The sequence below is a fragment of the Rutilus rutilus genome, assembly GCF_951802725.1.
Source record: "Rutilus rutilus genome assembly, chromosome: 3".
Classification (NCBI taxonomy): Eukaryota; Metazoa; Chordata; class Actinopteri; order Cypriniformes; family Leuciscidae; genus Rutilus; species Rutilus rutilus.
The window spans coordinates 48,335,643-48,442,252 of NC_140211.1; the positions used below are offsets into that span (position 1 = coordinate 48,335,643).

The following is a 106,610-nucleotide window of genomic DNA, read 5'->3' on the forward strand; positions in this document are numbered from 1 at the left end:
GTACACCTGTTCAAATATTTCTTAATGCAAATATCTAATCAGCCATTTACATGACAGCAACTCCATGCATTGAGGTAGACATGGTCAAGACGATCTGCTGAAGTTTACATTGAGCATCAGAATGAGGAAAAAATGTGATTTAAATGACTTTGAACGTGACATGGTTGTTGCCAGCCAGACGGGCTGGTCTGAGTGATTTTCGTTCAGAACCATCTCTAGGGTTTACCAAGAATGATCCGAAAAGGAGAAAATATCCAGTGTGCGGCAGTTCTGTGGGCAAAAATGCCTTGTTGTTTCCAGAGCTAAGTTGAGAATGGCCAGACTGTCCGAGCTGATAGAAAAGCAACAGTAACTAAAACACTTGTTACAACCGAGGTGTGCAGAAGAACATCTCTGAACATACATCAAACCTTGAAGAAGAAGGCCTACAGCAGCAGAAGACCACACTGGGTGTCAATCCTTTCAACTACAGGAAATTGAGACTACAATTCGTACGGGCTCAGTGGCTCACCAAAATTGGAAAATAGAAGATTGGAAAAACATCGTATGGTCTGATGAGTCTCAGTTTCTTCTGTGAAATTCAGATGGTAGGGTCAACATTTGGTGTAAACAACATGAAAACATGACTCCATTCTGCCTTATGAACGGTTCAGGCTGGTGGTGATGTAATGGTGTGGGGGATATTTTCTAGGCACACTTTGTGCTCCTATAGTACCAACTGAATATCGTTTAAATGTCACAGCATACCTGAGTATTGCTGCTTACCAAGTCCATCCCCTTATGACCACAATGTACCCATCTTCTGATGGCTACTTCCAGCAGGATAACTCACAATATCAGGATAATGTCACAAAGTTCAAATAATCTGAAACTGGTTTATTGAGCATGACAATGAGTTCATAATACTCAAAAAGCCTCCACAGTCACCAGATCTCAATCCAATAGAACACCTTTGGGATGTGGTGAAATTGGAGATTCACATCATAGATGTGCAGCTGACAAATCTGCAGCAATATGGACCAAAACCTCTGAGGAATGATTCTAGCACATTGTTGAATCTATGCCACAAATGAATTAAGGCAGTTCTGAAGGCAAAAGGGGATCCAACTCGGTAATAGCAAGGTTTACCTAATGAAGTGGCCAGTGAGTGTATGTTGTTTTGGTAACACTTTACATAAGGTTAACATTAGTTAACTACAATAGATAACATAAACTACAAATTAACAATACTTCTAAAGCTTTAATTAATCTTAGGTCATGTTTATTTCAACATTTACTAACACAATATTAATATACAACATTTTTATATCTTAATATTATTTAATGGACCTGAGCTAACCTGAACTAACAATGAACAGTTCATTTTTTATTACACCAATAAAGATTAATAAATACTGTTACAAATGAATTGCTCATTGTTAGTTAATATTGGTTAACTAATGTTAACTAATGTGACCTTATTGTAAAGCATTACCATTATTTTTAATTCATTTGTACTTAACAGTTTGGTAAACAAATTAAGAGAAGATAGATCTATTGCAGTATTTCTTTTTAATAAACAAAACAATGAAGATAATGCATACAGGATCCCATCTTCGGGGGTCTTCTCGGTGAGAAGAACACCACTCAACGAACAGGTTCCACTTCACAGCGTAAGCATGCCTCGTAGAGGGTGCTCTCGCAGAAGTGATGGTGTCTACAACAGCTTGTTGTAGATCACCGTCCAGGGACCAGACATGGAGTTTCCAGAGGTCTGGACGCGGGTGCCATACGGTGCCCCATCTCTGAGAGAGGAGGTCCTCCCTGAGAGGAATGGACCAGGGAGGGGCAGTCGAGAGGAGCATCAGTTCGGGGTCCTCTTCCTCCCTGACTTTGCACAGTGTCTGTGCGAGAAGGCTCAGTGGGGGAAACACATACTTGCGTAGGCCCCGGGGCCAGCTGTGTGCCAGTGCATCCGTGCCGAGAGTGCCCTCGGTTAGGGAAAAGAACAACTGGCAATGGGACGAGTCCGATCAGTCCAAAGTCCAATCAAATCTATCTGTGCAGCCCCGAAGTTGTCCCAGATCCACTGGACCGCCTGGGGATGGAGTCTCCACTCTCCCGGGGCCACAGGCTGTCATGAGAGCTTGTCGGCGGCACGATTGAGCAGGCCGGGGATAAGAGTGGCACGAAGCGACCTCAGATGCTTCTGACTCCATAGGAGGAGATGGCGGGCGAGTTGCGACATGCGAGGGGAGCGTAGACCACCTTGCTGGTTGATGTACGCAACGGTCGCGGTGTTGTCCGTACGGACCAGCACATGCTTGCCGAGCAGCGGCGTTCCAATGCAGTTGGGGGCCCGTCTAGATCTCCGTTACTGCATGCCCATTGTACGCGGCCCCTGCTGCCGGTGCTGGAGGCATCTGTGGAGACCAAACGAAGGGTCTGACCACGAGCTGAGGGTTTGGTGGCAGGCTGGGGTGACTGTCACACAGAGCGTGACGCTCTGCCACGCCCATCTCGGGACTCGGCCGTGAAGCCAGTGCTGAAGCGGTCTCATATGAAGCAAACCCAGTGGCGTTACTGTGGCTGGGAATGCCATATGCCCCAGGAGCCTCTGAAAAAGTTTCAGTGGGACCACTGTTCTGCTCTTGACAGTATTCAAGCAGTTCAGCACTGACCGGGCACGTTCCTCTGTGAGGCGTGCCGTCTGGTGGACCGAGTCCAGCTCTGTACAGAAAAAAGAGATCCTCTGCACGGGGGCGAGTTTGCTCTTTTCTCAGTTGACCCGAAGACCCAACTGGCGACTGAGCAACTGAGATGCCGGAGAACCAGGTCCCTGTGCTCACACAACTGCTCCCGAGACTGAGCTAGTATCAGCCAGTCATCGAGATAGTTGAGGATACGAACACCACGCTCTCTCATGGGAGCAATGGCCGCCTCCACGACAGGTGACAGCCTGAAGGGTAGGACTTTGAACTGATACACTCAACCCTCGAACGCAAAGCACAGGAATGGCCTGTGTCGCGGGAGGATAGAGACATGAAAGTACGCGTCTTTCAGGTTGATCGCTGCAAATCAATCTCGGCGACGGATGCATTCGAAAATGTGTTTCTGCATTAGCATCTTGAACAGAAGCTTGTAAAGGGCCCGATTCAAGACACGCCGGTCCAAGATTGGCCATAACCCAGCCTCTTTCTTGGGTACAATGAAGTACAGGCTGTAGAGGTACTTCATATTGGCTGCTTCATTTTGGCTGGAGGGACTGGCTCTATCGCGTCCTTCGCCAGTAGGACTGCGAAGCATGACAGGGGCACGTTCGCTCAACACTGATGTGAAGTGAACACCCCTGTACCTAGGCGGGTGCCGAAGGAACTGAATCGTATAGACGAGTCTGATGGTACGGAGGAGCCCGCTGGACAGATTGGGAAATGCTTTCCAGGCTATCACAAACTGAGCAAGGGGGACCAGGGGCACCACAGACGTACCCGGGATGGGGCAGAGAAGTGGATGACAGGGACCCGACTTGGAAGGCCCTGGGGCGGCCCGAAGTGGGGTCTGAGGGTGCGGTGCAACACTTATCTGTCTCCACAGCTCGGCAGGGGGTGCGTGAGAAGGCGTAGTTGGGTCATCGAACTGCACCTGGCTTCCGGCTGGTGATACAAGAGGGGGCTGAGGGTGGCAAGGCTTTGCAGGGTCGTACACCGCCAGACAGACTGCACGAGCCGCAACCTTCGTGCCCCGGAGGGCGAGGTCGGTTGCAGTGCGGAGCTACCCTCTTGCATGTCCATGAGGGCCTTGGCCTGGTGGACCTGCAGCAACGGCATGGTATGCAGAGAGGAAGCGGCTTGCCCACAGGCTTTGTAAGCCTTGCCCGTGAGTACTGATGAGAACTTACAGGCCTTGGAGGGGAGACGCAGATCACCTTTCCTAGAGGTAGCGGTCGCTGGACACAACTGCATCGTGACAGACTGCTCCACTGGAGGGATAGCCACATACCCCTTAGCCGTTCCTCCATCAAGGGTAGTGGAGGTACTAAGCCGGTTTCGGGCAGAAAAAGGTGCCGTCCACGACCTCATAACCTCCTCATGCACTTCAGGAAAGAAGGCCACTGCTGCGGTGCGCTGCGGACCAGCACGGCCCCCCCCCGCGAGATACCAATCATCCAACCGAGACGGTTCAGGACACGGTGACCGTCTTGGCTGCCCGTTTCAGCATAGCTGACATTTCTGGATCCAGCTCAGGCAACGCTACCCTCCCAGAGGGAGGTAATGCGATCGACATCCTGTCATCAGGAGGAGCCCCGAACAAAACGACTGGTCGGTCCACTATAGAGGGACCAGCACGTTCGGTCGGAAGCTCCACCGTCTGCGGCATGACAGAGGAGTGAGAGGCCCACGGGGTGGGGAAGCCCTCACTGTAATCCTCAGATCACCCATACCACATGGTGCAGTAGCTCTCTTCTGGGGTTGGCCAGAAGGGGCGCTAGAGCGGGGCATAGGAATGGGGACTCCACCCTCACGGATGTATGCGAGTCTCGATCTCAACACCAAGATAGTCATGTTCCCGCAATGAGAACATGAACAATCCACAAAAGCTGCTTCAGTGTGCTGAATGCCCAAACAAGTGATGCAGCGATTGTGACCGTCAGCTGGGGACAGGGAACGACCACATCCATAAATGCACCGGTGGAATGAAATCTTGAAAAAGATGCAGACACACCTGTGTTGCTCTTCCAGGAAATAGCTCTCTCTCGTGCCGGTGCACACAGGGGAATGGCCGCGGCAACACTGACAGGAGATGGTGCAGCCTGTTACAGTGAAACACTCACTTCTTCGCCCTCTAACCAACCGTCAAACAAACACACAAATAAATGCTGTTAAAAGCTCGCGACCACCGCTGCACTCACGCTGTAGAAACACCCGTACCAGAGGAAAGTTCCAGAAGGAGCACCGACACACTTGCTCGTTGAAAACACCAACACTCATCAGAGACATCGACATCGATCGGCTCCGAAGCCAAAGACAAAAGGTTTGTGCATCCGCTTACGTTTTTATACCCACACTGCGGGGCGGAGCGCGAGATGCAGATCTCGCACGGCAATGTGCATTGGCTCGTTTTATCAATACTCGAAGATGACAGGCTTCCTAAGCGTGATCCCAATCAGTACGGTACATCCGTCTCACGTCGAACGTGAATGAACTGAAATGGAACCCAGGAACAATATGACACTGTAAGCCACAAAAATCATTTTTAATTGTTTGCTGTTTTATGAATTTATTTCTGTTTCATATGTTTGGTATGTGGCAGTGTGATGGACAGACCTGGAATTTGTCTTCCATGACTGTTTTTACTGTGTTCTTACTGTTCCTGTGCATAATATTTACATGGGGTTTGCTGTTGTATTTCTTTTTTGTTTTAGCGGAGAGGGCATGGCCTTATTCAAAGCGTGAACTTCAGGGGAGTGCTCATTTTAGCTATTTATGGAAATGTTTGTGCAAATGTATGTGTTGGTTTGAGCCATCCTATTTATTGTATTTATTTATTTGTTTTAACTTTTGTCTTAATCATCTTGTGTATCTATTTATTAATCATATGGTGAGGCAAGAGTTAATTTGAATAAAATGGTATGTTCCAATTATCAAGCAGGAAACTGTGTGTGTATATAAAGCAGCCATCAGAAGAGGTTTGCAGGACGGATCATGGTTTTTGAGATAGTGAACAAGCTTTTTGAAGTGCTGCATAAGCACACTGTAGCTCTGGCCTCAATAGTTGATGAGCAGAGTTTACTGTTTTAGTACATAGCAGATCTAGTTTTTAGACTGTTATTGATAACCTGTTTAATTTCTCTTAACCATTATTTTTTTTTTTTTCACATTTTGCACATCCCCGTGAATAAACATTGTTTTGGATGCCAACATCGCACCGTTTTTTACATCTTGGTGAGTTTCTCCTGGTGACCGCTCAGGTCTCTATCACAGGCAGGAGTTAGTAAACATCAATAAAGCACATGAGATAACGTAAACTGAACACCATTATCAGTTAAAATACTCAATGGATTTCCATGGTGGCTGAAGACTGATGACAGACATAACCACAGAATCAGTAGTGACAGTGAGAGAAAAGGAGACCTCAGTCCATTTGCTGTAATGATCAGTTAATGTTATAGCAAACCAGCAGTCTGATGCAGCAGTGTCAAATGGCCTGACAATATCCACAGCCACTTTCTTTATCAACATCATCAACAGGAACTGGAGCAACAGCATTATCTCCAGGAGAAGTAGGTAAGGGCAAGAATGACTCAGCAACAGTGCACTGAAAGACTGGCAGAGGAGAAGCAGTCACAGGGAGGGCATTAGGATGTTGGACTTGATTGCAGCAAAACTCTGCTTCCTACATTTTTCTAAATAGGGGTCAAAAGGGTCTGGGCTTTTCAATGGTCAGTTGAATACTCAATCATATGCACTCTACTGAAATGTGAAAACGTTTGGATGACCCTCACCTCAAACAATGAATCAATTTGAATCCCGAAAGAGATTCAAACCAATAACCAACAGTCTGTCAGGTTTGTAGTTGCCAAGCAACAAAATTCACCATAAAAGGATTTTTGAGAGTATAGAAGCATTGCAGGTCTTTTGTAGCTTAATGTACATTTGACTGACATTACTGTATTTGATTGCAAAACGTGAAAATAAATTGGCTGTTCCGTGGCAGACGGAAGCCTGGATCTTGTTATGCTGGGTACACACCAAAAGATTTTTTACATCTTATAAGATTTTCAAAATGTGACAGACCACAAACATGAGGACAAAAAATCCTAGATTTAAGCGTTTTGCTCCTATAGTGTGTGGTGTGCCATGATGTGACAAAGACAGCACACCACACACAAACAGATTTTTAACCAGAGTCTCAACTATGAACACAGGGAATCTCGCAAAATATCGTGAGACTTCAGAATAAGCATGACGGACAACATGCAGGAAGAAATTGCGATAGTGTTTGGAATGATTTTCACAGAAAATTCACGTGAAAAAACCATTGTAGGCTACCTACCATTATATATAGCCTAACCTTTTATACAGAAATATATTCATTCTTTATTGTCTTTATTTATTCTTTATTGGATTTATTGTCTCTTTAGAAAAAGTTATTTAATCCCTCTATAGAACCTCACTGATCCCTTAACACTCAGCTTCTTCTTTTTTTTTTATCTTTTTTTTATTGATTTTAAGAATTACAATTACAGACGGGGGTACAAAGAGTAAAGCCGATAAACAAACATAAAAAGACATATACATAAACAGTGACAAACTTAAAAGTTAAACAAAAATTTGAAAATGTTTACAGATTGAAACGCACTTTGCAGCTTTCTTATTTTTCAAACCCAATATTGTGTTTAGGTATTGCAAAATTTCTGCACTTAAAATGAAAAACAAAGGCTTGTTTCCTCGAAATTTATACTTATGAATACTAAATCTTAACATTAAGCTTCCTGCAAGTGTGTGTGTGTGTGTGTGTGTGTGTGTGTGTGTGAGAATGACCGTGTCTTCCATCATCTCGCTTTCTGATTGGATATTGTTTTGTTTCACGTGATAATCTCCAGAGCGTGCGCGCGTTTGTCCTCGGGGTTCCCACCACACATCAGGATTTCTGATCGTAAATATTAAACATGTTTAATATTTACGACTCGCGATCGGAGCGGCTCCGACGTTCTTCCGAGCAGGTTCGGACACTCTTAACACACCTCACACCAAGGGAAAATCTGATAAAATAATCTGTTAAACCATCAAGATAATCGGGACATAGCTAGGATTGTCGGAAGGGGGGAAATCGGCCCAAAATCAGCCCGATTATCTTTTGGTGTGTACCCAGCATTAGTCAGATTTGTAAGTGAATAGCTGTCATGTTTTGTTATGTTTACATGTGCAATAATCTCTTCCTCTGTCACTCTGCCTACAGGTTTTCATGATATTATAATGATATAATAATAACCGGATTATTATTTCACATTAACAAAATCAAATCACACCAAAAAAAAAAAAAAATTTGAAAATGTGAAAATTGAAAATGAAGCAATTACTGTGATCTTGTACAAGACAAATAAAAAAATGGCCTATGTCAACTTGGTATTAAGATGTGTTTCCAGTGATCCAATGCAAGTGGCTTTGGATAAAAATGTTTGTCAGATGCATAAATATAAATTGATGTACAAATGTAAATGCTTATTAATGACAATGCCACAAGAGGGCACTGTCATAAAGTTTGGATATATGATGTCCTATATTTCTTTCTTTTGCTTTAGAGTTAAACTATAGAGTCATTATGAGATCCCCACGGGACTGATTTTGAATTGCTATATTGGCCATGTTCACACAGCAGCAGAATCCGGTTGTCAGGCCTGTATTTGAGTCCTTAAAGGTTGTATCAGCGATTTCAGGCCCAAACATAAATGATCACATTCATTTAATCTTTCCTAACGATCTGCTAGCTGCCCGCCCCATAAGCATGCCGTCAAAAAAACGCGTCTCTGTAGGCTGCCTAGGCTCTGAGATCTGCACACAAAAACAGTTGGTTTCACCACCACTCAAAACCAAAATAAATAGTGTTCCAACCAATCACCGACAGGGGTGGGTGTTGTGAGGTTTTGCGCTCGTGCACGGCTGCCTATGACGGCTGCACGCGAAAACCTCACAACAGTTTTTGTGTGCAGATCTCAGAGCCTAGGCTGCCTGTAGAGACACGTTTTTTGACGGCATGCTTATGGGGCGGGCAGCTAGCGGATCGTTAGGAAAGATTTGATGAATGTGATCATTTATGTTTGGGCCTGAAATCGCTGATACAACCTTTAAAGGGATACTTCACCTCTGGAAAGATGAATGTGTATTTAAAATGGGTCATTTATGTAGAAGAAATGTGAAATTATTTTTGAATTTGGAGCTTTCTAGACTGAGAAAAGCCAGAAAATGTATTTTTGGCTTATGTGGATGAAAGACAACAACTCCCAGAATGCACTTGCTTTGCTGCCCTAGGAGGCCACTCCCAAGCCACGCCTAACGGTAAGAGAGCGCAGTAAACAACAAGGCTAGGCTACTAGTGAGTCTCCGTGACGAGTCTGCTCAGGATTTCGAGATCTCCCAAAATGTCCGGGATTCGGCTTTTGCGTTCTAAATGTATGAATGTATGTAAACACTACATTCAGATTCACCAATCGGAATGAATTCAGTTAGATTGAAATAAAAGGTGTGCATGTAAACAATGAATGGCGACTGCAGAAAGCAAAAGCCGAATCCCGGACATTTTGGACGATCTCGATGGCCATACATGTCCGGGAAAAAGAGGATGGTAACCACTACTACTCAGCTTTCTCCTACTCAGCTTTCTCCACAGAACAAGAGTCTGCTAGCTTAGCTTCCAAAGAAAGACGGCTGACACTGTGTGTACATTCTGTGAGTGAGATCCCACCTCCTATGGGCGGGTTGAAAACATGCGGGACAGCCCCTACTACTGGCTGTAGTCTTTAGCCTCTGGCCAAAAAATCTTCCGATGACGCAAAATGACGATTTTTGCGTCATCGGAGGATTTTTTCCAGACAAAAAATACATAAATCTCTCGTCTCAGGGGGATATGAGGGTGGAAAGCACGGTAATTCGAAAATACTACAGGTTTTCTACTGATACAAAGCTTAATGCTAAATTCTGAAGTACCCCTTTATACGTTCACACACAGTTCAGTTACTTACTGGAGTGACATCCGCATTCTATAACATTCAAACTCACACCCTTACATTTTCAGAACTCACCACATTCTCGGAAAACCTGCGCTGTATACAACGGAACCAGACCGGACAACTAGTTGTCTGACACGCATACAGTGTGAGGGAGTGCTCTGCGATGCACAAACACATGACAAACCTTGTGTTGTGGGTTTTCATGTGTGATTTTGCTTTTAGAAACTTACAGCGACGGCGATATGAGGTGTGTCATCTGAAGGTTTTAGATACAGTCACAGTTCTCCACTGCTCCCATCAGTTCCCTTTTGAGAGAACTTCTACGCAGCATCAGAGATCACGCTATGGCAACATCTCTGCGTCATAGCGCCGAAGCAAATGTGTAATCACTCATTGGTGGAACATCATTGCTTACCGTGTTAGGTCGTAAACAGGAAGCTATAAAGGATCCCCGGACCAAACATATTTGGTCCCGTTGGAACTATATCGAATGATTATGGCGAGTAAACAGCAGTCCAGATTGTGTGTGTCTCATAGATACTCATGATCTTTGCGTTTTTGTTTGGGAGAGAAGCATGCACAGTCAGCTCTCGAGGGTGCTGGCTGTGTTCATTGTGAATGTTTGCCGCTGTGGATACTCCGCTCCCACCTGGCAGTTTTCGAGGAGACCGGTCAGGCTTGCGTGCAGAACAGTGGCTAGGATCATGGGGTTCGCAAATTGATCTAGTGGAGGAGCTTGAGACGGGCTTTGTCCTAGTTCCAGCACCTTCACTAGGGAATTGGAAGCATGCTCTGTGGTTTCCTCCATCCCAAGTGAGTGCCAGGTGCTGATGCTATCCAGATTTGAGGAGGTAGATGTGCTCTAGTATCGAGGCTGGGGAGATTGAGGGCTCACCACCTCCCTCCCCTGCTTATGAGGAGTTGGTGTTGGTTGTCACTCATGCTGTGAACAATCTTAATATTGACAGGCCAACATAAAAAAAGAAAAGCTCGTAGTAATAAGAAACTTGATAAGCATTTTCTATCAAGTGAAGTGCAATCTTCACGTTGGGGCCTTCCAGCCTTTCTCTGCCTGTGTTCAGTCCCCAAGTCTACTCATCGATTATGAAGGTGAGGTGGTGGGGCTTGACGCTAAAGAACTGTGTGGGGCCACCAAAGAGACAGCCAGAGCTATAGGTCGGTTAATTGCAGCATTGGTGGCCACAGAGAGACATCTTTGGCTAAATCTGTCATTGATTAAGGAGAAGGAAAAATACTTTCTTATGTCGTTGACATCGTTGAGAGGCTTCAGGAAGCTAAGAAGCATGCGGTGGCAAACAATTGACAGTATTTGAGGGGCTACTGTAAGTTTCTGTTTGAACAGAACATTTCGAGACTCACACCTGTAAGTAAATTTGGTTGTCAATCCCAAAAACTGAAAATATGAACGTAGCCATTCTATCAGTCAAATGAGATTTTCAAACTTTTATGTTAAATAATGTAAAAAGCTTTTAATACAAAACAAAAATACACAGCACACAATGTCATCTACAAAACAAAATCAAAGATCAAAATACTGTGGTCTACTTGAAAGCAAAAGCACTGCAATCCAAATAATTGGCAGCTGATAATTATTATAATTTTTTTCATTTTGTTTTGTTGTTTTTTTGTAAAAGAAAAAATAAAGAAAAAATAAATCTTTACAGTCCTTTACACTTCACTTGCCCAAACATGAAATAAATGAAATAAAAACATGAAATATAAGAACTGAGGTCAAGTGTCAAACTTAACTAATATCCCAACTGAATGATTTTACTTTGTAAATTAATATTTGAGGGACTGTTTCAATGTTTCATCTCTTTTTCTATCCATCTGCTGCTTTTTATGAATCTCATTCTAGGCAATGAATGTGCTATGAAGGCAATGAATCTCAAAATATGCTAAATAAATCAAAATGAAAAAGAAATCAAAATACTGTGTATCTTTACAATATGCACACATGTATATGATTTATGTTCATGAAATTGTCATTACTTTAATATTAATGGACTTGGCAGACACTTACAATGCATTAAAGTAAATGTTATTTGTATGTAGGTTATGCTAAAATTATAATACATTGTTCTGAAGTCATAAATAGCCAATTTGTTTGTATTTTCAGACAATTCCTCCCATATTCCAAACACAAGCTTTGAGAGTGTTTGCCTTGGCCAACAAAATCAGAGTGAAACTAGACACTTCATTTCAGTTGTGCCAGCTTGACCATGTAATGGCTCAACGCCATCTTGATCTCAGTGTCCAAACATCATCTTATTTTTAGAAAGGGTCAAAGCCCTGCAAAACTTAATATGGCAATGGAATCCTGTTGCCCACTTTAATACCTGTCATCTTTCAACGAAAGCACCCTAAGTTTAGCAGCAGGTAAAAAAAAAACTGTCAAATTTGACGAACATTTCAATCCGATCAGTAAGTCTGATATCATGTGTCACCTCTCAGATGCCAAAAGAAAACAACAAACAGTGCTAATATACACTCACACTATAATGTAATACTACTGAAAAAATCATGATCCTAAACTTTGTCTCATACTAAAATCTCAGATGGCCAGACAATGATTTATCTTTTATAAATCATTAAAATATTTGTGTCGGAGACACCATGAAAACGGAGACTGTAGTGTATACCATCATTTTTTAAATCCTTAGCTTAAAGGGGTACTTCACCACTGGCAAAATGGGCTTTCAATAGAACTTGGTTGCTTATACAGTAGAAAGGAGGAGTTACAGAGTTATATTGCCTATATATTATAAAGCCTGTTTTTTCCCTTTTGCCGAATAGATAGGAAAACTTCAACACCAATAATGCATTGGGCATGATGCCGTCCAAAGCCAGTCCCACCAGTCTGCTATGGATATGCTTACCAGAGTCAAAAACCTCCTTGCAGGGTTGCCAAGTTCATTGTTTTCCAGTGGAATTGGGCTAATTTTAAACTGTTGCTGAGGGTTGATTTTCTCCCCTGCAGGTTAAAAGGTTTGACATATTGCATAAATCATATTTGACTGAAATACTTGCATTGAAATATTTTATATTCTACCAAAGATAAACTGTGCTAGATGTTAAGTTTTGTTAAGGAGGGCCACCGAGAGCCTTAATTTGAGTTGTTTATGATCATTACAATATAGTGGTTTTCAATTTGCATAACAGTGACTGTAAAATATATATTTTAAGTATGGGAGTGTCATATTTTGACTTTTTATATTTGGGATATGCTTTCGAAGGAAATACTTCTTTGAAAACAAGGGATGTACGTGTTGAAAAAGTACAAATTAAGCAGGAGTGAGTGCTCATAAATCGCTGTTGAGATAGTTTTCTCAAGTGAAATGAGTAGAGGCTTGGAACCGGAAACAGCAGTCCTTACGTCATGACTTAACAAGCGGATTGCTTGGCTGGTCTGGATGTAATTCGAGTTTCACACTAGTTGCTCCAACCCATATCTTACCCGTGTTCTGAGTGACATCCCCACCCTCCCCATAAGCCAGTCAGCTTGTGCATGTGCCTTTTTAAAAGGGAGTGTAGGGACTGAGACCTGCTCTTCTCTGGGTGGTGACCACATGGATTGGACCTTGTTCCTAATAGTTTGACTTTAGTTAGGAACAAAGTAAAAACAAGCAACTAATTTTTAACCTTTTCAAGTGAGACATAACAGTGACATGAAGTGGGGTTGGGTGCTTTTAGGGGTTCTACTATCTTTTGCTTATCTGTGCTGGAGCGAAAAGGGCCTGGAGTTCCCTGAATATGACGGCAAGGACCGTGTCCATCAACTGACCAGCAAGAATTACAAGTCTGTGATGAAGAAATATGATGTCATGGTGATCTACTTCCACAAACCTGTTGGCGAGGACCGCATGTCCAGAAAGCAGTTTGAAGTGGAAGAACTTGCTTTGGAGGTGCGTGGAGAATTATGAGAAAGGAATACAATTGGGAAATATTCAAGGAATGAAGTGACCTTCAGTGAACCATTGGGTGATGGGGTTGAATCACAGAGAGGCGAGTAGGGTTCTGGGGCCTCATTTATAAAGACGTACAAACAATGATCCTAAATATGAATGTATGACAGTTTTCGAAATGTTAAATGACAATAAATAACAAACACATAAACAAACAAATAAATAAACAAATAAATAAATAAAAAAGTAAGTGTTTGTGCTGCCTGAAAATGTTGTTGTATTGAAATTAAGTTGTATTACAGCTATTTTAGTTATCTTAAGTTAAATCCAGGAAAGTTATTTTAACTCTAAATATTAAGTAGTGATAACGTCTATGAAATGTTTCTGAATTAATCTCTTTTTATATAACAAAGTTCATCTTAAATTCAAGCGCAATCTGTACAAGTGCATCAGCTACAGACGCCAAAATGATCTATTTGGTTCAGAAGTAGGGCACTCACTATATATATATATATATATATATATATATATATATATATTGCTCATTTGTGCATATACTTATATGAATGCATATTGTGATCACCCATTTATCTTTACATTTATCTATATTTTCATAAAAAATGTTACATTAATTGAATTAACGGTATAAAAGCACCAAAAGATTAGTAGCCTATGAACATTCTATCAGTGTCAAATACGATTTTTACTTTTTAACAAATAATGTAAAAAGTTTTTAAACAAAAATAAAAAAACATGCTCTTTAGTTCGCATGCACACTCACATGTACACTCTTATGTACATATAAGAACATTTTCATGTCAGTTTCTGCCTTTATGAATCCCATTATGTTCCTCCTTTTTGATGATAATATCCATGGCATTTAATTGTATGTGTTTTATGAATGAGGCTCTGGACTCTGTCCTGTCCTGGAATGATGAAAGCTCTGCATTTATACCTGATATCTCTCTGATGTGGTCTATGATTTATTATTAATATACTTACAAACGTGTTTCCTGCTGTGATTTTTTGATAGCCGTGATAATGCTAACTGAAGATCAGCTAGCTCTTCTCAGCTGTTGTCGGTGTTGACGTTTTTAGATCACTGCTGTAAGTGTCCTCTTACAGTTCAGCTGAGCTACTGTTAGTCCCTCAGTGAGTAACTGTACTGCACCCACCAAAAAGAAAAATCTATCAAAGGTTGAGTGCTTTTATGACTCTCTCTGTCATTTATTTTTTATTTTGGTTTTCAGTGCTTGTAACTCCAAGGTTTCCCATCCCTCTTGCAAAATAACATTCAAATGCTTTCCTGTGAGGGATTTGACATTTACTTTTGAAATGATGATAGAGGTCAAACTTTCAACTACCAGAAACTTGACAAAAATCTTGAGAGCTGTGACAGGGCAGAGCCCTCAGGGGCCAGACCCACAGTTTCCATAACTCTGGCCGAGGGTGAAATATTGAACCCTCTGCTCGCAACAGCAGGCCCCTCCTGATGGGGATCTCCTATGGAGGGCTCTCTAGGAGCGATATTATGTCTGAGAACCATACTCGGGCCGGCCACAATGGGGCTACTAGCAGTAGACAGACCCCGTCGCGACGGACCCTCTCTAGATTTCTCCCGGGAGCAGAGCGATCAGGGGAAACACGTACGGACACAGCCTCAGTCACGATTATCAAAAAAAACAATAATCGAAAATTTGTAACAAGCAATTTAAATGCTTAATTGGCTTTTATTGGCATCAAAATGGTACAAAATTTTAATGGGCTGTACTTCCATCAATTGCATCGTCATTTAAGATAGCAAAAACTTTAGGTTGTATACCCTGACTAAGGTCTATTAGTAATATTCTATTAGTCTATTAGTTAATATTTGTCATGGATCTGGTTGCCATTGAGATTGAGAATATTTTTTGAGAATTTACCCTCAGATTTTGGACTTGTTTCTTACCTTAAATCTTTTGATAACCCTGATGTTAATATAAAAGGCACAGCCTTCATAAATAAGGAAACAGTACTTATTTTACAGCCCCCTTATTCCCATTGAGCCCCAATTCTCTTGCCGCTTGCAGTGCTTCATTCTGATTTGCCTCTTCATCAGGATGTGACATCTGAAAACACTGCATGTTTAATCTCTTAAGTTATCACATGCAGATCTGTCATGGTTACCATCTGAGACACTACCTGCTAATACTCCATCACTGAAAAGGCATTAGTGTCGTGATTTGGATGTTTTTTATGAGCTGGCAGTAAAACTATAGCAGTGGTAGTGAGGCAAGTGCTTTCCAAATCTGACTGTGCAGGCCAATTTAAACAACTCAGATTGGGTGGGAAAGTGCCTGTATTTTCTGTCCTGTTCTAAATCAGGAAACACTAGGTCTCTTATAGGGAGTCTCAAAGTGATTCATGGTCTATTTTGACCCTGAGTAACTGCCCCATGGTTATGTACAGTAACTTTAAAGTCCCTGCCTCACAGATGCCATGGTAATGAAAGGCCTATACGGTGCTGTGGCTCCAGAAACATATGACCCAAGCTGCTGCATAACAAACCTGATGCTTTGAACTACATGCATATGATCATACATTTCATGCAACTGTCATGTATGTTGGTCACAAGCCATAAGAAGTGTTATGGTGATAACTAGGGCTTCACATAAACACCTGCCAACCTGCCAAATGTGGGTGGATTTTAGCAGTGGCGTGTAACGTAGTCAGTTTATACATTTGTCAATTTTAGTCTTTTAAAAAAGGCATCTGAAATAATAAAATAAGTGCAATGTTGTGTTGTCAAAAATAGTGTGTTTTTTTATGCATATATATCTATAAGAAAATATCTGAAACACTTCCAATACTCATTTTCCGCAAAATAGATACACATCACCAGCTGCGCTTTCTCGCCCTCTCATCTTTCTGACAGCGAGTTGACACATTAACTCGCCACCCCCATTCCCGACTCATTTCATTTGCTCTGGATGAATATTGTTGGTGTTATAGGGCTAGAATATCTGTATGGGACTGTGCATATTGTGCATAATTTAACCTGCAGATTTATGTGCATGCACATAAATCCACATCATACTAAAGTTCTTCTGGTCTTTTTTAGTTCTTTTTCGCTGCTTATTGCACTTAAAGGAATAGTTTACTTAAAAATGAAAATTCTGTCATAATTTACTCACCCTCAAGTTGTTTCAAACCTGAATACATGTATTTCTTCTGCTGAACACAAAGTAATATAATGAAGAATGTTGGTAGCCAAACAGTTGATATACCCTAATGACTTCCATTTTTTTTTTTTTTTTTTTTTTTTTACATAGAAAATCTCATTAATCTCTTTCTGGGTTATTGTGTAACATTTTGTAGTAAATATGGGACTACACAGGGAAAAAATGCCCTTCTCATTCATTCATGTTATTTTCATAAAAACCGAAACCAAAACATCAGACGGACAAAGGACATACACACCTTTTTTTTTATTAATATATAATATGCATTCTTTATTTAGCCTACAAAAAAACAGTATAGTGTCACCGTCCCACCTGCCCATATATATTTAGAACAATAATATCTTAGTAAAAACCTAAAGTAATATTGACAAACTATATCATTTGAAAGCTTACAATCTCTAGTTTTCATATTTGGTGGCTGTTTTCTAAAATAAATTACAGAGAAGCAGTAATTTATCAATTTGCAACAAGAATATTTCATATTCATTAGGCGTGTTTAGGCCTTTATTTTGAAATAGAAATAAACATGAAAAATCATGAAAGATTGGTAGAAACCTCAGTTTGTTTTCATGCCAAGAATTCAAAAGATAACACCAATTCAATTTTATGAGAAAAAAAGGTCTGAAAATGTTTTGAATATATATAAAAATATTATGGATTCTCGATTTGTGATGCGGCAGCAAGCTATACTTAATAGTTCACATGTGCTCTTTTTATGTGTTTATTAGAGGTTGAAATCAAATCAAATACTGCCAAACCACCCATACTATTTCTGAATAGGATGTATACTTCATACATTGTATGAAATTATGGAAATGCATGGTTCAGATCACTCAAAACATATATGAAAATGGAAGCGCCCTTATATGGTCAGTAAGGAAGCTTGGCTGTCCATCTAGTGAAAAAGTTTGGTACTGCGCCCAAATAAAATCTTACTGAAAGCTCATTTTTTGAGATATCAACCTAAAATCTGGAACACAACTTGTTTAGATTTTTGGCTTTAATTTTCTTGCAGTTTTAGAGTAAAATATATTTTGTAATATATATATATTATATAAATAATTATATTTTTACATTGTACATTTTCATAAACTCAAGCTCAAACTTATATAACTTTTTTTCTGTTTAACTTTCATAATTTATTCTACAATAATTCTACAATAATCTGCCAAATGTCTTCTTTAAAACAAGACCAACCATATAGTGACAGTTAAGGGGTATGTTTGATAGGCCTATTCTTTTTTTTGTGCACCGTTGCATAATCGTTTACATCAACATGCATCGTGATGCATCGGAAAAACGATTATATTCAGAGCTCTAGTCATCACCATCTTCCTCCAGAAAGTTATCCTCTATAAAGAGGCAATTCCACCGAAATGTAAAGGCCTAGCATACAAGCTGTTTAAACATTCAGCTATATTGTGTTCCTCGCGCTTCCTCTGCCTCCATGTAAAATAGGGAATTCATCAACCCAGCGCATCAGAATCCAAAAAACATTTTTTTTTGACACGTAGCAGGCATAAAATGTCCTTAAAATAAGCTGGTTATCATCAAACAACCAAACACAAAGAGAAATTCACTGCTCTTGACTGAGTGTTGTGTTCTCTCAATTGGGGTTTAATAATGCATTGAGTTAGTGTTCAGTGATGCATAGAGTTTGATTGTGCTGGAAGCATTATGTTATGCCTGACGAATGAATGTGTTTGTTTACTTGGGTCTGAAGGACAGTGAGATGAAGTAAAAAGATATGATAAGTTGATGCTACTCTCTGTGTCGGTGTGATCCTTACCAAACACAACACTGAGTAACTTTAATAATCATTTATATTTAATGCAGTTTAGATTATGCAGTTAATTTTTTTACATTTACTTTATTAAATGTCTGTAGACTATTTCTGTAGTATAGTATATGATTACGTGAAAAATGGTTTATTTAATTTTTTATTAATATATTTTTTTATCCTTTTGCTTGAACATTTTATTTACTTTAGTTAATATTATACTATGATGTAGTATATATTAAAGTGTAGTAAATACTATAATATTCTATAATATAATAAAGAATACTACAATACACTACAATGCAATATAGTATACTAAAGTATACTGCAGTATATAGTACAGTTTATCATTTCACTATAGTTAATAAGCATGCTGTAGTATAAATTAACAAAGTGTAGTAAATACTATAATATGCTTAAGTATACTACAATTTTCTACAGTTTACTATAGTGTAACAAGGTTAAAAAATAAAAAGGTCAGCGAGTTTTCAGTGTCTTTTATTGTCTCTCTCAAACAGAAAATAAACCAAAATAGCGCTCTTGCGCATTCACAATAAAAAAGGTTTCTTAAAACGACATAAACTGTGTCCTCAGGGTTTCTCTCCCATTCCCAGGTCTGTGGGCCACTTTCATCCCATCTCTCCGCCAGTTACTGTAATTAGACACAGGTGTTAATCATAATTAACTTGACCCGCTCACCGCTCGTCTCCACACACACAGCTTTACCATGCCCTCTTCGACACATACCCCCACTGCCTGTCTCAGGCCTGCAGCCACCCCCCCTCCCTCCAATTTCAAGAGAGGAAGTCGGCCACAACCATCTGCGCCCCCGGTTCACATTCCTTGAATTTATAAGGCAGATACTAATGGGTGATCCGCGCATACGGTGGGGCGATTTGAGGGGGTCATAGTCCGAATAGAGAGTGAACTCCTGTACAAGGAGGTAATAGCGGAGGGAGAGAACAGCCTCAATGGTGCTGTATCTAGCCTCTTATCTAGAGCTTACGGCTTAGATACAGCACTGGCCCTACCTCTTCTCCGACCAACTGGGGCAGGACGGCCCCCAGACCCCTGTCTGACGCATCGGTCTGCAATAAAAAGGGGATATCAAAGTTAGGAGAATGCAAGAGCAGCCCGACACACAGAGCAGCCTTCACTTTGGTTAGAGCCTGTTGGCACAGTTCCGACCACTGGACTGTATCTGGAGCTTCCTTTTTAGTGAGATCAGTCAGCTCCGAATAATTAGATACAAACCTCCTATAATATCCCGCCATCACCAGAAACTGTCTCACCTCCTTTTTTAGTCGTAGGACGTGGGCAGGCTGCAATTGCTGTGGTCTTGTCAATTTGGGGACGCTCCAAGTGGAAGCCCAGATACCGTACTTCCACATGCCCAACAGCACACTTCCTCGGCTTCGCTGTGAGTCCTCCCTCAGCGGTCTCAGGACAGTGCGCTGATGTTCAAGATGCCGCTGGCAATCATAACTATTGATATTGATATCATCCATGTAGGCAACGGCATACGCAGTATGTGGCCAGAGGAATTTGTATATGAGACGCTGGAAGGTAGCGGGAGCCCCAAACAAACTGAACAGAAAATAACAAATTGGTGTAATCCAAACGGCATTGTGAAAGCTGTTTTTAGATAATGGCGATAAGAGGATCTGCCAATACCCTTTTGTCAAATCCAGTGTTGAATAAAATCAAGCCGAACCTAACGATCAAGCAGTTTGTCAACCCGAAGCATTGGATGAGCATCGCACTTCGATACTGCATTCACCTTTCTGTAATCGACACAGAAACATTTGGGAACCAAAACTATCGGGCTCGCCCAATCGCTGTACAATTCTTCTATTACACCCAACCGCAGCATGCCCTTTAATTATTCCTGTACCACTTTTTCTTGCGTTCAGGTAAACGATAGGGTTGGCTGCGCACCCCCACCCATGGGACCGTTTCGATATGGTGCTGTACAAGGTCTGTGCGACCTGTCACATTGGCGAAGCTGCACTGGCGAGAGAGGTGATCTCCCCCTGGGACCAGAGCGAGCGGATTGATTGGGACAGTCGCTTCTGGTCCGAGATCATCCTCTACCGAAACTACCGTCACTAGCAACAGCCTCCCCAGTCTGTGCAACAGCCTCTCCTCTCCCCAGCCCTCTTGCCCAAGAGGCATCTACACAAAGAATTCCCAATAATTGTTTAAAAGCAGGCCTATCCATTCCCAAAATCAGCGGATGCCTAAGGTGGGAGTAAACCGCCACCTTTAATCTATGCATTTTTCCCATGATTGAATGTTAACCGGCTCTAGAGGGTAATCCACCACATTCCCGTACAGATGAGAATCAATTCTGATGAGGGACAAAGATCAACTGAAACTGAGGGCTATTTTTACGCAGACTATGGGTACGTTTACAAGACAACAATGTACTAAAAATGGAAACGTTTTTTCTTTGTACAGATAACAGATTGATACAATGATCCCCATTCATGCGGATCCGCGAAAAAGACTAAAAGCGCTATATTATGCATGCCAGGTTAGTAGTTGTCGATGTCACTTTGTAATGAAAGACTATGCGCCTGCACCCATTCAAAAGGTACTATAATGTACCATTTAGTTACTACTACATACCATTAAGGTACAAATATATGCACCCTTTACAGGTAAATAAGGTACAAAAGTGTACCTTTTGAAAAGGGACCACCCCGTGACAGCTTTTGTACCTTTTCTTCTGAGAGTGTGTTGTTCTCTTGTAGTTTGCATATATAGACTAGCCGTGTGAATTTGTTATGGCCGCCCAGTGGAGTCTTGCATAATAATCTTTGTGTGCTTCATGGCACATCTGACTTATTAATGCGGAAAGCGGAAAGTACAGGCTCACACCATAGGTTGTTTTCCAAGACACCAACAGAGCCTTATACCTCATTTCAGACAATCATGGCTGTTTTATTTCTCATTTGTTGTGGATTTGGCACAAGTGGATTCATGGGTAGAGATGGGCGATAAACAATATTATTGTTTCTTAATATTTTTCAATCAGATGTATCAAATATGTAACCTATTGGTTTTAAAGAAGTAAAATAAAATAATTGTAAATAACTAAGGTAAATGAACACAATCAAAAATGATATATTTTCATTATATACACTAATATATCAATATATTTTAGTAAACAGCAATCATTTTCTATATATGGGTGTTTCTGCAACTACTGTCACTTTTGACTCTCCCAAATTAAAAAATCAACCCCTGTGAATTGTAACCATCACAGACTGATTACTGATTACACAGTATAAAAATGTACACACAATTGCATGTAGTCGTTAAGATTTTAATCTGGAGCATGTTTATTTTTCATGGTTTTCATCTCTTCTTACAAAATGTCCTTTACATTACAACATTACAATAACAAACATTTTATACACTTTTCTTTTTTAATTTTTATACAAATCTAAGACATTTAAATAGTTGTTTTCAAAATGTTTGCATTTTTATAAATACTGATATTAAAAATCATTTTAAATTAGGAGATTTTATGATTTTCTTTATGCCATGGAAAATGTAGACAGTAAACTTGGATATCAATTGTTTTCATACACGCAAAAGATAAAGTATTGTGCTTTTCATGACAGCTATTGTAATTTTACTGTGTAAATCATTAAGTGTTAAAATAATTTTTGCAAATAAAAATCTGAATAATTTAAATAAAACATTGCTGCGGTAATGACATTTCATTAATGACACAATGTTAATGGCACATGTTAATGTAACCTTAACAATAGGCTACTGTAGAGAAAAATAGTAACAGACAAAAACAGAAGGTATTGTGTACAATATAGTAGAGGTATTGCAGTTAAGACTGGGTCAAACTGATTTTCATGTTTCAAAAATGAACACATTTATTAATTTTTATTGTTTTTGTATTTAGTATTTTGTTTTGTCCTCCGATTTCTTTTGTTTATCCTCCACTCATGCCTTTTCAGATTTTTCAGAAGGGATACATTTTTTCTTTTTTTCTTTTTTTTTTACAATAGTAAAATATAGTAATAGTAATAGTAAAATAGTTTACAATAGACTTAATATTTGCAATATACACTTGATCAGCCACAGCATTAAAACAACCTGTTTAATATCATGCATGTCCCCCTCATGTTGCTAAAACAGCTCTGAAATGTTAAGGCAAGGACTCCACAAGACCTCTGAATGTGTCCTGTGGTATCAGGTTGCGAGGTGGGGCCTCCATGGATCAGATTTCTTTCATCAAGCACATCCCATAGATGCTCATTCGGATTGAGATATGGGAAATTTGGAGGCTGAGGCAATGCCTTAAAGTCTTTGTCATGCTCCGCTAACCATTCCAGAACAATTGCAGTGTGGCAGGGTGCATTAGCCTGCTTTAACAGGCCACTGCCATCAGGGAACACCATTGCCATGGTCTGCAACAATCTTCTGGTAGGTGGTACGTGTCAAAGTAACATCCACATGAATGCCAGGACCAAAGGTTTCCCAGCAGAACATTGCCCTGAGCATTACACTGCATCCACTGCCCTTGCCTTCTTCCCACAGTGCATCATGCTGCCATCTCTTGGTTGAGTGGTTGAGTTCTGACACTTACTGTACGTGCCCATTGAAGGCACTTTCGGCAGCGGACAGGGGTCATCATGGGCACTCTGTACGGTCTGCATCTATGCAGCAAACTGCTCTGCACTGTGTGGTCTGATATTTTTTCTAATTCTATCATGGGCAGCATTACGTTTTTCAGCAGATTTTTTAAAGGTACAGTAGCTCTTTTGTGTGATTGGACCAGACAGGCTAGCCTTCTCTCCCTACACTCACGTAAAGGATTATTAGGAACACCATACTAATACTGTGTTTGACCCCCTTTCGCCTTCAGAACTGCCTTAATTCTACGTGGCATTGATTCAACAAGGTGCTGAAAGCATTCTTTAGAAATGTTGGCCCATATTGATAGGATAGCATCTTGCAGTTGATGGAGATTTGTGGGATGCACATCCAGGGCACGAAGCTCCCGTTCCACCACATCCCAAAGATGCTCTATTGGGTTGAGATCTGGTGACTGTGGGGGCCATTTTAGTACAGTGAACTCATTGTCATGTTCAAGAAACCAATTTGAAATGATTCGAGCTTTGTGACATGGTGCATTATCCTACTGGAAGTAGCCATCAGAGGATGGGTACATGGTGGTCATAAAGGGATGGACATGGTCAGAAACAATGCTCAGGTAGGCCGTGGCATTTAAACGATGCCCAATTGGCACTAAGGGGCCTAAAGTGTGCCAAGAAAACATCCCCCACACCATTACACCACCACCACCAGCCTGCACAGTGGTAACAAGGCATGATGGATCCATGTTCTCATTCTGTTTACGCCAAATTCTGACTCTACCATCTGAATGTCTCAACAGAAATCGAGACTCATCAGACCAGGCAACATTTTTCCAGTCTTCAACTGTCCAATTTTGGTGAGCTCGTGCAAATTGTAGCCTCTTTTTCCTATTTGTAGTGGAGATGAGTGGTACCCGGTGGGGTCTTCTGCTGTTGTAGCCCATCCGCCTCAAGGTTGTGCGTGTTGTGGCTTCACAAATGCTTTGCTGCATACCTCGGTTGTAACGAGTGGTTATTTCAGTCAAAGTTGCTCTTCTATCAGCTTGAATCAGTCGGCCCATTCTCCTCTGACCTCTAGCATCAACAAGGCATTTTCGCCCACAGGACTGCCGCATACTGGATGTTTTTCCCTTTTCACACAATTCTTTGTAAACCCTAGAAATGGTTGTGCGTGAAAATCCCAGTAACTGAGCAGATTGTGAAATACTCAGACCTGCCCATCTGGCACCAACAACCATGCCACGCTCAAAATTGCTTAAATCACCTTTCTTTCCCATTCTGACATTCAGTTTGGAGTTCAGGAGATTGTCTTGACCAGGACCACACCCCTAAATGCATTGAAGCAACTGCCATGTGATTGGTTGATTAGATGATTGCATTAATGAGAAATTGAACAGGTGTTCCTAATAATCCTTTAGGTGAGTGTATGTGCATCAGTGAGCCTGACCCCTCTTTCACACTGCAAGTGTGAGCGGCGCATCTGCGCAACTACATCATCACTGCAGCAGCAGACTCCCGCTAGTATTCACACTGGAAGCGTAGTACAGCGTCACAGCAGCGGCTGCAAACCGTGTTTGGCAGACAATATAACCATTTCAAACAATGGGTCAGTTCTTTCAACATTTTTGTTTTTATAATAATACACCTTACTTTCACCCAAAACGAATAATTAAAAAGTTTAAATGGGTAAATACATATTTGTTATACTTAATTTTCTTTTCTGGCATAATTGTTAAAACACTAGACATTGGCATTGTTGTTAAAACTCTTGACATGCTTATTCTGTGCATTTTGAGCACGTTTTGTGTTAAATCACATTTATTTTGTCCATCAAAAGCATCAAAAGTGTTCTTTCACTTTAATTGAGCGTGAGCAGCACAGCAAAAAATAGACCGGACGCCGAAACCCCCGCTGCACTGCTGTTCACGCGACGCTCCTGCTTGATGCTCACGCGCTGCTCCTGCTCCCGGTGTGAATGCACTCATTGATTAACATGGACGCCGAAAAAAATACGCGCTGCTCACGCGCCGCTGACGCTTGCGGTGTGAAACCGGGGTTAGGCGTCTATGACCCTGATGCCAGTTCAGTTCCAACACAAGAAATTCAAGAACTGACTGTTTACTTGCTGCCTAATATATTCCATACCTTGACAGGTGCCATTGTAATGATATAAAAATCATATGCACTTCATCTGTCAGTGGTTTTAATGTTGTGGCCAATCAGTGTAATATACATAAACCACGAATTTTACCACAACACAAGGTCGTGACAGGTAAAGACATGTTGTGTAAATTACATTTTTACTAATATTGCAGATAACTTGCAGCTAGCAAGGTCTGATATATTAGTTTTGACTTTTAGCAAATAATATACATGTATTCAACAGTAATATAAATGGATTTTTAAAATGTAGTGCAAAATACACAATTACTAAGCTCTATGGTAAGGACACACAATAACACATGTTTTTTTTTTGTATCTTGTAAGTAAACTCATGTGGGTGGCCCAATCTGTCAGACATGTGCACATTATGCTAATTACTGTTTCTATAGAAAAATATTTGTTTGGCTGATCGAAGGCCAATTGCGTCGCTGCAGCGCGACTAAGGCTGTCCCAAATCAAAGGCTCCTTCAAATGCGGCCTCCAAATGCGTCATTCGTTAAATTAAAGATACAACGGATGGATCCTTCGCGGCCTTGCCTACCCCATAATTCATTGCATGCCAGTGACGACAGGATTTTTTTTGAGAAACTGCCAAATTAAACTTTTAAAAGTACGTTTTGGGTTTCAACTCACTCAAATATCTGATAGAAATGTAAAAATGAAATAAACTTTAAAGGGATAGTTCGGCCAAAAATTATATTTAACCCATGATTTACTCACCCTCAAGCCGTCCGAGATGTATATGTCAATCTTTTTTCAGACGAACACATTTTCAGTTATTTTAGAAAATGTCTTAGATCTTTCAGTGGTTATAATGTGAAGCTATGGGGTCCACCTCCTTCAAGTCCCAAAATGTGCATGCATTCTTCACAAAAGTAATCCATCCGTCTCCAGGGGGATAAACGAAGGCCTTCTGAGGGTAATCCGTGCGGTTTTGTCGTAAAAATTTACATATTTAAATCTTTATAAACGAAAATAACTGGCTTCCGGTAGCGGTCGACGCGCGTTCACAGAGATGGATGCTGGCGTATGTAGTAGGACGTAGCGTAGGAAGCGTTGTGACGTAGAACGAACGTGACAGCGCAGCCAGAGAGCAGAGCAAAACAAAACTCTACGTTCGTTCTATGTCACAACGCTTCCTACGCTACGTCCTACGTCATACGCCAGCATCATTATAACCACTGAAAGATCTAAGACATTTTCTAAAATAACTGAAAATGTGTTCGTCTGAAAAAAGATTGACATATACATCTCGAACGGCTTGAGGGTGAGTAAATCATGGGTTAAATATCATTTTTGGCCGAACTATCCCTTTAAATAGGTTCAAATGTTGACTTATATCTTACTAAGATGCAATTGTATATAGTAAATACTTTTTATATATACAGAAATGGACCATCGTGGACATATTTAGACAGTTTGTGAACCCTGTTTTGTTTTCAGACAGTTTAATATAACTTTCGAAAAAGTCTAGTACAATCGTTACTGTCACTCATCAACAGCAGCTGTCACAGTTGCTAGGTGACAAGAACAGTCCTCCATAGGCTAGACCGTCCCATTTAACAAAGTTCAGTCCGACCTTCAGGGCCTTCGAAGGCGTGGCCTTTGAAGTCTGAATCCTTTCTTTTTTGCTGCAAAATAAGTGTTTTATCATTGTGTGTCACATATCAACCTAGTCACCATCCTCTGCACTTCATTTCCCATCACTCTCCTCGGTTTCCACCTGCACATCGTTCCCAATCACTCACACCTGCACCTCATCATCACCCTCATCACTACCACTACTTAAGCACACACTTCACCACAACTTAGGGTCTGTTCTTGTTTTCACAAAGTGGACTATTCCCCGTCTCCAGCATCTTCCTTTGCTCTGTGTCTCTGTCAAGATCATCCTTTGGACTCCATTTACCTGCTCACTTCTTCACTTTCACCCCATTGTTGTAAATAAACCTCATGGTTCACCTGTCATCTTTCGCTCCTGTGTCTGCTTTCCGTAACACAAGATTGGACCTATACCATTAAAGATGGATCCTGCTGTGCTTTTCCTCTGCATCGACCAGGACCAGCTTTCTCTCGAGGCCCACACCATGGCGTTCCTCGATCTGGCGTGCCTTACCTCCTACCCAGACCGATCATTGAGTGTATTTTACTATACAAGCCTCAATGCTGAGACAAAGGCACACCTGCCTGGTGTGGGGCTTCGAGAACTTCGAGACTTTTGTGAAGTGGGTGTTGGCCAGCGGTGAGTCCCCGTACGGCCATCCCAGCGATGGTGAACTCACCGCCATTCCAGAGTCTTGTCCCAAGATGGCTGCCACCATTCCAGAGCCTCGTCCCAATATATACCTGAACTGCTGGCTCTGCCCTGGTCTCCTGAGCTGCCGTCTCTACCCTGGCTGCCTGCTCCACCCTAGTCTCCTGAAGGGCCTGCTCCACTCTGGTCTGCTGAAGGGCCTGCTCCGCCCTGGTCGCCTGAAGGGCTGTCTCCGCCCTGGCCGCCTGAACCAGCACCACTCTGGAGGCTACCTGCTCCAAATAGACCATGTCCTCGTCAGCCTCCAGGGCGTCATACGTTATACGCAGCCTTATACCGCCCGATGACGCGCCTATGTTCTGTCACATATGAACCTAGTCACCATCCTCTGCACTTCGTTTCCCATCACTCTCCTCGGTTCCCACCTGCACATCGTTCCCAATCACTCACACCAGCACCTCATCATCACCCTCATCACTACCACTAAAGCACACACTTCACCACAACTCAGGGTCCGATCTCATTTTCACAAAGTGGACTATTCCCCCTGTCTCCAGCGTCTTACTTTCCTCTGAGTCTCCGTCAAGATCATACTTTGGACTCCATTTATCTGCTCACTTCTTCACTACCCCACTGTTATAAATAAACATCACTGTTCACCTGCCATCTTCCTCTCCTGTGTCTGCTTTCCGTAGCAGTGTTACACAGTGGAATATATGATTGATTATGCAAAAAAAAAATCCCTGTAATCCCAGTTAACCAATTTATTGAAATGGACAGTATATAGTGTAATGGCACCTTTTCTTAACAAAGTGTATTTCATTGTGACAAATTAGCTGCAATAAGGACTATTACATAATTCCCCTGTCAATTATGTCATATATTTTCTTTTAACCGCATACTCTTACCCGCTAGTATTTTTCCTGTTCGCATCTGCATGTGAGTCTTCATATTCATCTAAACTATAGCTACAGAGCAATAACCAGATGAATTGGATGCATCTGGACTCCATAGAGGTTTTATGAATGAGTAATCACTTATGAAGCACAGCTTCACATGCTTCATTAACTTTCTCTCTATGTTTCTCATCATTGCTGCTGGAGAGTGAGATTTGCACAGTGAAATGAGAAGCCTGAGACTTCAGTGTTCATATTAAAGCTGAATCACACTCATAAAAGCACTTGCATTTCTCAAACATAGGTCTCAATCAGCTCGCCAGCTCCCAAGTTCATGAATCAGTATATCCTGTTCGGCACTGGTAAAGACCGTAAAGGACACTGATGACTCTATTTCCAGCAAAATGGCCATGTCCTCATTGTACAATATCACTACTGGTGTTTATGAACAACAGCAGAACTGATGTCTTTCTGACATTACTTGTAATGTTACTTAAAGTACATTATGATAAATACTTGTTACATGTACGTGCAACATTTGCGGCGGAGACAACAGCACAGAAGAAAGCCACGCATACCAGTCTCCTACGTTTCTGCTGTTGCCTCAGAAGATGCAGTAGTCCAGTGCAGAAGCTTCACATTGTCATGTTGTAAATAAAACAACATCTGTATTGCAAACTCCTCCATGTTGAATTTTCTGCATGTTGTTGTTGTTTTTGGCATATACCTACCAACGCAAAGCCATTCCCTTAGAAACCAATGCAGATATTCCGGAAAACGAAAGAGCAGCATGGACGCACAAATCGGATCTGAACAGTTGCGACACACAATGTAGACAGTCAATCATTTCAGATCAGATTCCAATCGGATACACACATATTACATTTATTCATTTTACATTTATTCATTTTACCTGACGCTTTTATCCAAAGCGACTTACAATTGCTATATATGTCAGAGGTCGCACGCCTCTGGAGCAACTAGGGGTTAAGTGTCTTGCTCAGGGACACATTGGTGTCTCACAGTGGATTCGAACCCGGGTCTCTCACACCAAAGGCATGTGTCTTATCCATTGCGCCACCACCACCCTATTAGAATTTGGACAGTGTGAACAAAGTCTATGACTGATCTGGGGTGCATTTCCCGTACAACGATGTGTAACGGATGACAGACAGGATGTATATGCAACAACGCTCTTTATTGAAAACACACAGATGGTCAGAAACTCAGCACACAGGTGAACGCCAAACAGCGGGACAGGTGGGCGGACACAAACGCTGGTGGAGTGGTGACGCAGGGACCTCGGTGGGCAACTGGTGCTGGTGCAGTGATCCTGTGGTGATCCCTCGTGAAGTGGTTGATGATCTTGTGAAGAGTGCAGGTAATCCAGGAAGACTCAACGAAGACAGGAAGATCCAAAACGGCACAGGGAAACACAGGAACAGGCACGGGAAACACACCGGGAAACCACAACGATCTGACAACATGAGACACCAGTTACTGAGCTTATAAAGGGACATACAAGTGAAACCAGCTGGCGCTACTGATCACTGATGATCAGTGACCACGCCCACAGACACACACACACACACACAACAGCACGTTAGACGAGAGAGAGACAGTGAATTCATGAACCGTGACAGTACCCCCTCCCCTAGGAACGCCTCCTGGCGTTCCCCGACGGACTTACCTGTCGATTGTAATCATCGATAAGGGAGTGATCCAGAATGTCTCTAGCAGGAACCCAACTTCTCTCCTCCGGAGCGTAACCTTCCCAGTCCACCAGGTACTGAAATCCGCGTCCCCTCCTTCTCGAGTCCAGAATACGGTTAACCGAATAAGTTGGTTCCCCATCTACGAGACGCGGCGGGGGGGGAACCGGGACTGGCGGATTAATGCGTGCCCAAAACACAGGTTTAATCTTTGACACGTGAAAGGCGGGATGAATTCTCCTGTACGCAGGAGGAAGTTTGAGTCGGACTGCCACCGGACTAATGATCTTGGTGACAGGAAACGGGCCGATGAATTTGGGAGCAAGTTTATTAGAAACGGAGCGGAGAGGAATGTTCTTGGTTGAAAGCCACACTTTTTGACCAACGACGTATACGGGAGGCCTCGACCGGTGGCGATCGGCCTTAGCCTTGGTGCGCGCCCCCACTTGGAGAAGAGTCTCACGGGCTCTAGTCCAAGTGTGGCGACACCTCTGGACGAAGGCGTGAGCGGAGGGGACCGCGAATTCGGATTCCGTACTAGCAAAAACTGGTGGCTGGTAACCTAAACTACATTCAAACGGAGTAAGGCCCGTGGATGACACTGGTAATGAATTGTGGGCGTACTCCACCATAGAGAGTTGTTGGCTCCAGGAGGAAGGATTCTTGGAAACCAAACATCGCAACACTCTCTCCAGATCTTGGTTGGCTCTCTCCGTTTGACCATTGCTTTGGGGATGTAAAACTTCGGTAATAAAATCTAGCGCAATGTGGGACCAGGGTCTCGAAGGGACAGACAGCGGTTGGAGTAACCCATCCGGGGGTCGATTGGAGGTCTTGCCAGTGGCACAAACCGAGCAAGCCAAAACAAAACTGCGGATGTCGCGAGCCATTAATGGCCACCAGAATCGTTGCTTCACCAAAAAACTGGTGCGATTTACTCCTGGATGACATGCTATACTGGAACAATGACCCCACTGAATGACGTCGGACCGACACCCCTCTGGCACAAACAAACGATTCGGTGGGCAATCGGGCGGAGGCGTTACCCCTTCTAAGGCCTTCATGACCTTCGATTCGACCTCCCATCTGAGAGTGGAGACCACTAATGTCTCGGGTAAAATACACTCGGGAGTAGACGGGCGTTCGGATTGGTCAAAAATACGAGATAATGAATCGGGTTTGATGTTCTTGGAACCCGGGCAGTACGAGAGAGTAAAGTCAAAACGTCCGAAAAAAAGTGCCCACCGAGCCTGCCTAGAGTTGAGTCTTTTGGCTGTTCTGATATATTCTAGGTTCTTATGATCGGTCCAAACGATAAAAGGTACCCCTGACCCTTCTAACCAGTGACGCCACTCCTCCAGCGCTAACTTGACTGCCAACAATTCTCTGTTACCAATGTCATAGTTACGTTCTGCAGGTGATAAACGATGAGACAAAAACGCGCAAGGATGCATCTTGTCGTCTGTGGAAGAACGTTGGGAAAGAACTGCTCCTACCCCCACCTCTGACGCGTCGACCTCCACCACGAACTGACGTGATGGATCAGGGGCAACGAGGATGGGAGCCGAAACGAAGCGGCTCTTAAGTTTGGCGAATACAGCTTCCGCTGTATCGGACCACCTGAACGTCGTTCTGGGGGAGGTCAAGGCAGTCAGAGGTGCGGCTAGTTGGCTGAAGTTGCGAATAAAACGCCGATAAAAATTGGCAAACCCCAGAAACCTCTGTAGGGCCTTACGGGAATCTGGACTTGGCCAATCTATCACAGCCTTAACCTTGTCAGGATCCATACGCATTCCCTCAGACGAGACGATGTACCCTAGAAAAGGAACAGACTGTGCATGAAAAACGCATTTCTCCGCCTTGACAAAAAGCCCATTCTCTAACAACCTCTGAAGCACTCGTCTGACGTGCTGAACGTGTTCCTGGAGAGAAGATGAAAAAATCAATATGTCATCCAGGTAGACATATATGAACTGGTCAACCATATCTCTCAGCACGTCATTGACGAGTGCCTGGAAGACCGCTGGGGAGTTGGACAGCCCGAAGGGCATGACCAAGTATTCAAAGTGCCCCCTGGGGGTATTGAACGCGGTCTTCCATTCATCGCCCTTCCTTATGCGAACCAAATGATAAGCGTTACGTAAATCCAATTTTGTGAAGATGGATGCTCCCTGTAACCGCTCGAAGGCTGAAGACATCAGCGGCAAAGGATAAGTATTCTTTACCGTGATGTTGTTCAACCCTCGGTAATCAATGCACGGTCGCAGAGATCCATCCTTCTTCCCCACAAAAAAGAACCCCGCCCCCGCTGGAGATGAGGAAGGTCTAATGAATTTGGATGCTAGAGAATCAGAAATATATTTCTCCATAGCCTCCCTTTCTGGAACAGAAAGTGAATATAACTTGCCTTTAGGCGGAGACTCACCTGGCACTAAGTCTATGGCACAGTCATAGGGACGATGTGGAGGGAGAGAAGCAGCACGAGACTTACTGAACACTTCTCTCAGGTCCTGGTACTCCCCGGGCACGTTAGACAAATTCACCGCCTCCTCCTGGAATACAGACACAGGTACAGACGTACACGCAGACACAAGACATGACTCATGACACGTATTACTCCACATAGAAACAGAATTGTGACCCCAATCGACTCTGGGATTATGTAAAGTGAGCCAGGGATGTCCGAGTACGATGGGTGCGAGAGGTGAGTTCATAAGGAGGAATGATATTGTCTCTGTGTGGTTGCCAGAAGTGATGAGAGTGATAGGTTCAGTGGAGTGTGAAATGTCAGGAAGTTGTTGTCCATTGAGAGCCTTGACAGAGATCTTGTACGGAAGAGGGGAAACCGGGATGTGAAGATGATGAGCCAGTTCAGAGTCCATAAAATTACCTTCTGCCCCCGAATCCAGTAAACCCTTGGTGTCGTGCGTGTGGGTTGCCCACCTTAGTCTTACCGGAAGGAGAGTAGCTGATGATGGTGATGATGAGGTTGTAGCGACAATGGGTAGAAAGCAACCACCAACTAATCTTCTTTTTGAATATTAATTCAAATTCTCTACTTCTCGATGACTGAGGGGGGAAGATTTGTTCAGAACGTCTCATGATCATCACCGGTCTGACTAATTGAAGGAGCCCCCGGCACTAACACCTAACTGGTCAATGGCTAGCTTTGTGGCCTAATACGGACTGGTTAAGATAAAGACAGTGTCCGCACATTCCAGAGTCAAATCACCAAGACCAGAGCCATAAGTCACCCATCCCGGTGCCAGAGAGTCTGCAAAAGACCCTTTAGAAGAAGAATCGACACCAGCAGATGTTACTGAAACCCCCGACAACATTCCTGAACCACCGCCTCATTAAGACCTCTGAACAAACAGAGTTCTGTCTCTTCACCAGAGAACTGATTCTTATCAATAACTATACATAAAATCATTCAAGAACAATTTTCAATGGACTCATGATCAAACAATCATGCAACTACCTAATCCTGGGTTGTTTCCACCACTTATATGTATATTTTAATAAGATAATATGTTTTGATCCCATTTAATTCAGGTAATAGTTATTATATTAACTATTAGAAGGAGTGAATGAATGAAAGTGTGTACTGTTTCATATCAATGCTATCTTACGAACACAACTAGCAAGATGGCTTGAATGATATCGGTGTAATATGTTTTGATCTTCTTTTAATTAGAAATCATGTCTAAACTGTGGCCCCTGTTCTCTCTGTTAGTAAGGAGAGCACAGATAAGCATGATTTACGATCAGAACTGAAAAGAACGTCACCTCCTAAATTCAGCCAGTGTCTAATTGGCCAGAACTCATCCTGGAGGTTGGACAAAATTTTAGTTTAAAACCTTAGACCCAAAAACAAAGCTCTCTCTCTCGCTGCTCTCTCTCGCTCTCTCTCTCGCTGCTCTCGAAGCTCTCTCTCTCTCTATAGGAACCATGTAAACGCGCAAACGAAATAACCCAAATCAAGATCTGAAGAACATGGGTTAAATAGCTTCATTCAAGCCATCATCATCTACTCTCAATTTCCTTTCTTTTCTTAGTTTCATTTCTTTTCCGTTGTGAGTGTCGGTTCTAAGTTAAGTTTTGCGACAAGATTTCGAGCCACGTTTCTTCTGCAAAGCCAGCTTCAAACAAAGACTTTCATTCCGCCAGCACACCACGTGACTGACCCCGTGATCCAGACATCAGGCACGAGGAGACCGAACGGACCGGGAAAACCCCTTTCACGCAACAAAAAGGGAATCCCCAAAAGCAAATACGCAAGTACCTCCATGCAGGCTAAAATCTTAACTGGTGTATTTATATAACTTTAATAACCTGCCTAAAACGATAGAAGGGTTAAATTAATGATTGATGGTTTGTTCAGGTCATGTCTAGTGTATATGGAATCGTGAGATTTCATCCTTTCACTCTTAAACCCACTCTTTCCTCACTCTATCCCTTTCTGCAACGCGTATGAATGTGTATGTGTGTGTGTGCGTGTGTTTGTGTTAGATATTAGCTTTATGTGTTAGTAGTCTATATAATCAATAAAGTATTGTTTGTATTTAAAAGAGATTACTCGTGTGTGCTTATCAGATTTATTGTCTTGAACTTCGATTTAAGTTACCTATGCTGTTACCCTTAATTTACTTCGTAATTTATTGTTAGCTGGGGATTAATTCTTTCTTGACCAGGAAGATATTATATTTCCTAGAGTTAATACTTGTTTATGCTTTCTGTTCATTGGATGAACTGATAAAATGATCATACTATTGATTCTGCTACAGTAAATTCTGAAGATAATTAAAAATAATTAAAATATTAATTATTGGTCATATTCCGTTATGAATAATAATTAATAATATTTATACGTGGGCGTATAAACGCTACAAGGTCTTCTCGGCGGAGATCCCACCCGATAGTAGCCTCATTGTTACTACCGGGCTTGATCTTTTAACGGGCACGAGTGGATGAAGTGACCCGCCCTCCCGCAGTATAGACACAGTCCTTGGGACCTCCGCCGTTGTCTCTCCTCCCGGGAAAGCCGAGCTCTACCCACCTGCATGGGCTCGGGATCACAAACGGGACTGACCGTGTCCAGGTTCTCAGAGCGCAGGTTCTCCATCCCGCGAAACGGAAGGTTCTGTTGGAAGCGACCCATTCTGCTCAACCGAGCATCCACTCGCAGCGCCAACTCAATAAGTCCATTCAGACTGCGTGGAAGGTCCAGCATATAAATCTCCCTCTGGACACGGTCAGCCAACCCATGCAGGAAACGATCCCACTGCGCCTCCTCGTTCCATCGGCACTCTGCAGCCAGGGTGCGGAACCGGATGGAATATTCCGACACCGAGCCGTTACCTTGGAGATGGTGGAGATCGGCGAGTAGTCTGGCCGCCTCCCTACCCGCCACCGCACGATCGAAGACCCTTCTCATCTCCCCGGAGAGTGCCTGGAACGAGGCGCAGCATGGATCTTGATTCTCCCACACTGCCGTTCCCCAGAGAGCCGCCTTGCCAGATAACAGTGTCAGCACGAATGCCACCTTCGACTGTTCTTGACTGAACGTCAGCGGCTGTAATGAAAAGTGCATAGAACATCGGGTCAAAAATGCTCTGCAAAACTCCGGTTCACCTGAATATCCCTCCGGTATCGGAAGTCTCGGTTCGCGCTGCTGGGGCGGCTCTGGTGGATTGGGCTGAACGGGCAGTGTGGGCGGCGCAGTGGGAACTCTTAGCTGTTGGAGTTGTTGGGTGAGCTCGGACACCTGCGTCACAAGCGCTTGCACCGCCCGACCTGTGTTGGCGATGCTCTCTTCCTGGGTGTCCATTCTCGCAATGCTTCGAGTCGCAAACTCGTCCCAACTCGTGGCGCCTGCTACATCCATAGATGGTCAGATCGTTCTGTAACGGATGACAGACAGGATGTATATGCAACAACGCTCTTTATTGAAAACACACAGATGGTCAGAAACTCAGCACACAGGTGAACGCCAAACAGCGGGACAGGTGGGCGGACACAAACGCTGGTGGAGTGGTGACGCAGGGACCTCGGTGGGCAACTGGTGCTGGTGCAGTGATCCTGTGGTGATCCCTCGTGAAGTGGTTGATGATCTTGTGAAGAGTGCAGGTAATCCAGGAAGACTCAACGAAGACAGGAAGATCCAAAACGGCACAGGGAAACACAGGAACAGGCACGGGAAACACACCGGGAAACCACAACGATCTGACAACATGAGACACCAGTTACTGAGCTTATAAAGGGACATACAATTGAAACCAGCTGGCGCTACTGATCACTGATGATCAGTGACCACGCCCACAGACACACACACACACACACACACACACAACAGCACGTTAGACGAGAGAGAGACAGTGAATTCATGAACCGTGACACGATGTTACTCGCTAGTTCACTACCATAGTATGATGCATCGTTAAAGAAATCAACTAGCCAGTCACGACTGTTTCCCGAAACAGTATTGTCGCAAATTGGTCGTTCAACCAAGTTGGTTAATGATGTCACGCAGGTGCTGGATTAATAACTTCTTTTAATGAATCTGTTTGAGATCGAATTAATGCTAGATGTTTTGCTATAAATTACGAACATGGCATCTGAGGACTATTTCTCATTTTTCTCAGTTATTTTGCTTTATTTCCAGAATCAATCATAGGCTCGTTCTTTCGTAGTAGAGCTCGTTCACACATGCGCAATCTTCAAAAACGGTGCTTTAAATCTCTTGACAAACTAATTTGTAGGTAATCTAAATAAAAGATACAGATTGTAATGAATGTCAGCTTGCTTATTTTGTTTAAGACAAGGATTTATTAAGTCCACATGTCATCCAAACAAGAAACTATGCTTCTAACCACAGGTCAAAAGCTGTCGTTCCAACCACACAACTTTGCGATGCTGTTTGCGAATGTTCATTGGAACGATGGTTTCGGGAAACACTGAGTCGTTAAACTATGCTGATAACGACGGAACTTGCGACCATAGTCGACTAACGATGCTTTGGGAAACGCACGCCTGATTGGATTTCACATGGTTTATGTGACTTTCTCACACCACGTAAAATGTAAACGTCAGACGTTGAAGGAAACATACTGAAAGTCACTGCAAAAAGTTGATGCAAAGTACCAGATGAGCAGAAAATGACAATATAACGGAGACATGTTTTGAAACAAAGCCACGCATACCAGCCTCCTAAATTTCTGCTGCTGCCTCATAAGACGCAGTAATCCAGCACATCGGCTTCAGATTTTCACGTTGTAAATAAGACAACCTCTGTATTGCAAAGTGTCAGCATACATATCCTTTGCTGCCTTTGATATCCCACAATCCTGTACTTTCCATTCTGTGACAGTTGAGCTAAAAAAAGATGGCATCTGAAAGTTGCGGTGGGTGCTCAGTTTTTAGATAAATGTACGGTTTTGACCAATCTCATTTCTAATGAGAAATTACTATTGTAGTAATTAAATATTTGCTTAGTTATCAGCAAAGCCCACTCTAAATGCCCACAAACAGTTATGCTGCCTCAGAAGTCTGTCCAAAATCAGTTTCATGAGGTACAAGCTATCAATTACCTGTAGCCTATACTCATCTCCAGCTACTCAACTGTTTTGTTGAATAAACTCCCACACCTGGCCTGGGTTCATCTACGTTTCCTGTAGTGGTGTGTCGTTACAATCTGGAGGGGCCTTAAAGTAAAGAGACAATCTCTGTCAAATTAAAATGTGTGAGATATCCCAGCTAATAGGGAACATTCTCAGAACATTAGCTAACGATCTGGCAAGGTTCCCTCTGTCACAGAGTCAGCCATACCTTTAGCACCAGATCTCTACACTCCACCCACTCATTCCCAATCAACCAGAGTTCTGACCAGCAGAACCTGCATTCACTAATCACCCATGCACTACTGTATATAAGCAGTAACATATCAGTTCACCTTTGTCTGGTCTCATGGTTCAAGTCTGAACCACTTATCCGACTACCTATCTCTGAGACACTTACTGTGCAATCCTCTTCCCGAACTCTTCAGTCTTCTTCTGTTATCTGTGGTCATTCAGTCCTCCATTCAGCAATCATCTCCATCTACAACAGATACGAACTGTTGAGCATCTCAGCATAGATCATTCAATTCAGTACTCACTTTGAATTCTTCTATTCTGTGACAAACTTTTTCCAGTAACGTTAATAGAGTGTTTGTTCAAAGTTATCTGTAATAAATGAATGCTGTCAAAAATGTTAGAACAAAAAACATAATTTATTCTTTTTTTTTTAAAGGTACAATGTGTAGGAATTTCTCCCATCTAGCGGTGAAATTGTATTTAGCATTCAAACGAATAATGCTCTCTAGCGCCTCACTTTTTCAAATGCGTGTTGCAACTACGGTAGCCGTTATGTACCAAGAAGCTATGACAACATGTCTTCCAATAGCACTTCATCAAGTTGAACTATACATGTTCTACTTCTACACAACCAAGCAATGAAATAAGCTTATAATTTAGACCGTAACATTGACTTACCTGTCGAGAAGAAAGCAGGCAACTTCAGTGTCCCTTTCAAAGTCTTTCTCCTTCATTAGCTCTTTCCACCTGCCAAAAGCTATCCCGATATTTACCCTCGTTTTTTTAATTCGCCTGTCACATTTCCTATTAAATAAAAACATTTTTTTGCTTTTTTGGCGACGAGGATTCCTTCTCCTGTGGCTCAGCATAGGTATGATCCTGCATTATGAAGTACCGTGCAGTGCAGCCTTTCAAATTTGCCGGGGCAATGACAAGCGACCTCTCACTGATCTTCTTGTCCGTTTCAGCTGGTTTCAGTCACGTGACGCTGGCTCTGAACGAAAACACGTTGTGGAAACGCGTTGAGGTAGGCTAGTGCTTTTTGTCCATCTTTGCTATTATAGTTTTTCAAAATGGCGGAACAACATGGAAGCTTCCTTGGACTTACAGTCCAAGTCAGATTATTGGCGGAGGTAATTTTACACCAATGAGGACATATTTATGAATAAAGACATTGATTTTAGCTAATAAAATAATAAAAAACTACACAGTGTACCTTTAAACGTTTTAGTTGGACGTTTGTGTAACATTTTTAAATGTTGCTACTTGTTTTAGAATGTTCAGAAAACATTCAAAAGTAACATTCCCATAATGTTTGCAACAAAATAAAATGAAACATTCCCTAAATGTTCACATAACCAAGAAAAAAAGAAGAAGTTTTTAAAACATTTAAAACTGGATGATTTGAACGTTCAGAAACATTTTCAGAAATAATGTTTTCATAATTTGAGAACATTAGCCAAAACTTTTTTAGAACATATTTTTGTTTGCAGGGATGAAACAAAACAAAACTGACACTTGCTCAGGGAATCTCATTTACAAAGTGTCCCAAATTAATATCTTTTAAATATTTTGTGTATATATTTTATTATAGTCATTACTACAGCTAAACCAGTTTTAAATTTCAGCAATGATCACTATTAGGAAATGTATGAATAGGACCATCTGGTATGATAATGTAATTACCATGTAAAACAAAGACATTAGTGGTTGGCGGAAGAGAATAAGAAAGAGAAAAATATTTACATTAGATATTGTATTGGTGCCTTTAGGATTGTAGTTATGATTTTAATAATCTTGCTCTGTAATCATAGCTGTTTCATATTTCCCTTATGATTTCAAATGGCAAGATAGAAAATTAGGCTTCACTAAACTGTTGATACTAAATTTTAGGTTTATCAAATGAAAAGCATCATTCTTTTCTATTGGCCTTTTGCTGTCCACATAAACAGCAAGCTGCAGTCAGAAAGTCCCATTGTGGTTTGTGCAGGTTTTGGAGGGTGGAAGATGCTGGATTATAGGGGACAAAAACAGGCACTGTTGTTTAGTGTGATGAAAGCATCTGCGAGCTCAGTGGTGATGAGTCAGTGGTGAATGTGCCACTCGCTGAGCCACCAGCCCAAACCAAGACACTCATAAAAATACCAAGAAAATGTATTGTGCATCGCAACAGAAGAAATTACAAACAGTAGCTGCACATTTTAGCTCTCAGCAGCCATTTAAAAGGAATTTATTTGGAATTCAAAGGAATTCACATAAATTTAACTAGAAAAAGTAATGTCAGCCAAGACACATTTTGAATGTTGGATTGATGAAGTTAATATTAATATTCAGTAATACTGAATCAACATTGAACTGAATAATGACAGCCCTGAAGTGCCAGTAGAGATTGTGTCAACTAGATTATCCCCTGTAAAGGTCTCATCGACACAACAGCCAGTGGCACAGATCCTCAACAAACCCATCTCCATACCAGCGTGATCTTAAACCAGATGGAACTGGATAAATATTTGGAATGTTCCGATCCAATCTGACTTCTGACCTTTAATGCAGCCTGAATCATGATCATGCACTATTCGGCTTGCTTAGTTGGGGACACTTAATATTCAACAATATTATTGATCTGGGTCCGTATACGTTTTGATCATTTCCTTTCCTGTTTGGAATGGAATTACGAGAAATGAAAACCAGCTCGTTTATTCGTTTTTAGTTTAGTTTAAAAAACGAAAAATTCGATTTTGGCTTTTCGTTTGTGGTTTACAAATCGGTTTATGGGTTCGATATTTCATTTGCACACGTGGGCGGCGCTGAAACACCCCTTTCATCTGATTGGTCAAAACGCTCCGCCTTCAGTAGGCTACTAGCTTTTCTTTCTGTCAGGCAGAATAAGAGTCAGTACGAGTGTGGTACTGAAAAATGCACTTTAATAAAATAATGTCTGAAACCACCACTCACTGTTAACTACGCACAATATCTGAAGCAGAAATATGTTGCTGGTCATGTAATTCGTGCTGCTGCGACTTGCAAGCGACCCCATTAATGTGAACCACAGTATATGCCAGATTATTTTAGTATGATGCATTTCCCATTGATACATACAGTGCAAATAGTTCCGTCTTTAATTTCCTCATAATATACATTTGCACATCACCACATTTTCAATGATTCTCAAACAACAGATTCTATTGGCTAAATCCCTCCTTTCCGCAAGATACTCTGCTCTGATTGGCCAGACAGCTCAGTCTGTTGTGATTGGTTTACCGCGTGCAGTGCGCAAAAACAAAAAAGCTGTCCCGAGGCTTCCTACACCGTAAACTAAAGACAGTAACGAAAAAATGACGTAGATTTTACCATATCAATGCGAGCGCGAGTCCAATGATGAAACACTGGTTATTATGGAAGAACTAGTTATTCAACCCAAACCTCCATCGTAAGGACGACACGAGCAGGATGTTTCTCAGTGATACACTACTCAGTTTGAGGTACATTATGAGATGTTGCAACTGTAATTCCTCACCGTCAGCATTAACAAGTGCATGTCCATCAACAAACCGATTATTTTACTTGTACTAATTTATTTACAGAGTATTTTTGTAATATATTGCGGTGAACACATGGAAACTGTATCAATAAGAGTGCATTTATGCAATGTATACATTAGCCGAGCTCTAGCGTGAATGACTGATGTAACATAAACATTGGTAAAACAAATCTTGCTCTATACTTAACCTTTCCTCAAAGTAGTGAGAATGACAGACAATCTGCATTTATAGACACAGTTATAGGTAATAGTGGCCCACAGCTGATTAGCAGAAGTATTTAAGTAAGACAGTGATAACGTGAGTTAGCCAGTTAGCAGGAAACCTACACAATATAAAACTCAAAACTAAGTATTTTGAACACCATCTTTAAAGAGCAAGCGGTTTGCGAATCCTGCATTGAACTCCGAGATTTGAGAAGCAGTCGTCAGTGAAATAAAGGGAACACAGCAAAAGTTTAGGATTATACTGCTGTGATATCATGGTAAAGATGAATTTTAATCACTGATTCTTCACATGCTCGTCCTTGGGGAGTGAAAAAAAAACTGGCTTTGTCTTCACATTGTAGGTGCGTGACATGATGCAAGTAGAACTGCAGGTTTGAGGTTCAAGTTTTCCCTGGTGTCTGTGCACGCAATAAGTGGGCAGGCAATATGCTAATGTTTCAATGTCACAACGAAACGGCTTATGACTCGTTTGAAAAACAATTCATTTAACTGACTCAGAGTCCACTTTTGAAAGACAATAACTTTATATATGGTGCACTTTCAGATTTAAAACTTTGCAGGATGTTTTCATTCACTTAGAGCTATGTTACACAATACATGAAAGGTAATTTTCAAAAATCCATAATAGGGGCCCTTTAAATGTGTTAGGCCTGTATACATTTAGGAATATAACAAGCATTACAAACTACAATAGACTAAACATAACTGGAACCTTTGTAAGATATGCGCTCGTCTTCACAAAAACTACATGCAGAGTTTTTAAATATCTCGTGTGGAGAAAATATTGTTTATTCTGGGCAGTATGGCAAGCCATGGCAAAAAGCAGGATAACTTGTAGGCTATTGCCTACTTGAAAGGAAAACAAATTTGCCGGGTAAAAACAGAGTTTGTGTTGTTGAATCATATTTTTTCTAGTAGGCTATTTTAAAATATAGAGCTCATGACAAATAAAAGTTCCAGATGGACAAACATTAAATGCAAAAACCAGTGTGAATAACAATATCTTAAAATAAACTAGAGAGTGGATACACAGATATGGCTTATTTATGAATGAAATTCATGCATGTATTTGTCATTTAAACTGATGCAAAAGACAATAGAAAAGAGTTATTATCCTGTCACCCCCTCTAGTGGACAGCATTAAGTATTACGGCCTTCATTGCTCAGATAATAAAGCCAACATATTATATGCCGTGCTCTTCAACCGACATGATTTTAATTAATCCCAAACCTGGTAATTTTATCATGTGCGTTCACTGATTCTAGCTTCTCTCTTTTCTGTCTCTTTCTTTTCCTGTGAACTGAGTAGGCTACACATGCTTACAGTCATAAATTTCATTCAAAAACTTTATTTCTATTCAATTTTCAAAATTATTTATAGCCTACATATATGTCACACACGCCTACCTGCCTTTTGATGTAAATAAGACGAGAGTGGTAAATGTCAAGTACATATTATCATGGTACAGTTCAGCCTATTATTGATTTTTATTCCAAAGTGACGGAACTATTAGCACTGTATTTATCAATGGGAAATACATCATGCTAAAATAATCTGCCATATAGCCTACTGTGGTTCACAATAATGGGGTCGCTTGCAAGTTGCAGCAGCACGAATTACGTGACCAGCAACATATTTCTGCTTCAGATATTGTGCGTAGTTAACAGTGAGTGGTGGTTTCAGACATTATTTTATTTAAGTGCATTTGTCAGTGCCGCACTCGTACTGACTCTTATTCTGCCTGACAGAAAGAAAAGCTCATAGCCTACTGAAGGCGGAGCGTTTTGACCAATCAGATGAAAGGGGTGTTTCAGCGCTGCCCACGTGTGCAAATGAAATAAACAAACTGGTTTTCATTTCTCGTTATTCCATTACAAACAGGAAATGAAATGATCAAAAAGTACATGGACCGATCTGCCTGCATTGACACCATTGTATGTGAACTGTATGATTTGAGCTGGACGATGACATCACTGTTTTCTCCAGAGATGCTGTATAGATAAATGTACTAAATTACTAACTTATTACAACAGAAATTAATCAACACTGAACTTACTTAAAGGTACAATATGCAAGAATTTTTTGCCACTAGAGGGCGCTACATTCCAAACAACAACAACAGCGTAGCTTGATGACGATGTGAAGGAGCGTGGAATGATGGGAACTGTCGTTTTAAACTCCACCGTGGATGTAAATCAGTCAGACGGGAATCGAAAAAGTTTTATTTTTATAATGACATGCTTTTTGTGGCGAGGGGGGCGTGGTTCAGCGCGGTCTGTAATGGGAGAGAGAGAGAGAAACGAGACGAGCGGGACGCAAGTAGGTCAAGTGCAAATGACGAACACCTGTGTCTTATTGCAGTGATCGGCGTGGAGAGACCGCTTATAAGCCGCGCGCTGGAACGAGAGAGAATTGGACGCAGAGAAAGAAAACCGGTGTATCCGAGCTCTCATTTTTGAACTGTTTTGTGCCGTCGCGGTTGCCACGGTGAATGCGCGTTGTGCGCGACTTTTGTTTGTTTTGTTTTATTTTAATAAAGTACGAGTCCCAGTCACGCCGACCCCTGTCTTCTTCCTTCCTGACTCTTGAACCTCATCACTCTTTTATTTCATTAAAATGAATTAACCGCAAGAAAAGTAAGGTTTAATACTAAATTGGTTATCATAGATGTTACTGTATGTCGAATTCATTGTTGTGATAACGCGGCGCAGTTTTACGTGTTCTAAACAATTGTTGTAAAAGTACATTCGAACATACCCACATCATTTGCCAAAATACTGATTAATCTTTATGTATAACACATGCTATATTTATTTACATGGCCATAAACACCAGACATGATAAACAATGTCACAAATTTAAAGCAATAATACTTCCCTACATAAACATAACTATTACCGAATGCTACATTTGGAAAATATAAAATTAAGCATGCTTTGTCGACAGAACCAGCTGCAATCGGTAACGTGTTCCATAACGACTGCACGAAACAAGCTAACGTTTGTTGCTTGATAGACGCTACAACTTTGTCCAGGACTCCACGCAGTACGAGCGGAAACCGAGGGTAACGCGGATATGACGCAATTGACTGGCGACTCCCAGCTCCCCCCTGCTCTAACGCCCCGTTTCCTTGGTTAAAATCGCAATTTTCTCACGATTTAAAAATAGTTGGAAACATTTGGGATATTGTAAGTAATCAACATAACAAAATATATAACACTGGCCTTGAGATTATGGGATATTTTAATGCAAAATTCTTACATATTGTACCTTTAAGCTGGACAATGACACTATTTTCTTCTAGAGCTGCTTAGCAGCCAAAACAAAATTTGTTGCATTCTTTTCCTTTTATCACTATAAAGCTGGTTTGAAAACATTCTGTATTGTAAAAAGCGATATAGAAATATGTGACTTGACAAAGTCTTGTTTGAAAGTTTTGATAAAAAATTTAAAATGCCTTGAAGTTTGAAGGTTTATAGGCCTTACAGACAGAAAGAACAATAGATTGAACAATAAAAAAAAAAAAACTAATTCAGTACTGTTTTTAATGGTCACTTGTAAGCAAAGCCAGTTAATGACTACTGCTCAATTTTGCCATGTACTAAAGGGAAAAGAAAATAACTCCAAAAAACACCATGCTACTTTTTTGTTATTTGTTAAAGTAGCCTAGCTATTATGAACTCACCTCTGAAGCCAAAGGTCAAATATGTAATTTGCTTTTTCTGCTGCAGGTTTAGATATTTAAATGAACTATTTTCCTCATTGTTGATTTCCTGTAATCACTGAGTTCTTAAGTGAAGGTCAGACCTCTCTAAACATGTTAAACATTACAAACAAGAGGAATAAACCGTTCCGGTGATAAAATTAGCATGGGCAATTCAGTTTCTCTTCAGCATAAAAAAACACAGTAATTTCGACCTTACAATTCTTTCACACATCCATGTTTGTGTCACAAGTGATTTTGGTATTAAATCAGCTTAACCCTTGTGCTGTGTTGAAAACCTTATAACACTTGTGATGTTCATAGTCAAAAATGACTGGCCTGAAAAAAAATTAAAAATTCCTTATAAATCTCTAGTTATTCTACCTTATAGTGCACCAGGTGCACAAGTATGCATGTATCTACACATGAACAGGTCTGAGGCCTTTATTTTTACAAGCCCACATGTACATGTAAACATGAACATGATGAACACGCTCCTGAACACTAATTGTTTATCTGATTTTCGACTCCCCCATTCATTTTCAATGGGCAATCATTTTTTACCAATATAAGCTCAGATCAATGAGGCCTACGATCAATCAGTTTCAAAAATACAAAACCTGTCGTAATTTAAAGAAAACAACTTGACAAAAAGATCGAATCCAATATTTGGTGACAAAAATAGAATAAAAAGAGATTTATAAACAATTTTTTTGTAGGCTGGTCATTTTTTACCCTGAACACCACAAGTATGACTTTGTACCATTTTCTACAAAATAAAAGTATTTCAGAACATTTGAATTTCCTGATTAAACATTAAAATAACAGTAGTGTGATAAACAGTAAAAAAATAAAAAAAATAAAAAAATCATATTTTACGTAAAATTGACAAAATAATCCACAGCATATAATAATCTTTTTTTCACTCAAAAACTGAAGTAGCCTACATAAGCTCAGATAAATAAGGCCTATGATCGATCAATTCCAAAAGAAATAAAAACCTGTCCTAATTGAAAGAAAAGTAAGGTAAACCAATTTTGGTTTTAGGCTTCTTTGAGATGCGCCATGCCTCGCCTGAAATGTATGCAACAGTAGGCGGCTGCAGTGAGGAGAGGAGTGAAAAAAGCACAGGCAAGCCGACAGTTCTTCTCGCAGTAGATCTGACACCGGCGAGATCAAATATGGATATCGCTTGATTCATGCTTGTGCAGTGTTGCTAATAAACTGGATGTAATTTAAGTTCTGTTGCTTTTATATGAAAATAAATATAATGAACAAGACACTCAAAGTAGCCTACTTGTTATTTAATTCTATTCCAAATACGTGTTTATCAATATTTTATATATATATATATATATATATATAAATTACATTGCATAAATCCATAGAGATCGCACTGTTTGGGAATATTCACACATAATACACATAGAACATGATATCAGAGTTTTAAAATAAATTTTTTTTTTTTTAAATTAAGAGAACAATACATCACGGTTGTTTAAACCAATCAGCATTAAGCCAGAGCCTGTCTACGGAGAGCCTGGCCACAACCGAATTTTGGTTGTAGTTCCACCAGAGTTCCACTGGGGGCGATCGCCCATGAGTGCAAAATGAATGGGAGTCTATAGAGCTAGACGGCTAAATTTGTCTCTTTCACCCAATTGCCATTGATAAATCTCAGATTTGATTGTAGGTTTTGCAAGTTCAACATGGGTTATAGGTCGAAAGTTGAATGAACGAGTACTTATGTCCTTTCGATTTCTTACAGGTTGAGTTGTTGTTGCCCATAACACGTTAGCATTCTGCTAATGAATGCTTATTGGTCAGTGGTCAGACTGATTACGAACAGAGATACCGTTTGATGGCATTGTGTGTGTGTGTGTGTGTGTGTATTTTCGGTGTGGTCTTTTAAAACAACAAAACAAAAACTCTTCTAGCACGAGTATTTACTTGTGTCAGCTGTGTTGTCGATGCCTCGAGAGAAAAGAAAGTGCGAAAGCACCAAAGTGACTGAAGGATTGCCGTAAAGCATGTCTCTGGTTGTGCGATGTGTATGATGTCATTGACATTTTAAAAGACTTTTTAAAGCAAATAAGTGACTCTAAAAAATCTAACACCCAGCAATGTGTCATTTCTTTGCATCTCCTTTCGAATACAACATTCAAATTACTAGACAAAAAATTATATCCTGAGAAAAGTGGATTTTGAGGGGTATAGCTCCATAGACCTCCATTCATTCTGTGAGCGCCCTCATATGGAACCAGAGTGGAACTGCAACCAGTTCAGAAGCCGGAAGTTTACTGAGAGTGGAAGTTCTCCCCTTATTAGACATTCTCTGATTAAGCTGTGTCGTCAGAAGGTCGTTTCACATCGTGCTTTTGATCAGCGCAGTCGGTGGAGAGCAACTGCGCTCGACTGCAAAATCCGACACGTCTGCCTTGCGCTCGCGAGAGTTTTTTGACATACGTCAGCATGACATCAGAGCAAGGCGGACCGCAGTCGGACACATTTCTAACCGGCATGCATCTCGCGCTGATCACCGGTGATCGGTTCTGCGCAGATTTTGCTCATCTCAAACAACACTGTAAAAAAAATCCCGTAGTTTTTACGGAAAAAAACTGGCAGCTGGGGTTACCAGAACAATTCCGTAAAATATACAACAAAACAGTAATTGCTTTTACCGAATAACATGTACATTTTACAGTTTAAACCAGCATATAACACACTGGAGTTCTGTTATATTTACTGGTTTAAACTGTAAAATGTACGTGCTATTCTAAACAACATTTGTCAATTTTACAGTATAATCCAGTAAATATAACAGTAAATTTCAGTAATATGATATAATGTTAATTTACCGTCCTATTGAAGTATTAATATCTGTTTTGTACACTGATAACCACCAATCACAGCAGTAATGAGAGTCACACGATCAATCAAAGCTCAACACAAGCAGTTCTTCCACAAGAAAGTTAATACTAATATATATAGAAGCTGCACAGTGTCATTCACACAAACATTAAACACCATCATGGTAACACATGAAATTTTAAAAATGCAATAAACATTAATTTAACAACATTAAATGTAACATAAACCCCTAATGTACATAACTGATTAGAAAAAACGAAGGAAATTATGAAGAAACAAACATAGTTATTTCAACAAAAATACATCAAATGCGAAGTGTCACAAGGAATTGTGGGAATGTCAATTTACGTTTTTTCACTGTAAATTATACAATGAGTTGTTTTTTCACTTTCAAAAACTGTAAATTTAACGGTATGTTACAGTAAAATTACATTAAATGTACCGTTAGATCTATCACAGTTATTTACCGTATATAGTACGGAAACTTTCTGTTAACCAATTAACAGTTTTTCACTGTAGCATTTTTACAGTCTTTTACCGTTAAAATTACGATCATTTTTTACAGTGAAGCCTTTTGTTTTGACATGCTCCCCTTTGACATGCAAGTGTGATTCACTTGTCGTCATGTGATCATGGCATGTGCTTCCCAAGTCTCATGTGTTTGTGTTCATTGTCTTGATTGTCTACAGGCCTTGTTAAGTCATCCGTCCTTGTGTATTTAATACCTTATGTTTGCCTTAATTGTTACTTTGTCTAGTAATGTTCGTGTAACTCATTGTTCGGTGAGTTTTGTTAGTGAGCCTGGTCAAGATTACTCAAGTCCTGCCGAGTCAAGTTTTATTTATTTTTTGTTTACATTGGATTTAAATAAAAATGTACTTGGGTTCTTCAAGCTCGCCTCCAGTGGATTATGTTACAATATTTGGTGATGACGTAGCATAATGAGAGATTTAAAAGCAATTTTTTTTAGGCATGTAGTTTTTGTTACAATGTGGAAGAAACCACACAAAGAATTACAAAAAGTATAAAAACATTTTTGGGAAGTTGTTAGACTCTGGGTGAGTAAAGTCTAACATGAACATAACATGAACTAGCATTTTCGGGTACAAGAAAATCCTCTACGGGTAAAAATGATCCAAACACAACCTAAGGGTAAAAGAAATGTGTTTCTTTTTTTCTTTTTCTTTTTTCTCGTTTTATAAGATTCTTTCTCTGTCTGAGCACATGCTGTCAGATATGAATCATAGTTGAGTCATTTCAGCTGTCATATTCTCACAAATAAGCATACTTCACATCAACAATCTGTTGCTAGAAGTACAGCAAAACATTTATTTTATGAAGCAAATAGTTATCAGAATCCAACAGAATTGTTTAATGGTTTTACTATTTTATTTTTCCTTTAATACCTTTAAAAAAATAAAATAAAATGTATTCTCTATTTGTGAACATTGAACAATTTGGTGCTTTCTGGGTACATATATCACTGCACTTTTCATGTGACACATCCACAAGAAAGGCTATCATTTTTCTCTCCATTGCAGATGCGAGCTTATCCACCTTGGCTGCATCTGAAATCATACACTCTCTTGAGTAGGTACTTTATTTTGGGAACACTTTATTTTGATGGTCCCTTTTGAACATTCTGTTGACTATAAGTAACTTTGCAACTACATGTCAACTAATTCCTATTAGAGTATTAGTAGACTGTCTGCTTAATATTTGCTAACTCTTGATTGTGATGGTCCTCCAACAGACATTCTGCTGACTATAAGTAACTTTGCAAGTATATGTCAACTTATTCTAATTCTAACCCTAGTCTACTAATACTCGACTAACGCTCTAATGTGAGTTAGTAGATGTTGGTGCAACGTCCCTTATAGTCAATAGAATGTGTTAAGGGAAAAAAAAGAGAAACGCTTATTCTTAATAAGTGCTTACTTTACAAGCCCTAAAAAAGTATGTAGTACGGTGACGGTCGCACCAATGGTGACGTCATACTGTATATAGTATGAATATAAATGTACTACATTCGCCATGTTGTCAGTTGTGTGCTTCACTGCCATTCACAAATCCTCTCCTGGGGTAGTAAAGTGTCCATCGGATGCACACTTCAGAATCTCATCGGAAGTAGTAGGTCATCTGGGTTCTTTTTGCCATATGTGCACATATGGAGTTTATTGTGTGGTGCAAACATAAAAAAAAAATCTGTTTACAAATCATGCACTATTATTTAGTATTTTGACATTTATTTATCGATAATCTGTACCTGTAATCATAATTTTGTGTGAAAATAAATACAATTGGTTGTTTTTTTTACTGCCCACTTGTGTTTATTTCAGCTGTAAACTGCAGTGAAATGTGTGTGTAGGTAGGCCTATACGTTTTAGCAGTCACGTATTTCCAATGAGCCTGGGTTGTTTGTTTGAATTAGTTTCTGAACATCTGTTGGCATGATAAGACAAAATAACAGAACAGAAGTGCAGGAGTCCAGAGAGTCTTGTACAAAGCAATTTTCCTCATTTCTAAAATAAATTAGTTTTTAAATCTTTAACTGTGACTAAGAGCAAGAATAGTGTATTTTATGCTCTGTTAGTTATTTTATGCTCAAATCTAAAGTCACCTGACCTTTCTCTGCAGTTGCTAACAAGCCCTGCCGCCTTGACCTACCAGGTATGTTCAAGCCCTCAAATGATTGTGTTTTGTTCTGTTCTCTCTATCTCTGTGTTTCTCAAGTCTGGCTTATCACTAAAGCTTCATCCAAAATATCTGAATAGCATCCTTCCCCCCTCACTAGAGCCACTCTAAAGGTGTTTTATGACAAATGAGCAGTTTGTAAGAACCATGGAAAGAACAAATGATGCTCCTTCAGACGTGTTGGATGTGGCCGGTGAGAGATGTCGCAGTGAGTTTTTACAGGATAGCACTTCCTGTGAGGCAGAGACAAGTGACCTGCTGCTGCCATTAATGCATCCGTCCACTTATTTATTTATTTTTGAATGTGCTGCTCACCCTCTAGCTTGTCACCACGTCCCAACCTCTACATCATGAGCTGTGTTAAACACAGCCTTGTTGATTTCATTCAGGAAGATGGGGGCAAACTCTGATGTAGCAAAAATGTGGCGGAATGAAGCTCAAGTGTCTTGTTGTGAGTGCTGTAACTTTGACATTTGTGTGCTGATTTATTGTTTTCATCTTCGGAAGACAAATTAAGATATTTTTGATGAAATCAGAGAGTTTTCAGTCCCTCCATTGGGAACAACGCAACTTAAACATTCAAGGTCCAGAACGATAGGAATGACATCATTCAAGTAATCCATGTGACTCCAGTGGTTTAAACCTCAATTTAATGAAGCGACGCAAGTGCTTTGTTTGTTTTATGTATGTTGCGTTGCTCCCAGTGGAGGGACAGAAAGCTCTCTTATTTAATAAAAAAATATCTTCATTTGTGTTCCGAAGATGAACAAAGGTCTTATGGGTGTGGAATGACAAGAGGGTGAGTAATTAACAACACAATTTTCATTTCCCTTTCAAAAGGGAACTCTCTCTGCATCCCCTAGAGGACGCTACGAGCATGAGTCTAAACATGACAATGAACATGACATTGACAGGTGGCAGCCTATGACGTCACCATTGGTGCAACTTTGAGTAGAAAAGGGCACCTGTGAAATACATCATCCTTTTTCTTGTCTTCAGGAGACTGTCTATTTGAGCGTGTGTCTAAATAGGCAAACTATAGCCAGCAATAGAACTATGAATTTCAGGAAGTGTGTTCATCAGTGTCAGTGTTTCCTGACATCTGATGACACACATGATATGTGCGTTTTGTGCCTGGGCAAGGGGCATCCTTGTGGAGGCTGTATTGGTGCATTGTGAGCACTTTTCCATGAGGAAGCTTCACTCCCGTTTGTCCCTTTTCTCGAGGGAATCAGGACAGCCATCTCTACCTCGTGGTTTAGGACCCGCTGCAGCTGAGGTGAGTAAGAGACTGAAATCGTGGGGCTCGCAAGTGGAGCTCACCGGCTCGACTAGGGCCAGGGGCTCCCCCCTGAAGATTTGGCTCTCCGTGCACAAATTAGACTGCCGCCGCGATCGGTCGATCCATGGTAGCTATGGAGAGACATCTCTGGGTAAACCTGTCCAACATCGGGGAGAACAAAAAAAATTCTCCTCAGATATTGGAGCCTCCATAGTTACTGCTTTATTTAGAGCGTGTTATGCCCTCTCACCTATGAGTAGTGTTTTTGCTCAGGTTTTCGCTTTCTCAGAGCTAATGTTCTGATAGTTCTGTCAGGTAGTTATTCTCTCCGGGAGCCTCCCTGACTGTTTATTTTATGGAAGTATTTTTGGGCATCCGCTTCCAAGAGCTCTGCTCAGAAAGCGTCATCAAGTAGTCCTTGGTAAGCTGTTCTGAGTGTAGGATGTTGCTAGGCCTCCTCTCGCTTTAGACAGTTGTCATGTGGGGGCCTCCATCCGCAGAGCTCCACCATGCAGTAATGCTGAGTTGTCAGGCTTTTGAGCCTCCTTGGCCAGTGTCTTTAGGACCATGGGCCTCCACTCGCTATAGAAAGTTATTTTAGCCTCCACTCTTTGAGCTTCACCTGCATCCGGATCGAGTTGATTAGGCTCCACAGAGCCTCCTCAGGAAGCGGTTTTGGGCTCTCTGAGCCTCCTTATCTGTCTCTTAGCTCTGGAGCATTGTTAGGCTTCTTCTCGTTATGAGAATCGTCTTTTGAGGCTCCTGCTTTTTAGTAGGCAGTATTGTCAAGTTGTTAGGCTCCCTTTGAGGCTCCTTGGCTTCTACTTTTATAGAAATTGCTCCTTAGAGCTACGCCTGGGGTAGCATTGAGAGAGAGAGAGAGAGAGAGAGAGAGAGAGAGAGAGAGTCGTTATTATAAGGCCTCCATCTTCCGAGCTCAGCCTATTGCTAAGTTGTTAGGCTCTCTGTGGGGCGTGGTTTGGTCTCCTCTCGATTTAGAGAGTCGTCATGTTGAGGCTTCGGCTCCTAGAGCTTGGCCAGGCAGTTTGCTAAGTTGTTAGGCTCTCTGTGAGCCTCCTTGGCTACTGCAGGCATTCTAAGGCCTCCTCTCGCTAGAGAGAGTTATCTTATTGAGGCCTCCGCTCCCCAGAGCACTGCTAGGATAGCAATTGCAGGTTGTAGGCTCTCTGTGAGCCTCCTTGCAAGATGTCTTGAGTGTGGGGCATTGTTAAGTCTCCTCTCGATTTAGAGAGTCGTCATACAGAGGCCTCCGGTCCTAGAGCTCGGCTAGGCGGTAGGGTAGTATGTCAGATTGTTAGGCTCTCTAGGAGCTTCCTTAGCTACTGACCTTCATGTGGAGTGTTGTCAGGCCTCCTCTCATTACAAGAGTCGTTGTATTGAGGCCTTCACTTTTTCGGAGCTTTGCGGGTCAGTTAGAGTTTATAGCTTTTTATGAGCTTTCTCAGTACTGCCCTTGGGTTGGAGCGTTTGCTAGGCCTCTTGTTTGAGGCCTTCACTCTTCAGGGCTGTCTTGAACAGATCTTCAGAGTGTTAGGCTCTCTGTGAGCCTCCTTGGAAGCTGGCCTGAATATGAACGTAGTTAGGCTTCCACTCTTTAGAGTCACACTTTTGAGGCCTCCGTTCTTGAGAAGCTCCGGTCTATGATCTTGTTGCTGGTGTGCACCTTAGGGATGTGTTTAGACTCATGCTTCAGACACCGGTCACATTCCCCATAGCTCCCTCCAGGGGACGCAGCACCTCATTCCCCTTCTCAGGGAACCATGGTTACATGCGTAACCTGAGACGTTTTGAGTGAACTAACCTTTTAAAATATATCAACTTTAAATGTAATAATGAATAACACACTAAAGTTTAAATTATAATCACATATTTTAAATGTGCTTTAATATGTAAGTCAACACATTAAAATAAGTAATAATACGTTTTATTTATATAGCACTGTTCAATAACTCAAGAACACTTTACATACTTTTGACAAATAACACACAATACAGATGTACAATTAGGAAACAAAAGGCAGTCAGATGATCATTTAACATACAATAGCCAAAATAAGTAAGGATCTGAAAATGAAATTAAACAATCAGTTAATAAAACTGTCATGGGTGGTTGCAGGAAGGCAGATGGAGATGAGGATATATTTTCCAAAACGAAGGTTTAATGTAATTAAACACAGGACAGCAGAACAGGTAGCAACACACACTAAATGTAACGGAGATCGGACAAAGACTGACAGAACAGACATACCTTAAATACAAACACAGATTACACTGATTAACAGAACACAGGTAATACAGATGACGATGACGACTAAACAGGTGATACAACTGAACTGATAATGACGTTAACCATGGAAATGAAGGAGTGGCGGGAAAAGGACAAAGGAAAACAGGAACAAATCAAAACACAAACTGACAGTCCAAACATAAACTGACACGTGACAGTACTCCCCCTCCCAGTAGGCACGTCCCACCCAGGGCTCAGGAGGAGGATGAAGGGCAGACAGATGGCAGGAGGGACCAGGGTGGAGCAGACGGTGCAGGCGGGCCAGTGCGGAGCAGGTGGAGGGAGGAGCCATGGTGGAGGCAGGGCAGGTGACTCCAGGGGGCCGACTGACGGAGGCGGTGCAGGTGGAAGAGGATATCCGGATGAAGCCGGAGAGCCGACGAACCAAGGCGATGCTGAGGATCCCAAGGGACATGGCGATGCCGACGGCTCTGGCGACCGAGGCACAGGCGGAGATCCAGAAGGCCGCGGTGGAGCCGGAGGGACAGAGGACCAAGGTGGAGCAGGAGGGAGTGAGGAGCCCAACGGAGCCAGAGGGACGAAGGGACGAGGCAAAGCCAGAGGAATGTAGTCCCGAGGCGAGGGCAGGCCGACGAACAACCAAGGCGGGGCTGGAGGGACGAGGGTGCCCGGCGGAGCTGGTGGACTGATGGACCACAGTGGAGATGAGGGAGGTGAGAGCCAAGGTAGAGCTAATGGGCCGATGGGCCGAGGTGGAGTCCTGGTCGCGGAGATCGGAGATTCACCGACCATGATGGAGACTGGCAGACCCGCGGCGACCCCACATCCCTGATGGTGGAATAAGGGTGAGCTGAGGGGCTGACAGGAAGCAGTGGAGGCGTGGATGAGGAGATTATGAAGGGAGGAGGTGAGAAAGGGAGGCTGGGTGGGAGTTCAAGAACAGGCTCAGGAACCATCTCAGGCTCGGGAACAGACTCAGGCTCGGGAACAGGCTCGGGCTCGGGCACAGGCTCGGGCTCGGGCTCAAGAACAGATACAGGTTCAGGCTCGGGAACAGATACAGGCTCAGGAACAGATACTGGCTTGGGGACAGACTGAGGTCTGGGAACAGGAACAGTTCTTAGGGCAGGAACAGGTCTAGGAACATGAACAGTTCTTGGGGCAGGAACAGGTCTAGGGACAGGAACAGGCTCTGACGTGGTGGCGGCCATCCTGGCTGAAGGCTCAGGTGGTGTGGCATCGGTGACCATCGTGGCTGAGGACTCAGGCGGCGGCCATCTTTGCCGAGGGCTCAGGCGGTGAGGCGGCAGCCATCTTTGCAGAGGGCTCGATAGGCATGACGTGAAGAAGCTCTATAAGGGTGGTCTCGATGGGACGAGACTCTGGAAGGGCGGTCTCGGCGGGAAGAGACTCTGGAAGGGCGGCCTCGGCAGGAAGAGACTCTGGAAGGGCGGTCTCAGCAGGACGAGACTCTGGAAGGGCGGTCTTGGTGGGACGAGATGCTGGTGATGGTGGTTGTTCTCTGGATCGGGACGCGACGCTCACCAAACACCTGCTGATGGCTTTTCCTCCAGTTCAGTCCATCGGAGGTCAATGGCCTGGTGGAAAGCTTGAGGGTTTCATCGTCGAGGGGGCTAATGACGGCTCGACGAACGAAGTTCACCACAAAGGCGAAAAATTCTGTGCTCTCTTGAGCAATAGCGACGAATATAGCCCTGTCGTCCATATGGGCTGGTCCGATCTTCTGTCACGGGTGGTTGCAGGAAGGCAGACGGAGACGAGGATATATTTTCCAAAACGAAGGTTTAATGTAATTAAACATAGGACAGCAGAACAGGTAGCAACACACACTAAATGTAACGGAGATCAGACGAAGACTGACAGAACAGATAGAACTTAAATACAAACACAGATTACACTGATTAACAGAACACAGGTGATACAGATGACGATGATGACAAAACAGGTGATACAACTGAACTGATAATGACGGTAACCATGGAAACGAAGGAGTGGTGGGAGAAGAACAAAGGAAAACAGGAACAAATTAAAACACAAACTGACAGTCCAAACATACACTGACACGTGACAAAAACATATTGTAAATGAATGAGTTTTGAGTTCTGTCAATCCAGGTCTGGCTAGCTTGTTCTAACTATTTAGTTGTGTTTGCACCCTTTTAGATATCTGTTTTGCTTTATTTAATAAACCACGCTGTTATTTTGAACTATATCTTCATCTTCACTGGACTTAAACCGTGACAGAAAACTGGACCTATAACAGAAAGGATTTTTTGCTGCATCCTTTTCCTTTTCCCCTCCCCTTACTGTGGACTTACCCACCGTCCAACTCAGACTAGAGCAATAATTAGAGAACCACACCAAGGACTATTTAGATCTGATGTGCCTTGCGCACTCTCCCGATCACTCGCTCACTCGCTTTGTGTGTTTTATTATACTAGCCTTAGCGAGCAATCCAACAATCCAAGGAACACCTGCCTGGTTTTATTCCTCGAAGAGATTTGCATTTTTTGGAGTGGGTGCTGGTGAACAATGAATCAGCTTTCAACATCTGCCCCAAGGAGGATGTCACCAGCCCCACTCCAGACCCAGAGCCATGCAGCCAGCCGTCTCCCATGGCTCACATGGAGTGTGAGATACATTGCCAGATACACTGCTGTGGGACTGCTTGTGGAGTACAAGTGCATGGAGGAAAGCCCCACCTACACTCTTGTCACTGAGAGTGAGCTGCAGCTGGCCTCTGAATTTTTGGAGTAAATGGAAGAGGATATTTTGGGTACTTCTCATTTCTAATTTGTGCTTGCTGGTTTCCTTTCCTCGCTTCCTAGCTCTACCCCCTTAGGATGCGAGGGAAGTGTATCCTCGCTCATTACTCCTCAGGAAGCATTCTCACTCCTCGTTCATCACCTCCTTGGGGTGCAAATGGAGAATTGAGATGCCCTTCAAAGATGGCTGAGTTCGATCGGTTTCTGGGGTTTTTTTCCTGGAGGAAAGAAGAACGAGGGAATGAGGAAGCATTAATCTGAGTATCGAGAAGCACCCCTTGAGACTCCAAGGGGTCCTTGCTAGTCCCTGCTCATCTTTCCATGTTCTCAATTTGCCTGTGTTCCTGATCATTATTAGTCTCTCTAGTAATTAATTAGTCCCTGCACCTTTTCTGTTTTAACTTCGTCACCACTAGTCCCATTCAACACAGAGTTGTCTTTGTCGCCTCTATTCCTGTCCAGCATAGAGTTGTCTTCGTCGCCACTGGTTCAGTCCAACACCAAGCCTGTTTCCTCACCCAGAATCTGTTCAGTGTTGTGGCGATTCCCTGGCTCTGCCTCATCTCAAGGTGGAGCCCTCAGCCTCACCTTGGCTCATCGACCAGTCGGGTCCGCCTTGGCTGCTCGCCCCCTCGACTTCACCTGTGTCAATTGTTCTTCTGGCTCCACCAGGCTCCCTTATGAGAAAGTCACACAAACCACGAGACATCCAATAAGAGCAGTCAGACTGAAACAGACTTCCAGAAATGCAATTTGAAAAAGATTTTGCATTTCATGTGATTTTTTTTGTCATTCACACTTGCTAAATCTGATCAGATTTCAATCGGATATGCACAAAAATAGTATTTGAACTGACAGTCTGAACGTAGCTTAAGATTTTTTTATTAATTAGCACACCTGCTCGTATTCATTATCCTCGAGTTCATTATCCTCGTGTATTACTAAGTTTCTTAGTTCATTCAGTTCATTGTCCGGTTGTTTTTGCCATGCATGCAGTTTTGTTTTGTTTGCACCCTTTTGGATATCTGTTTTACTTTATTTAGCAAACCATGATGCTATTTTGAACTACCTTGCCCATTTTCATCTGCATTGGACTTAAAATGTGTGACGAAAAAGTATTTGAGTAAGTATGTAGGTATTTGATCAAGCTGACAGGAGGAGGAATTAGATATGATATAATAATCAGCTGTTCAATACAAATGTATTAGTTCAGTGTTTAGTGAATGACATTTCAGTGCGACTGAGATTGTAGTTATCCGCCTGAAGGTAAATAGTTATTTATGATATTTTTATTAGTTTAATGTAACTAATGGATGTTACTATTATGTTTACTTATGCACTTATTTCAAGCATGTGTGTATACAAACTGAAATTATAAAATGGTCACATGCTTATGGTGTGTTGAGAATCATAGTGTGCACTGGTCTGTCTCTTGATGTTTATGTATGTGGTTGACCTGAGCAACAGCATACATACATTTGCACCTGTGTCTATGTGTCCAGTCTTTGACATGCCTGATCAGACTCTGCATTGGTCAGATCTCTTGTCTTTCTCTAGGTCCTATTTCATACAGATTTAGAAGGTGCAAAGGCAGCAATCTTGGCATTTGCATTGATGGCCTTGTGTCTCGTTTAGGCTTTGAGTATATTGCGTGTGAGAGAGGTTGTGGTTGTGTTTTATGGCTGTAGTGCTGAATGGCCTACTCTTAAAGGTTTTTCCAATTAGTAAAGGACTGAACACTCTGTGTGTAGTCTATGTTTCTGATGTAGATTCGTATATGTTACAATAAACTCTTTGCTGTTCCTGCAGCTTGCCGCCCAGGTGCTTGATGATCTTGAGGATGAGGACATTGGATTCGGCCTGGTGGATTCAAAGAAAGACAGAGCTGTTGCTAAGAAGCTAGGTAATCTCTGATCCCATCCTATGAATGCATCTGAAATACATAATCTTCTATTACAGCTTGTAATACAATTCTTACTTTTGGTTTCCAGTAGCCATCAGTCTGTTGAAGTATACGCTGTTAGTGAACAACAAATGCAAATAAATGCTCTGTATCACAGAAAACTAATGTTAAAATGGAACCTTATTATATAGTCCATATAACTCTGGACTGATGGGCATATAGTATCATGAATGAAACATAAAACTATTAAATACAGTAATATTCCCTCCACACTTTGGAAATTGTGGGAAATACCATTGGGTGAAGTGGTCATAACCGTGCTTTATCGTGAATAAATCAATCGTCAATCAGAATCAAGAACTCAAGGTCAAGGTCAAGGTGTCTTTATTAGTACCAAAGGGTAAATTTGTTGTGCAGACAGGAGATTCAGTAATCCATACTTAAAAAAATCCATAAAAATGTTAAACAAATAAAATATACAAAAATATACAAAAGTATAAAAAACTAAAATACATAAAGTGCCATGCATAGCAAAGAGTCTCATCTCCTGCTATTTTTATTTATTAATTCTATAGCTGCAGGTACAGAATTATTCCTATATTGTCTAGTTCTCCACCTTTGGGCCACAAACCAGCGGAGGAGTTGAAACTTAGCATGTAAAGGGTGGGAACAATCTCTTATAATAAAACTTGCCTTAAGCCTTTAGCTGGTTGGAGTAAAGACCTGCTAGGTTAAGTTGTGGTTCACCTATAATCTTACTAGCCCACTTAATCATTTTTGTTCTTCAAAGACAAATTATCAAGGGAGAATGACAAGACCTGTTCAATATAAGCCCGATAGAAAAGGGTCATCATAGATTTAACAATGTGTAATCTGGACAGCTTTCTGAGGCAAAACATGCTGATGTCTCTTTTTACATAGAGTCTCACAGTTCTTTTCATAAGAATCTATCATTCCCTTAACATAATATGACTTAACATCGCGTGGCCACGACATAAGGATGTCGTTACCTCTGCAAAATGATCTCATGGCCACGACTTATTATTACGTTCCCACAAGTTAATATGACATTCCCACGAAATAATATCTCATGGCCATGACATATTATCAGGTTCCCATGAGTTAATATGACATTTCCACAAATTAATATCTTGTGGCCACAACATATTATCATGTTCCGCATGAGTTAATATGTCGTGGCCATGACAAAACTAGGAATTGAGCCGAACACGTCCCCTCCCGGTCACGGTAGTTGAAGGATCTGTTTCTTTAATGCAATTTGTTTGATCAATGTTCCTTGATCAATATTAATTTTTGTTACTAGAACAACACTCTTATCCTAAACAATAAGAATTGTCTTGTTTAAGAATTAAGAAATAAGAATTGGGCAAATAATTTTGCACAAATGTTTATATAGTATCCAGACCAACTACAGTATTATCTGTTGAATGAGCCAGTCCATCTATCGCCTCTTAAACATTTATCAGACACTTGTTTTCTGCAGGCATGCTGGAGGTGGAAAGCATCTACATCTTCGCTGATGATGAGATCATAGAGTACGATGGAGAGTTGGCAGCCGACACGCTGCTTGAATTCCTCTATGATGTGAGTGCTTTATACATCATGTTTATAGATCACACAACCTAAATGTCACTGGTAATTCAGTAGTTCTTCTATCAGGTGATTGAGGAGCCAGTGGAGATCATCAGTAATGACAGAGAGCTCAAAGGCTTTCATAACATCGAGGAGGACATTAAACTCATGGGCTACTTCAAGAGCGAGAAATCTTCACGTTAGTATGCCATTGAGTGTTTGCCATGTACAAACACTGATACAAGTTCCAGATCATTTCAAGATATGATTCCAGCTTAGGTTATACTTTTTTCTGAATTCATTTTTAACAAGCAATTTCCTTAATGCCAAATTTGTTATTTCTCAGACTTCATTGAGTATGATGACGCAGCTGAGGAATTTCATCCCTTCATCAAGTTCTTTGCCACCTTTGAGCCAAAAGTAGGTGCTTTCACACATTCATTCATTTAATTTATTCATTCATTCATTCATTCATTTACAAAGGGAAACTGACATGTGACTTTGATGCCTGTATCTGCACACCTCATTTATTAAATGACAAGTAATTAAAGTATGCTTAAAGAGCAAGTAAAAATCTCATTAATTAAAATTTAAAATATAATTTTTTTAATTTAAATTGATCAAAAGTGACAGTAAAGAAATGTATAATGTTACAAAAGATTTAAATTTCAAATAAATGCTGCTCTGTCACAGAGCTTCCCACAAGACTGTCGGCTTCAACACAACACACATTCAAATTATTATTAGGATTAAGTAGGAAAACTTGAAAAATGTGAAACTATAAACCCTTGAAAGAAGACTAGAAACCTTTAAAGTGTCCCTGTTTTGCTATTTTAAAAGTTCCTACCGCTTACAGCTTGAGTCAGAAACCAAATGCCTATATCTGAATTTCAGCTCCGGATCTTCCTCAGCACTTTTATGCAGAGTAGAGCTGTACGGTGAAGCATCAAGTTAGTTTCAAAAGGTGATTTACTCTTTTTAGATTGCTACCATAGACATCAGTGTTTATATCCGAACTATAAGCTTTTATTCCAGTAGTTGTGTGATCGTTTGATTTATTGTAACAGAAATATAATGTGTTTGAGAAGACTGGGAAGCCGTTTCATGTCTATAGCCTACATAACAACTGCTCTCACTAGGTCAGCGGCAGCACCAACACAGATTTGAATGTTTGCTGTAATCATACTTGTCAATGATTAAATAGACATAGTCGAATTGTTGTCATTTAGGGATAAGATCGCTCAAATACAGAGAGAAATTGATATTATCAATTCCAGCTCAAGTTCTCATCCTTTGGAAGTGCATCAAAGTAGATTTGCTTTGGCAGCGCAGAAAGCATCTTCTTGACATGTCGACAACGTGAACCAAACTCGATCAAAGTAGGTCGCCGGTCATAGGCAGCTAGTAAAGACCATTGGCTGGCTTTATGCAAATTTGTCATAAAGGTTCAAGCAGGAAGTAAGGCGCTGTCCCAAATGGCACCCTAAACACTTGAGGTCTTACATGAGTCTGCACTTTGTAAGTCCACAAGAAAGTGCATAAAATGTGCCATTTGGGACAGGGCTTATGATTGGAATTACTGACGACTCATTTCAGGCAATTCAGAATCGGATCTTTCTTTTGGGAGACAATATCTCCATTTATCTGCACTTTGATCTTTGAAACCTTTTACATTCACAAACAGCTTTATCAAAGGTAACATCCCAAAAGCATAATAGGGTTACTTTAACGAGCCCTTTATTCATTCATTGTGTCTGGTGTGTGTAATCTCTGAATGTATGTAGATTGCTAAGAAATTAAAACTGCAGATTAATGAAGTGGATTTCTATGAGCCCTTCATGAGCAAACCTGTCACCATCCCTGGCAAACCCTACATGGAGGAGGACATCATTAGCTACATTGAGGAACACGACAGGTGAACTCTGAGAAAAACAAAATAAAATCACACTTTTCCTCAAAAGTCCTCTCAGAAGGATGCTTGAATAAAATATTTTTTCTTACTTGTTGTTACTTATTTTTGTTTGTATTTTAGACCAACTCTGAGAAAATTGGAGGCCCACAGCATGTATGAGATCTGGGTAAGACAAAGTCAATTCATTATGCAAAACTAACTTCAACAAAGTCTATATGGGAATTCAAAATAGTTTATTTGATCTTATTTGCCATTTATGTGCAAATAAAATAATATGAGTATATAAATAACTCATAATATGAGTTATTTATAACATTAATAGCAAATAACATAATATGAGTCTTTCTCATAAATTATGTTTTGATCTTACTGACATCATATTTAGAGAGTGACATTGTAAAAGGTTTTGACCACATGGTCCTAACAACAATCAAGCAGAAGTAAAAACCCATTTAATGTGAAAAAAAAAAAAAAAAAGTATGATACTATGAAGAATAACATTTTTCTAAATTAATTTTTTTTTTGTGTGTGTGTGTACAAAACTATAGGCCTTTTTTCTCACCATTATAAACTAGTTATGTCAATAGAGTAAAATAATGTCAGTAAGGCTCATGGTTTCTGATCAGTCTTTAGGAAGAAGACCAAAACAGTAATATTATTAATTTTATAATATTATTAAATAACAATATTTTTAATTTGATGAATGTGAAAGTAACAGTTATTATGTTACATTGTTTTATCTATATATATATATATATATATATATATATATATATATATATATATATATATATATATAGATATATATCTTAAGTGTACATGTTATCTTTGACTGTCCTAAAATCTTTTTCTTTTTTTTTCCATCTTTTTTTTTTTTTTGTCTCAAAATGCACCCCAGTTTGAAAACTTACATCTAAATGTTTCTGGTTTGTAATGTTTCTGGTGGTTATAATGGTTTTTAATTAGAAAAGGGTAGTGGAGAGTCATTATGGCAGCATCCAGTGATTGCTCAGAAAATGTGGATGTCTTATCATTTATTTTCTGTAACACCTGTAATTATCATTATCATGAACGTTACTGTTTTCTGTTGGCCTTAGGAAGATGATATTAACGGACAGCACATTGTTGCTTTTGCTGAGGAGTCTGACCCTGGTAAACACTGATTTGAGTATAATAAGCCTTTTGAAGGATTTCATATACTGACTTTTCATGACTCTAAATGATTGAATGTTGACTTTGCCTAGACGGTTATGAGTTCCTGGAGATCCTGAAGGAAGTGGCTCAAGAAAACACAGAGAACCCAGATTTAAGCATCATCTGGATTGATCCTGATGACTTTCCACTGGTATAACAAACCACTATAATGCTGTATCCAGAAACATGAAATATACCTTTGATAACTCCAAGAACATGGTTTTGAATGATGTACCTTTTACAGTACATCCATAAGATACCTTGGATAAAATGCTGATTTTTTATTTTTATTTTTTTCTGAACAGAGCTATATTTTTCATGTCATTTTTACATTTGTCATCTGTGCTATTGTTGATTTAGTGGATACATACTTTCATAATTCCTAAAATGTAAAGGCATACAAAATACATTATATAAAATATACAACACATAATATGTTCAGCTGTTAAAATTTCATGCTAATGTAATGAACTCTTATAAATGACATTGAGAGCAGGTACTTCGGCACTCTGCCGATCTTTGTTTGACTTTGCTGCCCTCTATAGGATAAAAGTGACCACTGAATGAGTTTAATGAGTAAACTACTGTATGTAGCACACATCAGCTCTACATTTTTTTTTAGAGCCAGTCAAATAAGTTGTATTCATCTTTGTGGAATTTTTATGGAGCAGTGTAATTTCAACATAAAAAAAAAAACTCCATTCCCCCTTATGAAAAAAAATGACGTACTCATAATTACAATTTAAAAGGTGGTGACAATCTTATTTTGTCACCACCTTTTAAAGTTTAGCAAGAGTGAACTCTCATTTACAAATATGACATTTCACAATGAACTATTGTACCAGTACTGTACTGTATCTTATGAACTGAGGTTTGACCTTTGACTCCTCTCTATCCCTGCAGATGGTGCCGTACTGGGAGAAGACCTTCGGCATTGACCTCTCGTCCCCTCAAATCGGTGTGGTGGACGTTGAAGATGTGAGAACATAATTTTCTTTAATGTCTCTAATGCCGGTGATCATTGAAGTGCAATTTAGATTATACCTTTTTGGAAATAAAGGTTCTAAAAGAGGGTTTTTGCAGCAGTGTCATAGAAGAACGTCTCGGTTACGTTTGTAACCCTCATTTCCTAATGCTGGGTACACACCAAAAGATTTTTTACATCTTATAAGATTTTCAAAATGTGATAGACCACAAACATGAGGACAAAAAATCCTAGATTTAACCGTTTTGCTCCTATAGTGTGTGGTGTGACGAACAGACACACGAACAGATTTTCAACAGAGTCTTGAGTGTGAACACAGGAAATCTCGCAAAATTATCTTTTGGTGTGTATCCAGCATTAGAAGGGAACGGAGACGTTACGTCAGTCAGTGACGAATGGGGTTTCGCTTAGAAAACCTATCACCTTAGAGTTCTTACAAAACGAGCCAATGACAAGGAAATGCCATGGGTCTGCGGAACTTGCATAGCGCAGCTCTGCCCCACCGCGTGGGTATAAAGAGGAACGCTGGCAATCTCGCATTATGTTTTCCTGCTGAGGAGCCGAGACTGAACTCAGGTGGTTCCAGCGGTACAGCGGAAGTGGCAGGGAGACGTAACGTCTCCATTCCCTCCTCAGGGAATGAGGGTTACATACATAACCAAGATGTTCCCTTTCATTCAGTCACTCCGAGTTACGTCAGTGACTGACGAATGGGGTTCCCAGTCTAATCACGCCACCTCGGCTGTCTTCCAGTGCACTGTGTAAGTCTGAGCTCCCTGTCGTGAGACTAGCACGGACGAAGGACTCCTACTTAACACAGGAATACCAAGGTACACTAGGAAGCATCAGTGGAAATATGCAACACAATGCCTGCCCGAAGGGAGGACTTACAGAATACACATATGACCTGCGAGCGGGCTGCATATGGAGAACACTGTGGTATCCAGCCCGCAGGGTGGAATCTTTCAACCCCAGGGGTGGCAAGGTGGCTTGCCAAGGGATAGAAGCTCAGAGAGGCTTACAGTGGAAATACACATGTGGGGGTCGCCTAAGGCGGGGAACCATGCACATGGAGGCACCTAGCCAATGCGAAAGCTGCCGCAGGCATAACTCTGGTGTTGATGTCAACAGTGCTGGAGGAACTCAGGGCTTCCCGGAGAAACTCACCTGAGGAGAAAATCGCACGTATCCAGTCCGAAGAGTGGAATGGCGAGCAAGCGAAGACACCTGAGCAGATCCTAGTTACCGGCTACTTGAAGCGGGTACACGAGAGGACACTGGTTCCACTCGGAGATTGTAGAATCTCACGAATATGTTAGGTATCGCCCAGTCTGCAGCTCTGCAGATGTCTGTTAGCGAGGCGCCATGTGCTAGAGCCCAAGAGAAGGCCACACTCCGAGTGGAGTGTGCCCGAACCCCAAGGGGACATGGTCGACCTTGCTGCTGGTATGCCAAAGCAATGGCGTCCACTATCCAGTGAGACAACCTTTGATTGGAGAGAGCCTTTCCCTTCAGCTTCCCACCATAACAGACAAAGATCTGGTCTAAGGTCCTGAAACACTGGGTCATGTCTACGTAAGCACAGAGGGCGCGTACTGGACAGAGCAGTGCAAAGGCTGGGTCTGCCTCCTCCAAGGGCAGCGCTTGCAGGTTCCCCATCTGATCTTGAAAGGGAGTGGTGGGAACCTTGGGTACGTATCCAGGCCGGGGTCTCAGTATCACGTGAGAATTAGCCTGCCCGGATTCTAGGCACGCTTCGTCAACCGAAAATGCCTGCAGGTCCCCTACCCTCTTGATGGAAGCCAATGCAACCAGGAGCGCTGTCTTCATAGACAGGAACTTAAGCTTAACTGATTGCAAAGGCTCAAAGAGAGCTCTCTGCAGGGCAGATAAGACCACTGTGAGGTCCCAAGAGGGTACAAGGGGAGCGCATGGAGGATTTAATCTCCTGGCTCCCCTCAGGAACCTGATGACCAGGTCGTGCTGACCTACTGTTTTCGACTCCAGGAGGTTGTGGTGAGCTGAGATAGCACCCATGTAAACCTTGTGGGTGGAAGGAGACAGCCTTCGTTCCAATCTTTCTTGTAGGAAGGAGAGCACAGACCCGATCTGGCATTTTCTTGGGTCTTCTCGGCAAGAAGAGCACCAGCTGATGAAGAGGTTCCACTTCAACGCATAGGCGTGTCGAGTTGACAAGGCCCTAGCGGAAGTGATAGTAGCCACCACCTGAGGTGGTAGGGTACTCAAACCTGCCTCGTCCCGTCCAGAAGCCACATATGTAGGTTCCATAGATCGGTACGAGGGTGCCAGAGGGTGCCCCATCTCTGAGAAAGGAGGTCCACAATAGGAGCAAGGAGTACAAGTTCGGAGAACCAGGTCCGGGTGGGCCAGAGAGGCGCAACCAAAATGACCTGCTTCTCGTGCTCCCTGATCTTGCACAGTGTCTGTGCAAGAAGGCTCACTGGGGGAAACGCATACTTGTGGAGGCCCCGTGGCCAGCTGTGTGCCCGTGGGCATCCGTGCAGAGCGTACCCTCGATCAGGGAGTAAAACAGGCGGCAAAGGGAAGAGTTGTGGGAGGCAAAAAGATCTACCTGTGCGTCGCTGAACTGTTCCCAAATCAGCTGAACCAACTGGGGATGGAGTCTCCATTCCCTCGGAAGTGGCTGAAACCGTGAGAGCTCGTCGGCTGCGCTGTTCAGGTTTCCCGGGAGGTGAATTGCTCGAAGCGACCTCAGATGCTTCTGACTCCATAGGAGGAGATGGCGGGCGAGTTGCGACATATGGCGGGAACGTAGACCACCTTATCGGTTGGTGTACGCTACTGTGGCCATGTTGTCTGAACGGACTAGTACGTGTTGGTCCTTGAGCAACGCCCAGTGTCGGTGCAGAGCCAAGCGTACTGCCAGCAACTCGAGGCAATTGACATGCCAAAGGCGCTGGGGTCCTGTCTAGGAGCCCGTGGCAGTATGTCGCTTGCACATGGCACCCCAGCTCGTGGTGGAGGCATTTGTTGAGACAACAACATGCCTGGAAACTCGTTCTAAGGGTAGTCTGGCCCGTACAAAGGAGAGGTTCGACCACGGGGTGAAGGTCTGATGGCAGGCACGAGTAACTGGTACTCGGTACTTGCCATGCCCATCTCGGGACTCGATCGCGAAGCCAGTGCTGAAGCGGTCTCATATGAAGCAGTCCGAGCGGGGTTCGAATTACGGGGGGTATTGGGGGGGTCCGACCCCCCTAGATGAGAATTGTAAAAAGTTCAACCAGGCGCTCAGGTAGAGTAAGAGTCTGTGATAGGTGCTCTTGGGGTAGGGGAACAAATCCAAAGTAAAACAGGTCCCAGGCACTCAAAAAAATCCAAGGAGGAGAAGGAAAAAAGTTAAAAAGCCTTTATTAATAGTGGCTTAAACCATTAAAAATGCCAACATGTTTCGACCAACATGGTCTTCTTCAGGGCAAATTCATACGCCCTAGATGAGACTTGGACCCAGGGCCGTCGCTAGTGGGGTGAAAGGTGGTGACAATTATAGCCCAGGGGGCCCCACAAAATCCTGCAGTTATACTATATAGGCCCCTGTTGTATGAATAATTCTAATATTTATATTAGTTGTATGCCTGAGATTTAAATGAAAACCATTGGTTTAAACCAAAACATTGGTTAACCAGTTCATCAGTGTTTCAAAGGACAGAGTCACCATGTTAGTTGAGGGACCACACACATGATGAAGTCATTGATAGATAATGCTTAGTTAATGATGACTACTGTATTTGAATGGCAACAGAATTCGTATGTTATGTGCTGTGATTGGCCAATTTTGGGGTCTGTCCATTTACCTGCAGGCTATGAAGAAGACATGAACATGCTTGGAAACTCAGATCATAATTCAGAAAAAAAGTTCTCACATTAATTGATATACTGTTCTAGCCTGTATGCATGCATTAGGTAATGTGGATTTTTGTACATTCCTTTAATAATTGAAGTAGTCTTGCATGCATGAATTAATGCTTTTTTATGCATGAATTCATGATGATTCATGTACCATAACCGTAGCTTTATCCACAATGGGTGGTAAAGTCCAATTTTTTTTGTGAACAAAGAAAACATCATGATCATGCGTAATAAATCATAATTCATGATGATGTACTCATCTTAGTTAATGTTTTAATTAAGGTGTTGTTCATCCATGAAGTCATGAATGACAAACGTTGAACTTGTGTTAGTTCCTGATGATTCATGAGATATTAATGCATGAATGAATGCATATTTCTAGCCTGGTAATACCAGACTCTGCTACTTCGCTTTGCTTCGTAGAGAGAGTCTGGAGTTCCGTAATAGAAAAACGTTTTCTTTACCGCCTGGGGGCGCTAGTCTGAAGCTTAAAATCATTGGTTACCCGTAAGCCAATCACATAACGTTTGGTTATGGCGCGTGTTATGCGCATGCTCAGCCGCATCTAACTTCCACTGTAAACACATGTATGATGCGAAAACAAAACCATCGAGCGAAATACCGGAGTGAACATGGCTGTGAACGACTTTTGCAGATTATGTGAAGTAAATCTACGCATCCACGGTACAATCAGCGTCTACGTCACGGCTCTCAGCCCGCCCTCTGTTCGTTGATTGGCCGGCTGTTTTCAGGCCGGAGGAAAACGGAAAGAGTACAGAAGCGAAATGAAATTGAGCGGAAGTACGAAGTCTGACGTAGTCAGGCTAGCATATTTCATGCATGAATTTATACATGAATTCATGATAATTCATGTACCCTTACCGTAAAGTGTTACCGAACCAATCACAGTTGAGGCGGCAGTGCCTGAAGTTAACGATGAACTTGGTGGAAGAGCAGGAGATTGACAGACAAAATGTTGGGGAAAAGAAAACATAAATCAGGGTTCCAGAAATGGCATGAAAAGAATGAGAGGGAGGCCAGGAGAGTTGTTGTATCCCAGTCGATCAAGACGTTCTTAAAGACAGGTTGTATTATTATTTCGCTGGGAATAAGAAAACTACCGTCTACAGCCTGTACTGTCACTTTTCATTATCGGTGCGCACCACAATCGACCGAATGGTTACGTGGTCAAAATTCCTATCTTTTTACACTATTGTAAATAGATTTAAAAAATGTACACGAGTCACGACGCATTGCATTATGCACCTGACCTGCCGGCTGATACATCAATAAAACACGAATACACACTGCACGTGAATGAATGCATTTGATCTTTATTTAATAATATTATCTTTTTAAAAAATAAGACAATAAATTACTTTATTTTTTAAATTTGACTGCATTCTTGTAAATTTATAAATTTTAACTTTGACTGATGGGGATAAAAACATTATTTTGCTGTTACTTTTTAAAAATTGGTTTTATTATTATTTAACAATTTCTTTTTATTAGTTGAAATTTTTATATACATTTAACTTTTAAGATAAAGGTTTTACAACAACATCACCTTCTTCTGTTATATGTGGGCCTCCATGCTCATCTATTGTACAGTATATGATATTGGTGGAGGGTGGTGGGGGCCCACATCAATATTTTTTCAGGGGGCCCCGAATCCTTTAGCTACGGCCCTGGGACCCTCCCAAAAGGGATGAAAATAATAGTTTGGGGAGGTACTGAAAAAAAAGAATAAAATATAATGTTAGCCTATCCAAAATTTGTATTGTATATGTGTTTAAATGTAGTATTACCATCACATACCAACAATTCAGGAAATAATCTAATGAAATACGATTTTCAAACCCTCACTCCCCATTGGGCTGTACCATTTCTCTGGTACGTTCAGACTATGCTCTTTGCTATGGTTCTTTGATATCACTTCACTAGCTGTCAAAACGTACGTACCGGGTACGGGCGCAGGCGCTGGTGTGTCAGCGAAAAATTAGTAAGTGGCTGAGTCAACTTTAATCTCTGCCTATGGTTTTGACTGCCATGTATATCATCATGCGTTGTACTTTGTGGTAAATGTTGTGAGCAGCTCGTCATCTAAACAGGTTTTCAGAACTGTCTTAATGTGGATGTTCATAGTGTTTCTGTCACTGTTGTGTTCTGTTTAGTTTGTTTTTCATATTGAACTTGTCTTCACTGTCATCATTAGTTCAGTTGTATCACCTGTGTCTAGTTAATCATCATCATCTACATCACCTGTGTTCAGTTAATCAGTGTTCATCAGTGTCTGTATTTAGTTCCCTCTGTTCAGTCAGTCTTTGTCCATTCTTGTCTGAGTCATGTATAGTCATTGTCTAGATCAGGGGTGTCCAAACTCAGTCCTGGAGGGCCACTGTCCTGCAGAGTTTAGCTTCAACCCCAATTAAACACACCTGAACCAGATAATCACGGTCTGATTATAGATTTTATAAAGAAGTATCATGCTGTCTGTGAATGTCCTGACGCACATACTCACACACACAATGCACAGAAAGACTCGCGCCAGTATCGAGCGCACAGACAGCACGCCAGAATCAGTTTAGCTAGGCAGTTCTCTTTCACGCTTGAACGATCAATAACACAGTCATTTCCTGGAAAGGACCACAACCCATCTCTGAGCTGCCCATAACCGGAGTGCCGCATCGCCTGGCGTTCGGCAGGCTGCGGGGCTGGTACGGGCTGGGGCGCCTTCCTGCAACTACCTCCATGGCGCGGCCCGGGTGAAGGCTGCTGCTGGGGCCGGGCGGGAGGGGCAGAAGTCGCAGAAGGGCGCCTTCGGCGGCGAGCGGACTGAGGCGTCTGAGCCGGCGGCTGGGTGGCAGCAGATGGCCGTGGGGTCAGAACATGTTTGATCGCCTCAGTCTGCTTCTGGGCGGCCGAGAACTGTTGGGCAGAGTCCTCGACCGCGCCGCCGAAGAGGCAACAACCTCTTTCCAACCTCTCCACTAATAATAATCACCTGTACGGAAACATCCTGACTCTTAAAAATAAAGGATGTTCAAACTTTTTTGCTTTGTTTGGAAGTGTTTTAGTTGGAGAAATGGAGCAAAAACAGACAATACTAACAATATTATGTCTAAAATGTCACTTAATATTCCCTTTTTGGTAACACTTTATAATAACGTTCAGTTGTAAGTCATTTATAAGTGGTTAGTTAATGATGAACTAATCATTTACAAAACATTCATAAATGATTAGCAAGTGATATACTAACATTTCATGTATGTTTTGTAAATTTTGTTACAAGTCATTTACAAGTGATTAGTAAATGATTAACGCATGACTATGCGTTTCATAAATGTTTAATAAATTATGTTAATTTTTTTTTTTATGTTTTGCTCACAGTGGTTAAAGACTCCATGTGTTTCAGAGAAGACAGCTGTCTATACCCTCACCAGTCAGCACTTACACTGCAGTACACACTACAGTGTTCAACACCTGTTATAGATGTGTAAACGCATGAATAAATCATTTACAACACTTTCTGCATCCCCTAATCTAAAGCGTAAACTATTCATCACTTGTAAATGTCTTACACTTCATTCGTAGATTAACACTTCAAGAATCAAAAAGGCATAAGATCTACGAATGTTATCTATGAATGTATATGTAACACATTTATAAGTGATGAATAGTTTACACTTTAGATTAGGGGAAGCAGAAAGTGTGAAAAACATTTACAACACTTTCTGCGTCCCCTAATCTAAAGTGTAAACTATTCATCACTTGTAAATGTGTTACACTTACTTGTTACAAATGATACTTACCTGTTACAAATGATCTGTACGTGTATTCAAGGCATTTACAACACTTTCTCTAATTGCTATATACATACAAAAAAAATATATATATATAACATTATTTATTAAACATTTATGAAACGCATATTCATGTTTTGTAAATGATTAGTTAATCATTTACTAATCAATTGTAAATGACTTAGAACTTAATCTACAAAACGTACAAACAATAATTAACGTATAACTTATTAATCATTTATGAATGCATAGTCATGTTTCGTAAATAATTAGTTAATCATTTACTAATCACTTGTAAATAACTTGTAACAGAATTTACAAAACATACATAAAATGTTAGTATATCACTTGCTAATCATTTATGAATGTTTTGTAAATGATTAGTTCATCATTAACTAACCAGTTATAAATGACTTACAGCTGAACGTTATTATAAAGTGTTACCAAAGTGCTCATACTAGTGGCATTTCCCCACCTAATCAATTTTGAGGGTATTTTATTAATTTTGGTGCCATTTTTGCCTTGCTACAAGAGAAACATCACTAATCAACAAAACACTGTGATATCATTAATAATTATGTATTGTTTCCCATCATTACAAAGAGGGACGTACTTGACATTAAAGCACTATGATTTGAAAGGAAAAGGTTTGTCTGTCTCTTTCTCAGTAACTGTCTCAGATTCATCTTGTCTGTCTGGTTCTCAGGCTGACAGTGTGTGGCTGGAGATGGATGATGAAGAGGACATGCCCACCGCTGATGAGCTCGACACCTGGATCGAAGACGTGATGACTGGCAAAATCAACCCTGATGATGAAAATGACGATGACGATGATGGCGAAGATGAGGATGAGGATGAGGATAATGATGATGATGACAAGGATGATGATGATGATGATGATGATGAGGATGAGGATGATGAATAAATTCTTACCTCTATCTCAGGCATTACTTCACTGTCATATGCGCATTTTTGTGACATTAAGAACTCATCAGTCTCTCCATATTCATGCCATCGCAAACTGAGTCTTGCAGTCTGGATGTCTTGTTGTTTAACTACTCTGCACCAATATACTCATTCTTCAGAAAAAACTAAACAAACATTGTATTTGGGGATCATTGCACCTGTTTTTCTGCCCATTTAACATCTAATGAGAATGTGTGTGTGCTAAAGAAGCATGTGTTTGTTAAACAATAGAAAAGCCTTGTAACAACTATTTTGATATTTCTATTGACTTTTTAGAGCAGAAAAAGGATGCTCACTGGGAAATCTTAACCTTCCATAATCTGGAATGTCTCAAATAAAATTAAAAGGAAAAAATGTTTTCTTTGTTTTTGTCCAACATAAATGCAACAAGAAGAGACAGAAAGAAATTGTCACTGATTAAGAATCTTCATTTGTGTGTGTGTGTGTGCGTGCGTGCGTGCGTGCGCGTGTGTTTGGCTATACTTGTAAGGGGCCAAATGTCCTCACTTACAGTATATAGTGAAATATAATGACAACCGACTGGTTTTACTGGTCCTAGTTTAAAAGGCTTATAAATCGGCCCAAACTTTTTATTTATTTAAATCTAGTGTTTTGCACATATTTCTGTGATTGGTATAGGGGTAAGAGTTGATAAAATCTGTGGAGGTCAATGTGCTCAGTAATATCATAAAACAATCCTGTGTGTAGTTCAGGTATACCCACATTAAGGGGACAAAATGTCTGAAATCCTTGACCTTGTGGGGACATGTTTTGGTTCCCATGAGGAAAACAGCTGAATCATACTAAATTATGTTTTTGAAAATGTAAAAGTGCAGAAAGTTTTCTGGGGGGTTGGGTTAGGGGTTATAATATATAGTTTCAAAAAAAATCATTATGTCTATGGAATGTCCCCATGAAAACCCAATGTGTGTGTGTCCACAAGGATAGTAAACTTTGACCTAATGGGGACTTCTTTTTTTTTTTTGGTGCCTATGAGAAGAACAGCTTATAAATCATAAAAAATTTAGTGTTTTAAAAAAATTAAAAAATGCAGAACATCGTCTGTGATTGTCCAGGTTTAGGGGTAGGGTTAGTGTCGGGGGGTATAAAATACAGGTTTCTCACCATAGAAAGCAAATAAGATCTCCGATGCAAAAGCCTCTAAAAGCCATCTCTGTCAAAAATGAGATAATAATATTGAGTGAATGCCCTCCGCACATAGTATACGTTCATCAAACACTTTCACTTCAAACTCACTAAATCCCAGCCTCAGCCCATTCAGAAATGCCGGTACTTGGGTAGAAACCTGTACATAGGAGCCTGATAAAAATGTTAATATTAAACAAAAACTTCAGACGAACTTAGAGGCTTTTGCATCTGAAGTCCTCATATTGAAACACTGCATTATTTGTAACTGCTGAGTTCCAATATAAACAACTGAATCTAACACATTAACATTAAGAGCATAACATCTCAATAAAAAAATATAGGCCCATATATTGTTTCCAAGCCTATACAGTACATATTATTGTACTATAAATAACTCTGTAAAACCTTTATAAACTGTATGTTAATCTTGTATTTTTCATATGTAAAACATGGATGTTAAAATCAATAATAATTTAAATAATTAAATCATTAATTGGACAAAATGTTCTAAGATTTTTATGTTTGGGTTTACCTACGCTACATGTTCTTCCTGCATCTACCATAGACATTATTTGAATTAGAATATAGAATTATGTCCCCATGCGCATTCTATATTTCCCAGGCACATTCCACGTTTTCCTTCAATATGTACATATGGAAGAAATGTATGTTAAACACATTTTATACACACATATAGAAATGAAATCGTTACTTTTATGTATTTGTTTATCACAGACCTATTAAAATCTCCAGTGTAAGTGTATGTATATGTGCATATATTGTATACAGTACATATATTTATGTTCATATATACTGTATATCCCCACAATATGATGCCATATCCTTCACCAGGACACATTCAACACACATGATGATGTAGCGTCTGGATCAATCAGACACACACACATTTTTTATTATATTTAATGTACAATCCAGCAAACCCACTCTCCTAACAAACTGTGTTAAGAGTTCTATATGTGGAAACCATCCCTCGAAAACTGCAACTATCCCAATTGAAGCGAACACAGGCAGAACCAGTGTCTGGTTACAGGACACATGAAGACTGATAAGACTGTTTATGACCAGAAGGAATTTACAGAGAGTTGTGACTCTCACTTAATTCTCATTGAAAAGGACAAATAAACTATTTTAATACTACATTTTCTATATATAACCACTTGAGAAATGTATAAACATGTATCCAATTTTCCCACCTCACGATTTTCCTTTTATAGGGTTTGAACTAGATATTAATTCAAACTCTTTTAGATTAATGTTTCAGAATTGCAAACTATGGTTAACTAAAATCACGTGTAGCATGTTTGGGATCTATGACCTCCAATTTTTGTTCCCTATTTGTTAATTGAATGCTAACTCAGTGACAATCAAATTACATATGCAAATGCCCCGCTAGAAGGACAAAGGATCGTAAAGATCGTAAAATAAAGGCACTGCTGGCACTTATAGGTGTAAATGCCCCATTTTTGATCTGGTTATATCTAAAGAATTTTTAACAACAGGAGATTGTAAATAACACAGTTTTAGTAAAAGTAAATGACTGGGAGACTTGGAGATTTTATTGAAAATCTGTTACATTTGAAAAACAGCCATGGGTAAATTTAAAATTTTTGTGTTAAAATATCACTGATCACAAGGTCACCCAGGTTTTTCCTCGAATTCGGAGAAATTCCGATGTGAAGATGATGCCGTGCTAGAAATCTTCTAAGGACCCCTAAGTTTTTGCCAGGCTGCGGCTTTGTGTGACTTCAACTGGTTCTTTCTCATCAAGACAGCATCAGCAAAGACAATGCATTCTCATCCTAGGGCGTCATATACTGACACTTTTGACATTTCGTCTACATCCAACGCACATGGCACCCTTTAGCGTCAATATGACACGCACAGAGCTTTGTTCGGTTATGGGTAGGTTTAGGTCTGGGGTAGGGTTAGGGTTAGACCGCTAGGAGGCGCCTTCTGGCCCATATCTATCTGCGTCTCATATTGACGCTAAAGGGTGCCATGTGGGTTGGATGTAGACGAAATGTCAAAAGCGTCAACATATGACGCCTTGGGATGAGATCGGGCTGGCAAAGATCAACTGGAGCCTCAACAAATTGCATCAGGACAGTTTTATTCAAAGGGGTGAGACATGCAAGTATCAAACTTAGTCTCATTATTTGATACATTAAGTATCCCTACCCCTTTTAAAGAAGGGTTTGCTCAAGGCTGTTGATCTGCTGAATTTCAAACATTGCTATAACGTCTCGCTTAACTTCTCGAATAAAGCATTTATAGCTGCATTTGTAAACTGCTTATTAATGTCTATTAATGCTTTATAACTGATGAATTAACTATTTACTAATACTTAACTAATGACTCATAGCATGCAATTATTATAAAGTGTTACCCAACAAATTAATAGATTATTAAAAAGTTCATATAAAACCCTGCCTTGTGCAATACAACTCAGTTTTATTATTACTGATTATTAAATAAATTTAATACATTTTACTGATTTTTTTTTTTTTTTTTTTTTTTTTTTTTTTTAGTTTGGGGTAAGTTTTATTTTGATTTTTAGGGGTTTAAATGTTTTTATTTGGTCTTTCAGCAGAAAATCTTTTGTAACTACACTTTTTTTATGCAAACAAATAAAACTAACATCCTGACAAAAAAGAATGAAAGAAAACAAAAAAAACAAATAAATAACAACCCACCCAAAAATTCAACCCAAAGGTGCTATCCAGTGGTAAAAGCAGGTTATGAAGGCATAGTAAACATTAATCACTAGCTTGCAGAAAAGAAATAAAAGGGGACCAAATTTTTTCAAATAACAAAATCTTGTTTCTTAGAGCACTCCTAATTCTTTCTAAATGTAGTGTACCAGTCATCTCTGTTAGCCATAGTTTAATCGTTGGAACTTCCTTTTTCTTCCAAAACAAAAGAATAAGTTGTTTTGCAGAAATTAAACCGTACGAAACAAAATGTTGTTGTACCAGTGTAAGTCTAAAAAACTCTTCCGAAACTCCAAATATAATTAACATAGGATCTGGTTCAAAACATATGTTCAATGTATCTGAAAAAACCTGGAAAATCTTTTCCCAGAAACTTTGTAATTTTGGACACATTACAAAGCAATGAGACAGGCTGGCATCTAAAATTTGACATTTGTCACATAATGGAGACACCTCTGGAAATATTTTGTTCAGTTTAGACTTGGAATAATGAAGCCTATGAAGCACTTTAAACTGAATAAGACAATGTCTTGCATTAATGGAACACCTGTGGATACGTTCAAGACTGCGTTCCCACATTTCACTAGAAATTTCTACTGCAAGTTCCTCTTCCCAGGCCGATTTAATTTTCTCCATCGAAGGACCTTTCACCTGTTCTAAAGCCTTGTACAGAGAGGAGATGGTATTACCATCTCTATGACGTCTTTCCAAAAATGCATCCAGATACATAGGCGTGGCAGTAACATAATTAGAAATGTTAGACTTCACAAAGTCTCTAATTTGAAGGTACCTAAAGAAATTATTTGAAGGAATATTATATTTCTTACACAGCTGTTGAAAGGAAGCAAATTTTCCATTAATATATAGATCCCCTATACTTCGTAGCCCTACATTTTTCCACATCTCAAATGCATTGTCTAACGTCGAAGGGCAAAAGGAGGGGTTAGCTGAGATAGAGAGCAGGAAAGACATCTGGATGAATTTAAAATGCGTCTTTAACTGTTTCCAAATACGAATAGAATTATGAATAACAGGATTGTGATTATAAAGTGAACTAGCTATACCTGTGGGTGATAGAAGTATTGCGTTAATGGAATAAGGGAAGCATTCCTCCTGTTCCAGCATCAGCCAGCTCTCCCCTATCATAGTAGAATCTATCCATGTAGTCAAAACCCTCAGGTTTGCCGCCCAATAATAGTAAAGAAAATTAGGTAAGGCGAGCCCACCCTGTATCTTGGATTTACATAGGTGCTGCTTAGAAATCCTATGGACTTTATAGTCCCAGACAAAAGGAACCAGGATAGAGTCCAATTTTTTGAAAAAAGATTTGGGCAGAAATACAGGAATGTTCTGTACCATGTACAAAAATTGTGGGAGAAATATCATCTTAATTGCATTTACCCTGCCCAGAAGAGAAATGGGAAGAGTTCTCCAGACCTTGATCATGGATTTAAGTTTAACCAACAGGGGATGAAAATTAGCCTCAACTAAATTGGAAAACTTTTTTGTCACCTCTATTCCTAGATATGTGAATTGTTCTGAAGCAACCTTAAAGGGCAAGTGATGAAGCCAAGAAGAATCTTTGATGGTGACTGGCATCAACACACTTTTAAAACGAGAGGATATTGTTTGATTTGTGAGAATTCTTGCACATGGACTAGAATACAACAATTTAATCATTGCAATGAAATTTTCTCCAAGATTAAACTTCTTTAGTACCTCAAATAGGTAAGGCCATTCAATTTGATCGAATGCCTTTTCCGCATCCAGTGACAGAATGGCTAAATCTTGTGCCCGGCCTCTGGAGGAGTACATTATGTTGAAGAGACGCCTAAGATTAGAAAAAGAGTTACGTTTTGGTATGAAGCCGGTTTGATCTGGGTGCACCAAATTTCTAATTACTTTGTTTAATCTATGTGCCAAGGCTTTTGCCAGAATTTTTTGATCTGTATTTAGTAGTGAGATCGGCCTATAAGAACCCAGTTCCTCTGGGTTCCTTCCTTTTTTGGGGATTACAATAATAATTGCCTCATCTAGAGAGGGTGACAGGGATTGATCTATAAAAGCCTGTTTGTAAACCCTAGATAAATAAGGTGAAAGTAGATCATTATAGGCTTTATAGAATTCATTACAAAATCCATCTGGACCAGGAGTTTTACAGCCTTTTAGAGATTTTATAGTATCTGATATTTCTTTAATAGTAATGTCTGCACCTAACTCGTCAACTTGTTCTTGATTTAATGAGGGAAGATTCTGTTGGTCTAGAAACTGAACCATAACTGAGGGGTCTATACATCCTTTGGATGATTATAATGCCTCATAAAAAGTCTGGAACCTAGTATTTATATCCCTAGAAGAAGTGAGAGTTTCTCCTGTGTCTGATCTAATTTTGTATATTGTGCGTTCAGATATAATTTTACGGAGTTGTCGAGCTAAAAGTTTCTGAGGTTTATCACCGAATTCAAAGTATTTTTGCTTTACATAAAGAAAGGATTTTGAAATTTTAGAAGAGAGAATTTGATTCAATTTGTATTTAAGTGCACAAATTTCTTTATATTTTTCAATACATGGATGTTTAGCATTTTCAATATCTAATTCTCGAATTTTGATTTCCAATACCTCTAATTCAGCTCTACTTCTTTTTCTTTGAGATGCCTGATAGGAAATAATACAGCCCCTAATGTATGCTTTAAATGTGTCCCATATCACCCCTATAGACATGTCAGGCTTGTCATTGAATTCAAAAAATGATTTTATCTCCTGTTTTAAGTAATTGATAAAGTCTTTATGTGTAAGTAAATGAGAATTAAGCCTCCAGTTTCTTTGTGGTTTCTCCATATTATCTAATTGAATAGAAAAAGTAACTGGGCTGTGATCAGAGATAACAATATTATGATATTTAGCCGTACATACCTGGGGCAAAAGTTTAGCATCCAGAATAAAATAATCTATTTGGGTGTAGACATTATGGACTTGGGAATGAAAAGAGTATTCCCTATCCGTCGGATAGAGAAGTCTCCACACATCAAACATATTAGAATTGGTTATATATGCATTCAAAAATGTACTTGAATTGGAACTACAGTAACTATTTTTGTGGAGGAGGATTTGTCCAAATACGGGTCTAGGACACAGTTAAAATCGCCCCCAATTATGAGATTTGTATCTGAAATATCAGGAATTAAGTCAAACAATTTTTTAAAAAACTCAGGTTTGTCACAGTTTGGTCCGTAAACATTGACTAATGTCAGTGGCACAGAAAATACTTCTCCCACAACTATCACATATCTCCCTTCTTTATCTGAAATAGTTTGATTATTTTTAAACGGAACTCCTTTACGAATAAGGATAGCTGTGCCTCTAGATTTGGCAGAGAAATTGGAATGATATATTTGTCCAATCCACTTGCACCTCAGTCTAACGTGGGCAGTGCGTTTAAAGTGTCTCTTGCAGGAACATAATATCCGAAGACAGTGATTTTAAATGAGATAGTATTTCCCCCCTCTTAACTGGTTCATTCAGTCCTTTAACATTCCAGGTTGAAAAATTCAGTGAAGCCCCTTTTGCATTTAGATTATTAAACATAAACAGTGATTATAACAGACATCCTAAACTGCTCCAACCAATTACACTGGTAGTTGTTACCGTGGAAACCTTTAGCACCGACCCACCCTCCCAACAAAACATTAGATAATAACAGAACATGTTTAGCTGTTACAGAAACAAATGTACAGCACAACTTTCCACGAAGTTGTAGGCAAGAAAAGAGTAAGCTAAAAAATAAAACGTAGAAAAGAAAAGCCCACCTCCGCATATTACCTTTCAAAGACTTCACAACGGTCCAGCATCTAACGTTAGTCCGCTAATTAAAAGAAACTTCCAACAAAACAACAGGAATTCTTCTCGAGTTCTTGTTCAAATTCTACTTTCCTGCCCCAAACTGCTCGGTTGCAAATTTCCATGCTTCGTTCGCATCAGTGAAAAGCTTCTCTCCCTCGCTGTACGTCACCCGCAGCTTCGCAGGATACAGAATGCCAAACTTCACACCAGGTTTATCCCGAAGGAGCTGTCGTACTCTGGCAAAGGCCGCTCGACGTTTGACCACAGCCGAAGGGTAGTCTCTGAAAATCTGGATTGAGCGACCGTTAAAGGTTAGCTTTCTTTGTGATGACACTTTGCGCATGATGCTTTCCATGATATGGCCATGATGCACTCGAGCGATGAAGTGGCGCGGCGGTTCACTGTCCTCGGGTCGGGATCGAAGAGCTCGGTGCGCTCGGTCCAGAACAGGAAGTTCATCTAGTCCAAGCACCTCCATGAGCAGTTTAGCTACAAATTCTCTGGCACCTTGACCGCTCTCCAAACCTTCTCGGACTCCCGCGATTCTTATATTTTGTCTCTTAGAACGGCCTTCCAGATCGATGCACTTCTCCGTTAGTGCTGACACCTCCTCGGACAGATTCTTAACTTTGGCTTGTAGTTTCGTAACAGCATCTGACGAGGCCGTAGCGGTCTGTTCAAGGTGTTCGAGAGTTGTACGGTGGTCATTTATGGTTAGCTGCATTACATCAAACTTCGCATCAATTTTCCTCTCCAGCATCGCCATCTCTCCTTTCAAGCTCTCTGTAATATCAGTTTTAACCTTGCCCAAATCCACTCGGAGTGATTCAATTGCAAGTAGCACAGGGTCATTAGGCCTAACGTTACTCGCGGTTGAGCAGGCCTCTTCCGTCTCGCCCGCGCACGCGGTCGAACTTTCTCCCTCAGCAGCATCTTTCTTTCCTTGTTTCTTCGACGGCATTTAGAAAAGCAAGTTGCAAATTATACTGGACGTATGCAACACTTTAAAGGCTTTGAGATCCCTTTCGGACTTTTTGTTGTCTTGTTTTGATGAAATTTGAGTGAAAGTCAGCGGAGCTAAAACACACACGTCTTACTGCATCCTTAACCCGGAAGTCCCTCCCATTTTACTGATTATTAAATAAACTTTATTCTTGGTTTCGTCTATATAAAAACTACATAAAAAAAAATCTTGGTGCATCAATATTGAAAATCGTTTGTAAAAGGCATCATTTTATAACATGAGTATAATATTTATAACATTTTATATCATGTAAAATGTAAAAAACGAATGGCTAATGGCTAATTGGGCTTAAGCCCCGAATATTTTGTCAAAAGCCCAGAATCTTTTAGGTTTTTTAAAATAACTTCAACTTTGTTTAATTTCCTCTCAGTCTTTCTGACTGGAGCGGTAAAAAATGAAACAAAAGCTCTATTACCGTGCGTGGTGGCGGACGGTACAAATCGACGGTAATATAAATCTTCTTCTTCGTCGTTGTCATCAGGGGCTGGCGGGCTGTTGTATGTTTCACCGGCGTCGTAGCGAGCTTACTGGCTAACCGGCTGAAGTTAATATGGACATAACAAAGTTTTTTATACGCACGTGTAACCGAAACACACAGCTTGTATCAAATGCTAAGTTATCACAGGGCAAATAAAGTACCGTAACATAATAATATATGGTCATGTTGTTTATCATACTGTGCTATTTCCCAAAGAAATATAATATAATTTTAGTAAATGTTCTTCTGTTGGCCTGATATTCGATTCAGAGTATTGAAGAGCACATTTACTTGGCACTGCAGCATTTGCTGTTTGCTAGTAGAGCAGCCTAAATTATTATGGCATGGATTTTGATGTAGCAAATTTGTCAGCTAAGCACAAACTAAACAGAACTGAACTCTTAAGATTAGTAATGATATTTACACCAAATTCCAATTTTACCTATAGGCTAACTTAAAAATAGTCAGATAATGGTTGCCTCTTTTTAGTTGCCAGGGGTGAAAATGAGTCATCCTTAACATTTTTGGTGTTTTGGATTCACTACAGCTGGAGAACAATTAAATACAAAATAGGTTGTAGGCTGTACTGGGTGATAATAATAATTTTAATCATAATTTTCCCATAATTTTTAGGCATTCTATTATCTCAAACAGCCTGAAAAATAGTGCATTTAGCTGACGTAAATGGGAAAAAAATCTCCCCGGGGGAGTATGCTCCTGGACCCCCCCTAGGGCTAAGCCCTGAATGTTTACATCGTCTGGCTCCGCCCCTGCCACAGGAGAGGATTTATGAGTGAAATGATGCAACTGATACTGGTAGGTCACATGATAATGACAACATGGTGAATTTAGTATGTCCAGATTTCATTCATACTGTAAAAAAAAAAAAATCTATAGTTTTAACGGTGAAAGACTGTTAAATAGCGAAGGTAAAGAGCAGTAAATTGTAAAATGGAATTACCATTTAACCCTCTTGTGATCTTTGGTCACTTTTGACCAAAACATTTTACATTTTGAAATTTTAAAAGCAGTGCACAACAATGAAGGGGTGAAACTCTAGAACATCAAGAGTGCAAAACAGACACACCCATTCACACACACATACACACACGTACACACTTATACACACACACACACACACCTATGAACTGGTGTGACTGTAACAGAACAAATATGTAAAATAAAATCAATAATTTAACCACAATGCAGTAAAAAAAGGTGGACAGCAAGGTAGGTGTCATAGATCACACCTCTGTGGCTCTCTCCGCTCATCAAAGAACACCTTCACCAGAGTATTGACCTTTATTTCCCATAAGCCCCGTACCTAGGTCTAATCACCTGCACAGGTGTTCCCACTTCTCCCCTCTATATAAACTGCCTTCTGACTCTCACACATTGCGAAGTCTTGTTCTGCTCCGGCTAACATTACCAAGTGTTTATTCTCTGGTATTGATTCCCCGTGTTCTGACCTGTGACTGTTTACTGAGAACATTCCATTATGGGTCAGAGAACATCCTTAGCTCAAACATCTCTTTAAGATGTTGAAGTGTTAGTTAAAAGATAAAGGTATTAGTAAATAACAAAAAACAAAAAAACTTAAAATCAACATGAAGCCATAATATTAATAAATAAAATATGGTATAATTACAGTTTACAATTACAGTACAATGACCTCCATAATATTTTATTTTAGTAAAGGTATGCCTGGATCACCCAACACAAAGTTGTGCTTTGTGAGTGAGACATTGCAAAGATTACAACGATATTAGATTTCTCGAACATTGCGTGGTTGCACTATGCCTGCATCGACATGCATTTATGTAGGACTGTCAAAAAATCATCCGTTATCATGGTTTAGTTGTATTTTAAAACACTGATTTTTCTTAAAAACATTGTGTCAGACGTATTTGGTAGCATGATTATCTTGTTTAATCGTGTATTCAGTCCATATTTATCAGGTTGATATTTGTAGAAATACCGTAAGCAAAATGCATTTATAAAACAAAAATAACAAGTTAATGGCCTTGTGTCAGAACACAACAGGTATGAAGATATGTTTGGTTTTTTACTTACACAACACGTGCTTTTGCACCACCTGCTGGTGAGGTCGACTAACAGGTCGACCAATCTACTGCTTTTCCTGCAGGTCCTGGATGTCAATGTTGAATTTACTGTCGAATTTGAACCACTGAATTTGTGGAAGCGAATTTGCAAAGCAAAATAAAATGGACCGAAAATTGCCTGTTGAATATTATAGGTTGTATTTTTAAACAGTTTGAATATTTTGGAAGTGAAATATGAAAGGTGAATATGGATTATTGAATTTTTAATAATGAAAATGTGTTTGAAATGTTTTTAATTGAAATATTCACCACTTAAATATTCAACCATGTTGAATTTCAGCCCTAAAAATACAATGCATTAAAATGCAAGCATGGTTAATGCAATGCCTATTTTTTTCAAGTAGTGCAATTCAACAGGCTTTTTTATTTCAAAAACATTTGTCATTATTTTACTTCCATACTGTTACCACCTTGTAACATATTATAACATTACTGTAACAATATTTGTTTTGTATGGATGGAATATTTATTTATAAGATTTATAAGAATAGAATAAAGTGCCATCTCATTCATTATGTTGTGTTGCGGTGGTCAGTTTTACTTTTACAGTACAGATTTATAAAAATCTATAAAAACAAAACAAATGAACACTTGAACAGTATACAATGCACATTTCATTTTAGCGGCAGAAATTGAGAGGGGTCTGGAGTCACTTCACAGGACCAGAGAGCATCAGGCAGGCCTATGCGGATATTGATGCAGATGTGGCAGACTTGCTGAGAGAGGATGCAGATGCGGTCATAAATATTAGTGTGTCTTTTGATGGCACTTGGCAGAAAAGAGGGTTCACATCACATTATGGGATCGGGATGTGCATCGATATTTTTACAGGACTGGTGATCGACTTTGAGGTTCTAGGTAGTGAAATTAGAATGTATCAACCATGCCCATAAGCGTATGGGGGAAAACACTACGAAAATTAAGTGCTGAACGCCAAATTGGGGGGGAAGGGTCTGGGAAAATTAACGGCCAAAAAATGTAACACATTACAAAATTATTACAGGGGGGCAATTCTAAATAACCAGGGTTCCCTTAGACAAAATGAAGAATGGAAAAGGAAAGGGAACGTCTCGGGTTATGACTGTAACCCTTTTTGCCTGAGAATCAGTCACGCTGAGGCGTTCCCCAAAGTGTCTCAGGACGCAGTGCGAGTTCCCTGTCCCCTGTCGAGTTTCCTGAGTTACAGTCGTAACCCGAGACGTTACCTTTACAATGTGTATCTGATATGAATAAAACACTAGGTACGTCACATTTTAATACAAGGATTATTATTGCCGCTTCCATGGACATCACTGTGTATTTTACAAACTACAAATGTATTGTTTTGCTAGTACGTGTATTTAAATGTCTGAAACCTGAAATAAACCTTATGTGGTTGAAAACACTGAATAGTTGTGATATATGACAAGCACTGAGCGCGTCCATCTCTGGCTCAGCGCCAACCAAAGCGAATTATCTTCAGCTATCTTAGACCCTTTGGATTTATTTCTAAATTTCCTTTTACATCTAAGATCAGGGCTCATAATTGGAGTCGTTTTTCTATTAACAGGATACATTCTCAGATTGAGAACTACTCTTCATAACCTACCTTCACAGAAATTTCACATTTATTTACATAAAATTTCCCTTTTTAGTTTTTAGTTTTAATGTCAGTTCACTTTTTTTTTTCTCACTCAGTTTCAAATTCTGCATATTAGTTTCATTTCACCACAAGCTTTCTTGTTCATGGCAACATCCTCACTTGGTTTCACTTTCACTTTCTGCTTTTTAACATCATGGATTGGGAAAAAGGTTAAGCAACACATTCAGTTTAACTCACAGTCGTAACAATTGTGTTGTTCCAAAGCAGTATGACTTTGTTCAACACAAAAGGAGAAATGTTGAATAATATCATGGATGCTCTTTTCCAATAAAAATGAATGAGGGCTTCAGGTGTCAGGTTTCTTTCAATATAAGAATAAAGCACAATAATTGTGTGTATAATAGGGGTACACTTTGGGCATACATTTACATAAGAAAAATGAATTAATTGGTTAATCTTTTCCCACAAACTTTGCTCTATTCCATCCGTGTTACTTCAGATTATTTTTCATATGAGCCCACATATAAAGTATGAGACATAGTGGTCCTTCAAAGTTAATTGGTCAGATACACAGTTTATACTCTTCTTGTTATGCATATTCATTTATCAATAAACTAAGACTTTCAGAATTGATTGAATAAACAAATGAACAGATTATTATAAAGCCTCCTAATTCCTTTAACCATATATACACTTCCTATTCATCTTCATCCAGCCTGGTCTTCCTCGACATCCTGTAATGTGATTACCTTATGCAGGTAAATCATTTTTCATTGGAAACATTTTATCTGACTCCCTAGACTCTCCCAAGAGTCTGGGTGAACGTGCTCAGTTACCTAAATATCCTTATAACTTAGTCAACAGGCAATACAATACATTTATGGACAAAGAATGTGAAGATGTATAATGTCATTGATTGATGTTGGTAATAACTAAAGCGGTTGCTTTTGATTTATTGAATGCAGGCACGTCAAAAGCACATGCAAAGCAATGATGAGAATGTGTGTAAATGTGGAGTAATAACAGGGGGTGTGGTAAATGCAGAGAACAGAGGGTGTATCTTCTTTTTCTGGGAATGAAAGTTATAACAGAGAGAGATTGTGAGGAAACGAAACTCTACTGTACATAAATAGGAGAGTGAGAGAGAGAGAGACAGAACAGAGTCACTGAAGAGAAGAATAAAGAATTCATACTTCTGATTAAGGTAAATCTAATTCCTGCTTATTTCTCATGACCATTAGGGTGTTTGCAAACGAAAGGATCACTACTATTGATCATAATTCTATTGTTTTTCAAAACAATTAAAAAGTATTACCGTATATACCCGAATATAAGACGAGTTTTTTTGTCCTAAAAATAGGCTGAAAAATGGGGGGTCGTCTTATATTCGCGATATAGACAAAATCGCGGGGGGAAAGGGAGAAGGAACAACGTAATTAATATGAAATAGTGACTGAAACGCGACCCATTAAGACAAATGATTTCGGCTATACTTGCATGTACAATTAGAGAAGCAACATAATATCTGTGTTTAACTGAATTAAAACGCTGCTCCCCTCTGCCATGCGAGACGCAGAGCGAGCGAGAGAGAGAGAGAGAGGTGCGCGCGCGAGATGCTGAGCGAGAGAGAGAGAGGTGCGCGCGAGAAGCAGAGCGAGCGAGCGAGAGAGAGAGAGAGAGAGAGAGAGAGAGAGAGAGAGAGAGAGAGAGAGAGAGAGGTGCGCGCGCGAGATGCAGAGCGAGCGAGCGAGCGAGAGAGAGAGAGAGGTGCGCGCGAGATGCAGAGCGAGCGAGAGAGAGAGAGAGGTGCGCGCGAGACGCAGAGCGAGAGAGAGAGAGACAGAGACAGAGACAGAGAGGTGCGTGCGCACACGCGCTGGAAGAGAGAGAATGAATTATCACTGCAATTTTCAAATACAATTATTTTCTGTTAAATCCAGATTTTTTAATTCCAGGGGGGGGGGGGGGGGGGGGGGGGGTAAACTTTGATATGTGAATAATTCCTGAAATCACGCTGCATGTTGCTTTTCTAAGCCATCACACTTGCTATTCATACTACTTTTGTATTGTTGTTTTTAAAAACAATAAATATTGAAATGTTTTCAAATTTGGCAGCTTGGGAATGATTCCTCAAATCATGCAGCTTGTTGAGGAAAGCCATGATATTACTTTTCTAAGCCATCAGACTTAAGAGATAAGATATTAAATATGCAGTTCACTTGTTCGATAATGCAATTTTTGTTGAATCAATTTCAATTCTTTTTTATTTAAAACCATTGGATTGCCAAAATGCAGCATCAATGGCACCAGGGTTTAAGGGTTAAGTTTTGGTTGTCTTTATGTGCTATAAATATCTTTGACATGCATCATGTCTTGCGGTTTTCTCCGCCTCTCACGCCATGAGTTGCATTGCCGTGCCATATAAAGAACAAGTTCTACAAGAAATTAGACCTCTGCATTGTATCTTTTGTCACTATGCACACACATATCGTGTGTAGCGACCAGTATATCATGGAGACTTGAGAATGGACTCTTTTCAATCTGGCTTACAACCACTTAGGAATGCCCTAACAGCTACACAGAACACCCTATACATGGTATGGTAATATAAATGGTAATTATATGCTTAGCAACATCCTAGCAACCAACTAGCAATGCCCTAACAACTACAAAGAACATCCTAGGATTGCTTATCAACACCCTAGCAACCGCCTAGCAATGTCCCAGCCAGCCAACATGACCACATGGGTTTTATCTGGGTTACATGGTTACATACTCATCTGGATATGGGGTCAGAGTGGGCACTTTAATGGGCTGAATGTGGGCTCCAGCTTGGTTAAAGTTTTGGGCCCCGTTTATTTTAGGGTTCCATATGGGCCGCATTTGGGCTATATTTATAAGTACTTTTTTTTGCAGCTGATTTGGTTTACCAATATGGGTAACTACCAGAATTGTATAAAAAATATTTTTAAACCAGTTAATTAAATTGAATACATTTTAAGTATTTAATTAGTTTTATATGATTATATAATAATTTAATATACAAATAACAATCCATGATCCTTGACTCATTTCTTTTTATTTATATGTATCCAAGGCTTGACATTAACATCCGCCAAAAACTGCCAAATGCCGGTGGATTTCAGCAGTGGCGTGTACTGCAGTCACTCCTACTTGTTGAATTTTATAAGCTATATAATATAAACATTTTTCAGTTGTAGTGATTTAAAAAGGCATTTGAAATAATAAACAAAACAATGTAGTGTTTTCAAAAATATACATTTTTCGATATATATTGATACTGAAATATCTGAAATGCTTCCAATACTAATTTTCCGCTGAATAGGCAAGGCAACGCAAGTTTATTTATATAGCACATTTCATACACTATGGCAATTCAAAGTGCTTTACATAGAAAGGAATACAAATAATCACAAAATAACAGCCAGGAAAATTAAAACAGTTATTCAAAATGCTTTACATAGAAAGGAATTACAATAATCAATCATACTATGGCAATTCAAAGTGCTTTGCATAGAAAATAAACACAAAATAAAAGCAAGGGTAATTAAAACAATTATAAAAGGAATTAAAAGAGATAAATGATACAGTTATAAAATGAATTAAAGTAAATGAACTAAAGTAGTAAAAAGATGATACATAGAATAAACTTCTCATCTGGCAAAACACCGGTGTATCTTACTTGGAATAGACACACGGTACCAGCTGCGCTTTCTCGCTCTCTCTTTCCGACAGTGAGTTGACACACAAACCCGCCTCCCCTCACTCACTCATTTAATTTGCTTCGGATGAATATTGTTGGTGTTACAGGGCTTGAATTTCTGCATGGGATTGCGCACATTGTGCATAACTCATTCGCGCAGATTTTTTTCTCACACCCAAAGTGCGCGCACATAAAGCTGCCCCTCAGTGCTAAATTGAGTTCTTTTTTGCTGCTTCTTGACCTTAAACAGTCAAATACACAAAAGAATATTATTATAGATAATATTAAAAATATATATGTGGCAGTTTTGCCCATGGTATCGGTGTCAAAATTGGCCAGTGAAAATGTTAAGTGGCTAGTAACTTTGGAAAACCACTAGCCACAGTGGCTGGTGAGCAAAAAAGTTAGTCAAGCCCTGTCTGTATCTAACCTAAAATATTAACCTAAACTATTATCCTAATAATTTAGGATAACCTAAATTATTGGCGGCGGCTACACATTGTCATGTTGTAAAAATTTAAATAAGACAACGCCTCTATTGCAAACCCCTCCATGTTGTGGTTGTTGTTGTTGTTTTTGGTGTATTCCTACCAAAGCAACGTCATTACCATAGAAACCAAAGCAGATATTCCCGGAAAACGAAAGAGAGGCATAGACACACAAATCGTACAAAACAGTTGCGATAACAGTGTGGACGTCAATAATTTTAGATCAGATTCCAATCAGATACATAAATTGGAGTGTGAACGTAGCCTATGATCTGCAGGACCCATTGAGACACATTTGGCAGAAGTCACGATGTTGCCAGATAGTCCTCTCGAGACTAACATCTGGTGCATTACGAGAAGTATGTCCAATGCCCTGAAGTGGATGACCGGCAGTGAACAACCAAAAACAAATGGTTTCCAAGAACTTTTATGCAACATATAACAGAACCTAAAGGAACACTTAAGCAAATAAGGGGAAAGGCTTAATGATGGCCTTAAGGTACCTTAAGCCCTTTATGACCCTTAAAGGAGCATTTCACCCGTGGGAACATTGATCTTTATTGAAAGTGGGTCATATATGTAGTCGAAATGTAAAATAAATTTCGTATTTGGTGCCTTCTCGACCGAAGAAAGACAGAAAGTAATTTTAGGGCGCATTTGTATGAAAGACAACAACTCCCACAATGCACCACATTGCACAGCTCCGCAAGCCACTCCCACTAATCCAGAACAGCGCATATCCGCCTATCAGAGAAATCACTCTTCCGTCTACAAGGCTAGCTACCACCAGAACTTGAAATTCACTTCACACAAAATGTCTAGTTAGTTGGCGAACTCATTAGTGAATTACTCCTCACTTGTATTTCTTTCGAAATGGTGAATTATTGCATGGTATCGGGATGTTCAGTCAGAACATATGCGGTGCGAAACTAGATGTTCACAACACAAACGTCCTCGTCTGATTCAGAGTTTTCTTCCAGGAGAAATTGCCATCGTTGAAATTCTTTGCAGCAGACAGACTCTATCTCTGTGTCCGTAGTCGCACAGTGAGAGCACAGGCACCACCAGTCCGCCCCAGCTCGAGCCAGTCCGGGCTCCTCGTCCGCGACAGGCAGGTCTTCTGCCTCGGCTGCAGAAGCCGCAGCAGCCGCCTCCTGTTCCTCCATCAGCCTCCGCTGCGCTATATTGCGGCTCGTAAAAGTAGACACGAACATCTGATTCGAGCATCAGACTTTCGAAATCCTCTTCTTCCATATCATACTGAATACCTTCCGCCATTGTCGTAACTTCACATCTGGCTCCATAGCCCCTGTTAGCTTAGCTTCCAAACAAGATGGAGGATATTGCTTTTAGTTTCAGAAAGTGAAGTCCCACCCACTGATCTGTAATAGGTCTGTAGCGTGAGTGGGTCCAACCCCCTGGGAAAGATGAGGAACGAGTGTTTGTAGTCTCAATCCCTCTACAAAGATATGGGACTTCCTGCTTAGAATGACGCAAAATGACAATTTTTACGTCATTGTAAGCAGGAACTGCAACACTGAAATCCTTATTTCTCCCGTCTCAGGGGAAAATGAGGGAATAATGCACGACCATTCAAAAATATGACTGGGTTTCTAACGATACAAGGCTTGATGCAAATGGGTGAAGTGTCCCTTTAAAGACCTTAAGGTATTTTATTTTTTTGCAACAGATGTTTCACTAAGGGTATCCTTAACCTTATAACTTAGGGTTTTAAGGTTTCTTATAACTTAAGGGCCTTGATGGAACTGGCCCCTAGTTATTACTTCATCTTAAATGTAAGATCTTTGAGCAAACAGTCTTATCAAGAACAGTTTTTTGTAGGTGTAATTAATCCATGGCCATCAATATTATAATTAATGTTGCTGCTGTTGTTGTTGTTGCAGCTGTTCTGTTTTCCCCTTAGTTTTGACAGACAATCAAAATGACTACAGCCGTAGACGTCTCTCGCCACCTTCATTGCCCCATCTGTAAAAACCTGTTAGCAGATCCGGTCTCAACCACATGTGGGCACACCTTCTGCAAGCGTTGTCTGGACCAGCACATAAGCATGTCCGAGCCACACTGCCCTCTTTGCCAGGAGCCTGTGTCCACCAAGCCATCTGTGAACGTAGCGCTCGATGCCCTCCTGCGAGAATTTCACCAGATGCAGTTACCCGACATGAGCCTCTTCTGTGGAGAAAGAGGTGTGGTCCCATGTGACATCTGTGACGAGCACCTCACTTTCAGAGCCGTGAAGTCCTGCTTGAACTGCCTTCTTTCGTACTGCGATCAACACCTGAAGCCGCACCAGTCTATGGTGAGATTCAAAGGCCATAAACTGGTGAATCCCATGGAAAAGTTGGATCAGAGAGCATGCAATTCGCACGGTAGGCCTCTGGAACTCTACTGCAGACAGAACGAGCGCTGCATCTGCACCTTATGTGTGAAGTCGGGTGGAGATGTGATACCTGTGGAGATAGAGAGAGAAAGGAGACAGGTGAGAAAATCAAGCTCTCGGGAAATAACACAGATTAATCTTTTCGCCTGAGATAGGGATTTAATTGTTTCCCAAAAAGAATAAACAAAACTTAAACTGGCGAGTTTTTTAAATAATTGAGAAAGAAAAAAATACTATAGAATCAATGAATTTACAACTTATTAAACACAAAATTTGGATTTACATAGTTGCCCATCACACCGGGTTTTGATATAATTTTAATTGACTTTAGATTAATTCAGTGTACTCAGAAAGCTGTGTGTGTGTGTGTGTGTGTACAGGCTGAGCAGCAAACAACTATTGAAGAGCTGGAAAGGATGATCAATCAGAGGGAAAACAAACTCGACGAGCTTAAGGAATCAGCCAAAAAATACCAGGTACATACATCTTTCTACAAAACACGCAAATCATCTGTATTAAAAAATTACAATGTATAACTTGACACCACTCACTAAATTAAAGTTCCCTTTTACATAATGTTTGAACATAAATGGATGTCAGCAGTGTGTGTACACAACCACCCCTGTAATGGTAAAAGTTCTCAGTTCTAGATTTTTATGACGTCACTTAGTGATGCTTAGGCCCTAACCACGACTGTTGACGGACTCTGCCCTATTAGCATAGACCCCGCCCTGAGTGAGCTGTACACAGTCCGCCATGTTTATCTCATCGCCAGCGCATTTAACAGCAGCATTCAAGAAACTGCACGATTCTGGGTAAACTGAGAATCACGATTTAAATAGAGATCACGATTCTCCCACAATTCTGAATAGACAACTAAACAAAATAACATATTCCTATAAAATGTTAATTGCTGCATTCTATTTAAAATATTTAATTCATTTGAATTATTATTTTTAAAAATGGGTTAGAATGAATTATTTAGTGACTATATAAGATTAAGTAACACAGAAATAATGATACTGTGTGGTTGAAAAGACAGCAAAGCTGTTTCATACCTATAGCTACATGACAACTGCTCTCTCTGGGTCTGGGTCAGCGGCAGTGCCAACATATATTTGAATGTTGCATTGTCATCATACTTGTCAAATGTTTAAAAGACAGGTGAAATTGAGCTTCAGCGTCAGTTCTGGCAGGCCAGGTAGTCAAGACGCTGCTAATGCTATTTGCTAACAACACTGTCCCGTCAGCTGATCTGCTTCAGCTGAGCTGCATTAGCTGGTTAGCTCCCCTCGCTGCTCAATGGCCAAAGCTCAAACAAGGCGCCCTATTTAAAGCACATTCAGTTTGCTCATTTATGCTTGCTGCTCGCTTCTGCTGATCTGTACGCTGGTAAGAAATCCGCTCCGGTTTTAATCCTTAAGCTATCCGTCCTGACGTTCGGGCTATTCTTGATGCCCAGAAAGCCATGAGCTCAAGTCTCTGATTTGTTTCGCTAATAAACACATTTGATCATTATGCTCGCGCTCTGCTCAGTATAACGCCCCTGGATGCGCTACCAGCTGTTTAATTCCTTCATCTAGCTCGTTTCTCAGAAGGTGGCTTGGTTATCTTTTCATAGCGCTTACACTGTAGACCGTCAAAACAGTTCAAAGACAGATAATTCTAGGTAACAGCATGTTTTAGCTATTGCGGTCTTGAATAGTCATTTCAGTAATTAATCAATCATTTTTACCATAATATAAATCGCTAAATTAGGGCGGCTCGGACGACACCGTTTGAGACACTCAATTTCTGTTTTGGGGGGGTGGCTCATTTAGTCAAAATAACGTAAGCGCCCTTATGCTGCTGCTGCATCCCCTCATGCTGATAATGCTGTCCCTATGTGGCTGCTATCTCCTCATACTGCTGCTGTCCCCTGACTTCTGCTAATTCATGAATGGTCAGGGGACTCATCTGATTATAACATATTGCAAATTATCCATATATTCGTAGATTACTAAGCATATAAATTGTTAAATCATCCTCTGTATCTCAGAGGATTGCCAGGTGTGGTTTTATTTGGGGGGATATTTTAGCTCTCACAGTCCTAAACTGTGTGAGCGTTCCCTAATGCTGCTGCTGTCCTCTGACTCTCTGCTATTTCATGGTGCTCATGAAAGGTCAGAGGACTCCCTGAACAGAGCCATACCGCCAAATTTCAATTCAGGAACATCAACTTGTTTGCAATCTATTCAATAAATTCTTAAATTATTTTTATTGTCTGTGTGTTCTTGACTTAATGGACCTGACAGAAATTGAGCGTCAGCGTCAGTTCTGGCAGGCCAGGTAGTCAAGACGCTGCTAATGCTATTTGCTAACAACACTGTCCTGTCAGCTGATCTGCATTAGCTCGTTAACTCCCCTCGCTGCTCAATGGCCAAAGCTCAAACAAGGCGCCCTATTTAAAGCTCATTCAGTTTGCTCATACATGCTTGCTGCTCGCTTCTGCTGCCCGCCAGCTCCTCCTTATGCATAACGTGGCATTTGCTTTGTCATGTTGCCTGCTCTGTTCACAGGGGGATATTTTAGCTCTCAGTCCTAAACTGTGTGAGCGTTCCCTAATGCTGCTGCTGTCAGGACTCCCTGAACAGAGCCATACCGCCAAATTTCAATTCCGGAACATCAACTTGTTTGCAATCTATTCAATAAAAATTCTTAAATTATTTTTATTGTCTGTGTGTTCTTGACTTAATGGACCTGACAGAATTGTCATTTAGGAATAAGATAGCATAGGTGTTTGAATTGAGATTGTGATCTTTTAAAGATTAATCATGCAGATTTAAATATTTGGCACATTGTATACTGCGTATAAACAGTTGATGAGAGTTTGATATGGTAATATAGCTGTTCTGTGTGGAGTCTGCATGCTCTCCATGTGTTTGTTTGAGTTTCCAAAGACATGCCACATCCTTTGTAAAGACGAATATGCAAAGACTAGTTTCACAAACATTTGACTTTGGGCTGCCCATATAGACAGAAAGAGACTGTCACAATCCAATGGCAGTTCACTTTGTTTTTAAATGCTATTTAGGGGCAGGGATTATCTGAAATATATTCTTCAATAATATTCAAGTGCAAAAAATAAATAAATAAAATTCCAATTGCTGTGTCCCCTTACGAAAAATAAGTATTCTATTAAGTATAAGTATTCTATTAGTATACTTCTTTTAAACTATAAATAAGAACGTATACTTTCAGTCTACATTTTATATACTTCTCAGAAATATACTTAAAATTACACTTACTGAGAGAAAAGTCCAAGTATATTTGGCCTGTACTTGTACTCAATCTTTTGATCGAGATATACTTAAAAGTATGTAGTTCAAAAAGAATGCAAGACAAAGAGAGAAACAAGTCCATAAGGAGAAATGTGGCCTATCTGTGGCATCTCCTATCTGTGCTGGCTTCCAAGAATCACACACACACATATATGGAAAAATACATTAAAACAGATGTGTGCTTGAACAAAAAACAGCTTCTCCCCTCTCCCTATTTTCCCCTTGTAGCCTACTCCAGAGTCAGCAAAACTTTTTTTTAACGCTTTTGGACATCTTTCTTACACAAACTTACGCATCACTTCAAAAATTCATCCTCCATTCAATGCCATTATAAAGCTTGGAAGAGCCAGGGAATTTTTAAATATAACTCTGATTGTATTTGTCTGAAAGAAGAAAGTCATATACACCTAGGATGGCTTAAGGGTGAGTAAATCATGGGGTCATTTTCAATTTTTTTGGTGAACTATCCCTTTTAGGTTTGTGCAATTTTGCAGGCCCTACTTAAACATATGTATTTCAGTTAGTTGCTAAGACATCATTTTTGATTTTCGTTTGATTTTCATCTGATATTTATATTTTATTTTGTTTCAGCCTTATCCTCATCCTTCCCTTGGGTCATTAAAAAAAAATTAAACAATAATAACACTGACCTGGACTCAAAGAAATGATTTAGAGCTTGCCAGATCAAGAATATGCTTAATTTTTGTGTTATATGCCTCCACTCTTCGCAGGCTCTGATAGAAAGAGAGCAGCAGGAGATAAAGGAAGTGTTTGCTGCAGTGATGGAGGCTGTGAAGAGATCAGAGCAGGTGCTGCTGGCTCCTCTGGAGGACGGAAGGAGGTGTTTGGAGAAGGAGATGGATGAGAAGACACAACAAATACAAAAAGACATTCTCAAGTATAAGGAGACCATCGACTCTTTGAATCGCACCATGAATGAGGAAGATGGCATCTTCTTCCTGCTGGTCAGTTAATCATGAAATAATATTTTACAAACACAAAATAATACTGTTATATGCCCCAAATAATACTATTATATGTCCCTTTTCAGTCTTACCCGTCTGTACCAACTGAGTTCAGAGATGACTGGATGATTTCCATTGACACTGAATTAAACTTTGGCACAATGAGAAATATAAAGGCAGCCTTATTTGCAGAGATTGAGACTCACTTGGAGAAACTTTGCGCTGTTGGTGAGTGATTATGTCTGAGAGCTGTAATATAATTAGCAAACATTCCCTATTGTTATTGCCGATAAATAGAGTTAAGGATTTGGACAAGATGTCCTGCACTGTTTGTGAGCCCTTGTGAAAAAGAAGTATACTTCAGCATACTTTTAAAAATATGACTTATTACAGAAATAATATACAGTAAATGTATATGACCTGAATGTAATGTTTTCGAACACTTAATTGCATGTTAATTGCAATTACTAAACGCAATTAAAAAACTAAAATAAACAATGGCGGACTGTGGCTCACTCAGGGTGAGTCTACGCTAAAACTGCAGTGTCAGCCAACAGTCGTGGAAGGGGCTTGTGCAAAAGTACGTCACATTGTCCCGAATCTGAGAATGGCTTGTTCTGAGACAGTGCTTATGATTTATGGGGATTAAAAGAAAAAGCACTGGGTGGATTTTTATCATTATAGGGTGGTTGTGTACACACACTGCCAACACAAATGTATGTTCAAACGCCATGTAAAAGTGAATTTTGCATAATAGGTGCCCTTTAAATAAAATGTCTCCCTTTAGATCTTTTTTATGCTCAAACAGCAACATTACAGACTAACTTAAGTTGAAATAGTGAAAATGCATAATAGGACTCCTCCTCTGATGGTCTTCGGGGTCTTTTTAACCCGCAAATTACTTTTGCTGAATTAAAAAAAAAAAAAATCTCTTTGTCCAAATGGCATGAAACTTTGTACGGCTCTCAACCCTTTCTAGATCTACGACAACAACAACAACACATTTTTTTTTAATGATATCTGTTTTTATGTTAGCGTGAAAAAAATAGTGACACTCGTGGTCTTTGGGGTCAGAGACTTTATTTGCTCATTTGTTATGCTGTTCAGTTCATTGCATTTTGATGTTCATGTCATGTACAGTGCAATGCATAAGTGAATACACCCATGCTAAAGTTGACTAAAAAGAGGAATAAAAAATCATATTTTGGAAATTGAACTTAATGCCTTAATTTAAAAAATTAGGAAAAATCCAACCTTTAAGGACACCAATTTTCTTTGTGAATGAATAATGTATCGTAAATAAATAAATGTTCTTCCTTAAAATACATGGTGCATAAGTGAGTACACCCCTATGTTAAATTCCCATAGAGGCAGGCAGATTTTTATTTTTAAGTATTTAAAAAAAAAAAAAAATTAGGATACTATGCATCCTGATAAAGTTCCCTTGGCCTTTGGAATTAAAATAGCCCCACATCATCACATAGCCTTCACCATACCTAGAGATTGGCATGGTTTTATTTCAGTTAGCCTAAAAGCTAGTTTGATTTGCATTGAGAGATGATCTTATGGAAAGTACCCCATGCCAATCTCTAGGTATGGTGAAGGCTATGTGATGATGTGGGGCTATTTTAATTCCAAAGGCCAAGGGAACTTTATCAGGATGCATAGTATCCTAAAATTTTTTTTTTTTTAAATACTTAAAAATAAAAATCTGCCTGCCTCTATGGGAATTTAACATAGGGGTGTACTCACTTATGCACCATGTATTTTAAGGAAGAACATTTATTTATTTACGATACATTATTCATTCACAAAGAAAATTGGTGTTCTTAAAGGTTGGATTTTTCCTAATTTTTTAAATTAAGGCATTAAGTTCAATTTCCAAAATATGATTTTTTATTCCTCTTTTTAGTCAACTTTAGCATGGGTGTATTCACTTATGCATTGCACTGTACTTGTACTCAATATATAATATAACTGTACATATCTGTTCTGTTACAGTTAGTAACTGAAGTGTAGATTACATTTGTACAATTATATGAAAAAAAAGAAGATTGAAATAAATGATAAACTCTAAAAACTCAACTTTTATCTTTTTTAGGTTTGATTCTAATCATAATGTAACATTATTGGAAAACAAAATTCAGTACAAAAAATGCTAAACTTAGACAAAAAAAAAGTCATTTTTATTGTTAGAATTGTGATTTCATAATATTTAGATATTAATCCAACTGGAAAAATGTGTGAAAATATATCTTTCAGTTAGTCAAATAGCAAATAGCATATAGTGGAGCTCTATAGCCATTTAGTGGCTAAAATGATAATTTGTTAATTTTAAAACTACATTTTCCAAAATATGGGCAAAAATGTTACACTAAACCATGTACAATTATTCATGTTATCCCCATAAATGCAATTTAGAAATTTGGGTCTTTTATAAAGTGAATTTTACATAAAAAGCTGTTTTTGTATAAAAACCTAAGCACAAATGTGGAGTAAAAACATTAATAAACAGAGTAAAATTACATTTGTTAAAAAAAGAAACCCTATTATTCTGTTACAAAATTAAATGTTACATGGAGTGTCACTCCAAACGAAGACCATAATAGGGTTAAATGTAAAGCTGTTGTCATGATTTGTTTTGTGATGTTATATGTTATCTGTTCTCATTACAGAAATGAGAAGAATTCACAGCTTTTCAGGTATGTGTAGGAATAATTGGTAACACTTTACAATAAGGTCCCATTAGTTAACTTTAATGCATTAACTAACTTTAACTAACAATGTACAATACATTTGTTGCAGTATTTATTAATCTTTGTTAACGTTTGTTAATAAAAAATACAACTGTTTGTTTGTGTCAGCTCAGGTCCATTAAACTTTTGATTTAAATTATGTATAAGTAAATGTTGAAATTAACATGATTAATAAATGCTTTAAAAGTAATGTTCATTGTTAGTTCATGTTAACTAATGCAGTTAACTAATGTTTGAATGAAATAACAATTGAAATGAAGCTCAAACATCAAGTATATGAGAATCTTGTATTTGCTCAGTGGACGTGACTCTGGATGCAGAAACGGCACATCCACACTTAGAGGTGACTAGAGACGGCAAAGTGGTCAGAGACACTGGAAAAAGCCATGACATCCCAGGCAGTCCACAACAGTTCGACCTGGTTGGAGGAGTCCTGGGAAACCCTCGCATCACGTCGGGAAGAGCTTTCTGGGTCGTGGAGGTGGGGAAGAAGGTTGGCTGGGAACTCGGGGTGATAAGAGAAGGCTCGAACAGGAAAGGGAAAGTCTCCTACAAACCCAGCGAGGGATACTGGTCCATTGTGCTCTGCGGTCAAAACATGTATGGAGCTTTTGAAGACCCTCCAGTCCTGCTGAATCTCAACACCAAACCCCAGAAGCTGGGAGTGTTTGTAGACTGTGAGGAGGCTCTGGTCTCCTTCTATGATATGGTGGCTCAGTCACATATTTACACATTTACTAAGTGTAGTTTTCATGGTGGAATCCGTCCATACTTTAATCCTCATCCCAACAAAGACGGGAACAACTCAAGTCCATTGGTCATTTGTGCTGTCAATCAAACTGACGTCTCTGTGTGAGAGAAAGGGCAAATCTTGATTTTGAAACAAATGAAATCAGATATAGTAATCTATCTATCTATCTATCTATCTATCTATCTATCTATCTATCTATCTATCTATCTATCTATCTATCTATCTATCTATCTATCTATCTATCTATCTATCTATCTATCTATCTATTTATCTATCTATCTATCTATCTATTTATCTGTCTATCTAACTATCTAACCTGTAACTTTATCTGTCTATCTAACCTGTAACTTTAAATGGAAATTAAACTTGATTTTTTATCTTGTAGGGACCTTGGGGAAAACAGCTTATAAATCATCCTAATTATGTTTTTTTTTTTTTTTTTTTAAATGAAAAAATGCAGAAAGTTTTCTCTTGGTGTTGTGTTTAGAGGTAGGGTTAGTGGATAGAATATACAGTCTGTACAGTATGGAAATCATTATGTCTATGGAATGTCCCCAAACCCAACATAAATAAAGCATGCTATGATGTTTTGAATGTGTGTGTGTGTGTGTGTGTATGTTTTATGCTTTCTGTCCAAATATTGCTATTACTGTAATATCTCCAATCTAGCAAATGAAGAGGCACAATAGCATTGCTACCTTTTGCTTTGCAGCTTTTTGACTGTCAACCAACTGCACAGGATAGATGATTTATAACTACATTACTTTTGTTCTAAGTTGTACAGTTAACACCAGAGAGGATTGTTTGTTAAACATGATTGCTAAACAGGTATTATTATCATCATGGAATTGACCAATGTTCATGCAAGTGATACTGAAGTTAATTGTTCTCATTACTCATTTATTATGATTACTTTCTCATTTTCTATGTTGACATAATTTATGATTAATAATAATTGTAGGTACTAAGAGGAAGATATTTTCTAACCACACACTCATGAACAAATCAATATATTCACATCTTTCACACCTGCACATCTTTGTGCATTGTTGTCCATGTAAGTCGTGCAAAAGCAGGGCAGGTGAGCAAATTACACATGCAAATCCACAGCGAAGTATTTGCTTTGAGAGTGCTGAATGTTGTGCTGAAAGAAAATTATTACTTTTATTTCTAACTTGAAAACTTTTATTAGTCACTTTCTGAAATGCGTGCTTGAGTTTAACATTTGAATGAGGAAAAATCTGTGTCAGGTTTGATAAGACTGCTGAGGAAAAATCCTGACAATGTCTCAAGATGAAAGCATTTGAAATGTCAGCATTTGAGTGCATCTAAAGACTTCAAGAAGCAAACTACTTTGAGAAATGACGAGTCAGCCAGTCCTTGGCACTCCTAACAGAGTTATTTTGGGTTTTCTGGCAGCCATGAGGGTCGAATGAATGATGGATTCTGTGTAGAAGCTGCATCAGAGTCAGGTTAGGTGAGACTGTTCATCATGACAATATTATCACATTCACTTTGTCACCATGATTTTGCGTAGTTAGATAAACATGTTTTGTTGTTCCTTATCAAAGAAACATTTAACCGTATCATCACCAACCCTAACCATAAACTGTCACTAAAATCATTTATCAGCTATAAAGCGCATACCAAACAATAATTTTGAATCAATTGAATGCAATTTATGTGTTGTTTTTTGGGAGTGGAGCATGTATGTCAGCTTTCGTGGGGGCTGACAGTACAGTGGTCATTTATAAAATTTCCCAACGTGGAAAGAAGCATGCACTATCTTGAGTTTTTAGCTCCGCTCCTGTTGGCTTTCTTCTCGAGGGAATAAAGTCTTATGGAAGTGGCTCAGATCTCGCGTTTGCCGAGGCAACACCTAGAATACTAGTCTGCAATAAAGAATCTGGAGGCTTGGATCTCGCGTTTGCTGTGACAATGGTTAGATTATTTAGATAAAATATTTTTATAATGTGGTGGGAACTGAGCAGATGGGAATTTTTCTTTCTCTCTTGTTCCTGTGATCACGTGCAAACTAAGTATGTGTGTTTGCAAGCACTGATTTATGATTCTTTTTGTATATTTCTTGGCTGCATTTAATTTTGAGTTATTAAATGGAACATTTGTCTGGCTTTGAGAAATTAGATGGTCTGGCTGAAAGGCTGAAAATAGTATTTTCATACAGGCTATTTTTCTTGTCTGGCTGATCATTGGCTGCATTTAATTTTGAGGAATTAAATGGCAAATACTTATCTGATTTTGAGACGTTAGATGTCTGTATTAATACACTATATTCAGCCTTTCATCCAGACCATTCTTTACTTGTCTGGTTGATATTTGGCTGCGTTTAATTTTGAGGAATTAAATGATAAATATTCATCAGATTTCTTTTAAAGTTAGATGTCTGTATTAATAAATGATTCACCCTTTCATACAGACTGTGTTTCCTTGTCTGATAGATCTTTGGCTGCATTTAATTCTAAGGAATTTAATGGTGAAATTCCCAGTGGAAAATGGATAACACCTCATTATACGGTGCCCATCTTTTTTCAGTGCCCTCAGGGGGCCGTTCTGCCAACCCCACCACCTCGTGTGCTTAGGGGCTCAGGGGTCTTTAGCGAGTTCTAGTCTCAGTGTTTGCCCGGAAACGTTGCAGCACTGGGAGAATCGCACCCTACAAGGAGGGTTTCAGAGGGTTCAGTTCGATTGCTTCCTGCCGTTCATCCGTTTCAGGGCCCAAGATTGGCTACTCGATTTATGCTAGAGACCAGTCTTGAGAGGCTGGTTCTTTCAGTAGTCTCAGCCGAAGTCTTTTCGGGATCAGACGGATCTGAGGACTGTCATAATCTCGGAGACGGTTTCGGCGAAGAGGCCCTGACACCAATGGTGCCAGTCCTCTGAGGGCAGTCCCTTCTGGGGGGAAGTGGTCAACATCTCATTGTACGGTCCCCATTTCCCTTCAGCGCCCACAGGGGGCTGTTCTGCCTTCCCTGCCACCTTGTGTGCTTTTGGCCACAGCGGTCTCCAGCGAGTTCTAGTCTCAGTGTCTGCACGGAAACATTGCAGGGCTGGGATGCTCGCACTCTGAGGAGGGTTTCAGAGCAATCAGTTTGGTTGTCCCCTGCTGGTTCACCGCTTCAGGGCACCGAATTGGTCGCTCGAATAACACCAGAAGTAGTAGTACTAAGTAGTTCCCTTAGTAGATTTTTTAGCATCATGAAAACTACTGCCAAATATATCTCAATGGGTCTTGTCTACTGTGATAGGTGCCGAGCAGGCTCCAGTTATGGAACAAGGAGGTAAAAGCTTTGCTGGGGAAGGGGGCTTTAGAACACACACACACCCCCCCCCCAAACCGCCCCCTCCGCTGATGTCTATCTCAGGTGGTGGTCTGAGTGCGGTTTGCTTTCAGCTACTGATACTTTTCACTAAAATGTGCTTTGTGAACATTGCTCCGGACTCGCTTGATGTTTTATTCATTCGCAAATTCCAATTTAGTTTGGTCATCAGATGCCTCCATACAAATCGGATATTCATCATGACTGTTTCTTTGGCAGATCTCAACAAATTATTTCACGAGTTCACACTTACATATAATCAGATAAAGTAAAGGTTATGCGTATTTAGCGTGCTGTCCAAGGGAGGGCTCTGAGCTCGGAAACCTGGTGTAGCGCTCCGAGTTCCTCTGTTGCAGCGTGAGAGAGCAAGACAGCCGCTCATGTGAGCCGAAGCCACGGCATTATCATATCGCAGTAAAATGCATTCTGGAAAACATCAGGCCTGCAACGTAGGGTGGGTGTGTGAGTGAGAGCATGAATGTGTGCCCACTTAAAGGAGTAGTTCACTTCAGAATTACAATTTCCTGATAATTTACTCGCCCCCATGTCATCCAAGATGTTCATGTCTGTGTCTTTCTTCAGTCACAAAGAAATTAAGGTTTTTGAGTAAAACATTCCAGGATTTTTCTCCATATAGTGGACATCAGCGGGTATCAACGGTTTGAAGGTCCAAATTGCAGTTTCAGTGCAGCTTCAAACAGCTCTACACTATCGCAGACTAGGAATAAGGGTCTTTAAAATTAAAATGGACCAATTATAAGTTGAAGTTCTGATACCGGTAATGCAAAAGAAAGGGTGGGGAAACACATGGACAGTTTTAAAGTCATTCAAGACATTTTGTTAAATTATGATCACATAAGCCATGCACAATTATTACTTACACTGGAACCTTTAAGTCTGTGCAGATGACAATGTTGGCCCCCTCACCCTTGTCTTTGATGATTCTCAGCAGTCTTTCTACTGCCATGAACAAGGAGTTCTACCTGGTTGGATTCGGGTGCAACAGCTGGAAGAAGCTAACATCTTCAACAGTTTCAGCTACAAGTGTGGATCTTCCACATTTGTTCCAAAGTGCATTACATTTTCCAAATGTTGAACGGTACATTTTATTGTATGCCTCATTGGATGTTGCTTTCATGGCATCAACAGGCTCGATGGTGTTTTAAGCCCCCAATGGCTCCTTAGAGGCAGCTAACCCTACCCTCAACCTTAAACCTACCCATCCCCTCGCTGCCTGCAAGGCGCCATTGGGGGCTTAAAACACCAAACACCCATCAACAGTAGCTATTAGGTTAAGCAGGTGACAAGCACAGCAATAGTGCTTTGGGAGCTAGAACTCAAAGCCATCATCTTCATTCAGAAGTGATGTCACATCAACAAACTCCACTTCTTCACCCGCCTCTTCATCCTCTTCTGGTTAAGATGCATCATCACCACTTTTGACTACATTGTTGTTCTCATCTTCACCAAAAACCTGGAAAGCTTTTATAAAGTTTACAAAGTGTGCAATTTGTAGTATATACTTGTAGTCAGTGCCAATAGCCTCGTGGGCAAGTGCGCCGACATGTAGCGCTGTTGTGCTTCGGGAGACTGGAGTTCGAGTCCTGGGTCATGGACCTTTCCTGATCCCACCTCACTTCTTGTCTAGCAACTGTTCTATCCTAATTAAAGGCAAAAATAAAAATATATATACTTATATAAAAGTATAAATATACTTATGGTATATTTTGTGTATGTTTTGAAGACACTCGTAATGAATTTGTAATGTTCTTGTAACACAAATAAAGTACACTTTAATATCACTAATCAAGCATGTAATTAGTCCATACACAGGCATATACTTAAATAAAGTTTCTTGAAGTGGCAAGAGATCAGTTTTCTCAACTCTTTCATCCTCCTCTGCAACTCTATGTGACGACTGTAGATTTTACAAGAAATGTCTGTGAGTGCAGTTAGATACAAGACAAGTCATACTGTTTAATTGCTGTGAAAGTAATGCAGTTATTAACCTGGAATATACAGTAATTTTATTCGGGTTTTTTTTTTGTGTAATGATACAAGCTCAGAAATATTTAGAATCTGTTGGGGGTTTTGGATGTAACTGTTTTTTGCATATTCATGTACATAAATGTGTATGTCAGGCCATAAATTCACAATAACTTTGCATGAGCTCTTGCTCATCTGTTGCT

At 40.2% G+C, this 106,610-nt stretch overlaps 2 protein-coding genes across 10 annotated transcripts; both read left to right on the forward strand.

The window, feature by feature from the left end:
• Window positions 1–13,217: 13,217 nt before the first annotated feature.
• casq1b (calsequestrin 1b) lies at window positions 13,218–74,153 on the forward strand. 8 transcript variants are annotated; one of them, XM_084404926.1, is made up of 12 exons: window positions 13,254–13,632; window positions 51,115–51,147; window positions 59,316–59,409; window positions 60,914–61,014; window positions 61,090–61,201; window positions 61,349–61,422; window positions 62,787–62,917; window positions 63,035–63,080; window positions 64,012–64,066; window positions 64,159–64,259; window positions 65,012–65,086; window positions 73,494–74,153. In XM_084404926.1, exons 1-12 carry the CDS (start codon window positions 13,396–13,398, stop codon window positions 73,710–73,712), a joined length of 1,278 nt encoding a protein of 425 aa, XP_084261052.1. In that variant the 5' UTR covers window positions 13,254–13,395; the 3' UTR covers window positions 73,713–74,153. The 8 variants fall into 8 exon arrangements, with proteins under 8 accessions (XP_084261054.1, XP_084261055.1, XP_084261052.1 ...); XM_084404927.1 differs by having other exon boundaries at window positions 62,811–62,917; window positions 73,494–74,147; XM_084404928.1 differs by lacking the exon at window positions 51,115–51,147 and having other exon boundaries at window positions 13,218–13,632.
• Window positions 74,154–87,785: 13,632 nt separating this feature from the next.
• Window positions 87,786–101,677, forward strand: LOC311287293 (E3 ubiquitin-protein ligase TRIM21-like). 2 transcript variants are annotated; one of them, XM_084404017.1, is made up of 7 exons: window positions 87,786–87,885; window positions 92,798–93,390; window positions 93,672–93,767; window positions 97,343–97,576; window positions 97,663–97,804; window positions 100,252–100,278; window positions 100,632–101,677. In XM_084404017.1, exons 2-7 carry the CDS (start codon window positions 92,836–92,838, stop codon window positions 101,186–101,188), a joined length of 1,611 nt encoding a protein of 536 aa, XP_084260143.1. In that variant the 5' UTR covers window positions 87,786–87,885; window positions 92,798–92,835; the 3' UTR covers window positions 101,189–101,677. The 2 variants fall into 2 exon arrangements, with proteins under 2 accessions (XP_084260143.1, XP_084260144.1); XM_084404018.1 differs by having other exon boundaries at window positions 87,859–87,885; window positions 92,818–93,390.
• The last annotated feature ends 4,933 nt before the right edge of the window (window positions 101,678–106,610 follow it).

Coding starts and splice junctions, on each gene's coding strand:
- LOC311287293 (XM_084404017.1), top strand. CDS start 92,836: ATGACTACAGCCGTAGACGTCTCTCGCCACCTTCATTGCCCCATCTGT. Junction 93,768..97,342: donor AATCAGCCAAAAAATACCAG/GTACATACATCT, acceptor CACTCTTCGCAG/GCTCTGATAGAAAGAGAGCA. Junction 97,577..97,662: donor ATGGCATCTTCTTCCTGCTG/GTCAGTTAATCA, acceptor GTCCCTTTTCAG/TCTTACCCGTCTGTACCAAC.
- casq1b (XM_084404926.1), top strand. CDS start 13,396: ATGAAGTGGGGTTGGGTGCTTTTAGGGGTTCTACTATCTTTTGCTTAT. Junction 51,148..59,315: donor CTGCCGCCTTGACCTACCAG/GTATGTTCAAGC, acceptor CTGTTCCTGCAG/CTTGCCGCCCAGGTGCTTGA. Junction 61,202..61,348: donor CAAGAGCGAGAAATCTTCAC/GTTAGTATGCCA, acceptor GTTATTTCTCAG/ACTTCATTGAGTATGATGAC.